This window comes from Leuresthes tenuis, unplaced genomic scaffold (assembly GCF_036924035.1).
Source record: "Leuresthes tenuis unplaced genomic scaffold, fLeuTen1.0.hap1 SCAF_6, whole genome shotgun sequence".
NCBI lineage: Eukaryota > Metazoa > Chordata > Actinopteri > Atheriniformes > Atherinopsidae > Leuresthes > Leuresthes tenuis.
Window position 1 is genome coordinate 12,025,543 of NW_027325360.1, and position 115,978 is coordinate 12,141,520.

At 39.3% G+C, this 115,978-nt stretch overlaps 5 protein-coding genes across 11 annotated transcripts in view; 3 read left to right on the plus strand and 2 right to left on the minus strand.

Moving 5' to 3' along the window:
* dusp2 (dual specificity phosphatase 2) overlaps positions 1–1,960 on the minus strand; it is a 3,100-nt gene extending 1,140 nt beyond the window's left edge. The window contains exons 1-3 of the mRNA XM_072387619.1: positions 990–1,960; positions 616–737; positions 272–491 (exon numbers count right to left, since the gene is read on the minus strand). Of these exons, the coding sequence (XP_072243720.1) occupies positions 272–491; positions 616–737; positions 990–1,377 (730 nt within the window). The 5' untranslated portion in view covers positions 1,378–1,960. The remainder of the gene's footprint in view (positions 1–271; positions 492–615; positions 738–989) is intronic.
* A 4,607-nt stretch (positions 1,961–6,567) lies between these two features.
* Positions 6,568–11,155, minus strand: LOC140309118 (izumo sperm-egg fusion protein 1). Its single transcript, XM_072386947.1, has 9 exons — positions 10,918–11,155; positions 10,754–10,828; positions 10,492–10,575; positions 10,364–10,384; positions 10,161–10,250; positions 8,483–8,610; positions 8,103–8,253; positions 7,338–7,506; positions 6,568–6,974 (listed from the first exon to the last, which is right to left on the minus strand). Exons 1-9 carry the CDS (start codon positions 11,117–11,119, stop codon positions 6,890–6,892), a joined length of 1,005 nt encoding a protein of 334 aa, XP_072243048.1. The 5' UTR covers positions 11,120–11,155; the 3' UTR covers positions 6,568–6,889.
* Positions 11,156–12,565: 1,410 nt separating this feature from the next.
* Positions 12,566–20,480, plus strand: LOC140309672 (myogenesis-regulating glycosidase-like). Its single transcript, XM_072387620.1, has 6 exons — positions 12,566–12,650; positions 14,094–14,566; positions 15,607–16,138; positions 16,938–17,742; positions 17,876–17,994; positions 18,554–20,480. Exons 2-6 carry the CDS (start codon positions 14,289–14,291, stop codon positions 18,899–18,901), a joined length of 2,082 nt encoding a protein of 693 aa, XP_072243721.1. The 5' UTR covers positions 12,566–12,650; positions 14,094–14,288; the 3' UTR covers positions 18,902–20,480.
* A 4,678-nt stretch (positions 20,481–25,158) lies between these two features.
* msh3 (mutS homolog 3 (E. coli)) lies at positions 25,159–67,381 on the plus strand. 4 transcript variants are annotated; one of them, XM_072387621.1, is made up of 24 exons: positions 25,159–25,447; positions 25,527–25,641; positions 25,768–26,060; positions 26,538–26,744; positions 27,072–27,188; positions 27,286–27,403; positions 27,488–27,627; positions 29,852–30,018; positions 34,528–34,637; positions 34,834–34,948; positions 35,728–35,812; positions 36,463–36,572; positions 39,619–39,751; positions 41,171–41,358; positions 42,284–42,452; positions 42,668–42,732; positions 44,550–44,699; positions 44,925–45,032; positions 46,232–46,346; positions 46,656–46,813; positions 56,883–57,069; positions 64,215–64,347; positions 64,508–64,676; positions 66,898–67,381. In XM_072387621.1, exons 1-24 carry the CDS (start codon positions 25,310–25,312, stop codon positions 66,977–66,979), a joined length of 3,372 nt encoding a protein of 1,123 aa, XP_072243722.1. In that variant the 5' UTR covers positions 25,159–25,309; the 3' UTR covers positions 66,980–67,381. The 4 variants fall into 4 exon arrangements, with proteins under 4 accessions (XP_072243722.1, XP_072243723.1, XP_072243724.1 ...); XM_072387622.1 differs by having other exon boundaries at positions 25,530–25,641; XM_072387623.1 differs by having other exon boundaries at positions 44,583–44,699; positions 66,898–67,380.
* A 2,496-nt stretch (positions 67,382–69,877) lies between these two features.
* rasgrf2b (Ras protein-specific guanine nucleotide-releasing factor 2b) lies at positions 69,878–115,108 on the plus strand. 4 transcript variants are annotated; one of them, XM_072387628.1, is made up of 29 exons: positions 69,878–70,562; positions 88,206–88,312; positions 89,011–89,158; positions 92,482–92,571; positions 92,692–92,828; positions 94,914–95,030; positions 95,200–95,279; positions 96,096–96,289; positions 96,408–96,517; positions 96,600–96,718; positions 98,246–98,406; positions 98,505–98,571; positions 99,046–99,182; positions 99,652–99,734; positions 100,763–101,011; positions 103,548–103,640; positions 105,109–105,599; positions 108,218–108,343; positions 108,607–108,696; positions 109,292–109,398; positions 110,644–110,756; positions 110,945–111,005; positions 111,495–111,598; positions 112,568–112,652; positions 112,749–112,946; positions 113,371–113,450; positions 113,534–113,651; positions 113,742–113,810; positions 113,966–115,108. In XM_072387628.1, the coding sequence occupies exons 1-29, from the start codon at positions 70,287–70,289 to the stop codon at positions 114,056–114,058; spliced, it is 3,903 nt and encodes a 1,300-aa protein (XP_072243729.1). In that variant the 5' UTR covers positions 69,878–70,286; the 3' UTR covers positions 114,059–115,108. The 4 variants fall into 4 exon arrangements, with proteins under 4 accessions (XP_072243729.1, XP_072243726.1, XP_072243727.1 ...); XM_072387625.1 differs by lacking the exon at positions 103,548–103,640; XM_072387626.1 differs by lacking the exon at positions 103,548–103,640 and having other exon boundaries at positions 100,808–101,011.
* The last annotated feature ends 870 nt before the right edge of the window (positions 115,109–115,978 follow it).

The window sequence follows — 115,978 nt, forward strand, 5'->3', positions numbered from 1 at the left end:
TAAGGCAAATGGGCCAAAACAAGTAAAACAAAACATTAGCTGTTAATAATCGTCTTTAGTTGTTTCGTAACCAGATTATTACACGGTTTGCTCATGAATCTAAGATGAAAAATGGATTATGGTGCATAAGCTGCTTAAGAATGTTTTGAGGCATTTCATTTTCAATGAGGCTAATAAGCTCTGAGTTTCTTGGGTTCATTAGCTTTGTTGGACTTTGGACTGACATTTCAGTAAGGAAGCAGTGCACTGTGCACAAAGTCAAGAGGCTCACCAATGAAAGCAATGGCTGTGTGAAAGCAGGCTCTGATATCTGCAGCCAGCGTATCCTCCACAGTGAGTCGCAGGTACTGGAACTCCCCCTCGTAGAAGTTAGGACAGGTGGAGGACACATTGAGCACAGCTGTGATGCCTGCTGCTGCCAGCATCTCTCTGCGGGAGGAGTGGAGGGAACTGCCCAAAAACAGGAAGGGCAGCAGCTCTACTGGACCACCCTACAGTTGAAAAAAGGAAAAGTTAGGAATCATCACTAAGCAGATTTGTCTTGGTTGATGGTCAGTAGTCACAAAAGCTTTGGGATGCACCGTTTGTTGTTTGCAAAAATCACATTCATCTTACCTGATCATATGCAGGGGTCCTCCGGCCTGTCACTGTTGGTTCTGGTTCCACCGAAGAGAAGAGTTTACTGGCAGAACTGTAGCAAAGCTCTGGGAAGGACTCTGAAAATCCCTCAAATCCACCTAAATGAAAGTTACAGTGTATTAGCTCAAAAGCAACATTTTCCATAATTCACCTCAAACAAAATGTGTGAAAAAAATGTAAACATTAGAGAACTTGCATACATTACAACTTAGTTTATTCAAATAGAGAAATAATAGATAATGGCATTAATAGTTCAGTCAGCGTTTCATCAGACGCTTCAAAAACATTTTAGGAGTAGCCTTTAAATAATTTTGTTGGCTAATAATGAAAAGAATTTAAGGTGTTTTTACCTTGCAGAAAGCAGACCTGCGCCTGGACTTCGTTCTGCAAGGCGGTGAGCAGCATGTGGGCCACACTCTCCGACTTCAGATCGGCCAACGAGCGGCTTCTCTCTTCCACCACCACCACCGGGGAGAGCTCCCCGCACCGCAGCCGGCCCAGGAGCGTCTTGTCTGGGATGAGCCACTCCAGGGCCACCACTGAACTCTTGGATCTACGACGCAGCATTGAGTTCCAGTTGACGTTTCGGGACACGCAGATGTGCGTCATGGAGAAATCGAGAAAAGGTCTGCAGTCCAGCACCACGCACCCGTCGGAGGTGTACTGGTCCCGAGGGGTCCTGAGTATGTGGACCAGCTCGTTGCCAGTGATTTCCAGTGTCTCACTGCTTGAAGTCATGTCTTAAAAGTGGTTAAACGATTATTTCAAAGTAAAAATTATATATACGAAAAAATAAAAACTTAAAAAAGTTCTGTGTTTGTCCTTAACAATCACTAACACACTATAATTTTAAAAAAGTATTTGTGTCAGACACTACGATCGACAAAGTGTTTTTTTTAAATTGAAAAGGAAATAAAAATGTAATTGTAAATGAATCCGGAGAGTGCAGGTACTCTCCGTTAGGTCGGTTAAAATCCGCTTTAGTTTCAGAGTTTCACTTGTTCATTGATAACAGCTGTGAGCTGGGCGGGGCCGCCACGGCCCCTCCTTGTTTTCCATAGAAGGATAAACGTCAGAAGCGGAACGACCAAATATGGTTGGCCCGACACTCCTCATATGGACACTGACGTCAAACCTGACTTTCCTACTGCGCACGTGGTTTTCTGGGGTTATCCTGTGTTTTTATGTTGAATGACGTTATGCTGCAAGTTGAAAGCCATCTCTCCCACTGAAATAACTGCTGCCTTCAGAGGAAACGTTGAGGGCTGAGTTCAGTTTAATTTTGCACTGCCTATAGCTGCTGCAGAACTGCCTCTGTTTTCTTTCCCCACTTAGATTACAGAAGCTGCCTAACATTTTCCCCAAGTGCTCTCCCTTAACTTAAGGCTATTCAGCTTTGGGGAAAAAATAGTGTGAATAGAGTGAATTGAGTCTGAACTATCTCATTGGCATAGTATCAAAAGTATCAAAAAGAAAAGAATATATAAAAAAAAATCTATTCAAAACATCATAGACTGGTGATATTCATATTTACAAAACTTATCACAGAGACCGTCTTCCAAAATACATAAAACCATGGGTCACTGCAAGAATGCCTGTGAGCCAATATATTCTTTTAGACCTCTGAGGGCAAATGTTTCTAATGTGGCCTCCTGTCTCCTGCCAAGAAAGCTTAACCAGTTTAATACCCCGTTATTGAAGAGAGGAAACAACACCTGGTTTGTTGTAAAATGCTTTTTAAGTGTTGGATCAGATTGCGCAGTATGCCCGTTTCTTTTCAGTGACCTCCCATAAGGTGAGTACAATGTAACACAATTAATTGTAGATTCTGATTTTTCTTTAAGCCTTAGATAGATTTTCAAAGTGTCTATGTGTCTGTGGGCTATTTGGACACATGTTGCAGAGTAGTTGAAAGCGAAAAAGAGAATATAATGTGTTTAATAACTTAGTAAAGTAGAGAGAAGGGAATGTAATTTGGACTTGTATTTCTTGGTGTGTCTCGAGGTGTTTTGTTTGCATCATATGTTTTGTCTCTCCATTAGAATAGTATTCCAATATCTAAAATAAACATGTTACATGGTGCATTGCAAACCAAATGCAAATAAACCAGTTGCTTTAGCTCATTTTACGTTGAGGCCAGTTCTGAATGAGCCTACGTTTGTTCTGCACAGACGCAGTTTTATTTTGAACAGAGAGATAAAAAAAGCAACCTAATGAAAATAGTCCCACAACTGAAACACGATTATCCGATCTTGAGTGCTTTTTAGTCTTTTCAGAATGAAAGTCAACGCAGGCAGGCGATAAACATTTTCGTTACTGTCAGCAAATGTGCCCACTGAGGTGTATATCCATAGGAGGGAGACACAGGAGCCAAGTTAAAAGCTACTCAGTGGGAGGCCATGGGAGGAGGATGTTCTTTTCTCTAAAAACTAGTCTGATAACTATTCAAACCACAAAAAAAAACATTGCGGTTTATCAGAGAACTAGACTATAGTCAGGATTTGTCATTTCACCACATTTTCCCAACCATAGACGTAGTCCACAGTCCATTGCGACACGGTCCGTGTTGCAGCTACATGAACTGCGTTATGCTGCCCAAGTCTGTGCAAAAAAACATGCTGTTTGCTCAAACTGCTTTTCTGGGCCTGAGTTGTTGTAGATTAGGAACATTTCTCTTCTAATGGCCTCCTTCTGAGTAGCTTGGCTTTCCCATCAGAAAACTTTCTGATTCTCCAAACTGAGAGCTCTCTGTCCGCTGTCTACTGCATGTCACACAGTCACACAGTGACCACTGATAAGAACTTTGCTCAACCCCATTTAAAAGAAAGGGAATATCTCCTTCGATCATTTCCTCAAATCACACAGATGTGGGAAAATGGGATTCAGTTGTGACTCAAAACAAAACAGGACTTTATCCATCAATCATTACAGCTCAGCGATGTTTTTTAATCGTGACTGGATGTCATGAAACATAGGAGGATATGTCAAATTTAAGATATGTACACTTCACACGTTAAGGTCGTGGGATCAGTGTGATGTCACAACAGATGTGGTGATTGTGTCATTTTCCCACAAAGTGATGTCCATGCATTTTGTGGAGTTTTAACACAAAAGTGGAAAACTATGAGATCATTAAAACTACTGTTGTGGTCTTTTTCAGAGATTCTTCGTCATAAGATTTAAAACAAGAAAATATGGGACGTTGTGCCTGTAAAGTGCAGAAAGAGCCACAGGTTACTGGAATGTCTTGGGCCTTTAGAACAATTTGATAGAAATCTTTTCTCGTGAATGGAAACATTTCCCATTACCAAAGAGACATATAACGAAGATCGGAGAATAAAAAGCGCCATGAATTCCTGTTGATTTCTGTAGAAATCCTATATGAACTTCAGACTTTCTTTTGACGTTACTACAGCTTTTTTTCCTTTACTTCAGTGATTTTGTTTTTTTTAAATTAATTTGATTTTAGAATCAACGGTTTAGATCATTTAACTGACTTGAACATCTTTAAGTGAAAGTATTTAATTGAACAGGAATAATTAAGATTTTGAAACCAAATTTGGGGGCTTCAGGCACATTTCATAAGTACCGGTAGTCTTTTTGGTGCTTTCACTTGAGGACTTTTCGGTACAACTTGTTTCAGTTCTACATGAGTGGTAAGGAAGTCAAACACCAGTGATACTATTCTGGTTGAGGAGTCAGTGTAGATGTCTTTCCACTCCAAAGAACACGCAATATTTATGTTTAGTGTGGGGTAATTTATATCATAGGTTGTAATCTGACGCCTCAGTCCTCATTTCCTCATTGCCCACATTCAAATCAGTCTGTCTTCCCACAAATGTCTCCCACTCAAACCTCTAACTCTTACTGTTTTCATCCCCATTCTTCCTTTACCTCACCGCTGCCTGCCACTCCCACTCCCACTCCCACAGCAGCTTTGTCATTCCCTCTCCCTGCTGAGACTGCAGTTTAAATCCACAGCAGTATACACATACCGTGCTGCACAGTTTCATCGTGGCTGTCAGTTCAGTCGCTGAGCATGCATTTACTTTAGCCTCAACCCTCAATTTAGGTTTAAACACTCTCGTGTGAACCCACAGTGAAGTGTTGAGGTCTGTTCAGTTGGAGGATTATGACGTGAGTGTCTCTTGAAGAGTGTTTTTTTTTTATATGTCAGCAAGCCCCACAGGAAGAACATACATCCTGTCAACATCCATGCAGAGCTAAACCCCCACACATACCCACTCACACAATGTGTCATTACAGCTTTTGTTACAACTGTTGTAGCTAATAACCCAACTACCTACCCTGACTCAAGGCTTTGTCAGAAATTTCCCGAGAAAACCTGAACCGTGATTTATGATTTCATAGGTAATTTCCTGGTTATGGTGACTCATACAATATTATTATAGGAGTTTCATTTTCAGTTTATTGAAATATCTAAATGTCATGAATATTTTTCCCATGACATAATGCTGACAGATAAGTTTGAATTTGTTACCGTCACTAAAGATGATTTTCTTCAACTGTCATGTTGGAGGAAAATGACATCAGAAAGCACATGAAATGAAGGAAGCAGCTATGTAACGGACACCAAACTGACAAGCAGGTAGCGAGGACCATCACAGTGCTTGTGTATGTAGAGGATTGTTTTTTAAAAAAATCATAAGCAGCTGATGCTCAAACTGTGACTTCAGAGTCACAGGAACATCACTAATGTAGCAAGAAACTTGCTCTATTTCTCTCTGAATGAATATATGTGTAACTAAACATCAATAGAAGCTCAGATGAAAACATCTGCTGCTTGGTTTTGGCTCCACCCTCCCAACAGGGGGATTATCCAGGACTAAGCAGATGGCTGGGGCAATCAATCTCTAAAAACCCAGTAATCCGGGAGATTTACCTCATCGCTGATTCCTCTCTTAAAGGGGACATATTATGTATGAAATGCAAAATAAAAAATTTTCTGTGCACGAGACCTTATATTTGGGTGCCAGGAGTCCGTTACAAACTGAAAAACTCAGAAAACCCACAATCCTGGGTCCCAAATATCAATAAATATGTCATTCAGTTTCGGGGATATATACATCACTCTATAAGGTCATCCAGCCTCATCCCGCTTTCATCTGTGCCTAATGTCAACACATGATGTTTCATTCGCTGTACCCTTGAAGTTGGGAGTTGAAACTCTTTTGTTTTCCAAATAATATTAAATCTCACCATTAGTTATATAGTTCACCTAATTTAAGCCAATAATGCTCAACCTGTATTGCGTTTACTTTAAATGTCCTCACAAGAAAATCTAATTTCTAATTGGTTATAGCTAATCGTTTACCAGTCAGAAGTTGCACCCCTTTGGCAGTGAATGCAGCATTGGTACGGCACTGATAACAGGCATCACAAAACCAAACATGGGTATAAGATAAGCAGCAGTTCTTAATGTTAATTACGAAGTGAGTTGTATCAGTGATGTTATTAACTGGCCTGCGGCTGTTATATTTTGCGGTCCAAGCTCTAACAACTCGGACCAGTTCAACAAGAATCTTAATGAGATTGTTTCTAAAAGAGGGATCAGTAGTCCACCAGCTGGTTTAATTGTTGATGACCGAAATGTAAGTATTTGAAATTAAATTGTTAGTAAAGTATTTTCTTCTCAGTTTCAGACTATTTCCTGTACTCTCTCAAACCATAGTAATGTGCTCCAAGGAGGCAGACTCTAAGGTTCAGGATAAACCCTAAAATTATCCATGTAAACAGAGGCGTAAATTGGAAGAAAAAGGAGGTGCCATGCTGTCTGTCTGCACTACTTTGACCTAAACACGTCACAGATATTTCAATAAGACATTACAAGGAAAAAAGAAAAGCATTATATGTCTCCTTCAAACACCTGCGTGACAACAGCATCACTTTATTTAGCTTTTTTTAATTTAGTCTCTGCTGGGGTCAAAACACTGACTTATCCTGGCAAGTACGCAGAGTTGAGGGATTTCTGGGGGACTTTTAGCGTAGCTGTTCATTTTTGTTCAGTGACACCACAAACTTTCGGTTTTACAAGTTGTCAGTAGTTCATTGACATTAAAGAGTAAACCCCTCTTACTTATTACACTGACAAAAATAAACATCAATAAGCCCTCAGAGTTTTGTTTTGCCTCATGAAGTCTAGAAAATTTATATAACCATGGAGCAAAATGTACAAGCTGAAGTGAGAAAACATTTGCTGTCATCAAAGAGTGTAATTACTGTATATTTATCATGCAGTTCCTTCTGTACTTTTTTCCTCCCTCCTCTTCCTCCTCCTCACCTCCCTTGCAGCTCTCTGCCGATTCATCATCATTCTGTGAAAAAGATCACACGCGAATAAATCTTTATTTAAAAAAATCTTTAAAAAAGCTGTTTATTGCCATTTCCTTTGAGTGTGTTGAAATCTAGCACCTCCTGGTTATTTTTAATGCTACAAACTGAAATCACTGAGATGTCTCCAGAGAAAGCCTGACATGGCGTGCTCATTTCAGCCATATTCAATAAGCCCCGTCAATCATGATTCAGTTATCAAATTACAAGAAAGCGTAGCTTCCTCCTTTGTCTTACGTCACATAGTCACGCTCTCTGAATGCTCCATATCACCACATTTACCTCCACCCTTCCTGCAAACCTCTCGTGCTGTATTTTCCTCCCTTCGCCCACATGCTGTCTCTCACCCCAGGACAACTGTGAGGCCTACACTCGCTGTCAGACTCAGAGCAGTAACTATGGCGATGACTGGCACCAACAGGTCCTCTGTAGGTTGAGAAGGTGAGTAGCTGTCTCCATGAGGCAGCAAGGGCAGAGTGACGAAGGATCTGTGAGTCTGGCGTGGCAAAGGGGTGACTGAGAAGAAGGAGGAGAAAAGAACCGAGAGATGATTTAATATTTGTGTAAAGAGCCATATAAAGGCAGAGGAGTTGTAAATTCAATGTGTCATTGTTAAAACTGCAGGCGTCATACTTTACAGCGACAGTGTTTATGCATCCACTGGAGAGGATATTACATTAGAAGGAATAGCAAATGTCAGTAAAATTAAACCCAATGTCTATTAATCAAATAAGAAACAGCAAAAATGTAGGATAAAACAAAGCCATCACAGAAACGATCCATCCCACCTATGCATCATTCACCGGCTTATTAAAAGTCATACATAACTGAGATGTTTTCAGTTTATTTTCTTAGGTGCGTCATTTTTTTAAAATCAACTTCTTCACTTCTCTTTTTGATGTTCTTCAAAATTCCGTGTTTGCAATAATCTCTACTTTATCAGCCCTCACACTGAAATACAGAAATCTGGGACATGTGTTCGAATTTGGAGGCAACAGCTAACAGTGAAATGTTACATTATGAGCTCAGTAATGGGCGCTGACAAATGTGCGTTGAACCGTGGCAACTGCGCAAATGTATTCATGACGACGTGTCTGAAAGCTTGACTCTACCCGTAAGTAGAAAAGTGACTCGAGAGAAGACGGTTCCGTTTCGGTCTTTCAGAGAGCAGCGATAAGTTCCTTGTTCATCCACATGTAGCTGATTCAAGACCACAGATGAGTCATGTGTCACCACCAAGGCCCTGAAGTCACTTTCATCTACCTGTTTGTACAAATTTGGAAGTGATAAATGTCAGAGTAATGAGTGGGTCCAAATATGGCAGTGAAATAAGCCGTTTTGCAACCATTTCAAAGCTAAGTATGGGCTGACATGTATCATATGGGAGGTGCGGTGATGCAGACAGACTGAAAGTGTTCTATTTCTACTAAAGCAGAATTAAATTTGGTCTTCACGTTTCTACTTGTGTTGCCATGTGCTGGCTGTGAGAGACCTTTTTGGTTCCTGGTGCTCCCGGGGCCCAGGAGTAGTAGTACTCTGGTCTCCCTGACAGAAGACGATGCCATGGAAGAAAACAGCTCAACACCGCCTGGCCTTCCTCCTCAGCCTGCACTGGGTACTCTAGAGAAAAGTGGTGAAAGGAGGTAGAACAAGATATCCTCCTTTTTTTTTTTTTTTTACATCCGGATTACTTCAATAATCTATTTCATTAGCCTAGCACGTGGACACGCAGCAGCACCTCGCTTAAGAACACATTTCTACACTCGTGACAACATGTAGCTGTGTGCGCTAAAGAATAATTCACCCCTGCCACATATAGTTTGAAACAGTGGTGCGCTGTGTTTTGATTCTAAGGTTTTACGTAACAGGACATATAAAAAAACCCCATCTGGTCTTCACCAGATGATCAACAGTACAAACAAACAATGGTATTATCTATTCAATAAAAGTCAAACAGTGTATGAAAATAAGGATTGTTGCTGTTTCCACGGAATTAAGAGGGAAAGTCGCAGCCAGGTGGTGCTAATCAAATGTAGGCCTATTTTATCAAATGATCATTGAAACTGGTGACTACTTTAAAAGCATGCCCATTAATCTGAGATAGGTTAGAGGAATATTTCCATAGAATTTGGAGTCCATTATTCTAAAGTCAGCGTGGTTACATGCACGGTCAAGTTGAGCTACGAGTACAGCTCAACTGGGCCAGTTAACTATACCACTGATGCAGGTAAATACAGCATACTATAGCAGAATCATCGTAAATGTAAGTAAAGTGTTAAATGTTACAGTTTATGACAGTAAAATTATAAAAAGACTCAACAAGAATGGTTCATTTGGATTGGTTGCAGGAGAAAGCCCCTTCGCTAAAAAAACAAACATGGCAGCAAAGCTTAAGTTTGCAAAGTTGCAGTTGAACAAACCACAAGACTTCTGGTACAATGTGCTTTGAATGAATGAGACCAGAGTGAAGATGTTTGGATATAATGCTCAGCACCATATTAAGCGAGAGCCAAACAGCATATCAGCACAAATATCTCATACCAGCTATGAGGATGGTGGTCATGGGGTGATGAGCCACAGGAACTGGACACCTTGAGGTTACTGAGACAACCATGAACTCCTCTGTTTACCAAAGTATTCACGAGTCAAACGTGAGGTCATCTGTCTGACAGCTAATGACTGGTCAAAACCGGATCACATCAAAGGAAAGTTACCACAGGCACAGCAGCTAATCTACAACAGAATGCCAAAAAGCACAAGAGTCAACGTTTTGCAATGGTTCAGTCAAAGTCCAGACCTTAACTCCATTGAGATACTACTGAATACATGCAGAAAGTGCTTACTACAAGTTAGTGCTGCTTAAGGTGGTCCCACAAGCTATTGAATCATAGGGTGTACTTAGTTTTTCCAAACAAAGTTTATTCAATTTTGGCTTGTATTTTTTGTTGGATAAATGTCAACACATGTAAAAGGCCATGTGCTGTTCATCTGAGGTTGCATGAACTAATTCTAAGACCAGATAAAGACAGGATTCTTTTCTCATGGCATGTCATAAAACCTTAGAACCAAAAGAGGGTGAACTTTATTTGGACTGTGGGTGTAACTCTCATTGATCCACTCATATTCTCACTCAATAGCAACATGAACAAACACAAAAAATGTAAGTATACCACCACAGTCCAGCTGGCCTGACGGAGAGGGACAGATGTACATTTTGTACTGGCAAGAAAAGCAATCCATTACTCTTCTTTTTAGAAGCCCTAAAACCACACAAATGCAAGAGCACATAAATGCATATGCTGAATTGCAACATTTATTCAACGTGTTTTGCACAAAGCGATACGGAAAGAGGGATCAGAGAGAACAAACTTACCACACTTGTTGGGGCACAGTCCTGGGGGAGGACAGATAAATAACCTGAAACGTATGCACAGCACTGACAAACACAAAGTGCCCAGCCTCATACTGAGCAGTACACGTACTGTTATTCATGCTGATTACCATCACGGATGAAAGTGTCCAAATGTTTCTCTAAAATCTTCCTGCCTTTCTCCAAGATCTGAATGGTTTCAAATTTCACCGAGCCTTTAGAGGAAGAGCACGATTTGTTATAGAATTCGAGTTTTTTGTGATTTAAACGCTAGGTCAAGTTATGATATAAATAGACAATTAAAATGATCTTATTGTTTTACGACTGCCCCGGTCCCAAAGTTTCCAGTCATGTCTCTATCCCTTTGGAAGAAATCGCATGTATTTTTCTCACCAGTGATTTCCATTTTCAAGAAGCGGTCAAATTCACTCTGGTACTCGGTTCTGACTCTGTACAGAGTAGTGGGATCTAAGCAGTGACAGAAGAGACGATAATTAGAAAAAGACCTTGATGGCAATATTTCAGAACAATGAAATGAAAACAAGACTCAGGCCCACCAATGACCCCCTTTCGCTCTTGGCTGGTCTCTCTGTAGGTCACATAGGCATGGTCACAAATAATTTTCAGGTCAATTTGATCAATCACAGTGGGGGCAGCCAATATGAAGTCCTCATGCAGGAGCCTGACGGTGCGGTCACACTGCAGGCAGGCCCTTGCTGCTGAGACACAGCAGAACAGGGACACCAGGATCAGCTGCATCTCCCCTCTGGTCTCTGAACCTTCTGCAACGGGATGAGTCACCTTTGCTCCTGTAATGTTTCACTTGGTGCACCTCCTGAAACAGAGTTGCTAAATAGTAGTACTGCTGCGCCATCATTATGATCACTGCATGAGTCTTTTGCAACTATTACAGGCACTTTTATTGTTACTTTTATGCGATATCACGAGTATAGTGTTGCTGTTTCTACTTCTACCCCTCAGCCAAATGTAACGTGTCCAACCTTGGTGACGAAAATACATTAAGTATAACACTGTTATGCTATGCACTAGTGTAGTCATAATATACTATATTACATATAGGTAAAGACATTGAGTTATTATCAATTAAATCTAATAAAAGACTTTCATGAAGACAGAAAAACAGAATAGAATTGAATTAGCGGCTTTTGGAGGTCAGAGACAGCTGCTTCTGTAACTTATGCTGCTGGTACACGTTTATTTGTAGTTTTCTCTGATTTAACTCCAGTTAACACTACAGTCTTTTTGCTGTATATCCATTCTGTGTCTTCATAGTCAATTGCTTATCACCTCTTGATTGTGTTCTATTTAGCTTTGAGTTTTTCTTAAAAGATAATTTCGCTTCTCTATTGCCACTCTGTCTTTTTAAGTTTTTTTTTAATCATATCGTCGTTTTGTGTCTCTTTTTTGGGAAAGATGGTGGGACCTTCTAACCGACTGATTAACCGTCTAATATTGCTAATGATTAAAAAGACGGAATAATAAAACAGCTGTTATTCAACTCCTAATAAATATAGCAACAGCACATGTATGATATCTACCTCCTTCAAGGCCAAACAACATGGGGATAATAGAAAAACCCAAACAACGTCTCTATTTGTTGTTCACTGCTGGCACCCAGTGGTTGAATATGTAAAATCACAACAGTACTATCAGTTCTTTATAACATTACCTCCGTTAATCCAGGACAATTACGCAGCTAAAGTCCGCACAAAGTCCACTCGAAAATAGTTTGGTCATAGCACTGTTCTCTCTATCTCTTTTTTTTTTTAAAAAAGTCGTCAATAAATAGATATATAAAAGTAAAATAGGGTATTACTGAAATGCAGCTAAGCACGTCGTTGTTTTAGATGAATTGAACAGGAAATGTTTTTTGTTATTTTTTAAAAATTATTATTATTATTTTTAGAAATGTGATGTTTGAATTGTTTCCAGTGGCAACAGTTTCTCTAAAGAAACAAAGATAGACACGTGTAACGTGTGATGTAATGTTACTGATAGTTTATTCATCTTAGCCTCAGCACTGTGGATTCGACTGTTATTTGTTGACAGAAAAGAAAAAAAAGGTCTTGTACGTTTAATTTTGGAAACACGTTATTACACTACATTTCCCAGAAGCCCACAATGTGCCATAATTTGTGATTGACAAGTTCACGGGCCAATCCGCTTTCACTATGGTCCCACAAACCTTTTGGCGGCTGCGCAGTACAGTATCGCTCTCACATCTCTAGTGTACGCATACTGACCTCAGCGACTCAGACGCAGAGAGAAGGTAATTCTATTTTCTTGGGTATATTATTAAGAAGAGTTGGACTGTATTATAAGCAACTTATAACTGTGTCATTAACATTACTAACACGTCCTTTAAATGTGAACTTGGCTGTCCTAATAGGCATTACAGGGTTGGAAGGTGCATGCTGAAACCAAACCAAGTGGTAGAGCCAGTTAGTTAAGAGTCACGATAGTGTCCCGACCGACACAGCGTCTACATCAATCGACAGCTGTTGACCATGATTGGAAATGTTTGATTAGTTACATGTCACCTTGGCTCTGTTGTGGAGACTCGCAAACATGCATGTAGGGGGAAACTGAACTTGCCTATCAACAAAGCAGGATGTCAGTGTTTTCAAGCTGTCTTTTTATGTAGGTGATTAAAAAACAAAAGACACAACTTATGGAGTATCTATTCAGGAAATATGCACGCATAACATGCCTACTACATGAAACGACCAGTGCGTTTGTTGTTAAAACATTAAGCAACCTGCATAGAACTGATTTAATGTACGGTTTAACAGAGTTGAATATAGTTTGGAGGCTAAATGGATGTAATATGATGTACTTAGCTACCCTGAGAATTTCATACAGCGATGATTTATGCATGATGAAACCGTATGCACTGTAGTAATTGTTAGAATAATTTAATTAAGACCTATGGTATGAGTGCTGTCATAAACTAATGCAAACAAGGGTGTGAGGGGAAGCAGAGTGAAACATACACAATTTGTAACCACTAAAAGTTGTGGTTCCGGTGCACTTTTGCCTGTAATGCTATGTGCAAACAGAAAATGATTTAAACCAGCTGTATTTCTCAGGGAGTCTGATGTAAGTACATAAGGCCATTTTTTTGCAGGTTCTGCAATGTTCCCTTAAAATCCATCAGAATACTTTAAAAATGTTGAGCAGGAACAAAAGGATTCCTGTGGTGGGTAAAGAGGGGTTCTGCTGTGGATGACAGCAGTTTACAGAAAACTGCAGGCTCTTTGCAGCAACTGCTATTTGACGGCTGAGCCTCTTAAATATTATTTACTCATGTCTAAGGTGCTTTTACCCAAGAGATAAATGCAAGTGTATCATGCTGACTTGGTGTCTGCACTTTGTGCTCTCTCTGGTTCTGTTGCCAATGGTGCTTGTGTGGCCATGTAGCCTGGCTAAACGCTATTTATCGGATTAAAGCACCTGGGCGCTCTAACTACCAGACCTTGCTTATCTATGTTGTATGACACAGTTGATAAGAAACGTTCACCCAGTACTGTCGTTCACTATTGTAGTAGATATTCACAGGCACAGAATGGCTCTCAGAAACTACACGGGTGAATCTGATTGAATCTGCTTAGAATCTGCTGTAACTTATTCTTTTTCTGGACACTCTTTGACTGGTGGTTTTTGCATCCTGAAGCAAAGCTCAGCTCATTGTTGGTATCTGTCTCTCTCACAGCTTTGGACATATCAGCCCTTGTTCAAACATGGAGACATTACTAAAGATATGCAGGTAGACGTCCTTTTTCTTCACCTCTACTGCTGCCGGTGTACAGATCAACCGCCTTTTCACCAGCAGTGACAGCAAGGAGACACCAGCTGCAACTCCTCCTCCAAACCTGCTTGTCCTCGCACCTGACTGCAAGACTTCAGTATGTATCAGATTGTCCCGGCAGCTCCTGGAGAGCAGCAGATGGGAGACGGAGCTCGTGGCTCCCCGCTTAAGAAGAAATTGTCTCACGAGGGCCGGCCACTGGTGATGGCGGGCATGCTAGGCTGTGTGTTGGTCCTCGCTGCTGTGGTCGCCTGGTGCTACTATTCAGTGTCTCTCCGTAAGGCTCAGCTGCTGAAGACTGAGTTACTCGATCTGAATAAGGATGGTTTTATCATTCGTAACCAGGGGGGGGCTGTCATCTTCACCATGACCTTCAGGTGGGTTTGCCATGGGGAATGTTGTCAGTAATTTTTATTTAATGCTAATTTTTGTCTATGAGGACAAAAAGAGATAACTTAAAGCCCAAAATCGGGGTGTAAAATAATTGCATCTAAGAAGCTGATGAAGAGAATCTTCACTGTCACTGAAATTATTTTTGTCTCAGACTTGATCAAAAGCCGCAAGAAAGAGTGAGAAGTCGGAAGAAGCCCAAAAAGGGACAAATGTAATGGAACACTTGAAAATAACACAATAAAATATAACATGGGATGTGGCAGTCAGTGTAATCAGCATTTGTGGTGTGTGTGGGCATGAATGAGAAATATAGTGTTGGATAAGATGTATGGAAGAGGAAACAATTCTGCACAGCAAGCAAGAAAGGCTTCACTCTGGGTGAGGAAAGCCAGAGATTAATAGTGGAGGTAATGTGATTTATCTTAATGCCCTGCTCCTGTCACCCACTTCTGCTCAGAAACAGGAAACGTATACAGGATTGACAGGCCATCATCATTTCCTGAATAGCTGCAGACACGTTTTTTCTCAATTTGGAGTTAACTGAGAAATTAACATTAGAACACGTGATCTTCTATAAATTCAAAGTTGTTCCTGAAGTAAATACCACCAATATGAAACAAGTCTTGGATTTCAGTGCCGTTTGTGGTATAAATAACTTTATTGGCCCCAGCACAGTTGTTCCTCTTTGTGTGCTGACCCATGCTGAGAGCCTGCCTGTCTGCAATTTATGGATAGATAATAAAAAAACCATTCGAGGCATACTAGTGATTACACCCTGGGGGAAGACTGATTTAGTCATGTCCATTATCAGCAGAGCTCACATTGACAGAAATAGCCTTAGTTAAGTCCCAGCACTTGCAGTGAAATTGAATGGAGCATCTGAAATGTTCTAACATATGATTGCATCACAATTAAACAAGCTTGTTATGTTTTTAGCTGAACAGAAAGTATTGTATATTGTATACCAGCATTGTATGTTATGTGCTTAACTGGCACCTTTGTGTTTTCTGTTCCCCTGTCCTAGGTCTGGTACTTTGGATCTGGACTCCTGTTCAAAGGAGGGAGATCTTCTGAGCTGTACACAGTCATATTCTGGCAAGCTCAACTTCTTTATACAGACAGTTCGTCCAAAAGACACTGTAATGTGCTACAGAGTTCGCTGGGAGGAGCTGGAAGAGAAGCACTCAGTAGAACATGCCATGGCCTATAATGGCTCTCATTGGTATGGAGGAGCAGAGGTAGCTGTGCAATACTGGCCCATCAGGATCCAAGGAGAAGCGGAACCACGGCCTTTCATCACTAGTGACGTCTACTCTAATCGAAATGATTTTGGGGGAATTCTTGAGCGGTACTGGCTGTCATCGAACGCAACCGCAATCAAGATTAATGACTCCGTGCCGTTTCATTTGGGTTGGTCAGAGAAGAACAAGACGCTGAGGTTTCAGGCCCGGTACCAACACTCTCCCTTCAGACCCGCAGCAGGACAGCAGGCCTTCCCCGAACTCAGCTATAGAGTCTGTGTGGGGTCGGATGTGACCTCAATTCACAAATACATGGTGAGTGTGGACATAGAGATTACACAAAAGCATTTCCTTTGAATTCTACAGCATTTCATCACAACAGCACAACATTCAGGCTTCACTTAGACAAACTGTTATGCAGACATGCGAGACTGCATCTTAAACCAGCATCAGTGTTAGCTACATTAGCCTCTACCATTATAACGATACACATAGAGGGATTTCGCTTTCATCATGACATGCTGTCAGAACTAAGACTAAAAGTACTTAACTAGGTTTTCAGGTCACTTCAGACTATTCCTATGTCTGCTCTTGCAGCATACAACAGAAAATTTGGCAACCGTTGCCACAGCCTTAGAAATTTTCTAGTTAAAGATAGCAATAGTAGTACAACCACTGATAAAACAGTTTGTAATGGAGTCAAAAAAATGTAACTGCTGCTCACTTTCAGAGAAGATGGGTATTATTCATAATTCAGGATGTAGAGTCCTTGACTGACCAGGGAATCCAGCCCTGCTGCTGATCGACTGCTTCTATGTGATAAAATCCAGCTACATCTAAGTGATTAGCATGCTGTGTATCGTTTGTGTTATTTCTACATAGAGATGATGTGTAAAAACTTGGGTTGGGTTGTGGTTTTCATGACAGAGAAAGGCGATATTCCTAAGAGATGCACTTCGTCCTCCTGCTCATAGTCATCATGCCAACTAATGACTAATTTGTGACTAATTTGTACAATGTTAGACTTCTCGTGCAGATTTTAATTCAACAAACAAAAACCACCTGTTAGTCCACTTTACGGTAATTCTGTTCTGTGAATATCTGTTTTACTCAGGTGCGTCGATATTTCCCAAAGCCCGTCAAAGTCCCGTCTACTGAGTTGTTCAAACAGCCAGTTTGGTCCACATGGGCTCTCCACAAGACTTCTGTTACCCAGGAGAAGCTGCTGCGCTTTGCCTCTAACATCATCGAGCATGGTTTCACATGCTCCCACCTGGAGCTGGACGACCGCTACACTACTGACTATGGAGAGTTTGACTTTGACCCGCAGAAGTTCCCCAATGCCAGCGGCATGTTTGAGAAACTCCGAGAGGACGGCTTTCAAGTGACGCTGTGGACACATCCTTTCATCAACTATGACTCCATTAATTTCGGTGTCGCTGTGGAGAAAGGGCTGTTTGTTCGGGAGCCGAGTGGTGAGCTGCCTGCTCTGGTTCGATGGTGGAACGGCATTGGAGGCATCTTGGACTTCACCAACCCAGAAGCTCGTGAATGGTATTCCTCTCAGTTGAACATGCTTAAAACACGCTATGACATTAGCTCCTTCAAGTTTGATGCGGGCGAAACGAGCTACCTGCCGCGTCAGTTTAGCACTCTGGTCCCACTTTCTGACCCCTCCACCTTTACACGGCGCTACACGGAGATGGCCATACCATTCAGTGAGCGTGCTGAGCTGCGGGTGGGTTACCAGAGTCAGAACATCTCTTGCTTCTACAGGATCATTGACAGAGACTCAGTGTGGGGTTACGAGCTCGGCCTGAAGTCTATCATCCCCACTGTTCTGACTGTTGGCATTCTGGGCTACCAGTTTGTCTTGCCTGATATGATAGGAGGGAATGCATACCCGAACCACACTGTAGGTAAGGGAATGCATAACATGCAGTTATTGTTACCTACAGAAAGCTTTAGAGTTAAAAGCTGCCATTATTGAAGGCATATATTGGTCTTTGATGTAGTTTCAACCTACAGTCATACATCTTTGTCGTCTTTTAGGTGGGATAAATGGAACAAATGGCCTGCCAGACAGAGAGCTGTACATCCGGTGGCTGGAGCTGTCTGCTTTTATGCCTGCCATGCAGTTCTCTATACCGCCGTGGGCTTATGACAATGAGGTGAGCCAAGTGAAAATGACTGGCTGTGTCTCACAGCAGGAAAATGAATTGATATGCTAATGAAAGTATTAAATAAATAGATACATAAATGAATAAAACATTTTACTGGATATTGTGGTTGTGTTAATACCTAATGAGTAAGTTCTGTATGTGGAGAAACCAATTTTGGTGTGATGATTAAGGGCATCTTCTTGAATACTCCGCATAACATCTCTTCTGCTCGGAAGAAGTCTCCATTAGCAAAGATAATTAAAAAAAGCACTGAATCTCAATGTAGGATGGAAAAATGAATGTGAAGTTTAACTGACTCCTCAAGTAATTCTGCAAGGGTCAAGTTTTGCTGGTAGAAATGTTGTCCTTTAAAAAGAAAGCCTTTTTTATTACCACTAGAGAGTGCCAAAGTGAAACATTTCTTCACGGAGTGGTTGTTGGTGTAGTTTATACAAGAAGTTTTTCACTTGTTTTTGTTGTTGTTGTTTCAGAATCTTGTTTGTGGAGTGCTTTGTGCCATGTACTCCACCTTGATACTAACACGGGGCTCTTGTATATTCATATCCAGGTGGTTCAGATTGCGCAGAAGTTCACAGAGCTCCATGAAACTCTCGTGGCCCCAAGGGTCCTTGAACTGGCAGGAGAAGTTCTCGATACAGGAGACCCCATTGTGAGGCCCCTGTGGTGGATTGCCATTGACGACGAGGCAGCACATAAGATTGACTCCCAGTTTCTGATTGGGGACGACCTGATGGTTGCTCCGGTTCTGGAATCAGGAAAACAAGAGAGGGACATCTACTTGCCTGCAGGACGATGGAAGAGTTACAAAGGGGAGCATTTTGATAAATGCCCCATGTACCTCACAGACTACCCCGTGGACCTGGATGAAATAGCTTACTTTACATGGGTTCACTGAAGACATCATGCTGTACGCACATTTATATTGTTTTGAGCAAATATGCCAAGATATAGTAGAGAAAGTTTGCCTTCCAAAGGGGAAAGAGTGATTGTAATGAATATTGATGTGCTCTTTGTTTAGCATCTGCCCACAGAATTAGAGTTCACTTCTTATTCTCTTTGCATCTTTAAGCTGATCCTCTTCCTCATGTGCCTTCCACAGCCAAATGTAAAACTGATCCCAGATGGTACCGTCACCTCAGTCTTTCTAGAGGCCATTTACCATCTGTTCCCCATACTTGTGTGAGCGGTAATGGTTTTTGCGTTATATTTAACATCACTTTTTTTTCAATCTGAATTTTAATGAAGGGAAGATTAGATAACTGTGCCATAAGAAAACTGATCTGTGTATTTGTTGTTGACTTACACAGTTGGGCAATATATATGAACTGGCAATATACATGTTCTCTGACTTGGACAGATGCACCTCTGCTCAGAAGGTTTGCCTAAGCTTCTCATCTTCTAAAAACTACCTAAGATAACAAGCATCGACATTGCACTGACAGCTACATGTAACTTATTTGAGAGTCAACTGTACTTTGTATTTCTTAACTTTGTCATCTGAGAATAGTGAATGATGTGTGTGTACACACACACACACACACACACACACTGTGTACTTTAACCACCAACAAACAATTGTCAACAATTCACCTGTGGTGCCATTCTGTCATTTCAGTGCCAAAATATACAGCTTTATGCATTGTTTCATGCGCACAAGCTAAATTCACTGCTCAGGGTACATTTTAAAGGGAACCCTAATGTCAGAAATTCAGTCAGTTTTGATGGACAGTAAGAGATTTAATATACTACTGCTACAGGTTTACCTTGAGAAACCATTCTCAAAGATGCCATATTTTTGTGTGCCGTCCTCATCTGCCTTGTGACTTTCATTGCCTTATTAACTCAACTGATGCGTCCTGACTGTAGCACAGAGAACAAGTAGAGACTGGAGATACGCCGTTCTGCACACACTACAATGCATTTGATGGATCGTAGCTTTGTTTTTGCACTGATTTGCAAAGTGCATGAATTTCTGCTTCTAATGATTTATTTCTAGCATGAGCGTAAAGCACAAACCTGTTTAAAGTATCTCAATGGCTAGCTTGAAAGTAATCCTAATACAGCACAGTTGCCATGTATTGATCTAAGATGAGATTCGGGAATTTATTTATTTGACTCTGTTGGTGTTTTGTTAGATTGATGTAACTCTTTTGCTGTAAAAAGTCTTTGTTTTGCTTACTTGCTGTGTTGAGTCTAACCCCAGCTGACCCCAGATGTTAGACAGAGTGTCTTTTACCGATAAGATGCACTAATGATTCTAAAAATGTTTTTATCTGACAGCATTGCTTATATCTGTGGTATAAGGGTAGAGGGAGTAAATAAACTACTCTTTGGAAATTATTTAGCAGACCCAGTTCCAAAGGCTTTGATTGCAGAATGTAAAATGTTTGATATGCAGATATTTGCATGTTTAGCAGGGATTTGAAAAGGTAAATTTGTCATTACACTGAATAAATGAAGTGACCAATGCTGAAGGTTTCTGGTGTAATCCACCCAGTATTTCCATTGTTACACAACAAAGTATGAAATGCTGAATGGGGAGTTTTCCTTTTGTTGTTTAGAAAATGAACATTTTAAACTGCTGTGAATGAATGCGTGCTCATAAAGTTTGACAGCCAAAGGGTGCAAGAGATGTAACAGCTGCCTTTTATTTTATGCACAGAGCACGTTTGTTTTGCATGATAAGTCAGAGTTAAAGAACTGTTTATTCCTCACAATGATTTTATTTAAATTACTCCCTGACCGTGTTTAGGAGTGAACAAAATGTCTTCAGTGGGCCATCTGAGCTGTGAATGTCACAGGTTACAGGTAAGGAGCCTCCTGATGCAACAGTGGTTTTCTTTTAAAGGTTAAATGCATGCAGAAATAAATATTTTGGCTGGCTTCATCTTTAATCAAGAGCCTAAGTCTTTTGTTTCAGAAGTGGTTAGTTGTGAAGTGTGCTGAGGACCGGTGAACTTGTCATAACAACTGTGCAAAAATGTTTCTGAGGAGCAAAGGTAGACAGTATTATTTGCTCATGAATGCATTTGTCCTGGTTTTGTCACATTTTTTCTTTAGGGCTCATATTGGTTGTTGTTGTAATTAATGCAGAGAAAAAGATAACAATTGATCGGTTGTTAGATTATAGTGGCTTTATTTGAAAGATATCAACATGTATTCATTGACATTTTTTTCTTGTTGAACAATGATTTATTATTCCTGAATTCAGCAAACTGAGTATAAACTTCATAGTAGTGATCCCATAGCCTCAGAGAAAGAGTGTGAGGATGGCTGAGAGCCCCAGCAGCAGGATGACACTGGGAGCAGTTGGTAAGGCACTGTTGCACAGATTCCCTTTACAACAATTGATGCCACCTCCACATGCTATGCTGTTTTGACAGCCCTTTGTAACCACATCCAACCCTGCAAACCAATAAATGAGAACCATCAGAGACAAGAACAATACTGTAGCGTAGTAGATCCTGATATGAGAGAACAACTCACCTTCCAGTTTGAGAGAGAAACAGCGGTCAAAAATGACGGCGCAGGATTTGGTGTCGGTGCAGGACTTAGCTTCAGTGGCTGTGCATGTGTAGCATCTCAATGCACAAGCTACACAAAAACACAGAGCAGAGCAGTTTAACATGAGCCACAAGCAGACTCCGACTTTTCATTTCAGCAAAGCTGATATGTTGGATGTTTGTAAAGCAACATTTATCAGCAGGCAGGTTGTATTACTGTGCTTGGAAAAACTTTCCATTATAGAATATTAAAACAAAACAAAAATCTTTTAAATGAATTACAAACTCGTGTTAAATAGCTAATAGCTTGATAAGATATATACTTACAATTTTACTTATTGCAGCCTGTAAATGTGAAATTACATTAGTTAAGAGTTCTTCCCAAGTCTCAGAGCTCTGCTGCTGACTTCTTTTTGAGGTCAAACAAGAAAGATCTGATAAACCCCCTCAAAATAACTGCAAACATCCTTGCTTTTACATTTTTTGTATTCACAAAAGTAATCTCACAATCGTTGATTAGTGTTTTTAAACCAGCTATGGTGCAGGATAAAACCGATAGCCTGCAGAGGAAGTACTGTCCAACACAGTCTCTCTAACACCCTTCCTCTCTAATCTTAATATCACTAATATCACTATCAACATCAGCTTGTTACTTTATTTCATGTCCTGACGCTCTTACCTGCAGACAGAGTCACAAACAGGATCAGGACTCCGTAGGGCTGCATCATGAGCTTGAATTGTTAATCAGCCTTACAAGAATGAAAGCTTGTGCAAAGCCTTTCTATTTCAGCTTCCGTCTTGCTTTAAGTACTAAAGCATTTGCATATTTGTGACAAAGCCTCCTCCCATGTGACCTCACTGAAAGCGGACCTTAACGAACTTAATTGTTCCTGAGACACTTGGACAAGAAAGAAAAATGTCAGACTGCAGGTATAATTTAGTATTTGTCTAATGATACAGTTATCAAAAGGAGACTTTTAGAAGAACTGATTGGGAATCATTGTGAGTCCTATGGTTGGTGCTGATGGAGAGGATCCAAATGCAGAACAGAAACATCAAGACAGATGCAGACTTGACCACAAGCTTTATTTAAAGTCAGGAACTGAAAATGCAGCAGAGCTGCAAAAAACAACCCAAAGTTGAAACAATCAAACAGACTTTCAAGAATTCCAAGAGGGTTGCAACAGCAAGAATCTGCTAAGGAGTGAGTTTAACCAAGGGAAATATATATGGAGGAGTACAAATGAGCAAGTGATTGCAGCTGTGGCTGATTAGGTGGAGACAGGTGTTCAGTGGAACTAAGGACTAAAACAGGGGAACTGAAGATAACTGGCAACAATCAGAACAAAACTCTGAAAAACAATATAAAGCAGAAGCTCAGACAAAATATCAACTAAGAGGAACAGAGAGCAACCGATAAACCATTGAAATCTACATGACAGGGATAATTGAAAACACAGAGGTCAAAGAAAATACCAACAAGAACCCACAAAAGAGTAAAGCAAAGAGCTAAGTTAAAACATAAAAAGGACCAGAAATGCAAAATCCCAAAAAATGCAGAGTAACTACAAACAAAAAAGACAAATACAAACAGAGTCAATCCTAATTTAAACCAATGACTAAATAACATAAACGAGAAAACAAAACAGAAACACAACAGAAAAAAACAAAGGCACGAAAAAACAAGTCCAAACTAAGAAAATCCACAAACCTTAACAGCAGGTACGTGCTTATGTCAATGGAACTGACGAATCATAGGTAACTGTACTTTCAGATGAGGGCAAGCCACCTTAACGAGAAACTCTAAATAAGCAGAAGCATATTGAATCTATTTGTCCACCTACTGGAGACTCCACCTCCACCATGGAGAAGTGTCCATGAGATTTGAAAGAGAAGAAAACTGTGCAGAAAAGTCCTGTTGCTGCTGCAAATATACAAAAATCCAAGCATCATTAGAATATTCTTTAATCTCTTGCCTTAACAAAGACATTTATGCTGCCTTCCACATGTTTTACAGACGCTTCAGACGATGAGCTGCTCCAAGCCTTGTCTATACATCTTATTCCCTTCATTCTGATGAAGTTGATAAAATATCTTATACATTTATTTTCATTTCTTTTTACACAAATACGATCTGGCCTTTGAGGCTTGAATAGGATTGTGACTTGTCCGGGTCACTTCACCAACCCAGGACTGGTCTTTCCTTTTGGCTGAATGCTGTGAAGGGTTTTTATGCATGGAAAATGTCCTGCTACTTTCTACCAACACTTTACATGGATGCTAAGCTTTTTTTTTTTTATTTTGCCAAGCTGACCAGAATATATTGCCTTTTCTCAGAATTTTCCACACGCTTGAGCAGGTCACTCCTTTGTTGTGGCTATCTCTTTAATGGATCAGTTTGGTATTTGCAGCCTAAATATATTGAGAACCCCATTGACTGCATGTTGTTGGTTTACAACAACAGCTTCCAAATGTAAATTCTACTCTAGAAATTAACTTTGGACCTTTTAACTACTTAACTGGTGAATAAATGCTGAAGACTTATTCCAAACCTGTCCATTGAACAGCTTTCGAGTCATATGTCTTACTGGCCCCTACTTATTCAAGACGTGAGATTCCAAAACCCTTCCATAAGTTTATACGCGAAAAGTCTCAAATTAAAGCTTAGAGTGTGCAGGGCAAAACAATATTCATTATGTAACATTTCCTTGTTGAGGTCAGGAGTTAAAATCAAGCCGGAGTACCCGCAGAGAACCCATGCATACACGGGGAGAACATGCAAACTCCCCAACCTGGAACCCTCTTGCTGTGAGGCAATGGTGCTAACCACCACACCACTGTGCAGCCCCTAAATGTACATGTCTGGGGAATTTTATAGGACTTAACATGTCCGCAGCAATGAGTACAGTTTGTCATACCATTGGTTTATTCTTTTAGTTAGTTGATATAATCTTTAAACAACGTTTTTTAATTGTATTTCATTTTGAACACTTGGAGCTTCCACAGACTATATAAGACATAAACCAATTGATGACTAGAATAATTAAAAAGACTGGGGCGGTGTGGTGGTGTGCTATTAGCGCTGTCACCTCACAGCAAGAAAGCTTCCTGGCTCGAATCCCAGGTGGGTCCTTTCTGAGTGGAGTTTCTATGTTGTCCACGTGGGTTCTCTCTGTGTACTCTGGCTTTCTCCCACCATCCAAAAAAAGAGGTTAGTTGGTGATTCTGAACTGGCCTTTGGAGTGAGTGTGCATGGTTTTTTGTCTCTGTGCGGCCCTGTGATGCCCTGTGATGCCCATGCAGGGTGCACCCTGCCCCTCGCTCAGAAGCATCTCAGATAGGCTCCAGCCACCTGAATTGGATTCGGTGGGTATAGAAAATGGATGGGTGAAACTGCCAGAAATTTGCATTATGTTACAACTTGAACTGAAAACTTGTTTACTTTATTTATTTATATTTTCAATTTCAATCTATTTCATACTTCAAATATATATTTAAAAAAACATCTTTATATGTCTATGGCCACACCGCTGTCCACTTGGTGGCGGTAATGCGCCTTCAAGTTGATTTGCCAATCGCCGGTGAATCTAAAAGAAGAAGAAGAAGCGGAAGACGAAGAAGAAGGTGTATTATTGGCTCATTGGCTCCCCTGCGTTATTTACGTTCCTCGTGACGTCATCATACGCGCCACTATGTTTTGAAACGCCGGGCAGCTTCGGCCAAAGCCTTGTATTGCATTGGCTGCATACGCGCAGGTTTTAAAGTTTTAAGGATGTATTCAGTGTAAGCACAGATTAAACATGCCAAAGTCTGTGAAAAAGTCCGGCACCACGCAGACCTCCATTAGCAGGTACTTCGGAGGACTGAGCGGCAGCGGCAGCAGTACTCGGTATGGGATAAACCAAAATCCCGCTGAGCACCAGCTTTCAAGCGGCAAGGTGAGGTGTGCTTCACTAAATAAATCCCACATGTCAGATTTGCATTACTCGCTGAACCTGAACGGCATTTGTGCTGCAGCAGAGACTTTCCGCTGGTGATGATGTTGGGTTGCCATCAAAGCGAGCTAAGCTTTCTCTAACAGACCAGCCGCTGGAAGGTCTGAGTGACCCTGCAGCCTGTCAGAGTGTTAAAGGTCAGTGTGTAGGTCTAAAAGCAAGAAAATCCTCCAAACCCTCATGCTACTCTCCACACAGATTTGTGGTATTCCTCATGAAAAAACAACAACTTAACAGCTGGTATTTTTATCTCCTCTCCTCAGAGTCAGAGCTCACCTCAAGCAGAGGAGGAGGAAGCCTCTGCTCCTCCACTTTGGAAAGGTTGAAAGGCTTCACCTGTGTGGCTGAGCGTAGCGTCAAGCAGAGTGATGCCCAGGAAGAAACAAAGAAAGGTGGTGCGAGCAGTAAAGACCAGAGAAGCAGGGCAATACCTGCTTGTGGAGTTCCAGACCAACACACCTCTACATACAAAATGCAACAGGAAGAGGAGGAGTGTGAGGATGAAGAGGGGGATATCAAAGAGACTGAAGATTTAGGACTGGCTGCTAAGAAACGGGTAAATACAAATAAAAAATAGTGAAATTCTGGTATGGTATCACCCCAACTGTTTTTAGTGTCCATTTAAGAGGTGAACTCTACTTGTCCACAGTGTACTACCAGGCTGACATTTCTTTTATGGGAATCTTTCATCCTTTACTTGGCAAAGTCTGTAACAGAGATGACCTTTGGTTTACTGTCTTTCACTAAACAAAGTTTGATGTGTTTGTCTGCTGTCACTTATGTTCTGTATGATTTAGTTTCGGCAAAGCGGTTTAAAGCGTCATACTCTGTCCCCTCTGTGACCTTAACTGTAGCCATCATTTGACACTGAGAAAGCCTTCCTGTGCTCTGACTCAGTGGTGACGCCATGTCCCCAGCGTTTACACTGTAAGAGCCTCTAAACAACAGCCGAGAGTTGACTTCCTGAAACACACAACTGATGTGTGTCTGTTTGTAAATGTTTTTTTTTTTTTTAATTTTCTTTATCTCGCAGGCTCTCTGCTTGTCCCAGTTTGCCAAGTCAGGAGGAAGGGCGGCAGAGCTGATTCCCCCATCAGACTCCAGCGCTGCCTCCAGACGCTCAAAGTGCATGTACACTCCGCTGGAGCAGCAGGTCATCCAGCTCAAACAGCAGCATAAGGATGCCTTGTTGGCTGTTGAGTGTGGTTACAAGTACAGGTTCTTTGGAGGGGATGCGGAGGTGAGAAACGAAAAGTGTCTCTCTATATTGCACGAGGAAATTGTTTTAATTCAAACTATTCTTAGTGTTTGTTTGTTTTTTTTAACTGAAATTTTACGATCCAACTTTGATTAATTTACGGTTAAAATACCTTTCCAGACATTGTAAACTGGTTGATTTGACAATTCTCTTTAAGTCTCTTTGGTTTTTGTTAGGTTTTGATTGTTGGAGCAAAGAAAATATTCAAACCGAAATCTGTACTTCAAACACCTTGCTTTTTGAGAAAGAGAGCCCATTGGGGGAAAGAAAAGAGCTGTGGACTTTTATGCCATCTTTGTGTTTGAACAGATTGCTGCAAAGGAGCTCAATATCATCTGTCATCTGGATCACAACTTCATGACGTGCAGCATCCCCGCACACCGCCTGTTTGTTCATGTCAGGCGTTTGGTTTCTCATGGACACAAGGTATTACATACATCTTTTATGTTGCTACTGTTCACCTTGTAAAGTTGTTAAGATGCTCCAGCTGTTTCTTTGCCCACATTTTGTCTTTCATTTTTAGGTCGGTGTGGTTAAGCAGACAGAGACATCTGCGATTAAGGCTTCAGGGGCCAATAGAAACGCTCTGTTCGCTCGTCAGCTAAGTGCTCTGTACACCAAGTCCACTCTGGTGGGGGAGGGTATCCTTACTTAGAGTGAATGTGTCCTTAAAACAGATTTTCTATCTATATGTGTCTGACGTGGTTTCCTTGACAGTTTTTCAGATGTAAACCCCGTCTGCAGACTTGCGGCTGTGGGGGAGGAGGGGGGCGGTGACGTAGTGTCTGACCCTCCTGACAGCTTCCTGCTGTGCATCAGTGAGAACTGGGACAAGCTGAGGAAGCAGCTCACTGTGGGGCTCGTGGTGAGTCTGACTGCATAGCAAGTTGCCTGATTCCTGCATTCATTTTGAAGGAAATTATTATTTTTTTTTAAAGTTATTTAGACTTTCGACTAAGAGGAAATTGTTTCGTACCAGCTACTCTGTATCTGAAAGTTGTACCTGAAAATAAGAATAAGAAAAACAAACAGAAGAAGTCTGTAGTAGGGTCTGTGATGTTCCAGCCGGTGATGGCAGAACAACAGCCAACACGGTAGTGGTAATGCATGGTAATGCATCATCGATGTTAATCAAAGCTGCAAAAGGATCAGCCTCTTTTTAAGATAAACTGTGTTTGTCACACATAGAACGACTTTTTATTGTATTTTTGTATATATTTTAAAAACATGTCCTGTGGATCACTAGTTTGCTTGAATCTCCTCTCATGTTGAGCCATAATGCTGTTCGTGAAGATGAATTAGGCAAACGTGTCAGTGGGCATCTAAAAAATGCACCAAAAGCTTAAATCTATAATTTGTTGATTTGTTCGAACCTTTGTTTGTAATTAGAAGATTTATCAGAGACATGTGAGGGTGTCAAGGTTGTGTAATGGGATTATTGTGTTAGACTGCAAAGAACTTTGGTCTTTCAGCATCTAGAGAGCTGAATATTGTGAAAAGATTCAGGAAAACTGGGGAGGAATCTCGGACGGCACCGCCGGGCAGCACGGGGTCGGGAGTACCTTGGAAAACCATTTTCACTCAACAGCCTACTGCTGCATCCACTTCAGTTACCTGGAATTATATCATGCAAGGAGGAAGTCATTCATCCACTCCATATATCAATGGATTTTTCTGGACAGAAGCTCATCTCAGATTGACAGAAAGACAGAGGACGCATGTTCTGGGCTGAGATGAGTCTACGTTTTAAGTGCATTTGGAGAAAAATGATTATTTCAGCAGGATAATGCCTGTGTGTGTGTGAGACTGACTGACTGGCTTGGCTGCTGTTCAGATATGTCAAACATTGGAAAATGAGCAGAGCTTTATGAAGAGAAGAATCTTGCAGCAACAACGATGGTCGGCTGAGCAACCAAAAATTCAGCAGGAACAGACACCGATTCCTCTGCGAAACAAATAACTTATTTCGGTGCCTAAATAAAAAGAGTAATTTAAAGAAAAGAGTGGTTTAACACAACGGTAAACATCCCTCTCTTTTCTAACTTTTTTTTTTTTTGGAAGATTTGAATTTTGTTTACAGACAAATTGAAGTTGTGAAAAGACAAAAAAATGCATCCCTTTGTTCTCGTGTCCTCAATCAATAAATGATAGAATTATGTTTTTGTTGCATTTTCGCAAACTTCTAGAAATAGGTTTCATACATGTGCAATCTTTGGAAATGTGAGACATTTAATCACTTCAGTGAGGCATAATTAACTCTCCTTTTGACATTTGCTGTCATTTAGATCAATTTGATTAAGTCCTCTATTTGGTCGTTTTTAACCTGCTACATTAGTAAAAAAAAGATGAACCCATTGCTTTTTATTTATTTTTTAGTCCATTAAAAAGTCTCAGTTGAAACGTTGTTTATTTGAAATGTATTTATCATAGGCTTCTAAATACCATACTATAAAGTTGTATTGAGGTCACTGAGCCCTGACGAGGAGAACAAAGGGATTCTTTAGCAATAAATACAAATGAATGTTGGTCCCAATAGTGTTGGAAAGGTTAATCTCCTAATGATGAATAATTAGCAACTAATTGCTAACCATTGAGCTGAAGCTTTACAGGTTAGAAGGAAAGCGTCTCACATTAAACGTAGGAAAAAACCTTTAAAGCGTTTGTTATGGGAAAGGATTATTTTGTTGGAGGGTAACATTAAGCTTCAGACCAAGGGATCCCTCTGGCCATCAGGCTGTACAACAGCTCGCAGTGATGGTACTTCTGCTACGGTCACTTTAAATTTTCAAATAGTTTATAGTTGTACAAAACATTTATAGCTGTACAAAATATTTACATTTATAGATCTACAAACCATTTTATTTCTACAGTTACTTCTTAGTTCTTTAATAGTTTTTGTATAGACCCTAATGTATGTTGATTGTATGTTATGTCACTTTTTTGCTACTGGATGCTCGAATTTCCTTCTGGATCAATAAAGTATCTATTGATCTATTAATCTATCTATCGATCGATTGATCAATCGCCACTGCAAACAAAAATATTCACTGTTTAAAATCACTTCTCATGCATGTGTTTCTCAAATGCAGGCAGTTCAGCCCAGCACCGGAGACATGCTTCTGGACTGTTTCCCCGACGGTCCGTCTCGCTCTGAGTTGGAGAGCCGCATCCTAAAGATCAACCCTGTGGAGATTTTGGTGGCCTCGGACCTTTCAGAACAAACTCGGAGACTCCTGCTCAGTATCAGTAATGCCAGGTAATCTGCCGCCGGGGCACCAGGGGGCAATATCTGTCTATTTATGGCACAGTGTATGTGTTATTATTTTTCTCATCGTTTTTATTGGAAGAGCTTATGTTTGCGTTTACAAAACTGTTTGCGTTTGAGAGTTTAATTTGAGGTCTCAGTCAGTTGTTGTGTCTGGAGCTCTCTGGGCTCAGACTGGATGAGGAAATCAATGCGTGTTCACTGAGTGGTTATGAAATACTTATCCTCAGCACTCAGGGTTAAAACCGCAGGCCTCAGCAGGTCGGACCTATTTCAGTAGTTCCTTAAGCTGATGAATTGTAGTTATTTATTTATTTATTTATTTACAAAGGAAAATTTTAGACGATTTATCATTTATTTCATGTGTCAAATATTAGACATTAGGTTTAAATCTATGATAATTGACATAATGATGTTTAAAAATGAGATTACATGTGCCAGTAAAAGGATTTCTTAGTTAGAAAAAGATAAATCCTGACTGGTGTTTACAGAAAATATGCTCACATTGTCTTTACCAGGACAAAGAGACATTCTGAGCGATGAAATTGGCCACAAAATGGAAAATGATATACAAGTAGAGGTGAAACATTGAAAGAGTTTCTTTGAATGAAGTAACCGTTGTTAGGTTTAAAGGGATGCTCCCATACCTTTTCTATTCTAAACATTTAAACGGGTTTTGTTTGCTGCAGACGTTGAAAAGATTGAATTTTAATGTGTTTTAATGTGTTTTTTTAAATTTTATTTAAGTGAAATAGCTGCAGCCTTGTTTGCCCTTTAGTATTGAGGTCTCTCATGCGCACCAGCAACTAGTTGCTCTTTTTGTCCACTTGTTGGTTGCGCCTCAGTACAAAAATACATTCCGATGTAAAACACAGAGGTAATTCTGTCCTTAAATGGCTGTGACTTGTGAAGTTTCAGTATTTTGTTTGTTTAACTCAAGCTGCTTTAGGCCCATGTTGGCTTCAGATAATCTTTGGAATCTACTTTATTGTTTTCTGCAGAACAAGACTGAATTTTTTGCCCCATTTTTTTTACATTGAAAGGGCATCTGATCTGTTAATAGCCAGTATGAAAAGAAGGAAATTATGTCAGCTTACGCTCTCTTTTGCAAAATTGGACTTCCATTGAACATGCTCGGGCTGTGTGAACTGCGAGATCAAGAAGAGTGGGTGGAGAAAAAGTGCCCTTTGCTCATTAGCCAACTGACAACACAGACAGCGACAGTGACTTTGACCTGATATATATTCCACAAACCTGTTGCCTTGTGCCACGCTGCCTTTCAGTCTTGAGCTGCCTGTTCACACCAGCAGGAACGGCGTCCTCTGGGGGCTGCGCGTGATTGCATTATGCTGTGAAAATGAAATGAGAGAGTGCGAGGGAGTGGATTTGATTAGAAGGCAGTGGTTGGATAAATGGAAAAATGTCTGCCACTTCCTACCTCTTTTGTCTTTGACTCCTTGACGGCGCACATTTCTCATCACCGTTTTCTCTAATTCCGGCGGCTTTTTTCATTAGAGCATCGGTTTCAATTTCAGTTCTGAAAATTTGACTCATTTCTATTCATTCCTCTCCTTTCAGCTTTGTCTCAGACATTTTAAAGCTGTTTCACATTCAAAGTACAGTAAGCCTTCAAATCTGTTTTTGTTTTAAATAGAAAAATGCTCTGTTGTACTGCAGCTGAACTGAAGGGATGATACCTGGATGCATAACTGAGTCTGAAATAGAACTGTTGATGTATAACAACATTGACTGTTGTTAGAATTAAAGTAATTTGACTCCCAATTGTTTAAAGAACATTAAAGCAAGACCCACCCAGGAGAGCTTTTAAAACTGGGGATTTTTGTGGCTGCTTTACGTCAGCGTGTCGGTGTCTCTGTCTCTGGGGTGGGCTGACGAGACAAGACCCCTGGCAACGGTTTTTTGTGTCCATGGAGCAGCGGGTAATGAGTCCCCATGAGATTGGTTGTAGCTAGGTGCTGTATTAGTGGCTTCACACATCCAGAGCTCAGAGGCAGGAGTCAGGATCAGAGGTTGAGAAGCTCACTGGTTGCTGCTGTTGCTGATGTTCATGTTTTCCCCAGATTTAGATTTGGTTACCAAAATGTTTAAGAATTTGTCAGAATTCAAAGTAAACACAAGAAACGAAGAAACCTACTCGTGTTTTAAAAGTTTGTGTGGCTTAATTTTCACCCTGAAGCAGTAGGTGCTAATTTAGGACCTTAAGCTGTCCTGCAGATTACCCTCTGATCTCTGGGTAGCAACGTGTCATGTTTAACCTTTAGCATTTCTGCTTTTGATTAATTTGGTCCCCATCACACCGCTCCCAGCATTTACAACATGTGACATATTTTCCTGGTTGCTCATAATAGTTCCTGTCTGGGGGAATAGTTTTCATTACACTTAATGAGATTGATGCACACGCTCTTCTGAAAACAGATCATATGTTTGCTCATAAAAGGTGCTTGAACAAGATATAGCCATGCTAGTGGCTATATGGATGACATTGTAGATCAGTTCAGCACTTATGTATGGAGTTTAGAATCTGTGGAAGACATAAATGCAGTGACCATGACGTCACCTGTTAGTCTGTGGACTGCAGTTTGGAAGCTTTCAGTTTGTCTTTGTCGTCTTCATGTGTAGGGGTCTTCATGAAGTCTAAGTTCTGATTAAAAATGACAGTAGCTTCACACATGGACGTGCACAAAAAGACTTTTAATGCTTGCTTTTTCCTGTCAGGACTCACTAACATGGGGTCATAAGACAGATATGCACTCTGCCATATTGGGTTGCTCCAGACAAAAGTTTCCGAACATGGATGATCGGTGGCTATATATTCGTCCTGAAATGTTGTGCTTCAAAAATAGTGGACAGAAACAAAACAACATGTTTTACATTTCGAACATCTTACATTACATTTCAAACTCTTGCAAAGATGTTTACCCAAGTTTATTAGGTCCATGTCATACAGTTATGCAATAAACTAATAAGTCCTCACATTTAGCTTGGTTACATGCACAGTTGAGTGGAGCTGCAGTCAGAGCTTGATTTAGCCGGTTTACTGGATCACTTTGTCCTTGTCCCAGAATCCACGCATGGGAAGAGAATGGACCCAACAGTGCTGTGGACTGTATTAAAAAAAAACCGAACTTTTAAGACGAGCTGCTGCGTCTAGATTTTCCTGTGGGAGATCGTTATGCATCTGTACATACGATTGTCTTCAGGTGACCTGAATGGTGATTTTGTCACATGACACAGCAGGTATAAAATCCAGATTTTATTAGAGCAGATTGACAGTTTGGAAACACCGGAGGGAACTGAAAGTTGACATTGTAGTCTTAATGTGCTTATTGTCGGTCACACAGTATGCATTTATACTTTACTGTTTTTACAATAAAATGTGAAAAGATTTGGCGCTTTGGAGCATGTGAGGAGCATCTCGGCCCATTTGAGTCCAGTTAAGTGTATACATGCCTCTTGTGTAACTTGTTCCAAAACTACAGATGAATACCAAACGCTTTGATGATCTCTTCACTTTTCATCTGATTTGAGTAGGAATTTAATTATGAATGAAAGGTTTTAAGAACTGTTGGTTGGATTTCTGTGACATTTATGGTTCAGAGAGGATACAGCCTTTGATCTCATGATGTTTCCTCTTATGCAACCATCACACCAAAGATTTGAATTGTCCAGTTCTTGGGTTTATGGCCTGATTTTGGCCTTAATTGTGCTTCCTGCTGACCGTAATTATTTACATAAATTTCTCCCAGCATCCACCTTTGTAGTTTCCTGTGAATATCAAAATGGGCCTGGGTGTTGCAGAACTGCAACACTGCAGCGCTGTCCCTGGATCAATAAGTGCAATTGTAGCTGTTCTTATAAACCCCTTAATATGGTTGAATTGACCGGTTAAATGATTAATGGTCCCAGTTTCATTTCTAGCAAAATATGCCATCTATTGATCACTTTTATGGGCTCTTTGCTCCTGGTCTGAGGCTGAAGTGAAATATGATGATTATTCCATGTGTTTGTGTGTGTGTGTGTATAGGCATTAAGAAACAGAAGAAAGAAAATGCTCAAACATTGCGTCCAGATCCACGTGTTTGCCTTGGTTGCCCTGGCAACAACAGAGCAGATGAAGCAACAGAGTCCTTGAGAGCAGCATTGCCGAGAGAGTGGATATGGCAATAGAGAGATGCGATGGTGCACCAGGGAAATGCAGGGGAAATGTGTTTTTTTTTTTTTTTTTTTATGTGTGTGACTGAGGCTTGTGTGTGTGTCTGAAGGGTCTACTTTAACAAAGGCATCGCTGGAGCGTGCAGTGTGGCTTTGTCTGCTTCTTTTTTTTATTACTGTGGAGAAGATGAACAGGCATAATATGTATTTTCTCTATTTGTGGTTTCAGTAGAGTCACAAGCATCACCGAGTTCTTGGATCAATCCCATCATCTGGTGTTGATGATGAGTAAAGTTTGTTGTGGTTGTTTATGTTGTTGCACTCCAGCGCTCAGGCCGACGACCGAGTGAGAGTCGAGCAGAGGGACAGCGCTCAGTTTGAGTTTGCCTCTGCAATGAACACGGTCACCGAATTCTACTGCCACTCTCAGGAGAAAGGTGTGCTTGTTGTTTTTTCCCGTGCATGCCTCTTTTCATTTTGGGCTTTTTACCCCACATTCACCTCAGTTACACACATCCTGTTATTGAATCTATGACAGCTATTCAGCTGGATGAGTCTGAGGCGTGGGCCCATGACTCATGGCTGTGTTTTCATTTGAAACCTCTAATACGATTATGTGTCTGTGTTCTCCAGACTCGCGCTCTCTGTCGAGCGTCGCATCCTTTGAGAGCCCCGTGATCTGCTGCCTTGGGCCGCTCATCCAGTACCTCCAAGATTTTAACTTGGAACGAGTTCTAAGAAGTGAAAGGTACATGAGAAGAAATGTCACAAGTAACAAGTGTAATCATCCGGTGTTCTTAACGGCTGTTATAACACCCTGTTGAGACAAAGTGGGATTCAGCAGTGCTGCTGGAGTGAGTGTGGAGAACTGAAGGTTGATTATGCTCATGCTTTTTAGGTTTACTCTTGGGCTTGGAAAGACGTAGTAGGGCATTACAAAATACTGGCTTCAGAAAAAGCACTATTAATGGTGTCTTTGTTGATACCAAGAAGCATCTTTACCTGCTGGCACACCTAATGACCTAATCTGTAAGGTTAGAAAAGAAATTGGGTGAAAAGCGATCGGGGAAAGAATGGTGTCAGTATTCACCGTCTACAAAATTTTACCTTGACTTTTAAACTTTTCAACCCAAGACCTCCACGGTCTGGATATTTCTAAATGTTTATCTTTGTGTTCCCATGCAGTGTAGAAAAGTAAAAGCAATTTAAAAAAAAACCCCAAAAAACTGCCTTTTACGCTTTTCACAAATAAATAATTGATCTAAAAGGTTTTTCAACGTTTTGAGTTGAACTCTATTTCTGGAAGCTCATAAGGCAGTGCACTGCACTTCTGGAACAAACAACTTGTTTCCCCACAGGACACAGGTAATCTTGTAGTAGAATGAGAGAGTTTGGGATTGTGCACCTGAGCCACAGATGACTTTTTGTTCGAAAGAACTGCTTTAACCTGAGTTGCATTAAAAAAAAAACAACAAAAAAACCAACATTCACATTGATAGTTTTATTATTATTTTCTTCTTCATGCAGCTCATTCCGGCGCCTGTCTTGTGAGTCAGAGGGTATGACCCTCAGTGCCTCTACTCTCAGGAACCTGGAAATACTCAAGAATCAGGTGAATTCACATCTCAACCAGCAGTCTCAGGCATTGATTCGGTACAACAATGGGTGACCTCTGTTGGAAAGATAAATCCTTAACGCCATGCTGAATAATTCTTTAGTGTCACCCTGTCTTTGGATTTGGCCTTTCCTAGAGAGACTTAATCATTAAAAGCTGTCTAACTATGTCTGATCTACATGCTGCATTCTCATTTGCTTTTTATTTCTCCTGGTCAGATTCTGAAACCTGAATATTTTAGCTTTCACTCGGTTAAATTGAGTCTCAAGCTTTAGTTTTTTCACTTAACTAACCTGTGTTTAAGTTTCAAGTCTATAGCTCTGATACGCTGGTGATTATTTATCTAATTCACCTCAGAATGAAAACACCTTGAGTTGACTGACTCGTTTGCTTTATTGTTTATTGTCCAGGTAGAAATGTCATGCAGCTAACCAGGTAGATGAACACCTTCCAGTTTCAATAAAATACCATCTTTCACCATCTTTTCTCTGATCAAAACAAATGTTTAATTACTTTAAGCTTAGTTCAAGCATCCTCATTTGACAGCTTGGACTGCATCATCGGTTCACCACTTCAATGAATTTGCCTCACAATGATGTAGACGTCAACGTGTTTTGTTTCTGTTGTGTGTGCCTGCTCCATTACAGACAGACGGACACGTGAAGGGAAGTCTGTTGTGGGTGCTGGACCACACTCGCACTGCGTTTGGAAGGAGGCTGATGAGGAAGTGGGTGAGCCAGCCCCTCACAGACCTGCTGTGAGTTTTAGGATACTTCTGACTGTCACCACTGAATCAGCTTCATTCTCACTTACCATCTTTATGTTTCTCAGTGGCACAGTGTGAATGTGAATACTGGTTTGTCTACTTTGCGAGTCTCTCTGGGCCACAGGACCAGAGTGAGGGCATTTCCTTGCCCTGAAGCAGGCAGCACTTATGCTGCTTTCACACCATATGGGATGACTGGTTGAGATGGGAAAGATTCACATTTTTATAATAACTGCAAGTGTCCACGTCATTAAATGCTTGTGGGAGTGTAGAGTAATAATGATATCCATTAACTTCGGGTTTAATTACTTGGAACAGCACCCACAGGCAGATGTAAGGTTCCCACCACATTATATTTAAGCTCTGATACAGTATATTTGTATGAAGTAACTCCACAGAATTAAACCTATTTGTTGGTTTTGGTGCGATTCTAGATAGAAGGGATGAAAGTGAAGGCCATTTGTTTTTGCTTTTTACATTATTGCATTCGGTCAGATCTTACTTGAGCTCACCAAACACTTGAACTCACCTTTGTTATTCAAAGCAGGGGTTACAGGAGACACAGCTCAGCCTCTGTGGCTTAGCTTTGGGCACACTTGATGTCCAAAACCTGTTGCGACTGCAATCTTATTGTTTGATATGAATCCATAACGTAAATGTCAGTACTGTAAACAATGAAAACAAATATCAGGCGCAGTATTTGGTTGATATGATTGTAATTTAGTGGTGTATAATCATTTTAGTCACGGCAGATGTGAAGAACAACATCTGTCTCTGCTTGGCGACCTTCGTGAATGAGCTTTAGGTGCGACTGTTATTAAAAGATACGTTTGCTTCCAATTTTCTTTCCCCCCCCCCCCCCCCCCCCCTTTTTTTGTTTGCCGATATTATTCAATATCACATAGAAATAATAAAAATCTCTTTGAGAAGATGAAGTTCAGAACGCTCACTCATTCCTGCACTCAGCAGCCTGGCTGTGAAAATACCAAAGCTGTTGTATTACATTACCGTTCCACTGCTTTGCAGTTTAATTTTATCATTCATATTATACTTCTGTGTGTGCGCCCTCCTTTTCCCGCAGAGGGATTACAGCCGTGGACTCGGCGCTGCTTTTCAGATTATACAGATAGTTCTTCTGCGAAACTGGAGTAAAATCCAGATTACACTCAGACAGATGAATTCTTTTACACACACGGCTCTCAGACAGAAGCGCACACTGACAATACACGTACATTCTTCAGTGACTGTATTTGTGGTTGTAAACTTTCCTCAGACATCTCTATCGCTCGGTTTAGGGCTGAAAGTGAGCACATGTTATGCTATTACTTTTTACCATGAAGTGATATCTCAACCAAATTTTAAAAAGCATTGACTCTTCTCATTCTTTTCCAAAGGAAATTTAAAAGATGCAAAGAAACAAATATCCATTGCTCTTGTTTTGCACAGTGAGGGCATTAAGGGGCAAATTTTCCCCCCTGGATGTTTCTGATCAGAGTTTGTTTGTAATTCTTCGTCTCTTTAGTTGGAGCCTGTAATTGGAAGTTATCTGCAATACAGGAATCAGGTTAGCTTTGTGTGGCATTTTAACCTCTTTTCAAATAGTTTTTTTTAATCATTGTTGTGAACTCACATCTTCAATCTTTCACCTGGAATGAGAAGGAGTACAGAGCCACAGATTATTTGAAGTAGGAAAAGGAACAGGAAAATTCTGAAAAGTCACTTTAAGAGGCTAAAACCTGGGCTAATCCATAATTCTTCCATGCTTGTCACTGCGGCTGCTACAACCACTTCCTGTCACTAGCAGTGTTACCACTACTTTTACATACAGCAACTGCTGATACTACTGATATTACCATGTATCATTCCTGGCCCAGATGTTTCTGCGACAGCTGCTACCACAACTGAAACTGTACCTGAGGAGTCTAATAATATTGTGGATATTTCAGGTACTACAGAATGTATTTGAACACAACCACTGGTTTGATCATAATTGCTCTCAATATGATAAAACTGCCCGAATTAGGTGGGATAGAACATAGATGATAGACAGAGGCAGAGGAACAGTGGGTTGCAGAAACTTCATGCAGCTTAAAGGCAGATTTGGGGTTTAATGACTTGCACGCACAGCTTATAGTAAAGCACACTGAGGGAAAGCATCATATCTCTTTAAAAGCTTCATTTTTTTTTTTTTATCTCATTTTGTGGCTACTCACATTGCCTGTGTTTTGTGTCAAATTTTTTTTGAAGATCTGACATAATTTAATGTAAGTTTTTTCTTTTTTTGCAATGCACTGCAGGGTGAAGGTTTCACCAGCAAGATGTGTAAAAAAAACAAAGCAAAACCAAACAAAAGCCTCTAATCCCATGTGTGAACAGTGCAGTGAATTCTCAGGAGAATTCGCTGTGAGCGAGTGTGCATGAAGACGTTCGCTTTCAACAAGTCAGGGACTCTTCTCTGTCTACTTGTATGCTGTTTTCTACTTGTTTGTCAATATTACAGAGATATAGACATGGAGTATACAATTGGGGTCACTACAGAAATACTCATGATTATGAGTAACTTGGAATCTCTTCAGCCATACATGAGGGTCTTGAGATAAATAAATAAAAACACACTGCAATTTCTGCAGTGTATGTTTTAGATCATGTCTTTTCACCTGGTCTGCTTTGCCCTGCTGCCACATCAGAGTTTTTCCAGTTGTGTGAATGGAAAACAACAGGTTTGACTTTTTAAGGTGTCCGTGAGGGGGAAAAATGGTTATACTCACGAAAATCAGGAATGTTCAGTAGTTTTTCCACTTTAACCGCAGTCACCTCTTTCAAAGATGCTCCCTGAATTCATGAAAAAGCTAATCGGTGACAATTTTCCAAAAGAATTTCAAATCAAAACTGATTCTGCTTTCCAAAATGACACATTTCTTTTGCTCTTGATGGGAACTAAACATCGTGATTACTTTGTCTCTCTGCCTTCCATCCTGTTTTTGTCTTTTATGTACCTCCTTCTGCCTTTCCGCCTTTTTCTTCCACTTAAACGCAGGTCTATCTCTGAGAGGCAGGATGCTGTGCAGGAAATCATGAACTCGGGCTCCCTCACTTTAAACTCCATCAGATCTCTGCTGTCACACCTGCCAGACCTGGAGAGAGGCATCTGCAGCATATACCACAGAAAGGTGATGGAACACAAATGTACACATCTCATATCCTTAGAATGACATTTATTCAGATATTTTTTCACAAGGTCATATTTTTTTGTGGATTTCTAATAACTCATGTCAAATATTATCAGGCTTGTCTTGCTATCGTAGCTCTGTGGCATGGTGACGGTTGAAAATCGCTGGACAAATCTGACACAGGAGGTGAAAAGCCTCAGTCCTTTTTCCTCAGTTTGCTTAAAATGAAAGAAAGTGTTCTTCCTCACTTCGATTGCTCTGTCTTTTTTATGGCGCTCCTCTTGATTAACACCAGACAGCAGTTGTCTCTGTGGCACTTACCTGATTGTCTGACAGTCTCATTTCCCCATCAGAACATCTAAGAAATGTCACAGGGCTTCATCCTGTGTGTTCATATGAGCTTGGTAACCTTGTCTGTGCTCAAATTTCTGACTCCTTCATTTATTGTTAAAAGAAAATGATCAAATGTCACTGAACACAGACAGATACCAGACAGACGGAGGGGCCTTAATTGCCATTTTACCCATCTGTAGATAAATGTGCCTGTGTGTAATGGCCTGTGTCTCAATGGGTTCATTGACATAATGGGAGGGAGGGCATGCTTATGGTTTCCAGTTGCTGTTTGTTTGCTTTCATAAAAGAGCAACACAGGGTCTGCAGACATGGGGGAGCATTAAAACTGCAGCATGCGATTAATACCAAAACTCCTGACGGTGTGACCCTCATTAACCTGACTGGCAACCATACAGTAAGATCACTAGCTATATTCTCTTCTGAGACATTCCCATGCGGGGCATTGATTAATGATCAATTTGAAATGATTGCAGATTTAATTTTGAATTTGATCTTAAGAGAAAGAAAACAGTTGCTGTGGCTCTTTTAGATTATTGACAGCTATGTATTTATTTATTTATCAATACTGGAGATTAGCAGTTGCTAAAATAGTTGAAAATTACACACATTATTATACAATAATGGCAGCTTTTGCAATTATCTTAGTCAGTGTTTTTCTATTCAACGGTGCATAAACTTTAAACTTTGCCTCTTTGTTCATTTTGCACCAATTAAGAGGGGAAATAAGGGGTAATATGTTCTGAATAAGTCCTCTGTGTAATTACATTCAAGGCCATATTCCATATATTCCTTGAGGCCATATTGTGAAGACTCTGTGGCTACTAATGAGGGGAGTTTGGCTGTCATAGCTCTTTAAACCTGGCTGTCATGTTCAGTGCAGATGAGAATAGTGATGCAATGTCACGGTCGACATAGACATAGGTGTTGGAGAATAAACAGTGTTTGCATGATCTTTCATCACTTTCCACAGAGATGCGCGATGTCAGAACCACCAGTTACTCAGTTACATGCGCTTCAATGAATATCATGCGTATCTCTACGTGCCTTTGTGTGCATGTGTTGCAGTCCTCCACGCAGGAGTTTTACCTCATTAGTAGCAGTCTGTCTCGCTTGGGGCTGGAACTGCAGACTCTGCTCCCAGCTATCCAGTCACAGATGAGCTCGGCGCTGCTCCGAAGTCTCCTCATGGACACTCCTGACCTGCTGGCTCCGGCCCACAGCTTCCTCAAAGTGCTCAACGAGAAGGCAGCCAAGTGAGTGTTCATCAGAACAAAAAAGAGGTGTTGGGAGTTAAATGTGGAAGAACTGAGTGTTTTAACAAGTGGTGGTTACATAAAAGTAACCGTTCCAGCACTGTGGTTAACACAGAGTTAAGCAGAAACTGTACCGCAGTGAATTACTTATAGAAATGTTTTGTGACTACTTTGTGCTCATTATTGTTCACCGTAGAAAATGATCATTTGGATATGATAGACAGCATAGAAGAATTACTTTAAACTTGGGTTCATTTATTGATTTATTTATTTTTTATTAAATTATTTATTTTTTACTTTTAACTGCTAATTTGTGAGAAGTCCTAAAATGGAGATAAACTAGAAGTCATCTTTGGAAGAGCTGAACTTGCAGCAGCATTTGTCAAGAAGTGCATTTGGCATGTTTATATATTACATAAATCAAAATGAGTTATCAGCAGCCACTTTTAATAATCATATGGGATTGCTCAGGTTTATTGAATAGATTTCATATTTGAAATGTTAATATAACTGTAATTAGTTTGATGATTTGTTGGTGAAATAAAGAGAATGATAAGTGCTGAAATAAATGTTCTCTCAAGCCCTTATGTTCATAAATGAATACTTAAATGATTTGGTCAGGGCACAAGTGAAATGCATCACAGTACAACAAACCTGGGCTGAGAAATGCAAGTTGTGGCACAGTGGGTGATGCCTGCTGTCGTTCCACACATTGCACTGTGTGATCAACAGTTGGCACAGAGTAGCAGAGTGAAAGACGTCCAAGTGACACATGAGTTTTTCTTTTCCCTCACCACTTTTCAGTACCGAAGGGTCAGACTGACCAGCAGGCTCTTTTTTTTTCTGAAAATGTCAAGAGGATGCATGGATTTGTTGTGTGAAATGCAACCAGCACCTGTCACATTGAAAGTGTGTATTCCTGCAGGTTGGGGAATAAGACGGAGCTATTTTCCGATCTGTCTGGCTTTCCGGTGCTGCAGGAAAGAACAAAGCAGATCCAGACTGTCCTTGGTGAGATTCAAGAGCACCGCAAAGACATCCGACTGATGCTGAAGGCCCCTGCGCTCGACTACACAACCGTCTCTGGGCAAGAGGTACCAGCTCTGTTTGTGTGTGTGTGTGTGTGGGGAAAAGATGAAAGAAAGGGGGGATCATTTTGATGGGCAATCGGGCGGCAGACTCAGCAGCAGTGATGAGCTGATGTGTTTGTGTGTGTTTGTTTCAGTTTTAATCAAGAATGACACATTGTTTTTTCTACCTGCTGTGATTTATCAAAGACCTTCTCCAACTCTTCCTCTTCTGCCCTCAGTTTCTGATTGAGGTGAAGAACTCATTGTCATCCATTGTTCCACCTGACTGGGTGAAAATCAGCAGGTCAGCAATTGTTGCATGACACAAACACACAATCACAGACAGTTATTAGTTTTATTAGCTTTTTTTTTTAAAAAAAAAAGATCTTTCAATCGTTATCTATGAGGTTTTATTTGCTCAAAAGGAGATTAATGGAAAATTAAGTTAGTGATGGAAATGGTTTGTATTTGTTTATAATTTATCAATGTATGGTCGGAAATTAAATCTTTTCAACTGGTTGGTATTTTAAATTGGCATTAAATGAAATTTCTGAGAAAGGGATGTGGTTTTCTTATCAACTTATTTATATATATATATATGTTTGTGTAGTAATATCAGCAAATTCCAAACTGCAGCCAGGTGAAGCGAAAGGGTGAAATAAGGTTGGTTGCTTAAAAAAGGTAATTTAACTCCACATGTAGTCTCACTGACTCTCTGTAGAGTGTTTAGAATCTTTCAACACTGTCCTTTGGTTTTCATATTTTGGGCTTTCAGTGACTTTTAGGCTGTAAAGTGGTCGGGAAAGAGTGAGGTTACAAGAAGGTGTTACATGCTGTAAATAACCGCAGGTCATAACTTAAAACAGTTGAAACACCTTAACTTATCTTAAAAACTTAACTTAAAACACTCGCCAGGCTCCAGGCTACTGTATGTGTTTGTCACTGAGGCACACTTGTTTTGGATCAATAAACATCTTACACTGGCATAATCTTGACATCAGTCAACGATGTCAGAGTTTAGATTAGATGCGTACCGTATCAGTTTCAGTATATTTGAGCTGTACAGTATTTATTCATTGGAAACGGAGCAGAGAGCCACTGAAAGTTTTCCTCGACTGAAAAGATTTTTTCGCTCGTTTGAATTATACGGTTTCATTTTTACCAAGTGGTTCCTCTCAGCTATTCCAATCACCACCGTGAGGAATTTTTGTAAGTGTCTTCCCTTTTCCGAACCGTTTCCAACAACCATCTCCAAGATTCTTCTGTGCAGTAAACCAACAGACACATCAGCGTAACACTTAGAGGACACCCCTGCATTGTTTTGCCGGGCGTTGCCACCTATGCTTTGGTGTTTGTGTACAATTGTCATTTAGCAGAAGAAATGCCTCTTCACAACTGAAAATGGTTCTGTCACCTATGTGCATGCCGTGTTCTCATTTCAAGACACTCTATCGTGAATTATGGTTTATGGTTTAAACAGTTGTGGTGAAGAGATTTCCACAACAAGGGTTTGCAAGACAAGTCAAAGAGTTAAAAGAGAGGACTGGAAAGGTTTCTATATTCGTGTTGTCAAATGGCACAAGTTGTCAAAATTAAGCCCCAGGCCTGCACGGGTTTCCAAAAGTTGTTGTTAATTTAGAAAAAGCGCCACAAAAGTGTGGGTACCTGTCTATAATGTGCATATGTGTGTATAGGTGTGTGTCCACGGTGAGAGGAAAGCAACACACGGGTCAGCTGAAAGAAGAATGACAACTTTTATACACACATACACACACACACACACTGGATGGAAAGCAACATGTCCAAAGTGAATGATTGACGCACAATAGCAGGAAGAGGTCATTGTTTTTTTTTTAATTGACAATTTTAAAAAGATACAGGAAAAAACTAAAAAGTAATTTAGATTTAAATCCTTAATCTGGTCATAATCATTCTTAATTACCCTAATGATTGATCATGGGACACAAGTTAACATTGGTTTGGTAAAGGTGGAACAAAACAAAATGTTAGGTGTCTTGCACCCACTCGCACTTGTCAAACCTTGAAGTGGTGTCCTTTTTTTTTTTTACATTATGTCTGCTTCCACTTGTTATTCTGTTTTACACCTAGCAATTGTCTTAGTTTAATCCAACCTGTGTCACCTGTCCTCTGCAGTACAAAGGCCGTCAGCAGGTATCACTCTCCTTTCCTGGTGGACCGCTACAAGAAGCTGCAGCAGCTCCGTGAGCAGCTGCTGCTCGACTGCCAGAGGGAGTGGACCAATTTTCTGGAGTATGACAGACAGCTGTGCACGCACACACACCTGATCATGGATTCAGATAAAAGACTGTTAAAAACACGTCAGTCTGAGGTTTAGGAGTTTGCCTCCACAGCTCTCAGGCTGACAGAATTAGTCTGTTTTTTTGTCAAGTACCCCGTCAGTGCTGTCTACTCAGAACGCTGTATGCACTTGCCTTAATTTACACTTCAAAATCTCTTTGCTCTTTTCCTCTGTAGTCAGTTTGGGGAGCATTACCACACCATGAAAAGGGCTATTAGTCACCTAGCAACCATGGACTGTCTCTTTTCATTGGCCGAGGTGGCTAAACAGGGGGACTATTGCAGGTGATGTCTTCTCATGATGACATAAATATTGATGCATGTGCCTGAGTATGTATTATGTGTGTGGGATTGTGTGTGTGTGTGTGTGAGTGTGTGTGTGTGGGGTGGGTTGTCCTATGTCATGTCCTATAGTCTCAGACAGGCTGTGTGTGGGTGTATGCACCGTGCTCTGTAGTGTGCTCTGCCAGAACACCAACATCTCTCCCACTCACTCACACACACTCATCTTTGTAATGTCTATTTCTGCCATACACATTTCGTTTCAGCTTTTCTTCTGTCTGCATGGTTTTACTATAGGTGTCTTCTTTTTAACTTCAGCCGTCTTTAATTTTCTTACTTTCATTCTTTTGATATTTTTTTTCTAAGTAGGAAAGCCTGTATCTTAACATGTTTATATACAGACATATATATATATGTGTGTGTGTGTGTGTGTTAGGTATATTCCAATAGAAAGGGACCAATGCAGGCCTCTTTGTTTGTGGCCAATATTGGGTTAAAACAGATACAGCTATGTATGTCCCATGGAAGAAGAAGAACACTTAATCCTCCTCGAATCAGTGCCTATTGAAAGAGGGGATTCTCAAACAAATGACACAAAAAAAAAGACGTTTTGTTGTAATATTAACTGATTAGATAAATGGGAAACTGCGAGTGCGACGTGGAAACTTTTAATTCTAATTTAATAACCTCTTTAAAAATCTCATAACATTGCTGTCCTGCATTATATGCCGTGACTGTGACAAGGACTTCAGAAAGACCTCCCCATTATTTAAAATTCAGTCAAATTAATCCCCTTTATCCAAGTGTTTTCTGTTCTTATTTGTGCTTCCAATCATCCATATGCTGCTTTTGAAATACAAAAAGTAAAAAAAAGGAAAGAATATTTCAAATTGTTCAGTTTCAAGGCACCTGCTATCAGTCCCTAATATTATGCTTTATTATTATTATTATTATTATTGCTTATTATCTTTTCTCATCCAGCCTTAGTATGTGCCTGTGTTTGTTTGTGCATGTTCACTATTAATGTAACTTTTTATGTGACCACTTGCTGGCCCTTTTTTTATGTATAAACATAGATGTGGGGTAGTAAAGAGGTTAATTGAAGTGAAAGAGAAGTCTTAATAAGTGAAGCTGTGAAACCATGAGTGTTTCTGAATGTTTTTATTCCGTGTTTACTTAACTGATTGTGTTTCTGTGTTCAGACCAGAAGTGTGTGAAAATCAGCACCAGATAATGATCAGGGATGGCAGACATCCAGCGATAGATTTGCTGATGGGAGAACAGAACCAGTATGTGCCCAACCACACTGAACTACAGGTATATATACACACACACACACACACACTCATTGTGGGAGCTTTGAAACAAAGAGGACCCAGAACACACAGACATTTGCCTGCTCAGAGACATGCACGACACACACACTCACTTCCTTGCTAGGTTGGAGTGGGTGTAGGTTAATCTTGCAACAGAAGCACAAGCCAGTAGGAAGAGAAGCCAAGCTTTCAGTCCACCCACCTCTTCAGCTGTGCAGGACAACATGCAAATATCGTATTCTGTCTCTCCTCGTTTGCCTTCAGTCTATGTCACAGTTGGAGTCCTCTCCTCTTCTCTCCTGTCCTTTAGGGCGATGGCAGGAGAACTATGATAATCACTGGTCCTAATATGGGGGGCAAGAGCTCCTACATCCGCCAGGTTGCTCTTATCTGTATAATGGCTCAGATGGGCTCCTATGTTCCAGCCTCTGAGGCCTGTCTGGGTGTACTAGATGGCATTTACACCAGGTATGGCAACAGACTCACAAATAAAAACAAACTGCATACAATGACTTGTGGGAAATTTGCAGTCATTCTATGCTTTTTGGAAGTGACTTATTAAACTGTCTTTTAACATAAATCTTTATTTATTTTGAATTGTTTACTGTGCAAAATAATATATATTAAAACTAATTATTTTGTTAAAGGTGCTTTTTCAGTTTTTGTTATCTCGTATTGGTCCCCCTTGTGGCACTAAACCAGCTCGGATTAATTGGGCCCAGAACACAGGACTTCTGCCATTGTTCTGTGTTGTCTGGCCCCAGTACATTGGTAGTGGATCGTTGGGTTCCTTTTGATTGTGTCTTGGACTGTTGGAGCTTCAGCTTTGTTCCAGTGTGACACCCAATAAGAGAGAGATCTGGGAAAATTTGACTCTTTGGCCCCATCCTTATTCCTTTCTTGGCCTTACCGCTTAGCTCTATCCCTCCATTTTGCAGAGCTGCCCTTTTTCTTTTAGAGATCAAGTCCTAATTGTCATCTAGCAGTTTGACTGGGGTCCATATAGATTGTAAGATTACCACTACTCCTTGATTCCTAAAAGAAAAGATGAACCTTTTTAAGGCAAAATGGAGTGGTAAGGCCAAAGGAGAGGAATTTGTCTTGGGCTTTTGAAGTTCTTTGAGGCACTCCTGAGCAGTTTCTGCTGAGTGGAATGAAACATTATTGGGATGGGAGAGGCCGCTGTTGCCATAGAGAGCTTTTGCCATGGGGGGGAGGGTGCTTGATTTACAACAATGTTTAGGTGGGTAAGTACATGTGAAATATAATATTTCTAGTCTTTCTTTCTTTATTTAGGACTATGATTGGCCCTTTTTTGTACCGTTTCAAATGTGCAAAGAAATTATTTTTGGAAGAAGTAGATAAAGGGAAGTTGCGGGAAGTTTGTCAAACAGTCACACAAACCCTCACATTCAGACAAGCTCTAAATTAACCAAGATGCAAAGATCTACGAGCTGCTTAAAGGTGTCCAAGTTTGCCTTCAGTTTTGAGTTTGGGACTAAAATTCTGTAGGTTTAATGTCACACTCAGTGGTTCTCTGAGTTTGTATAGTGTAAAAGAGAAAAATAATACTAATTCCTGTTCATAATGTTTTTGGTGAGATAATTCACGAAGCACAACACGTAATTTTTCATTCAGACTGGTTTCTTCTGTCTATGTACTATAGTATGAACAATATTTGTCAGGGTGAATTAAACCTAAATCTAAGAATTTGTCCTTATTAAGCATCATATATTATTATAGGACATTAATAAAGTGAACAAAACTTGGAAAATGTACATGTATATATATATATATATATATATATTGACAGACACACGTTTACATACTGTCAAAAATTGATACCAAGTTACTTTTTCTGTCTATGTTGACAAGAATGGTCACCATGACAACAGTGACTGCGCATATTTTCACCTTTGAACGCTCTTTAATAGTGTAATTAAACATAAGGACACCAGAGAATTACTGAGACATCGAGGAGGTCTTGCTCCCCACAAAGCCCATCATTTACCCCGTGTAACTTTCACAGTCTGTGACACCATCAGGTTTATTTTTAGGCCTGACACTCAGTCTAATCCCTTTTAATCCATTTTGTTGCTCACCACACAGGAAGGGGAAGTTTGTAAGGGTGGGACACAAGACACGAACGAGAGAAAAGGCTGACTCTATTGTTCATGGTTTGATATGGAACAACACTCTGTGTTGTAGAAGGCCTCAGACAATAAGGCTTTGTTGGAGAAGATCTTTTTTCCCGATGATTATTCTTATTATGATGAGAGTGGCAGTAAGCCCTGCATGTAGTTTCCACTACATATTAATGTGGAACACAGGCCAATATATGGTCTCTTTTATTTTCCCTCTGCTGCACTATGTGATTAGCCCTAATGGTTTGCAGATGTGTGTAATTGTCTTTTTTTTGTGGGTTTAAGCTTGTTCTCATATATTAACCCAGTGGGAGCCAAAGACTTGTCAGCACGTCAAAAGCATTTATGTGTGTGTGTGCGCGTTCTTACCTCTAGTTTTCAGAGAAATATTCAGGGTTTTTAGGCTTCATGTTTGAAGTCATTTTGGCTCGTTCTCATGTCCAAGCATTCAGTTTAGGGTTCGATTTCAGACTCCGGATAAGATTGAGGGGGGTTTTAAAAACACATCTAAAGGCAAAAACAAAACAAAACAAAAGCAATGATTATTAGTTGGTTAGATAATTGACTCTAGCCTGGGCTGATAGAGAGTAATATGATATGATAATAAAAAAAAACATTTGAAATGATGTTTACTTTTAATTCTTCTGCAGTCCCTTACAAAAATAATTGATTATTTGACCATTCATACCTTAATTCTGAAATTCCTTTTTTTTTTCTTTCATGACGCAGTTTATTACATAAGAGTGTGACACTATGATGACAGTTTGTAGATGACAAGTATTGTGCAGCTCTAGTAGAAATGATAGGAATGAGGGAGATAAAGTTATTAAGTAACATGCGACACCAATCCTCCACTGGATTATAATGAAAACCTCAAAGTGGAAACTACAAAACCTTTTAAGTACTCTTTAGTCTGTGCTTTGAAAAAAAGATTTAGCTCTATCCAGAAAAAAATATTCCATTCTATAAACTATTGAAGAGAATAAATGAACAAAAAAGGCTTAAGTTTTGGTTACAGGTGATTCTTGTTTATCGATAAGTAATGCAGTTATGCAGTAATTAGTGTTAGGTTTGGGTTGTATTTTGCTATGTTGTAATGTAACAGGTGCCTGCTTTTGTTTAATTTGGCGTTGGCTCACACATGGTGGTCAGTATGATGCTCCTCTCAGAAACGGTACAACTTGGTGCTGAATATTATTCACAGCAAAAGTTTTTCTGTGTCATTCCTAAGTCATACAAGCCATGGTAATCCAAAGCAGAGGAAAAGAAGAACAGGCATAAAAATACAGCCTTTCCCTTTGTGGGCAACAAGAAACTTTGAAAGATTTTCTGCAAACACAACATCCTGGTGCACTCAAACTCAACAGCACCGTCGCACAGAAACTGATTCAAAACCTTAAAACATAAACTGTATGGCTTTGCGTTTGCTGTGCAGCGAAGCAGTGCCCTGACCTTTTGTATGGGTGAAACTAAACAAGCATGGCACAACACAGGAGTGCCAGCTCCTCAAATAAGTCCCAGTGATCCTTTTACATCTCAAAGAGAAGGGACACTCTTTGAGGAGAGTAATGTCTACATCTTGGACAGGGAAGAGACACACGGTTTGAAAAAGTAGTGAAGGAAGCCATTTATTGTTAAACAAAAGAGGTGACTTTAGGTTGCACCTACCGAACACTTACAATGCAGCTTTGACTCTCCTTTCCAGGCAGTTTCGCAGCCATTCACATCTTGAATGTTTGACGGAAACATGCTGGTTAGGCAGTCAAACAACTCAATGGTGAGAATGATCTGAAAGCCACACGGACTGGGGCAAATGGGTCGGTGACATGAGTGATCTCGACAACTGTTAAAGTTTGAATGTTCCAGCTTTAGCTTACCAGCGTAAAACTGCCCACCAGCCAGTCTTTTGGATGAGAGATGGAATGTCTTCAAGAACTAGAAAAAAAAGTCCAATTGCATTTATTCAAGCATTTAGTATCCACTGGGAAAGCACACCACCACTGTATCAGCTTCTATTAACTCCATCTGTTACCTTTGTGATAGAGAGCAAGCATTTTAATTAGAAACGAGGATGACAGAGTGTAAGATTGTAAGATCTTGAGGAGAATCTGTCTTGAGAATAAACGCTCAATCAATTCTTACTGCTGTGTCAAGCATGACAGACGCAGCAGTGGGAATTGCCTTGTCTCAAGTGAGACAGATGTGAGTGTGTGAGATTTATTTGAGTGAAATAAGCAGACTTTTTGTATTGGTGGGGTAATGAGATGGAGCATCGTTATCTAATGGGTTGTGCTATCTAAAATGATCCAGATTATTAATTATGATGAGGACAAAGAGAATAACCTGGATTAAATGTGTGTTCAACCTAACAGAATCTTGGTTTTATTTTTTCTGCCCACACAGAAATATGCTTCCGCTGTCATGCAGTTGTTTGAGCCTAATTCTGCATATTTTTGTCCTTATACAGGTTATAAAAGAGTACAGCAGCAGCCTGAAGTGTGTGTGTGCGTGTGTATAGTAGCTGACGGATGCATATCTGTATGTGCATGCATGCAGCTGCTGTGCTTTCTTGTTGGTATTGAGTCCTGAAGGTTATAGAGCACATTCTTCCATGCCTTCATGGTTGTTATGGAAACAGCAAGAGGAAGCAGAATGTAAAACTGTGTTTTTAAAGGACATTTAATCGACCATGGACTCCATGCAGTGATTATACCACCTTTTATGAGAGTCTCTTACAAGCTCTTCTCCCATCAGAAGAATGTAGCAGTTTTGGATCTGTTTTTGTTTTTTCAGTCCAGAAACATGGCTGATTTCCAGGAATGTCAAAGGAACTCGCAAACAGTGGCGAGTGTTTTGTTGCCAACAGGTCTCTGGGTAACAGCAACACCTACTGCAAGTGGGTGTTGTACACATGTTGAGCATGTGAGAAAATGCTGTGTTCTACACCGACTCATTTGTTCCTGATTTTTATTTTTTTTTGTTTTATTTATTCATTTTTTCATAGAGCTCTCGTATCAGAGCGGCTGTGCCATCTTGTAGGCGGTATGCAGAGATGGTTAGGCCTTTACCACTCTATAGGACATGGAGGTTTATATCAGACTGTCATAAGCTGTGCAGAAATACATGATTCAAAATGTTAAGCAAAATCAGGGAAGAGCACAAAATAACTGATGATAAGACCATGTGTTGATGGGCTTTCTGTACATTAATCTTGTGTATTTTCTGAAAGATTTTCAGCTTAACTTTATTCTTTGTTTTTATGTCTTTACAAGGCTGCCCGTTTGATTACACAAAGTGGCTGCTAGTGTTTTGATGTCCATTTAAAGGTATCATACCTACGGTGTTGCTTGAAGGTTTGTGAATAGTCTGGGGGTCTCTCTTCTTCTGCGTTAAGAAGACCTACAGCATCCTCAGATTTTCTCACAAGTCTGAAAAATAGACTTAATGGACCAACTAAAACAAATGAGGCAATTTATAATTGGTCATTTATTTATTGAGTAAAACGAGCTTGTATTACATAACTGTGACTGGCAAAGTATGTGAACCTGTGCTTCCAGTATCTGGTGGCACATCTGTCGTGCAACAACTGCAACTGCAATGTTTCCACTAACTGCTGATCAGTTTTGTGACATTTACATGTAAAATTCAACCCCTTCTGCCCCAGATGCCGTAAAACAGACCCAGTCCATGACACTACCACAGCCATGTTTTACAGAAGGGATGAGGTTTTTTCTTCTTCACAGAATTGGGGTCTTTTCCTTTTGATAGCATGACAGAAGTGTATTTAGTAAAGTTTTTTGAGAGCAGTGGCTTTCTATTTACAGGCCTGTCATGCTGTCCAGTGATGTTTTGATAGTGAATTCCTGAACCTGAACAATATGAGAGAGACCTTTAGCTGATCAGAAGTTCTCCTGGGATCCTTTATGGCTGTCACGCACCCTGCTCTAGAAGGGATCTTTGTTGATCTATCCCTGTGAGGTCAGGTGTATATGAATGGTCTTGAATTCTCTCCATTTGAACACAATAAGTCTGTCTATGGATTAGTGGAGTGCAAACTCTTAAGTTTTGTAACCTTTTTCAGGACAATGAGCATCAACAGCTCTAACTCTGAGGTCCTCAGACATCTCCTGTGAATCTTCCTATAAGTTCTCATACTTTTTTCACAGAAATATGTAATATTGGATGATTTAAAAGTATTAATTTTCTCAATTTAGTTATCTACTTGTAGAAGTTCCGTGAATAATATATATGTATATATACATCTATATACACCATCCATACTGTGTGTACATGCTTTTGTATTTTTTTTTAGTGGTGTATATATGGCATAATCAAAGTCTGATTGATTACATTAACAGAAATCAACATTTTATGTAGCACATATAGCAATGCAACAGGGTGAGGTTGAGAGAGTTGCTTATGTTGGTGAAAAGTAGATTGGTGCCATGCAGCATGTAAGCAACATGATGTAATGTTACAGGACCTAACATACTAACAAAAGTATCTTTTCTGATTCATCTCACCTTGTATTATAACAGGGCTATGTGTTACAATATAGCAGAGAACGTTTTGAAGGGCTGCAAGCTTCCAAATGAAATTTGCAATATCTGACCAAACTTCATCTGGGGTGGGGACGATGGTGATTATAAGTTCCATTCCAATCACTAAAAACGTGACGGGGATAAACATGCTGCTGTTGTAGTGCTGCGTATTTCCTATTAGTCATGATGCAGAGCACCAAAGCAAATGCCTGGAGTATATAAACACGTTTCATTGGTTTTATGATGGAAATCAACCGCAGCTTCAATCTGTTCTGATTTACAGCCTACAGTGAGCAGAGGGAGAAATGATTGTGATCATATTCTTGTCATTAATTTAAATCTGCACATCGGTAATCTCACCGACAAAACTAAGCAAAGCAAATGCGATAGAACAAGAGAGCTAATTAATTATTACTTATCAATAGCAACAATGAAGCTAATATCTGTCATCCCGGGCCTTGCTCGTACACTGTATCAGTGTGTCTTGTTTTTCTTTTTTAAACTTTTTTTAATGATGCAGAAGAGTGCTGTTATCTAGTTGTATGTTTCTGTGTGATGTGGTACTCTAAGGCAAAATCATGTGGTGCATGGCTGGAGCCTCCAAAACGACTTGGAGGCTCTTAGTTTTAAGGTTCCCTAACCTCTTTAGTGTTGCTTTAAGACCTCAGCTGGTACAAAACTTAAATCACCAAATGTCTCCTCGGAATGAGTTTGTCCCTTTCATTTTGGAGCTGTAATATGTGTGCAAACTGTTTGGCTTTAGAGTTTTCTCCTCTCAAAATCTGATGTGACTAGGAGTCTTTTCATCAATTAAACCAAAGTCAATATAATGACACAGTGACGAGATAAAACCATAGTTCTCTGAAAGGGATAAAAGACTTGCTAGTGCCAGATAAACACCGGAAATGTACCTATCTGTGTTTTTGGAAAAACAAATTGAATCTATTTTCAGGATCAGTGTGTCTTTGTTGGAAGGAGGGACTCATTGAAACCAGCAGGGCGCCCACCTGCTGGAGTGTTGCTGTGTTTCTGCTGAGCATCCTCTCATCTGCGGACAGGCACCATGATCTGATTCTGTCCATCCTTTCTGCCTTCCAGTGTAGATCTGTCATAATTTCCCTCGAGTTCCTGGCACGCATGCAGACGCGCGCCGTACATTGGCGAATTAGATGCAGCAGCATGTCTGCCACGCCTCTTTCCTGTATGGCATGTGTGGTGTAACCATGGTAACCCCTTTTTGTGGTTCATTCATAGGTGCGGAATATCAGGCAGGGCATGAAAAAGACAGATTTAGAGGTGAGAACCACTGACTGGCAGAGAGATGTGGCATCTGTGATTCATCTGGCAAAAATTCTTCATCAGATGAATCGGCTCGCTGTCTGTCAGTCTGTCTCAATACGTCAGAGGAGCCCTCAAAAATGGTGTGGAGGCATTCAAAGAATTCAGCATATTGGTGTGTTGGTAATCAGTAAACATCTGTTCACATGCACACAAGGCAGTCTAATTCCACTTTTTGATTTTCTGTCCCTGGCCTTGAATTTCTACAAAAATCATTAAATGTAATTTCACATGAAATTTATTTGTCGATACTTTGATTCCTTTAAGTCTTTAAGACTGTCTCGTAAATTAATTTAATGTTTGGCAGTTTAAGTAAGAATGTTTTTTCTCTTACTTTAACACATGAATGTTTTCCCCCCTCTTAATTGGTCATATTTGTGTTAATCTTGTTTCAGTTTGAAGAATACCAACTCGTCGCACATCCCTGAGATCATTTTAACACCTTTATAACTGTCCATCGTTTTTCTTTCTTCATTCTGAGTAGCAGTCATGGGTCAGGTTGCAGAGTGTGGTGATCCTTAATTCCAGTGACAATGTTTGATGGCTTCAAAGGGAAATAAAGGCTTTATATCTGTAATGTTTGAGATGGCTTACAGAAACACGAAGAACAACTAAAACAATATGAAATATCAACTATTATTATGAATGTCTCCAATATAGTATCCTGAGTTGTTTTGAACTTGTGTTTTCCAGCCAGATGACCAAACTGAGCATCTGATAGTTCAACATGAATTTGGCTTCTACATGAACAGTCTTGGCCTCAGTTATACCCAATTGGCATAACGGCTAATGGGAAATTAGGGCAGCAATAACATAAGAAAACTTTCCAAATAACACCAATCTTTTCAAATCACTTCTTCAAACCTCATTAGAATAAATCTTTCCTGATGCCCATCTATTTTGTATGTGCTTAGTCCGGACAACAATATGTTGACACCCACGCTCCTTTCTGAGGTTGTTTTATATTGTTTGTCTTGGCCGTTAGGAGATGGAACGTCTTTTAGACAGCGATGCACTTTTTTGGTTGGGGAAAGATACACAGAGCTTTGAGCTCAAGCCCGATCAACGCCTTTGGAACGTGCATAAGTTAGTCAGACCATACTGCACGGCATTATAGGCAGACACCACTAGCGTTGTTGCTTCTTACGGGAGAAATTAGCTGCTTTCAGGTTTCACCACTCTGAGGAAGGCCTGCCCAGAAGAGTTTAGCAAAAATCCTGAGTTAAAATAGTTAAAGAATAAAGGAAAATGTTAACTTAGTTAACCTGAACCAGCCATGAAAGGATGGTACTGATGAGGTACAGTTTCTTTCTTTTGTTTTTGTTTAACTTAGAAAAGTGAACTTCCGGCTGTTGCTCTCTCATGGTCTTCACACCCATCTTTTTTTTTTTTCTCTTTTTTAAAATTTTTTTATTTTTTGGTGCAAAGGTGGTTTTACCACTGAAGAACTCTTTGTAGCAGCAGCTTCATTTTTAGACAAAGGGCAGATTCTTTGGTGAACAATTCAACGTTTTTATGGACCGTTTCAGTTACTTCCTTTTTTTTCTCCCTCTTTCTTGCTTTTCCCTTCTCAAAAAATCTTAAAGAAATATTTTTCCATCAAATTTTTTAATTATTATTTTTTTTTAATCATTTCTAGAATTGCACTGTGGATATTCTCAGTTCCTGGAACATATAGGCTGAGTTGATGGTAGAAATTCAGTAAAACTCTCATCATCGTGTTTTCATTTTTCATTTAAGCAGTTTCAGATGGCCACTGTAGTTTTTCCTGCACATGTGGGAATGTAGGTTGAGGTTGGGGTTTGAATGTGTGATTTATAGCGCTACATGGTCACTACATCCGACACACTGGACGCTTAATGTTGATTGATCTATGAACGCATGAGTTGATTTAGCTTACCTGAAAAAGACCCGTTTTTGACTTTTCATTTGATCTAAAAGCAGTCTCACATGTTGCTTTCAGATGTTGATAATCTGCAGTGCTTTAAAGGATTAGTGTACATGCGACTCAATGCTGGAGACCTGTAAAACAAAACCAAAAAGACCCGCCAAACTTTCTCATGTCATTGTTGATGGCGTCATCTGTGACTGACTGCAGATCACACAATATAAACCAGATTGTGGTCTAACACAGCAGACCTTTAGGCGTGTGAAGGAACAGTGAGTGCCACAGTTGTCCGTTTAATCGTTTTTATTGTGTCTTGGTGGAAGTTCTCAATCCTGGCATTTATGATTGTTTTCCAGCTGGATTTGGCAACTCTTGCAATTCTGTGATCTTTATATGACAAACAGTGTTTTATTCAATCTAATTTAATTTCAGAGAATAATGATATTAATAACTTTAAAGTTGTAAAGTTTCTTTACAGTATGTGTAAACATTTTGCTGTTATTTGGATGTGTGAAAGTGATCTCAAAGTCAGAAATGCTCAGTAGTCTGATCTGTTTAGCACCTTACGTCACTGTGTAACTTTTGCTCTTTGACCCCTCTTTTCTGTTTGTCTGTTTGCTTATTAGAATGGGGGCTTCAGACAACATCTACAAAGGGCGCAGCACATTCATGGAAGAGCTGACAGAGGCCTCCGACATCATTTCCAGAGCAACAGAGCGCTCACTGGTCATCCTTGATGAATTGGGACGGGGTACAAGCACTCATGATGGGATTGCAATTGCCTTTGCCACCCTGGAGTACTTCATCAGAGACGTAAGTTTTTGTTGTGTGATGTGAAGAAAAACACTTCTGTCGAAGGTAACTGCATGGATGTTAACAATCCCAAATCAATTTATCTTGTTTACAAATCCATGAGCACTGTGGGATCTTGACACTGGCCCGCATAATCATCAGAGTAATAGCTTTTGTTGAGGAGGTGTGTGTATATATCAGTTTATGTGTATTCTTATGTTGCTGTTGCTGTTTTGCTGTGAAACCAGCTACCAGTGGGGCTTCAGAAGAGCAGCTCACTAAGCAGAGGTACAGAGAAGCAGGATCTATAATGTCAATATCAAGTGAGAGAGCAGGACATCGTAGAAAAGCGGGGAATAAAGAACAGTGACCCCAGATACCCAAGTGTTTAAGGGACAAGCAGTTTTACAGCAGTATACTTTATCCTAAGCATACTTGAGGCTGATGACCAGGTGTCCAAGATTCAATTTATTCATCATTACACATGATTTATCTAATTACAAATCATAGACCCCCTGCCACAAAGAATGCATCACAGCAGAAAAATGTGTTTTGATAGACTGAAAATGAGCCAAAAACTTGGCTGACATCATTACATACACATTAGCAATCCCGAGCATCAGTGACATAAATGATGACCTCGTTCTGGCTTATAGTGACACGTTTTCTGCTCCCTCTTGTCCAAGCTTATGACAGAAGAGTCAGAAAGTCCGAAAATCAGCTGAAATCAAGCTCAAACCGAAATATTAACTAAAGAGTGCAATGAGAGAAACCCTGTTTGAGTTCTTGTTTGTCCATCATTTGTGATGTCCAAAATAGCTGTGATGGTTAGGTTTGCGAGTTTATCTCATTAATCTCCCCCGACACTCGATAGCTTCCCCAGAGTTTCAAACACCTAACTCTAACCTCGAGGGTGAAGGAAGGGCTGGGTAATGCTTTATGTCAACAGTGAATCAGCTCAAAGATATATAAAATGTGTGTGTTGGTGGCTGTTATACTTATTGGGGTTCACATATATTTACATGGTCACACTGAGGATTTAACTTTAGGGAAAAGAAAGAGCATCCCCCATAATGTCTATCAATCCATTTTAAGTTAAAGACATGTTTAAAAGTTTAGGATAGAGTTTGATCTATGCAAGCACTGGTTGCAGTTGTGTAAGTATTCAGAAACTGAATTTAGAGTCAGTGCAGTGTTCTCTAAGTCATGGAAACATGACTGTATGTGTTCTGCTGGGAGAACTGCCACAGTCAAGAGCCCTTGGGGTATTGCGCAATGTTGCATATCTACATTTTAGCAGAACAGATGAGTGCAACACTGAGAGATTGAGAGTAAGGAGTTTGTATTTTTAATGCCAACGCTGGCAAGTCAGGCATTGCATACATGCAGAGAATTTACATTAAATGTGTTTACCATTTTATGCAGAATAAATAAAACACAACTCACAAATGCTGTTTGACATGGGTTATGTACTTCAGGCTGTCCCCATCTTAAATGCTGTTGAGATTCTGCCTCTCTGTAGTCTTTTTATACTTAACCGTATTACTGACCTGGCTCAGCCTTTTAGAAAATGTTGTTTTGAAGTGTTGTTATATCTTTACCAGTTGGTAGGTGTGCGTCTAGTGTTAGTGCCTCCCGTGCTGCAGCTCATCTGGGGAGAGAGGATTTGTCAAATCAGATGATCTACGCTGACCTCAGTGAGCATGTATTAATCTCTCATTTGAAGCACTTTGGGTTTTTTTTTTTTTGTGTGAGCTATTGTGTTTGTCTGCTGTTTTCGCTGACAATCAGGGGACTACATAATCTGCTTGCTCTGAACATGGGTCTTTTTTTTTTATCAGAACAGAGTGCAGAACCATTTCTGCTTGAATATTTTAAAAAACATCCCGCATTTCGACAGATTAGAGAACTGAACATTACATCATCATTTTTTAATGGTGTTTTTTTTCAACAGGCCCTTTGGGGAATTACTGCCTCCTACTGGACCGCTCTTATTTGAGCTAAACAGTGGAGCATTTGTTGCGTTGGCTTCTCTACTCCCATAGTCAATAATGCCCGTTGCAACCAGCAGTTTTGTGGTGCCAGCTTTTCAGAGTCAGCGTCCATCTTTTTGAGGTGAAAATGCATGAAACTGGCTCCAGAAAGCCTCTATTTCCACATCGGTGAGAAAAAGGCCTTTGACTCCCACGGCACAGCCCCCACTGAAGGCCACAGTCAATATTCATGGTTTCTGAAGTTTACCTCTAGTGTTGCCCTGTGTGTAACCAAAGCTGAGGAGTTGGATCCAATATATGAGTGCTTGTATTTAGGTTAATTTTCTGTTTTCTAAGATCTTAGTCCAAAGCACCAAATTGCCTAGAGTTAATTATGATCAAATACAGGTGAATAAACATTTACCTTTGAAAAACTCTTTCCAGTTTTTATGTTTTGCCAGTTCTACATTAATCTTTGGGCTGGATGTTGTAGTTATGTAATCCTGCTGGAAAACATAGAACGAAAATGTGGAAGTAGCATTTAATGCAGCAGGGAGCTGAGGAGGAAGCTTTCTACCTATTGTATAACAGCATTGATTTGTTAGTGAAGCCTTGCTATTAAAGGAAAGCCAAACAAAAGGGCACAAAAGAAGTTTTGCTTTACAGAAAGAAGCCTGCGCAGTCCAGGCAGACTTGCAGTCTTTTATGCTGAATCCTCTACTTCCGCCTCCTTCAACTCTGCAACATCCTCCTCAGCAGACCACTCACGTCAAAAGTCAGACTATCTCTCCTTTGACTCGGTTGTTATAGAAACACACCTTTCCATGTCCCCGACACTCACCTGACAAGTAGTTACAAATGTAGATGGGTTTCATAACAGCACTCAATAATAGAGACAGCCTTGAGACCGAAACAGAGAAATAAGATGGGAAGCAGAGATTAGAGGTTCTCTGAAACTAGAAAGTTGTGTCTGTTAGAATATGCCTGGCTTTACTGTGAAATAATGACTGGTATAAAGTTCAGCTCATGACCATCTGATTTAATTTCCTTTAACCTGCGACATTTGAAATGCCTCACATTATCCCTTTCTTACTTATTCATGCCAACAGCAGCTACTGCCAGTGTCTTCACACTAAGCGTTGCAGGACACATCCCTCACCGTTGCTATCATGACTCAGACTTGAATGTGACCTTACTAACATCGTAAAGAGGAAAACATGTCCAGCTGGACAGCTGGACTCAAAGGGGATCAATGCCTCACTAAAACTAGCTTTTTGCTGTACACTACTCTGTGCCTGCATTGTTCTCATGCACATGGATACAATGTTGTTGTTTTTTTGGCTCTTTGTGATTACACTGCTTCCTGAAAGTATACGGTTGTTGCAAGGTTGGTTGAAAAAAAATTTGTTTGGACTTATTGGGTTCAGAGCAAAGCTTCCCCCCTGAAGTTGATTTCAGAGTGAAAATCAGAAGAAAGTAAAGTATAACCTTAAAAAGACAGAACAAGGGTTGCCAAGAGAAAGAGAACATGGTGGCACAGCTTAGGTTTGCAGAGTTGCGTTTGAACAAACCACAAACCTTTTTTGGGCTTTTTTTGCAGCCACAGGACCTGGACATCTTCTAGTAATTAAGGTGACTATGAACTCACTGTTTACCCAAGTGTTGTTGAGACAAATGTGAGGCCATTTGTCTGACAGCTTAAGTCTTGGTCAACAGAACAATGACTCTAAACACAGCAGCAAATCTACAACTAAAATAACTAAAAAGAAACAAAAAAAAAAACCAAGATGTTGGACTGACCCTTAGGCGTCAACCTGATTGAAATGCTGTGGTGTTACCTTAATGCGAACCTCAATGAACTGAAGCAGTGTTGTAAAGAGTGGGCGGAAACCAACCATAATCCCTTAAAAAATGAATAGTTCAAGTTTTTGCTGGTTAAGTTGGTTCTACAATTTTCATACACTGTTTCTGCATTTTGGCTTAGTTTTTGTTTGCCAGTACATAATGAAAAGGTGTGATAAATCATATGTTGTTGTTCATCTGAGGCAGCAATTATCTGATTATCCGACCATGTTTTTTTTATGTCCTGATACGTAAAAGGAAGCCGTAGTTGCTTTGATGCATTACTGTATGCACTCCAGATCTTTGCTTTTCTCACGCACGGCACCTCAGCAGGCGCCATGTTGGTAGTGAGGTGAAAACACAGGAGGGATGTTGAGTTAGAATTGGATTTGCATTTAATTGGACAGGGGAGAGTAACAAGACAAAGAGACACTATTAGTGGTGTTGACACCTCCAGCCCTCCCCTCAGGATCAGATTCCCGACCAGAGGTACAATTGTGAGTGCGCAAATGCTTTTGACAACATATTATTTTAAAGCAGGGAGGAGTGGTGAGACTCTAATGATGTGCAGAAAAAAATACACCAATTTCAAAACCAGAAACATAATACATTACAGTCTGTCAGATTTGCAGGGCCTTGACCTTCTTGTTTGACCTTTCCAAGCATTCCTCTGACTGTTTACAAACATAGAGAAGATATGAGTTTACAATAATTATATATATATATCTATATATATTTATATATATAGTTTTTTTTGCTTTCTGAGAAAACCTTCTCATATTTATGGGATCCTAAACCTTCCTTGTATCGCTTGTTATACGTTTTGGGCTTTATTATAGCCTTACTATGCAATTACATTACCTGTTTGCCAGGGCATACACCTGGAACCAGGTAACTTTTACACACATTTAACTTAATGATATCTAATACAACTGTTTGATCCCTGAAATAACCAATTAATTAAAATTGTAATCTTTGTCTAACCGATTAATTGTTTGAACACTAAGGTCATCAGATTGTTGCTCTGCAGAGCAAAGCTCTCAGTGCACCCTGGGGTGGTCCGGTAATGAGCTGCCATTACCACCTAATCAGATCATTATCCAGACTGCAGCCTCCCTCTGCTGCACTTGCTTTGTTTGTACCTTTCAGTGCAGTTGGAGACAGTTGTTCGTCAATGTGGGCTTGTGGGTTATTGATGAGTTGTACATGCATCTCAGCAGGTTCACATCTTTTTGTCTTTGCTTGAAGCATGTGGGAGAGAAACCGCACCATCCCCTTCATGTAGAAGTATTACTTGTGACATGTGACCTTTCTTGCACACTGTGGTTTATGGACCCATGCTGGAGCTAGCCTGGAGTCCTGAAGCTCCCAAACAGCTGCGACGCCTTGAGATTCAGGCCGGCTTCGCAGTGAGGGCTGATGCTTGATTTCTTATCATTATCACCATTATTGAACATAATGATGATTAATACCAGCACATTCTGAATTTTCGTTCCAGCGGTAATTGGGTTCCAACAGTTTTTTCACATTCTCAAGACTGATTTATAACATATGAGAGAGGATATTTGTCACGGGATCTTTGCGCTTCCCTCTCCATTTACAAAATAGACTTGTTAAAGTAAGCAGGAGGAAATGCATTTGTTGTTAGTGAAGAAGGAGGAGTTGTTTTCAGAGAGCAGCACTTCGCGGCTAAATGTAAAATGTGTGTGCAAAGGCTGAGTGAGAGTGTGTATGCGCCTCTCTCTTTGTGATTTTCATGTCTTCCCATTAATGCCTGAATTCAATCATGTAGTCTTTGGGTGACTTCAGGACTGCCAGAGATTAAAGAATGGCAGGGTGAGGTGAAGAGCCTTCTCTTTGCTTAATCTCTCTCTAGAGCCCGAAGAGCTGAGTGTAGTGTTCACAGTGAGAGCCAGAGAAATGGGCAGGATTAAATGTAGCAATCCTGCAGACAGAGGAACAAAACAAAAGAAGTGAATTGACTGGTCAGGGGAAAATATGTAATGTATCAAAGCACAGCTGATGCTCTGTTCTTTAACAGCTACCAATTTAGCATTGTTGTTACCCAAACTGCTTTTCATTATGCACATTTGTTATGATCTAATTCATCTTTTGTTTTCCTGTTTATTTTTTTTTGTTTGTCCTACTTTCCCTTTCATTAGGAATGAGAAATGGTAAGGAAATCACCAAAAGAATATTCATTTAGGTCACAGCCATTTTATGGAATCGCTAAAAAAAACCCAAAACATTGCTGTGTTTACCCAGCACATCATTCATATAGGTACTGTATGGGTAAAGATACAAGTCATGTTTAAGTCATTATGTATACATTGAATTGTTATATGTGGATAATGTCTTGTTGAAATGAGTTGTCGGCGGCGACAGACAATTCTGGGCCAATCTGGAAAAGAGCGGAAAAAGGCAGAAAGCGAGGGAAACAATGGAGGATAAATAATCATTGCAGTCTCCGGTTTCCCAGAGCTGTATGATACAAGCCTGTTTGTATACGGAGACAATAATAAAAAAAGATGCTTGGAGGAAGGTTGCAGTCCTTGTTGGAGTATCTGGTGAGTTGTAGGCTATGGCTACATGTAAATAAATGCAAACCATAGGCTAATCTACTATTTCAGCAATAGGTGACATGCTGTGTCTATATGCAGAGGGAGAGATAGTGATGTTGTGTATGCTGTTTACAGCTGATGATTGTAGGAAGAGTTTGAGGGACACACACAGGAGGGAGAGGAAAAAAAGAGAAGGAGAGGTGCAGGAGCGGGGCTGAGGTGTCCACCAACCGACCGTGGCGTCAAATATGCAGCTGCAACACAAAGAAGGCTGCCCAGAGTGCGATCCATGGTGAAAGAGGGAACTATTATTATATATGCCTGCTGTTTGAAAGATCCGCCCCTTCGGTCGCTCAAGTCCAGTTACTGTTATCTTTATACTCTTGTCAATCAAACATCATTTTCAAATGATTTGTATAGCAATGCAAAGCTAGTGGATACGTGGAGAGGTGGCAGCTCTACCGTTAGTAGAACCAAACATGACAGGCATAGGGTCAATATCAACTTAGTTTGTACTTAATTTTCTCCTTTTACCTACCAAAGGGACATCTTCCACGGCCCTCAACCAGACCAACACAAGTTACAGTGCAAATGCAGTGATGACTGTTCTTCCTGAAGATGTGCTGTTTTCTACTCAGTGTAAACACAATGAACAGATTGCATTTACGACTGGATGACTCATTTTTGCTGCTTTCCCGATCTTTGATGTTTTTAAACGAAGTTTGCAATGATAGACGGAGGAGTTTCTGGAGACTTCACTTTTACTCTCCCAATCCTTTTTTTTTTTTAGGTGAAAGCCCTTACCCTGTTTGTAACCCATTATCCTCCTCTATGTGAATTGGAGCGGCTGTATCCTGAAAATGTATCTAACTACCACATGGCGTTCTTACTCAACGAGCCTGACATCTGTACTGACACAGACGGTACGTTTTTATTTCTGTGTGAATAAAACAATGCCTTAAATGTTGTTTGTACGACACACGAGTGTCAGTGTTGCTTTGAACTCAAATTTGAAGCAATCTTAAATGGGTCATTTTGAAATCATAGTCACTTTGTTGTATATGTAATTGGAATTCCCGACAGATGGAGAGGTTCAGCCAGAGTTCATCACCTTCCTCTACCAGTTAACTGAAGGAGCTGCAGGGCGGAGCTACGGCCTTAATGTCGCCCGCCTGGCTGATATTCCAGACTCCATACTGCACACTGCTGCCCGCAAAGCCCGAGAGCTGGAGAGCATGGTCAATGCTAGGAGGTAGCACACTAATGAACTAATATTAACCCTGACCATTAGTTAAAAGGGAAACTCTTGTGTTACATTTCACAATCAGGAGCCTAACAGTCTGTGAATTTATTTGTATAATTTTTGCCATAAAGTCAAGAGATCCAGCCTTCTTTTGACTTATTTTGTTGCACGTGTGCCCTTCATCTTTGCAGAAGTGTGTTTTGTGTATAAATTACGATAATCTCACAGTTGTGTATTTAAAGAGTTTACTAAACGTTATGAAGCTCAAAGGAGCCTTGGAACTGAAAGCTATAAGTCAAACTGAGTCATGAAACAATAATCCTCAACAGTAAGTTTAGTGTTGGTGAAGCTCCTTTGAGTTAAGCTTTAAAACTCAACTTAACTTGATTTAATCCTTGGGCTAACACGTCTGAGACAGAAAATGTACCACTTTTCCTGGAAAGTCTGAGATTTAAATAGGTGGAAGATTTCTGGTTTGAGATTCCTTGAGTTCAAGACATAAAAAGTCAGAGTTCAGTTGACATCTTAAGGTGTTATGATGTCAGCTCTATTATAAATGCTTTTAAAACTTCTTATGACTCTTGAAACTGATACAGCCTTGGCTTAATCGATCAGTTACCACTAAATGGTTTAGAAGGCTCTGAAATGTAGCACTTTTTGCCAGTATCTACCTTTACCTAACCGTGTCCTGTATAAAAACAGTAGGTTACACTTAAAAATACAATTTAAGGAAATCAAAGCCATAAACTAAAAAAATCCAAACCAAACTAAGCTGATTTAATTTTGTTACGTTAAAGTCAAATCCTGTTTGACTTTGGACACATTTTTCGTGTTGGTATTGAACAAGCACTCTCTAATAAGGGAAATGAAGGAATGTCTGAGTATTTTTTTTTAAAACCTTTGTTGAGATTTGATCTGTTGTCATATCAGATTTTTAGTATTAGTTTCTTGTGAGCAAAAATGTTTGTGATAACGAAATGATCGCAGTATAGACAGCAGTATAAGTCTCCTTTTCTTTTGGCTAATTGAATTACACTAGAAATCGGATGTAAATACCTGTAAAAATTATTCAAAAACAAAAAATAATTTGCAACTGATGTTTTGATTTCATCAGCTGACATCAAATCGCAATATAATCATAAGTGTATTTTCATCAAGATATTGATATTTTGTTCTTTTAATTTCACTTTCATCATCATCGTCGTCATCAATACCGGTATAACCCAACACCCCTTGCTCAAACTGCTGTCAGGTTTGTATGAGCTTTTAATCCAAAGTGTTTTACGTACAATTAATGACTTTCCGGACACCCCGCTTGGAGAAGCAAACAGGAGTACTGTTACAGACCCTAAGCAATGATGTGCTGAGTATAAGGTCAGAAGCAAAAAATATTTTTACCTCCTAAAATGGTCAGCTTAAGGGTACTCTATATTTAGAATATTCTTCCTGCTTTGCTTTGGAGTGAGACTGCACAATGAAGCATCAGGGAAGCTGAATCAGTTATATCGCTTTCTTCAAAGCCACCAGACCCCACAGTAATTTTACCGGAGTGAATATGGGAGATGCTGATATAACAGCTTTAGCTTTCCATTAGAAAGGCCTGTCAGTGAACAAGGTAAAGCAGTTAAGATATTCTAAATAGCTTTAGATGCTGATCACTGAGTATGGGTAATTACCTCAAACATCCCACTTTTCATAAATCTGGACTAACTCAATGCTTTTCAGGAGGAAAGTTTTTCATTAGGATGCAACATACTCAGCTAGACACTCTTCTTACAATTGCGTCAGGAGATGGAATTTTGCCTTATTGTAAATGTTTTCTTGTTAAAACCTCAGTAGTTTCAGTTTTTCCAAATAAAGTCTTTTGTCTGTTTAAATTTCTCATCTCACTCTGAAACGGACAGCCTGCTAGGAGCTGAGTCCTGCTTAGCCTCTTCCAAAGTAATCCTCACCATATGAAATATCTGTCAGCACACACACAAACGCAAACAAAGTCATACCTTGCGATCAGTGTAATCCTCCTTTTATGAAATGTTTGTACTTCGTTGGAGCAAAGAGATGCAATGCACATCTATTATACACAGAGGACTTGAGGATGGAATTTATTGTTTTCTTCCCAGCCAAATATGAAGATACAATGTGATGGCTCAACGCTCATAGGACTATGTGAATACACACAATATTTCAAGCACAGTATTATGTTTCATTGTCTTTGTCTCTGTCTTTGTAGGAGGTATAAGAAACTTCTTTCAGATCTTTGGAGCATCTCAGACAAATCCTCCCTCATAGAGTGGCTGCAGTCAAGCTCTTGACATCACTACAACAGACACCATCGGAACACAACGGAAGCAGAAAATCTTGCTATCGACGAATGCACACGCTCATAGAAGAATCTACAAGCTCACAAACAAAGGTGGAAGTGCTTATGGAGAAAGTTGATCCTACACCCTTTGCTAATGTGTTGGTTTGCGGAAAGAATTTTAACCATCTCAGGTTCTGGCTATCCCCATCATGTGTACTGTAACCTCATGACAACGTCAATGAATACTAACTGATCAGGATTTACACATCACAGTGTGTGTGTGGCATCTGTGTTTAGACATTAAATAAAGAAAAATGTCTAACCTGTCACTCTTCTATCTATCTTCTTAACCTTTAAAGACTTTTTCATTCGCATAACATTGCAGTATTACAAGATTATCCTGCTTATTAAGGATAAAAACATTAAACTTATGGACATCATAGATGCATCAGGGTCAGAGTATTTTTTTTCCTTTTTTTTGTGTAATCTGGGTGGGATCTAGAATGGTTAACAATGTCTATCAACATCTAATTTGATTTAAAGAGCCTCATTACCTCAGGAAAAATATGTGAAACATAAAGAAAGTCCCATCCATCCATCCATTTTCTATACCCGCTTCATCCCATTTAGGGTCCCAGTCATCAGCGGGTGAGAGCCAGGGTACACCCGGGACAGGTCACCAGTCCATCACAGGGCCACTAAGAGACTGACCACACACTCCTTGGGGCAATTTAGAGACACCAATTAACCTCACATGCATGCTTTTGGACAGCAGGAGGAAGCCAGAATACCCAGAGAGAACCCACGCATACACAGGGAGAACATGCAAACTCGAACCTGGAATCGTCTTGCTGTGAGGCGAAGGTGCTAACCACCACACCACCAAACATTTTTTTTTTTTTATAAAAACAATATAGCAGTCTAGAAATGGTTAAGCTTCTGAGGTGTGTACTCAGAATAATCTGGTACAGTTCCCCCCAGCTTCAAAATCGCCTCCATCATTCCCATTTTCGAGAAGCCTGGTTTGGACCCTAATAATCTCAGCAACTAGAGTCTGATTCCAACCTCCTTTTTCTTCGCAAGATCCTGGAAAGAATAGAGGCCATTCAGCTCCATCGATATTTGTCCAGCAATGAGCTCTACGAACCCCTATAGTCCACCTACAGAGCAGACCACAGTACAAAGACCACCCTCATGAAGATCATCAACGATCTCCTTATGGTAATAATCACATCACCTTTTTTCACCTTAAAAATGTTTCACGGCTCCGCCCCTCACCCTCTAACTCTGTGGCAGAGACACTCATCCAAGCCTTCATGCAACCAGGTCCTGGCAGTACAACACCCTCCCCCCTTTATCCGCCTCCACTGGCTCCTGTTCAAGTTCTTCTTCTTCTCACCTTCAAATCCCTTTACGCCCGTGCCCCACTCCAGAACCTGGCTGATCTTCACACCTCATCCTAGACCAGGGATGTCCAAAGTCGGTCCTCGAGGGCCACTTTCCTCCAGGATTTAGATGTTTCCCTGCTTCAATGCACCTGATTCAGATCAATTCATCATTAGCAGGCTTGTGTAGAACTTAACAATAATTTCATTTGAATCAGGTGTGTTGAAGCAGGGAAACATCTAAAACCTGCAGGACAGCGGCTCTCGAGGACTGACTTTGAACATCCCTGTCCTAGACCCTGCGTTTCTGACACAGGTTTGCTCTCTATTCCCTGCACCAGACTGCACATGTTTGGGGACAAAGCCTTTAGTGTGGTGGACCCACCCTCTATAACTCTCTCCCACCATTTAGCCGTCACGCCCCTAGTCTCGACGCTTTTAAATCTGCCCTTAAAACTCATCTTTACACTGTGGCCTTTAAAAAATTAGCTGTTTAGCTGTTTATTCAACACTTGTAAAGAGATGTTGGGTTCCTTGAAAGGCGCTATATAAATTCAAGTTATTATTACAATTATTGTTATTATTATCAATCAAAAGTTCTGTTGCAAAATGTAGACAGGATCACAGAAAATTTGAGAAAAAAAATTCAACAGAAGCCACCAGGAACCCTTGTCATGTGCTGTTGCCATATTCCAGAAATGCAATTTTGGGAGACAAGAAGAACAAGATGACATGTTCGCAGACGTGGCCAAGTTATATGAGGCAGAAATACTAGCACCTCTGAATAAGATTCAACAGCTGAAGCATTAATAATGGGCCAAATCCATGCCTCAAGACACACTTTACAAAGGATGTGTGAACAGATTAAATAGTTACTCTTGATGGAGCAACTGCACTGCTCTGTGCCTGGGTGACTAGTGCACACAGGCCATCACCTTGAATCAGAAGCCATCAAGGTGGAGATATGGCCACGGGCTACTATCATTAAGAAGGAGCTATAGTTGGACCTTTTCTGTTTGAATATTGACTGAAAAAATAAACAGTTGATCTTTTAATTATAAAATTTCTTTAAATCCAAAAACTGAAAAGCTCCTGAATGGAGAGCTCATATAGCTAGCCTATTGAAAAGTTATCTTATAATAGTTGTGAACACCTCTATTCCCCTGAGCAAAGTTAATTCTTAAATATTCAAGTTTGTAATTCACTAATACATTAATTTACAGTCAAGTCAAGTAAAATCTATTTGTATAGCACATTTCATGTACAAAACTATTCAAAGTGCTTTACATACAGTCCAACATGTTTTGGGCTGACTGAAAACACTTAATTTCTTGATCCATGTTTGTATATTGTCATTTATGTAAGCTTAATGACACTGCTGAAACAAACCGCATTTGCCACTGAGACCGTTTCTGCCGTGGCTTCATCTCTGCATATCTCACTCTCCCTCTAAACCACAACCAACGCTCCGCCTATAATTCTGCCAACTCCAAGATCAGCGCACATCATGGGGAGGGAGAAAGATAGAGAGACCTAATAGGAGTGAGTGTTTGTTTGCCAGAGAGAGGGAGGAAGAGCTAACCGCTATCAAAGCCGATTACAGCGTATCGCATCTGTGATTCTCTCACTGTCTGTCCACTTGAGGGTCCTCCCCTCTGTGAACGACACTCCTAACGCGTTATCCCGCTTTTAAACTGCTTCTTTATAGAAAGGAGGAATGCGTTTATTCTAGAGCATGTGGGACTGGGCCATTGTTACAATGAGTTCCTCTGCAGAAGCGCTTCCGTCAACGGGGCAACTTTTCTGTGCGCCAACGCGCCACTGAGCCATTTCTCGGAGGGGAAAGTTTAGACTCAAACCCCAGCGAGCATGGGCTCGCGGTGAAAGCTCCGGCTATCGCACTTCTTTCTCTCTTCAAAGACGAGCGACAAAATGCAGAAGAGTGTCCGCTATAACGAAGGGCATGCGCTATTTCTTTCGGCTATTGCGCGTAAAGAGGGAACCAAGCGCGGCTACCTGAGCAAGAAGACGGCGGAGAACAGCCGATGGCACGAGAAGTTCTTCGCCCTCTACCAGAATATACTGTTCTACTCCGAGAACGAGCAGAGCGCGCGACCTGCTGGGATTTACCTGTTGGAAGGATGCACCTGCGAGCGCGCGCCGGCGCCCAAGATGTCCACGACTGGGAAGGAAGCGCTGGAGAAACAGGTGAGCAATTTCACGAGAGCAGGGTTGCCTGAAATCAACAGTCCCTCAAAAGTCAAATCTTTTCCACCGCAACTTTCAAAAGTCTGGTCATATCACACTGACTGTATTGCATAGCAAAGGATCTCTTAGGTCAGAATGTCCGAAATACGCTATGTGGCGTTTACAAGGCTATTTCTTTTTTTTTTTTGTTACTGGTCGCTAATTACACCTGTTATGTCACAGTAAAAGATTACAAGATCCGCTTGATTCCTCTACACAGCCCCCTCTGCTCTCCACAGTTTCAAAAAGCCCTGCGGTGTCAAGAGCTCCAAGTGCGTCCTCCCAGAGCAGCTGATCATCCCCCAAGGATGAGAGAATGGGAGCAGAAGCGTAGATCGGAAATTACTGTGGGGAAAGTAAATGATCAAAATAAAGCAAAAACATGCCATTCACCTGTCACATTTTCTCCTTCGTTCATCGTTTTGTGAAGTTTACTGGCTGCAGGCCCAGCAATACAAGCAACAGGTTAAGTTAACAGGTTTAAAAATACTATACAATTTTTCAAAAGATGCACATTCGATATTCATCCGCTCCTAAACCAGCTTCCTATCATGTTTCCGACTTACACAGAATTCTTCCCCATGATGCAGTTTTCATGGCTTTGATTACACAGTGATATTGAATGAAAATGGTCTATTCTGCATAGTCACTCATTTTTTAAACGTTTTAAACCGGCGTGGGTCAAAGTCACGGGATCACTCAAACCCCATTGATCCGAAGCTGCATCTGGTGGCTGCCAAGACCCGAAATCACCTGAACAGCTCTAGAGATTACTTTTTAGATTTGTAACTTAAACCAGCTGCACACGTGTTCTAAGTCAGCTTTGATAGTACTAAGTTTGATATAAGGAGATTTTTTCTGAAGCTCACGTACTCATTTGATTATTTTGATTTGAAATCTTTTGTGTTTCAGTTGAGGAGATATACTGTCTTAGTCACGTAGTTGTATAATTGTGCCTGCTAAAAGGACATGAGGTCAGTTTGGAAGAAAGTTAATGTTATCTTGTTACTGTACATTAGTAGGGTGAAGCTTAAAATAAAATTAAATAAATAAAATTAAAGTGTATTTGTACACATGTGGTGATGTAATCATAGAGTCATACAGAAATATGTGAACAACAGAGCACACATTGCATAACACAATGCAAATCACAATAACACTAGTTACAGTGAAACAATGTAGATAAGATTATAATTCCTTGACCCCAGTACATGCTTGTAAGCTATCTGGAATGCTGACTCTCAGTCTCCTCATCAGTTCCCAGTGTGCTACACAATGTTGAGGTTTGCTGACGGACCTGAGCTGACAGCTTAGACACTTTCATCAGCTGCAGTTTAAGTGCAGCTCATTGAATGTTGTCTCATTTAGATACAGTAACCAGATGTAATTCAGTTTACAAATTGAATTGTACTGTAGGCTTTTAAGAACGCTGTCATTAAACAATTGTTTGAAAAGCCTACTTTTGAACCCTACATTCTGGCATAACTACAGACCAACATCTACCCTCCTTTTATCTCTCACATTTTTGAAAAAGTTGTCTGAAATCAAGTAGTTTTTCATCTGAAGAACATTGCTTTATAGGGGCAATTTCATACTGGAATCTACCCTGAATACTGAAACTACACTAGTTAAAGTTACAAAGGACTTCCTTATTGCCTCCGACTGTGGTCTTGTGCCTGCACTGGTTCTGTTAAATCACCACATTTGACACCATCATCCACAACATGCTTTTACATATACTTGAACATATTATCAGAATAAAGGGCGCAGCCTTGGGCTGGTTTAAGTCATAGTTGTATTGTAGATTCCATTTTGCATATGTAAACAACGCATCCTCCACACTGGCCAGAGTCATTTATGGGATTCCACTGGGTTCTGCACTGGGACCTGTTGTGCTCTCTTTTAACGTGATTTCTCTGGGCAATGTCATCAAGAACTGTCATACTCCATGCTACTCATCACATGCTGATGACATCTATCTCTATTTCTATATTAAATCTCAAGAAACTAATCAAAGTATTGCAGTTACAAGCTTGTGTTGGAGATATAAAGATCTGGATGTCCTGTAATTTTCTACTTTTAAACTCAGCCAAAACCGAGGGAATTGTTTTTCCACCCCAAAAGAAAACCAGTAATAACCCTTCCCTCTAACCAGTAATATAGCTGATACAAAGATGCTGGATGGGATAACCTAGGTCTCCACCACTAATGTGAGGAAACTTTGAGTAATTTTTGACTAGGATTTTTCTTTGCATTCTGATATTAAACGGGTCTCTCGGGCAGTATTTCTATGTCTGCATAATATAACTAAAATCAGGAGTATCCTTTTCCCTAAAGTAACACAGAGAAATTGGTCAATGTGTGTATTAAATCAAGGCTGGACTACTGTAGTTCTATCTCAGATAGGTGACCAAACAACTCCCTTGAAATTCTGCAGTTGGTCCCAACTCCACAGCTAGAGTCCCAATGGGTACAGCTAAGTGAGCTCACTTTTGTCAAGTTTTAGTATCTCTACACTGGCTATAAAATTTAGAACTGAATTTCAAATGCTGCTTATTACTTACAGAGCTCCAAATGGATTTACACCGTCATATTTAAAATACACCAACACAAGAAGTCTTTTCTCTCAGAATGTATACTTGCTTACAGTTTCTAGAATTTCCAGGACAAGAGTAGGAGGCAGGGCATTTAGTTTTTGTGCTCCTTCCCTGTGGAAACAGCTACATGTGTGGGTGTCGAACATGGACACCCTCTCTTCTTTCAATACCAAGCCAAAAACTTTTTGAAAGAGCTTTTATTATATTCAGTTATTTTTTATTATCTGTTTTAATCTGGGAGTTGACTTTGTAAATTTTAACAATTGTTGCTCAATTTGTCTCTTTGCTTTTGATTGACATTTTATTGCTGTGTGCAAACTGTTTTTTTGTGACATTTTTAAATCCATATTGTTTTTATGACAATTTTGCTCTTTGGTTGGCATCTATGCTTGACAAGCTCTTTGTAAATAATGTTAATTTGAGTTGAGAGTACCCAGCTATAAGTTCTAGTTCAACTAGGCCCATTCTATAGCACAACTCAGTGATAGAGTAACAGCCACTTTGTGATCTGAATTGCAATTTGACATAAAGCTCTTTGGATTTAAATAATCTATGCTTATGCAACCTGGATTTGTAACAACAGACCCAGTGCTGAATCCCATTGGGTTAGTTCTTCGTGACTTATATGTCTAATGTGCGTGGAAATATTTTGGATAAAAATGTGACTGTGCTCCTAGAGTAGAGAGTCCCTCAACACTAGTAGGTAGATATTTTTAGCAAACCTAGCAAATGGTCATTTGCATGTGTATCTTATTGAGGTGAAAAGAAAGCAAACCTAGCAAGCTATGGTCATAAAATTTCAGGTTATCAAACAATCAGGTAATCACAGAGAAAACAGAAACATTTCTTTTTCAAATCCCAGATTTGAGCTGGTCTCAGAGACTGAGAATGTATCTTCATAAGCATCCCACCCATGAAAACGTAAGGGAGGAATACACTTGAGAGCATTGACTTTTTGCAGTTTGAGTCTGTATTAAGGAGACAGTGAGTGGATGAATAAGTAATCGTGTGAAGGTGAAGAGAGGTCAGAAATAGCAGTAACTTCACCGACTCCCACCAACTTCTAAAGTGAATGTCTTTCTCTTGAAATATACTGCTTGCATACAGATACTACATTTGAGATGCATGAAAACAGAAGCTTTGAGGTTGATAGGGGATGACAGAGGGTCGTCTCAAAGATTACATGAAGACAGGAGGATATGTCTTTTTGTCTGTAATGTAGCTACTACTGATGATGAAATGAACAAATGTCTTTGCTGTTACTGACATAGATGCAAGCATAAAACCTGCTTTCTCTGATTTTACAGAGCTTGGCAGTCATGTCTCATTGGATTGCTTTTTTATACTCATCCAACTGGCTGGCTCACTCTCTTATCCCTTCCCTCTCACCCTGACACTACAGCTGTGGTGTTTAATTAGCATTATTTTCAATCTGTCCTCAGGTGAAATCTTGAGAGCTTGTGTGTTACTGTTTAGGTATGTGGCCATGCACATAGGAGGAGCAAAGTAAATAAGAAAGACATTTATTTGGGCTCAAGGGGGTTTTATGTTTAAGAAGAGGAAGTCTCAGCCAAGGAGAACTTTAGTTTGGTCATCCTGGGTTTTATTCCTCACGCAAAGGTTTGGTGGGAGAAAGCGATAGAAGGCCTTCTATATTTCCATGAGCTGTTGTTTCTCTTCACTTTCGTCTGTGCGGTAGAGTGAGTCCACCAGCAACCTGCAGCATCACACCCCCACAGTGAGCCACACAGCTACTGCTTCCCTCTCTTTTTTTCTGTTGTACTCTCATATACATACAAACCCTTCAAATAATTTGGAGAGCAATCACACCAGTCTGAATGGTTTCCACAGCGACTGTGGCTATGCATAGCTGATGTGAACATGCATGTAAAGAGTTAGGAGATTTAGCATAGCTCAGTAGAGACCACAAACCAGAAACAAATCACCATTAAATGCAATTTAGTTTGTTTTCAGATTACCATCAAACTTCAATGCAATATCATTGAGTTGTACCAGAACCAATATCCACACAAATAACAGACATAAGAAATGGAAGGAATTAATGCAGCTACAAAATCAGAAAAGGTGGACTCAAAAGTCGTCTATTCACAGGTGCTCACCACAGCTTTAGGGACAAAGTTTTAATTCTTTTCTAAATCAGAAATGATCACCTTGTCCCTCTTAAAAAGAGGTGGATCCGATTTTTTTTAATCCCATGATTTCTTAGAACTAATCTTACATTCAATGATGAAATCTTTTCAATTGAAACAACTTCCACGGCAACAGTTAAAGTGTGAATAGACATAAGTGTTCATCCAGATGTCAAGGTAATGTACTGGTAATGAAACAAATGTTCCGTTTGAGGAGGACACTCCGTTCAGGAACAGTAACTGTTGTTGTACCGACAAGTTTTTCTTCAAGCATATTGACATAACTTTGAGTAAAGATTCCAAATCAAAAGAGAATTGAGTATCAAAAGCAGGATTTAGAAACATCAAGTGATGAAATGGCAGACTGCGACCAACTGAATACCACATACCTTAAACTCTTCTTCCAACCTTGTTAGACAAAACTGCGTTAGCCATGGTATTCACAACAAAATGAAAAAATTTCACTCTAAAAGTAGTGTTTGGTATGGGTTAATTTGGAAAATACATATTTATTCCAACCAGAGAGACGGAATCACATAAAATCTTTTGGATGGCTCTATTTCACTATTGCACATATTATCAATAGTTTAAATATACCTTGGTAGGAAGTTGATTCTTGCTGTGGCAGGCCAGATCAGTCTGCTCTGATTCAAGTGGACACATTTAGAAATATGTTTTGGCAGTTTTTACACACTCCTGCTGACAGAGAGACAAGCTATTTTCCTGTATTTAAATTGGAATTGGCTAATATGCCGTGTTCTTGCAGGCTTTAATATTTTCTTAAATACCATGACATTTTATGATGAGTTGCTTACTATAATATTACACTGAGAGCCCTATATACAGTATATTGATGCTTCAGCCTCTGATTAAATAAATTGTAATAAAGTTTTACAGATTTTTCTGGTCTTCCTCCCAGCTTTCAAGTTTTCAGTTCTGTTACCAAGGATGCTTTGAAAAGGATAGAGAAATTTGACTATCTGTTTGATCTTGCTGGGTTACTTTAGAATAAATGTTTGATGTGGATATAGACAACATGGTTTTATTTCCATAGATTTCTTTCATAAACTTGATGCAACAAAAGGTGGGGTAACACTTGAGACCCTCAGTTTTAACTTCCTGATACAAATGTGTGTGTTTGTAATGAGTTCTCATTAGAAAGCTGCTCTAGCTCTGCATGCCTCTCTCAGTGCTTTGCGTTTCCACTGTTATACACTAATTGGAGCTGATTTCCCCTGTATTCCCAGAGTCTGATCAGCTTTCCTCCGCAGGGCTGCTTTTAATTTTTTGCCAAGTGTTAGAACCATTATGGCCTTCATTAGTGTCAGAATAAAAAGATGAAATCATCTGTTTGAAATGCTGCAAAAGTATCAAAGTGCGTATGACAATGAGTTTTTTTTACTCTCAGTTAAACTCTCTGATACAACAAGAATCTTTGAGTGTCTACTTTTTAGTATGTTCTAGCTCTTATGAAAAATATTTTCTCCAGTTCGTCAGCTGTTCATAAACATGCCTCTCTTGAAGAGAGAAAACAGGATTTTCAGAAGTTTGCTTATGCATATTTTTGTCAGTCTGTCAAATGTGAAGATAATCGCTTTATGTAGCGTAAGGACTAGAAATGGGAAAGCCTGACTCTGTACGAAGCTTAAAATGAACTACTTTAACCTATTACTCCTCTATTCCACCTCACCATTCTATGTTAAACAAACATGCAAACATGGAAAGTATACCCTTCTGCCAACAATGCCAGCAAAGGAAAACCAAATTGAGGTGTGCATATAAATATAGTCCAGTCTCATCCAAAAGATGTAGTAGGTATATTTGTCCAAATATCAAATCATGGTAGTGTTACAATCCAGGGTTGTAAATTGTGAGATGGCAACATATAACTCGGCAGTTGTTTTCTGTTAAGCAGTATTCACATGACATGACTAGAACTGAAACTCAAGAATATGAAAATGTGTAAACCATAACCATTTAACTGTCTAATTTTGTCTTCATTTTGTAACATCTTGACTTAACCGAGTATTTGAACAATAACCACCAATAGGCAGCCTTGCACAGCGCCTTTCCTTTGAGTGATGTGAGATGGAGACCAACATGTCAACTGTTTTTTTCACTGCAAGTGTTACCCTCTGACAATAACTCAACCGCACTTTACAAAAACATTTTTGTCACCTTCTGGTTGCATTAACATTACTCTGGTAGAGTGAGAAAACAATCTTGGTTAGGGCTAAATACGTTCTTTTTACAATGAAACATTCACCTTTATGGTTGCTGTTTTACATGTCATCACAGTTGCATGTAGACACAACACACATGGACATATTCTGGGGAGGACAGTCTAAACCTGTTAGTTAGCAAACTGCCACATATTAGGCACAGATGTGATACTATATGCCAGTGGGATAAAGTTTGTATTTCTGAACCGATAATCCTCTGCTTTGCCTGCTCTTCAGCTGGTGCATCATGGTTTGAGGAGACCATGAAGCTCTTGGGGCTTGGAGCATGTGTACTTCTCAGTGTTTTTATCATCATTGCTGGAGCTGATCCCATCTATTATACATGCTTCTCCTGTCTCAGCAGGGACTGTCATAGAGTGGTGGCAAAGGGAAAAGGACACAGACACAGACACACACACACAGGAGGACTCAGTGTATGCCATAAATTAGCGTTTTTGTTGTTCTCTGTGTTTGTGAGGATTGGTTTTTATGTGATCAGCTTAGGCACACAGCAATTCTCAAGAATATAGTAAAACAGATTTATGGTGTTTAGACACCTCTGCTGTTGCACTATGGGAGTCGTAGAAGAGGCTTTTGTATTCAGTATCTTTGGCGTTAAGGCGGCACGATGTTTCCCTGCAATTACTTCTGGAGATAGAGTGAAAATCCAACAATAGAAATACAAATGATTATTCTAAATGTTCTACATTGGCTGAATATGTTTGAGTAAGCATGTCTAGGTGACACAAGAAAAATCTAATTATTGTTAGTCCGACCAAACCCAGATGTTTAAAATGCATGTAAATAATAATAATGATTAAATCGAGCCTGACAAATCAGGAATAACAACCAGATAATACAATTGGATCGAATTACTCTTATATGTATTTGCTCAACTCAAATGGGCCTTGGGGCTCCACACATGCTCCAGAATTCCATTCTTTCGTATCTGTTTGCTAAAACGGTGTATATTAATACACCTAATTAATAAACATGTTGTTATATATTGTATTTTAATATATCTTTCTTTCGTTAGATGCTTCTGGTGTCAGAAATTGTCACTGAAAATCAGCACATTAAGCCCTTGAGTCAACTTGCAGTTGCATAAAGCATGTCCAGACTGGCCCTCTGCTCGAACAAAATCGTGATTTTATGATCACAGTGTTATCCGACAAAATCATAATTGAAATAACTCAAAGATAGCATGTAAAAGTTATTTTCATGAGCTGTGAAAATAAACTGTGAAGGAGGGGAAAAATCACTTAAATCTCTATTAACAGACAGATGATTCCTGATTAGTGCTCTGAGACAGGCACATTAGTGTACTTATGTAAAACAGGTTGAGTTTGGGGCCAGAGTGATGGTCTCAGAGTGAAACTTTAAAATAATTTCTTTCAAGAAATGAGCAGTATGGAGAGATGGAGAGCAATAAAAAAAAAACAGTGGGATGCTGAATCAGGGAGTATGTTATTCTCAAAATGTGCTGATTTATACCCATGACTCTCTTACACAGCTGGTAATTACCAGACTTCTTATCATTTTCCCAAAACAACTTTGCACAGGTGGTAAACATCAGACACCACACCTCTTTTTTAAGTTTTGGTTTCACTATTATGTTTGCCTGTAATTCATTTTCAGGCAAAGCTAAGCTCATAAGGTGATGGATCCAAGTTTAGGTGAAACAGTGCCCCAAAAAAATTATGATTGTGTTAGTGAGACCAAAACTGGAATTTTAAAATACATCTAAATATGTTAGTATGCCCAAAATTGTACAAAAACGAGGATCTTAAAACCAAAACTAACAGACCCAGATGATACAGTTGGGGGTCAAATCGCTCTTGCATGTACGCATCCTCTAGCTGCTGTATCCTGATCTGGGCTGTGGGGGCTGGAGCTGCCACTATCACAGGGCTAACGCAGAGAGACTAACAACCAGACAACTTCATGCTCAAACCAGCAGTCAATTTTAAATCCCCAGTTAACCGAATCTGCCAACACTATTTCCGCAGTTCTCTACTTTCCACTCCTCTCAGGAGGTGCAACCGTTCAATAGAACAGAAATGCCTTGTAAGGTGTGGACGTTCAGTTTTAAACCCCTTGGCCTCCAAGCATGAGACTGTTGGTTCAATTTCTGACCTGCACAATTTTTTTTTTTTTTACTTTCACTGGACTTCTGCAATTAATTTATTTTCTACTTTGCTCTCACCCGTTCATGGCCACAGTTTGGAGCTAAAAGTACATAGTAAGGGTATTTATGTATGTCATGGTTAGATTTACGTATAAAAGAAATACATGGTTAGCATTACAAGATCATACATTGTGACATACTACATGGTTTAATCCTAATTGCTCATGGCTCTCGTTATGTGACATGACGCTATCCGGCACAAAACAATTGCCTACCGAAATGTTGTCATATCACCCTTTTAAAGCCAGGCTAAGGGAGAGCATGCAAACTCCGAATATCAAGGCCCCAAATTAATTTCAAACAAAGAACTTTCTTGCTGGTGAGGTGAGTGCTGCAGTACATTAATCACTATTCCACAGTAATGCCCTTGTAGTAAACAAACAACATATAATATTTCAATTTGTGTGCTTTAGGGGTGTCAGTAATGGCTGCACTCTTATATTTGACCAACAGCTATGTGTATCAGTTTACTCTAAGTTGGAATCGAATGAGATGTCTTTAATAGGACATTCTATTCCTTTAAGGCAGATGATAATTTTTTTCTCCTCTACATTATTTTTTGTGGCAAGTATGATTGATGATAGTGCTGTAAATAAGTTAAACTGTTTATTACAGTGTGCAAGTGCTTCGTGACAATAGCAGTTTGGTTTGTTTTGCCCTTGTCCTTGGAGCATTTTATGAGACTTCATTCAGCATATGATTTCCCCTGTAGGAGCGCAACAGGCGTTGAGCCATAAGAGGAATATGAGAAGGAGAGAGGCACATTGAGAGTCTAATTCAGATGATTAGTTGGTGTGACAGTGTATTCAAATCCCTCCATTCTACTAATCCCACACACATCTTCTCAGTCGTGGCTTTTATGGTTTTACCAACAGTCTGAACCTTTATCTAGAGGTTATCGTTGTTTTATTATGGGACATTGCAATCATAAATAGGTTATGTGCATGTTAGTCTAATTATCTAAAACACCTCATAATTTAATGGGAATATCTGAAATACCTCAAAGCATTACCACTGACAGTCTTTCAGTATTGTCATTGATGTTTTTGATGTTGATGTGTTTTTTATTTCAACACAACCCAGTGTCCTCTTTTCATTCACTCTCTCTGGTTTTATCAAACCTGAATAATTAATATTATTTTTGTGAATATCGAGCCAGCAGTTTCTCGCTATGTTTGAGGGGTTTTGTGTTCCGCTGAGAGATTGGCCAACAACAGGTGGTTTGAGATTATCTCTTGATAATCATTCACGATCACAGCACGAGCCTCTTTTGTCATTCATTATCTATTTTCTTCTGATCTAAAAAGGGAAGCACACATGGTGTACATACTCCCCCACTCGCCCACACACAGATACAGGAAATCCAGTTTATAGTTTCTTTCTATTTTCTGTGTCGTCTGCTTCTTTCTCTTTTGTGTTTCTTTCTAAAGACAATTATCACCCTGACTTTAGAGTTGTCCCTGCTTTACAGCAGGAGTGCAAAGGTGGGGGCACATCTTACAATTTATTGTACCATCCTGCTAATGATTTTGAGTCTCATCGTTTCAATCAACACAGATGGATCCATAGATGGAGACAAAAGCCTGAATTTGCTCTGAAACCTGGCAGATAGAAACTGAGATATATATGCTATTTTTTTCAGTTCACTTAAATTAAACTCAGTTTAATTCAATAATGCTTTATTTTGCAATATGAATTACTGTTAAATTGCACTGTTGTTATAGATAGATGTCAAGATGAAATAGAATAAGATCAGCTGAGAGTTGAAGTGTAGCAGACTGAGGTGTGGTAGACATCTTCAGAGATTGCATCAATGGGTTGGGGTGTTGTTTTTGTTGCATGGCAACAACTTACTCACTAAGAGTACATGTACAGCATTGATAGGTAATACAGGTGAACTGTATAGTAGACAACAAGGACACAGCCAGTAGGTCAACATCTGCAGTGCAGAGACGCTCCTTCTCAGCGACATGTCCAGGATTAAACTATCTGTTGTCAACAAGCACTGCAGTCCTTCTTTACCGTATAGTCTTTCATCTATACATAAAGTTTTGGAGCTGAGTGGAGAGGTCTTAGAGCTGTTCCTGCAGCCATGTATCGGTAAGATAAGTAGCAGTGCCTTTTTTTTCAGTGTCTTTTAAAAAAAAATCAAAGTCACTGATGGAGATTCACTGATTCACCTTCACAAACACTTGCCAACACAACTTACAGCTCTGCCGCATACTTGCTCTTTTCTAATATGCTAATATGCCTGCTTTCATGTAAGGTCAGATTAGACAAAGTTGAGTAGTAACCATAGTAGTTGTTGCTTTGATGTGCCTCTGAAACATGGAACCAAAACCGCAGTGTGTGTTGATTATTTTTGTGATCAGCATCGGTGTTGGTTGAGTTTGTAATTTAAAAAAAACAAAACAAAACGAGCTCTTCTATGTTCAGTTGATTGTGATAGAAACACAAACAGGTGTCACTTGCAATGTAGAGCACACTTACAAATATTTAGCTGTTTTTTTTACATTATTTTCCTGCCATTTCTGTTGCTGTGATATCCAGCCAAAATGTTTCCATTGACTGTTTGCTGAACATAAAACAATGTTTTAGACAGAGCACCAGAACAGCCTCAATGTTAAACTCAACGTCAAAATTATTCTGCCAAAACATAGTCCCTTATTTGATGTTTTGGTTATAAAGGAGGAGAACGTAGTCTTAAGTTATGTAGTATTAACTGTGTCGAAATCTGGTGCCTGCAAAGGCCATAGAATATATAATTCATATTGTTTCATACTAATCAAACAATTCAGAAGACATGTTTCAATGATGTTGGAAAAAAATCAAGATTTTCCTTTTATCCGACTTTTCGGATAGGCTACATGTAGACATTCAAGTCCAACTGAAATTGTTCCAAATGTTGGACTAACACTAATGCAGATGGGACTTAAAAGAAAACGAGGAAACTGTTCAACGTATGCAAAACATACGATTCACCACTCAACATGGCACCAAATTGCTAACAGCTAAATTGTTTGTCTCTTCTCTTGGTCTGTGATAGATCAACTAGAGCCAGCCCAATACTAACAATCTGAAAGGGTTATATTCACTACCTACAGTTTCATAGTTGGAGACACTTCAGTCAATCAACTGATTTTCCTCTCGTGCTTGTATACAAAGACAGTCATTAAATTAAATGGCCAGGTTGAGCTATAACAGTTGTTTTACTTGATGATGGAAACATATTAAAAGACCCCTTGTGCCCTATGGATGGGGGCATTGTCGTGCAGGATAGAAGTTTTTAAGTATAGGATAAAGGTGATCACTCAATGATTTTGAATTGATCTGCATTTAGTACTCCCAAACTGATAGCAAATGAGTCTAGGTTTCCCTCACCGAAAAGGTTTTTTTTTTCTTTAACTTATTACCTTTCTTCATGTTGTTAGTACTATTTGAAGAAGTTAGTACTATTTTTTTTAGAAAGATTATTTAGAAATATCAAGGTGAACTCATAGAGACTCATAGAGACTGTTCGAGATGTGAGTGATGGGCAAATAATGCTTATGTTGGTGAGTGATTGGTGACATTCTAAAAAATAAAAAGAACATTTGTAATTGACTTTGACAGAAGACTGGAGTCCCTGACTCTGTCCCTGATTATAACATTGAAAGTGTCACACCCCACCTCTGACCACTCACAAGCAAAATCAAAGCACACACCTACTGTGGAAAATTGCTAAACTAGCTAGAAGAAGTTGTTTTTGAGCAACCCTCAACTTTAACTACCACAGTAAATTTCATGCCTAATCCTGCTTTTTATAAATGATAAAGACTGACAAATATATACAACCCAAAAGCATACCTGAACATCTGATCCTCACTGTCATTTCTTCAAGCTTAGATGTATTGCATGCATTTTAAAGCTTGTCAACAAAATGTGCACATGTGCACGCACAATTTCTAACCCTCAAAGCCATTTACCACATGTTCTGTGCTGTGTGACAGTTTGTTTTTGTTATCGAAACAGCCTCTCAGTTATGTACAAACATTTAGCTCAAATGTGGATCATATCTTTTAACACACTCGTCATTCATGCCTCTTTCTACTGAAGTGAATCACAGCAAAGCGGTGAAATGCTGGTCGTTTTTAGAGGCTGAGAGTGAGAGTCAGTGAGCACAACAAGGCCCATCTGTGGCACTTGACAGTGCAGGTTGGTCTCTTGTCAGTGCAGATACCAAAGCAGACGGCAGTGTTGCATCATTAGTGGCTATTCTAGTTATTTAAATATTTATCACAGATAAATCTTTCTGGATCCCCCAGCCATCTTTTGCTCTGTGCATTTAGAGCCACTATGTCCAGTTTTATCTATGAGTCTCCAATTTGTAGTCAAGAGAAAAAAATATTTCAGCATATTTCTTCATGATGAACCTGAGGGTGTCTGTGCAGCAGGTTTTTTTTTTTTTTTTTATCCTCAGAGCTTCTCACCTTTTCTCTCACAACAAACAGGTTTACAATAACTAACAGAAAATTGTTTCTGAATTATAAAAATCTTCCTCGCTTGGTGATGGTACAACACTCTCCTTTAGGTCATTCTGTAACAGTCATGTCAGCTGTTTCTGTGGTAAAGAGAGAAAAACAGTTTTAAGTGAGCCTTGAGTTGGTTGTTTGCAACATGACGAGAACAAAATTGGAAAAGAGTCACTTTCTCCCTGTATCTTTTGCTTTTCTTCTCTGTCTTTGATTGTCTAAAGGAAATTTCTTGCAGGGCAAAGAAGGCCCTGAGGAATGAAGTGTTATTTGAGCCAATATTCAGGGAGAAGGAGTCGGTGGTTCTAAACATTACTGTAGAGTTGGGCAGTGGCAGGTTCACAACTTTAGGATGATCTGAGTAATCTGCGCTCTTACTGTGTTTACAGCCTCCACAGGAGCAACCAATCATCAAGCATAAATAAAATTTCCAGTTAAGCTAATGAGCTCACACTATAGTACTACAGTGCTGAATGTTTTGGGGGTCCAGTGTGATGCAGTATCTTCTGTCAGGGGTGCAGTAATATTAAACTTTAATTACTACCTGCGGGCAATTGGGTCACTGCTTCTGCGAAAGGGTTGGAAAGATGGTAAGATATAAATGTTAAAGTTGGAAGCAATGAAATACGTCAAAATGGTCGTTAATTATTCAAACATACGAGCTAATATCTTTTACACATGTTAAGCTGCAGGTATGTATGGGATTGCTTGTCCTCGTTTATATTGCTGTATGTAGCATATTTTTGTGAGAGAAAAAAGCTACTAATGAAATCCACATCATTGTACTGCATGCAGAATAAACATCTACAGAAAATACACAAGATTTGATTCAGCACTGATTGATAAATCGGTTTGATTTGATTTTGTTAATATTTCTTGCAAAGAAAGCTATGTTAAAATTTAGTATATCCGAACAAATCTTTGAATCCCTTTATTTTTTTCCATCCTTACATACACATTTTTTTAACGTGATACTTTTGACTTATTTACATTAAACAATGATAGGTGCATTGTGTCTAACTACAGTATATGTGCTTGCAGTCCTCATTAAAGTCCTGATGCTAGCCACAGTGAGGCTGTGCTCTTCTTTGCTCTGTCTCTTCCCTCACATTAACCGGTCGAGGCAGAAGGCTGCCCTTGCAGAGTCTGGTTCTGCCAGAGGTTTAAAGTTAAGAGTTTTTTCTGTCTTTTCTTCTTTTTTTTTTTTCCAACTGTCAGCGAGTACTTGCCTAAAGGAAATTCATTGGGTATATCTCTGTGTAAAGTGCTATGGGATGACCTTTTTTGTTACTTGGAACTATATGAATGAAAGTGAACTGAAATTAGTTGTTATGTTGACTGGCAGTTGGGTGGCTACTCTGTTATAACTGGTTATTATAAAGCTTCCCTTGGCAAAGCAAATCTGTTTGGCATAAAAGGTATTCAGATTACAATTCTGCTGCCATAATGCTGGACAGGACAAGGGGAAAAAAAAAAAAACAAAAAAAAAACTGGTTGTTACACATTTTAATATCTGAATAAACAGTCTCCAGACCATTCTGGAGCGGATGCAGATGGGGCAGAACTGTGAGGAGCCTTAAGATATAATCATTGCATGATAAGCACTAGTCCAAATCACTAAAGTTTTAATACATCATAGTTATACCCTTTCTTCTGAGGTAAATATTGAACTTTTTAATGAACTGCCAGAGTTAGTTACTTGTTACTTTTCAAATTATGATTCTGACATGCTGTATGAAACATTTTAAGACCTTGAAATATATTCAATTGTATATAGAAGTAGCTGAAATGCTTGCAAAAAAAAAGAAGAAGAAACAATTAACTGGTTTTAATCAACTGGACTAAAATGACAAGTGTTGTTCTGTTTACCAGTAAGCAGTGAAATATGAATCAAGCATTTAGCCATTTTACTATCAATCTGTTTAGCCACCAATTGATATTTGATACGCAATACTTTTATAAAGTGTTCAATGGTGGAAGCACCATTTACTTAGAAGTGTAGAGTCCTTCCAGCTGATTCAATGTAGCACCAACCCTTTATTCTTATCTTTGCAAGCACATTGCAGTGTCTCCTCCAATCATTGATCCAGACATTTTCTTGCATGTGCATCCATGTGAACATGAACAATACAAATAATATGGGCACTTAAGATAGAATAAATACATATTTCATGGCACTTTTTTGTGTACTGCTTGCATGGTGTGTACTTTTATTATTTAAGCACATTTTGCCCATGATATTTTGTGACACGGTGATTTTAATGTAAAGTGATGTAATGTAATGTGGCTTATTAGTGTTTAAACATTGAGACATCACCCTAAAACACTTCTTGTAATACAACTGAGTGTACAGAATGAAAATTGTTCACTTCTTTTTATACTATTATTCTACGGTATTTTTGTCTGATCAAAGGATAATTTCTTCCAACATAATTTACTTTGATAAGGCTTTAAAAGGGAGTCCAGTCTTCACCTAACACACATCTTGTCCATGGTCATAAAAGTAAACCTTTTGTCATCCATGTGCAGAAAGTGTAGGCTTAAGTATGCACTGAAATCTGCATTAGCAAATATTTTTGTGTTCGCTATTTAGGGGTCTTTTCTTCTCATGTTGAAAATTGCAGGATGGATCCATAAAAGCAATAAATGAAAAGAGGCAGCACCAAAAAGCAGAAAATTTAAGTGCAAAATGCAGCGGAGGCATTGCATGTTGTGTTGCCATGGAAATCTCTTGTTAGGTGGTGACACAATTTAGAAATATGTTCTCGGTTAAGAAATATTATATAACAGCTCTCTCTTCTCTATCTACTTCTCTCCATGTCAAAGACTGTTAGACCACAGATGATTAATTATGTAGTAAAATTCAGCAAGGGTGTAATGACAGATACATAAAAAGCAGGGATGGGAGGCTGGAGATGAAAGTGGAGGAGGGTCTTTGAGTGAGTGTGTGTTTTGATAATCTGTCCTCAGTCCTTAGCCCATCACCAATGCAGGGGGCTAAAGCCCAGCCATCCTCCTGCAGGGCAAATATCTCTCCTCTGGACTACATTTGGTTCACTGAATTCTCACTGAGCGAGATACAAAAAGATGAAAGTATGAAGTGATGTGGAGATGGTGGAGAAGGAGTGGGTTTCGACAACAAGAGAAGTGAGGATGCCAGTTGAGCAGGGCAGAGGAGGTGGAGTGGGATGGTACGTGAAGTGTAAAGAGAGAGGGAGGAGGAATTTGCTGGATGTATGAAGAGGAGAGAAGTGGAGGACAGAAAGTCCATGCAGAGTTCAGTCTTCTCTGTTTTCCTTCACTAAGAATAGCAGCTCTTCTGGTAACCCAGTGCTCCAGGACACGACCATTTGAATAGAAGCCTCGATCACTTCACATAATGCCTAGTGTGTGTGTGTGTGTGTGTGTGTGTGTGTGCACTACTGTGGATGTGCGTCTTTGTCCTTGCATGTGTCGGCATGTGTCTCTGTGTGGGAAAGTATTTTAAAGGCAGATTTGTATCAGGAAAGTCATCAGGATATTAGGAGAGACAGACATAAATGCAATAGAGGGGTAAGAGAGTAACAGAAAGCAAGCTAATTGATGGTGTAGATAATGGGCTGGTGGAGGATGGAGGCGCCGGCGAGTCATGATGTTTTATTTCAGTGAGCAAATGATTGTTTTGAGCTACCAACCCTCATTCATCTTGTCTTCCACTTGTCTTAACACTGTGCCTGCTTCATGTGTGTAGAACTTTATATGGAATGAATCTGGATGGAGAAAGAGCCTGAAAAGCACATTTCTGATGTGCCCATACCAAATCTGAGAATCTGAGGATAGTATTTCAAAGGATTAACCAAAACATCTCTTTCTCTAAAACTTGGCTATTTGCATATTAGTATTTGGTCTGAGGATCCCAGTTGTAAACAACCTTTCTTTCCTTTTCTGTCTCCTTAGCACTACTTCCTCATCGTGTTTGGTCATGATGGACAGAAACCCCTGGAGCTGCGAACAGAGGAGGAATATGAGTGCGACGAATGGGTGGAGGCAATTCAACAAGCAAGGTATTCTCAGTACAATGTATAAAGGTTATTTCCAACAGACATGAATGACACTTCCCTGTTCCTTTGCATGGGGAGGAAATACATGGTCACAACAAACTGCAGGATATTAGTTTAATTGAAGGTGACCGAACATGTTGTTGGCTGTTAATTATCAATCATGTTTAATGTACTGCAAAGCTGTTATTGTGAGTACTATGAGACAACCCTCTGGTTTGTGGACTACAATTGTGAAGCTCAGTGTTGGCTTTTAACATTTCAGATTTTCGGAGGCAGAAGTAACAGACAATGGATCTAATGAAGATATAACATAAATCCATTGGGTAGTGGCCATAAATCTTAACTAGTCTCATAGCGACTTAATACTCTCAATAATGTATAGCTTTAAAGTCCGTGTGAAGTCAAATTGTATGTTGAATTGTTTGTATGTGTTGTTACTTTTGATATCCATCACCTATACAGGAGTATCTTGCCAAACAAAGGCAAAAGTCACAGCATATTAAACTTTTTGGTAGGATCAAACTCCTTTTTATGTGACACACATAAATATTTTGCCATGGAAAGGAGTTGGCTTTTGCAGCAATTCTGCTATCAACAAAGACAATTTTAAACAGTGGATACAATAAAAGAATTCCTGTGAAAATATTTTGTTTGACATTCCAATCCAAGTTTTGTGCTCTTTGCATTTCTTCTCTTTTCAGCTATTCCGACATCATCATTGAACGAGAGGTGCTGATGCAGAAATACATCCATCTTGTACAAATTGTGGAGACAGAGAAGGTGGCTGCCAATCAGCTGCGCACCCAGCTGGAGGACCAGGACACGGAAATTGAGAGGCTCAAATCAGAGGTACATCATTTATGTCCATACCTATGCACGCCCACAAAATGCACAGGTGCCATACATCCATTTTCCATACCCGCTTCATCCAATTCAGGGTTGGGGTGGGGGGGCTGGAGCCTATCCCGGCTCCCTCTGGGCGAGAGGTGGGATACACCCTGGATAGGTCACACACTGATACCTTAAAAGTATATTCCTCAAGATTTTCTTCATATCACAGCCAATTTGGTTGATATTGTTTCATCAGTGTTCAACCATGTAATTAATTTTGTGTCTGTAATTCTCTTTCTCATACTGGATTCTAATTCCTTACCATTAAAAAATATTCAAAAATGGATGAATTCTGTTCAACAGATGATAGTTAGTTTTTCAAAATGCATAGGACAGCGGGCGTCATTTGACAATCAGATTTAGTGCTTTGTTTTAAAGGTGTTTGCTGGTCTGTGCTATCTAAGATACATCATAACCTCCTCTTATTGCACTTATATCCCTTCAGGCAGGTTTTCTGCTGTGAGAAGTTGATAGACAAATTAATTTGAATGGAATTCTGGGACCAATCTCATTAGAAATAGCTTGCCATTGCCGAAAGGAACCATACAGCACCCAACTCAAACTCAAACAAAAATCTTAGGGCATTTCATTTGGGCTCTTGGCTTCCTCCCGCACTTACCTGACCCCCAGTACAGACAGAAGATTGAGAAGAGAAAGATACTGTAACACATTACATAATGAGCACACAATTCAAATGTTAACTGGCATCTAATCAAACAGCTTATATAGCTAGACTAAATTTGCCACAAACTATATTTGATTGGATGAATATGATGAATCCTGAATATTGAAATCACATATTTCATGGACCTTTGGTTTCTTCTTCTTGAGATTATTTATTTTTTGTAACTTTCAGGCAGTCAGCTTCTATATTCAGCTACTCAACAACTTGCCCACACAGTTCTGCGATTACTCTCCTGCCATGAATCACAAGTAGGGTGATCCAAGAAGAAGCATATGTCTATACCTATACATACCCGCATGTATTGGTATGCATTGTGTGTGTGTTTTGTCATGGCTGTGTTTATGGCAGTGAAGAAGTGGGTGTTAACGGTGCTCAGTCACCTCAGCGTGTGGGAGGAGAAGCTCAGCGTTCAATAAAGACAGTCCATCAGCCTTCTCAGAAACAGCAATGCTTACTGAAAACAACACATTTCTGTCCATGGGCTCACATAAAACACTACAGGCCCAGACACATTGTTAACATTGTTAACCACAACTAATTTGTCTGTACTGTTTGACAAAACAGTACATTGTTATCAGTTTGCACCAATTGGATCAATAGCAGTTTTTTGCTGAGCAAACAGTAGGTGATTGTATAAGATTCTGGCTCTTGACATCACAGTCAAACTGCCGGAAAAATGCACGAATTAATCAACATTAAGGGTGAAATGCTGAAAAGTGTCTCAATAATGCTAATTAGAATTTAATTAAGATTTGATTGCTGTTATCATGAGTATCACTTCTGAAGTGATTAAAAAAACCAAACAAACAGATATCACTTTAAAAAAAAATGCAGTCAAAAAGTTGATAATACTCAATGGAGGATGGAGTTATTGCACTTGTTATGTAAGTAAAATGTCTTTATGAAGTAAAATGTCTTTATGAAGTAAAATGTCTTTATGAAGCACATCTAACAACATATATATATATATATATATATATATATATATGTATGTGTATATTCAAAACAGAAAGATCAAAAACATGAAACAACATAAAAACCTGTTAAAATAAGCACATTTCCTGCCAAGACAAAAGCCAATGAATAAAAATGTGTTTTGAGAGGCTATTTAACATTGTAGAAGTCCAGCTTATCATGCAGAGACAGCTCAATCAAAGGTTGTGGCTTCTATGATTCAGTCTCGCCCATGCTTTCACTTTGTTCTCACAACCAGAAGCAACAGGTCAGCAGACCTCAGCATCAATGACAAGACATGTGGCCATAAAGTTTTAGAAATATAGGCTAGAGCCTGCCTGTTAAATGCTTTATAGGGGAACAATAAAGTCTGACTAACAGAGCCAGTCAAGAGAGGCTCATAGGGGGGAAATGTGCTCCAACTCGTGTCTGTTGAGTTAAAAATATTGGATCATCAAACTTGAAAAGTGGTCATATAGATCCTCAAGCTAGTTGGGATAAGAAATTATTGAACAGAACTAAAAAGCTACATTTGATTGTATAGTTTATGTTTCTGTTTCAAATAGCTGTTTATTTTAAATCAAGGTTTTACATGTGGTTCCAGGTAACACTGGTTTTATGAAACACAACTTTTGTTGGTACATCTACGTATCCTCTACATACTCTGTATATAACAGGGTCATGGGTGTGGTTTCGTGCACAAAATATTCTATCATGAGAATTAAAATATCTTTAAGTTGACAGCTCATTTACATGTTAACACATGTAGGTGCTGTATAACATGTATTAGTCATTGGTAGAAGTGATAGTTTCATTAAGATTTCATTCTGTAACTTTGCAATTATTGATCAACTCGTCTGCACTTTAAAAATGTTTTAATACCTGACATCAGTTATTATCCTCTCCATAGAGCCTTCCAGAACATGGCAGTGTTATGCTGTTTGTGCCACATGATGCACATGAACGCCTTAATTTGCTTACAGTAAGCCAGGGAGCCATGAAGGCAACAGTTTAGCAATGAAAAGGAAGTCTGATTATTATCTGTTCAAAACACACCAACAATTCACTGAGCACACGCATGAATTCATATCACTAATTCAATTTTCAGCGAAATGACGAGAAGTAGGAATTTGCTGTCTTTGTTTGATTCAATAAATCTGACCTTTCCCAAACAAGTGTTCATTCAATAGAAGTATTCAGCGAATAAAGTTTTTTAAGATCTTCTTATTCGCTATATTTACAATAGTTTTTAACAGTCACAGTTATTTTTTCCTGTATTCTAATTCGGAGGATTTTTTTCAGATATCCAATTTTGAAAGGACATGCCAAACAGAACTGCTGTGACTGCAGGAAATGAAAGGATAAGCTGTTCTTTTTGTCAGTGTTGAATCTTGCCTCAGACATGCATTAGAGATATTGATTGTTTTAAAATGAATTTCTTTAGGTTTTAGTGGAGGAGGGAGGTCTGTGGTTCTTATTCTGGTGATGATATCATGAGGAAAATCTGAAATGAATGGTAAAGAGGACATTTTACACTTTAAGGCGCCCATTATATGACTAACGAAAATGGTTCGATTGGCATTTTTTGTTAGTAGGAATGACAAATTTTGTCCAAATTTGAACTTAAATTTCCTTTGTTTAGATTGTAGCTCTAAACAAAACCAAGGAGCGGATGCGGCCTTATCACGTCTATCATGAAAATGAAGACCCCGATATAAAAAAGATCAAAAAGGTAAACAAGTCATTTCTTTTTTCTTTTGCAAACATGTACATATATAGTATGTTCACTACGTGCATTCCCATCCAACCTTTTTTGTGTGCGTGCTGCTACTCCTAAACTTTGTATCCACAGGTGCAGAGTTTCATGCGGGGCTGGCTCTGTCGCAGGAAGTGGAAGATTATTGTTCAGGACTACATTTGCTCTCCTCACGCTGAGAGCATGAGGAAGAGGAACCAGATCGTCTTCAATATGGTTGAGGCAGAGACAGAGTATGTAAATACATATTGCCCAGAGCAACAGCACACACTGTAGCAAAGATGTCACTACAGCGTTGTTATCTCACTATGGAAATATCGTATCTAAATGATTTTTTAATCGTTTTGATAAAGTATCTTGATTTGGTCGCTCTGTACATGTAATTTAGTTTTAATTGAATTTAATTTGATTGATCTAAGTAAGTCAGTTTGGCAGGAGGACTTCCAAACATACTGTAATTGAGATTAACCAGCTCTCCTGCTAGTTTTCATCTGGAGTTAAGTTAAGCTGTGATGATTAACAATGAGCTGGAGCTGGAAAGGAATAATGCAGGATTATGCAGGGAGTATTGGAGAGTTGAGACCTGGGGTTCTTTTTATAAAAAGCAGTTTGTGGTGGTATATAGGCGTTGGCATGTCACAAATGATTGTTGTTGAAAACAATTGCAGCTAGATTTGTATCAGTGAAACAGAATTAAGATTCAGGATATTTTCAAAATATGTTTAAAACATCAGAGTACAGTATTTTCAAAATGTTGCATTTTCACAATGAATTCTACAAAACATTCTCCTTACACATTTCTCTAGAGAGGCACAGCTTAAGTCTTGATAAGTAATTGTGTTAACATTTAACATGTTAATATGTCTTGCTACACAATGTCGTTCCTAAACCATGTCTTGCTGCGTAAGTCATCACTTCTCTTTTCCACATCTCTCTACACATTCCACACTGTTGACTTTGCCACAATTGATTATTAAGAGGGAGGAGGGGATAGTGCAAAGCACTTATCAACAGACTTCAGAGCAAGAGTCCATCAGCTCAACACCTCTTTGTACAACCTTTCACACAGTCCTTTCACTTAGCCACAGTTAAGACACATCTGTATATTTAAAAAACCTGGTTTGTGTTAGAAAAATATGCATTGTTCCAGCTTGCACATTTTAGTATTCATAGGCCCCAGTCTCTTCATGTTGTATAGGCATTGCACAACAGAAAACAACAGCTTAGAGATACATTGCTGTCTCACTATGTACAACAATGGATTGTGATGCTACTATGTTTTGAACATATGGACAAATGCACTTACTAGATATTCTGTAGGGAGAACGTCCTCTTTCCCTAAACATGCCCATGTGGTGTTGATTTATTATAGGCAGATACGATCTATAACTATATTCAAAGAATATGCAATCTCTAATGGTTTTTGAATAACTGCAGGTAAACTACAGAAATGCCATTCATAAGGGTATCGGTCATGTGGTAAAAAGAATGTATTTCAGTCCCTGTTGTGATAATTTTGTAACTCTTAACCCAAGTAGTTAGAGCACTAACCAAGTGATGTTATTGGCTAAATCCAACCAGAAGGTGACAATGTCTTGTTGTAGTGTGCTCTGTTAGTGTGTAACTAAGGTAACCATCAAAATTATGTCCATGAAGGTGATACATGTACCTCCCATTCTTACTCTATCTGAGAGCTTTGCTGCTTCTTAAATGAGACATCTGATTGACTGCTTTGATGTGTAACTCTCATATGAGTCACATTTCCCTTCTGCTGCTTGTAGGGTCTGTACTTTACAGGACAACGTTTTGAGTTGTAATTAAAGGTATAAACACACTAACACTTTTTTTTAGGATTTTCAGGGTTTATTTGCACTTACATATATTGGTCAGTGGGTGGCAGTCTTTTTGGATCATTAATCAAAGAAATGTAAATGTGACCACTGTTCCTTTACCTTCCTAAGATGCTCAGCCATTTATGATAAAGTTTACAGTAAACTTCTGTAAATAATGAGTTTTTCTTTAAATGCTTTAACATGCTTTTCCACCAGAATTTGTTATGGGTTACAGTTTAGCTCTGTATAACAATGAAACAGCACAATCCTCTTCAGATCTTAATGCAATTTTACACCATAGGTTTACAGTGTACATAGAATAAGATGAAACCATTACTACTTTCAGCTATAACATAAGCAAAATCAAAATCTTCATGAAATTGTGTCGTCTAATTGAATTTGACAGCATTGAACATATTGCATTATTACAAAGATATATAACATTAACAGTGCATTGATGGGTCATATTTGCTCTTATGTGTTAAGGTATGTCCATCAGCTCTATATCCTGGTCAATTGTTTCCTTCGACCTCTGAGGATGGCTGCCAGCTCCAAGAAACCTCCCATCAGCCATGACGATGTGAGCAGCATCTTCCTAAACAGGTATGTGTGTAAATGTATTTGTGTTTTTATGAAAATATGGTCTTACTTTGCTTTTAAATAAATCTCTGAAATGTCAATTGTGCTGAAAGCAGACAAATTCTAATTGAAAAAGGAGAAAAAAATATTTATTTTCATTTCTATTTTCACGCTGTTTACAATGTGTCTTTAGCGAGACCATCATGTTCCTGCATGAGATTTTCCATCAAGGCTTGAAGGCGAGGATAGCCAACTGGCCAACTCTGGTACTGGGTAAGCTGTTACTTGACCTCACATAAGGCACTAACCGCACATGATGCACTGTGTTCACACTCCCAGAACCCCCTCAGTAACATTAGGGTTAGTTTTCTATGGTTTTCTGCATATAGATGATCTCATTCAGACGTCACTATTGATGTCATTCTGGCTTTTTCGTTTCCCTATCTCAGCCTGCAGCCAGCAGATTCTTTATCTTGACAGTCGGTGACCACCCAGACCAGAACACATCCCACTATTTACCTCACACATCCTAAAACAAATGCTCCTTCAACAGATATGGATGCCCAAGGTGTCACATTGCTAATATGTGGCGGTAAATTACTTGAGACTTGTTACTTTTGAATTTTGCTTATTTATTTATTAATCTATTCATTTCTTGATTTACTCCTTGAGCCATAAATACAGTTTCAGAATGTCTGACTTAATAAGAAATATGTGCTTTTAGTCCACTGAGGACTTGCACAAATACAAAGACTTAGTCAACATATTTTATTAAAGACTGTGGGATGCCGCAAGTCCCAGAACAAAGTAGGTTCTCCTGAATTTGTCGGAGTGTGAGCAACAAAACCTTGACCATATTTCCTTCCACAACCTCATATTTTGCAGTCTAATTAACCACTATGAAGCTGACCTAAATAACCAAACCAAAGCTCTATTATTGAAATGAAAAACAAGAAAGGGATGGTCAATTGTAAGAATATTTTTTGGAAAATTTCAACTAGCTGCTGTTGTCAGGATACTCAGGGATGGATGTCACCCTCAAATGACTTATATTCTGTTTATATGAATATTGTGTGTTGTTGTTTTCAGCTGACCTGTTTGACATCTTGCTGCCAATGTTAAACATCTACCAGGAGTTTGTGCGCAATCATCAGTACAGCCTGCAAGTTTTAGCCAACTGCAAGCAAAACAGAGACTTTGACAAGCTGCTGAAACAGTATGAGGCTAACGCTGCCTGTGAGGGAAGAATGCTCGAGACCTTCCTCACATACCCCATGTTCCAGGTAGATTATGAGCACCACTCCATTTTAGTATTCACAAACGTATAATAACCCAACTGCCATCTCTATGTAAATTTTTCCTAATAGTTTTTTTTTTCACAACGCTCTTTTTTCCAACAAGATTCCTCGCTATATCATCACCCTGCATGAATTACTGGCACACACACCTCATGAGCACGTGGAGCGTAAAAGTCTAGAATTTGCAAAGTCCAAATTAGAGGAACTGTCCAGGTAATTGTCCAAATTACCATCTTTTCCAATACATCTTGGTAGTTAATATTGAAATAACCTGTGTGTTTGTGTGTGCATCCAGAGTAATGCATGACGAGGTGAGCGACACAGAAAACATACGGAAGAATCTGGCCATAGAGAGGATGATAGTTGAGGGCTGTGATATCCTGCTGGACACCAGCCAGACCTTCGTCAGGCAAGGTGAGTCTTCATCGGTGCACAGCACAATGCAAGAAGATGCTCAGCTGTGAGACACTTTCACCCTTCAGCTTGGGATATGTGGGCAATGCCTTTGTGGAGCTCAGTCACTGAAGCCAGACATGTGATACTGGGATACTTAGTACAAGAGGAAGTTTTGTGTTGTAATGTGGTTGTGGTACTTAGGGATTTTTTTTACCTCTTATACTGTAGAATCAGCCTATATATAAAAAAGAGACAAAACTGATCTATTACCAATGAAACTATTCTATTTAGGAATAAATTTTCATACCTATTCTTTTTAATCCCAACAAGTTGCACTTTTCTACATAAAGCTTTCAGATAGACTTCCACCGCAACATGTACTCATTTTTTGATAGTGTCCATAAATGAATGGCCCGGGATCAAAACTTTAATCTCAAGTCTATTGCATAAACTGTGTTTCATATTAGAATTGCAGACCTCGGGTGATAATTAGCATTTACATTAAAACTGAAATATTACAAAATCTTAATTGTATTAATTTGTTCTTGAGAAAAAACTCAATCACAATCTGCACCAGTGATTGCTCAGGGGTATTTTGCTTTTCCGCTGTTTCATGCTGTGATTTATTAAATTATTAAGAAGAATTACATTAGTTCCAATTATCCACTTAACATGTACAGTTATCAGGCACAACATTAATTCTATCTTCTTGATAATATCTAGGCCTCCCTTATGATGCCAAAAAACAGTTCTGATAAGTCGGACATTCATACAGAAATTTTGTGGATGTCCTGTGTTGTCCGGCACCTAGATGTTAGCAGCAGAGCTTCTGGGTTGATGGGTTTTCCTTCTGAGGAACAGGCTCATTCCAGCACATCCTACAGATCAGAATGTTAGGAGTTTAGAGGTGCATTCCTTGAGTTTTCTGTTGTGTTCCATGAGCTGTGCTTGTGCAGTGTTTGCTGTATGGTGTGTCACATTGTCTGTGGGATGGAAGGGGGATACCTACAAGGAATACCATTACGATGAACACGTGTGCTTGGTCTGCAACAATGTCAAGTGGGTGTTATGTGACAAAGTAACACCCATGTAAATGCCAGTACCCAATGTTTCCCAGCTAAACACTACAAGATAATCAATGTTCTACACTTGTCCACAATTTTATTGTTGTGGCTGTTGGCTAAGTGATACCTGCTTGTAAGTTAACCACATAGTAAGTTGCCTTACCTTAAGTGCAGGCTGGGATTTTCCTGCTGTAGTTGAGTCATATGTCAGAGAAAAAATCCTGGCATTAGTTGTGACAGTGCATGACTTCTACTTATCCACGTTTTCTCAGAATTTTTTTATATGTAAAAAGTGACAAAATTATATTTTTGTGATAATCTCCCCCTTTTTTTTAATCTCATAGCTCAGCAGGATTCATGCAATAAGTTTGCATCCAGGAATGTTCATTTCTACACACGTTTGTGCCACTACAAACGCTCGTTAAACACAGCCGTAGCTTACTGTCAGCTTAATAAAATGTAATGTAATCCTGCTCAACAGGCTCTCTAATCCAGCTGCCATCAGTGGAACGAGGGAAACTAAGCAAGGTCCGTCTGGGGTCTCTGTCACTGAAGAAAGAAGGGGAAAGACAGTGCTTTCTCTTTACCAAACACTTCCTCGTCTGCACTCGCAGCTCTGGGGGCAAACTACACCTTCTTAAGGTGACAACTTTCTTACCTGTGTAGTATATGTAAACCTCAGAAAGGAACTGTTACTATTATGTAATTTTTTCTGCATATATGTTCTTAAACTCTTCCAGCAAGGTGGAGTGTTGTCCCTTATTGACTGCACACTTATAGAGGAACCAGATGCCAACGACGAGGAGTGTAAGTTTATTACATCTATGAAATTGAGTGTATAGCTTGTTGACACATGACCAGCTCAGACTAGGTTATTTAGGCCCCTCACCACTTAACAAGATTTATTGAAGGCAAACAATGATTGTTCAGAAATTACTTACCCTTAAATATCAGAACATAGCTCAACCCTGTCAATGTCTGGCTATGGATCTTTTAATATTACAGAACCGGTATTTATTTTTTCCTAAGTATTCATTTTGCAGATAGGGAGACTGTTCACAACACACATATATATACAGGCAGTAAAGCATGCATGTGGATCCTTACATTCACTTTCATATGTAAGTCTCTGGGGTGTACAGTAAAGATTGCAGGTCTGCTTAATGAACCCTCTCTGTGTGGATGTGTGCTTGTGTAAGAGCACAATCAAGTCATTTTTTTATATAATCATCATTAAGTGGTCCGTTTTATTAAAGACATTCTTTTTCTTTTGTAATGTAGCTAAATCTAGTGGTCAGGTGTTTGGTCAACTTGACTTTAAGCTGGTAGTGGAGCCTTCAGATTCATCTTCATTTACTGTGGTGCTGCTGGCACCGTCACGGCAGGAGAAGGCCGCATGGACCAGTGATATTAGTCAGGTAATACACAAATCACACCAACACACACCCAGATAAACACAGAATAACAAGAAACTCCAAATAGCAGGAGGATGTCTCCACTGGGCATTGAGAAGGCTTGGTAATAAGTAAACACAGACTGTGATGCAGTCCCCCAGGGCTGAGTTCTGCTCACTGCCTCGGTACCTCACATGCATAGTAACGTCATACAAGCATGTCACACTGGATTAATTCTTGTCAGTCAGTAAAGAAATAGATGGCACAGATGGCAATAAATGGCTGGTTTTTCATGTCAGTTTCTTATCAGCCATACTTTTTAAAACTCTTTCAAAGCAAACATTTAAAACATTGCCTGATTAAATACAAATAATTTCTACATTGATGTGTCGCCTTAGTTTAAACACACATACACAAATATCATCTTTTTCACTGCTCATGTTCTCATTCTTCCACTTCTTTCGTTCACTGTCATTCACCTCTGTCTCTATAGTGCATAGATAATATCCGTTGTAACGGCTTGATGACCAGTGTATTTGAGGAAAACTCCAAAGTCACCGTGCCTCACATGATCAAGTAAGTATTTTTGTGCTCGTGAAGAAGACCACCCATCTCTTCATGCTACGCACCTGCTGCAAAATACGTGTGACTACCATACTTGTATGGAGAGACAATAGTTTCAACATTTAATGTGTTCAGCCCAGTCTCACAAGAAAATGTGTAATATATACACCTGTCCAACTTACCAAAACAAAGTAAGGGAAATGGAAAGCTCTAAACTGAGAAAATAGATTGTATGCCCTTTAATGTAGACTATAAAGTAACATACAAATTCATAAATATGCACAGACAAGAGAATTCCACGACTTCCACGATCTGTATTCTCTGTCTGCTCTATGCGCCTCCTTTAATTATCCCCCGGGGATAAATACATTTTTTTGGATTTGAATTGGAATTTGAATTCATCCTCTGACAGTAAACTAAACATAGCATTACTAGCATTACCCACTTTGTAGTGTGCTATATATATAGGATAAATGGTGCTTACAACTGAATCTGTTTTGTAAGATACCTCTTAGTAATACAAAAGAATGTCACAATTATTTTGAGACATTTTTGTGCTCACAAGGCTTTTTGATTGGGAAAAATAAACTCATCTGCAACATTTAACATCTAGATTTACAATATTAATTTTTACTTTGACTGTGAGATGTATTGTTGTGTATTCAACTTATTTTATATACTTCTGTTGATTGGAGCATCTATTACCGAGAAGACAAAATTATGCACACAATATTTCATACAGAAACCATGTGAGACATATTTTGAACTATTTACAGTACTATATTTTGAGACTACTTCCTCTCCATATTCTTGCATAAAAAAGTCTAGTTGTATTAATTAGATGAAGTGTTATGTATGATGCTTTTTTTCTTTTAAATCATGCATTTAGTTTGAATTATGCAGGTTTTGTATTAATTTCTCTCTTAATTGGCTTGACTTTTTTTTTTAAGCTACATTCGTAACCTTTTTCTTGCTTAGCAGCCCAGCAGTCACCCACGCGTGGTTATGTGTGTGTATGTCTGTACGTGTTTATCCATCAGATCCGATGTGCGCCTCCATAAAGATGATATTGACATTTGCTTCAGCAAGACGCTCAACTCCTGCAAGGTCCCCCAGATCCGTTATGCCAGCGTGGAGCGGCTGCTGGAGAGGCTGACTGACCTGCGCTTCCTCTCCATAGACTTCCTCAACACCTTCCTGCACACATACAGGATCTTCACCACTGCGACAGTGGTCATGGACAAACTGGCAGACATCTACAAGAAGCCATTCTCCTCAATACCTATCAGGTCTTAATAATATTACATGCAAAAATGCATTTGCAAACAGAGAAAAGGACAGAGATACAGATACAGTTCATGTCAGTTTCGTATTTGAACTCATGCTACGTACAAACAAAAAAGTGTTTTATTGATTTTTAAACATCTATGAATAAGGGAGTTGGATATTAGTGAGTGTTTTGGATTTGGCAGGCAGCTTCTATGTCTGTCCACAAGGTTAAACATACACTGGTTGAAACACACACAGCCTGTGTTTGAGGGGCCATCAGGACAGATGCTTCAACAAAGTTGCTGTGTTTCAGATGAGGCTCCTTTATCTCTCTGATTAGGTCTTTGGCAGCATCAGAATGGCGCATTTGTATTCCTTACACAGTCACTTAACTCATTTTTTGCAGTTCAGCTTTGTTCAGGTCCTCAGTGCAAGGGCAAAGTTTAAAAAGGTAATACTGTGCTAGAATGGTGTCTTTATTATTATTTTTTTTTTCAGTTAATTACACAGCTTTACAGAAGGTCAGACCAGACTGAAACATCTCAAAAACTATAGGCTGTGATGCAAAACCCCAAATGATTAACTTGCTTGACATGCAGTGGGTAAAAAAGTCTCTTAAGGTCTGCTAGATAACAGGATTATACTCTAAAAGCATACAGATGATCCCACTTCCCTCTTTCTGGGCAAAAAAGAACCAAACTCGCTACTGATTTCTGTGTAGGAGCAGTGGAAAAAACACTGCATGAATCAACAATAACCTCTTCATTCCCAATAAAGCTGACTATTAGAAATTGGACTGACAAAATCTAGTGTTGTTGCTGCAATTTTTGTAAATTAACAAAAACGCAAACTTTTTTTTCTGAAAAGCTCAGGTTGCTCTAAATAGTTGGCTTGACAGGACTGAGCAGGAAACATAGCATTCACCAGCAGCACTGCTGCTGTTTTAGTTTGAATTTATTGTCAGGGAGGAAGAATTTTTAATTTTAAGAAAGTGTAAAGACAGATACGCTATATAGCATAGGACAGGGATAGCCAACTCTGGTCTTCGAGGGCCGCTGTCCTGCAGGTTTTAGATGTTTTCCACATCTGATTCAAATCAATGTATCATTAGCAGGCTCTTGTAGAACTGAACAATCAGATGTGTTGAAGCAGGGAAGCATCTAAGATGGCCATTCCTGCCATAGAAGATACAGATAATGTAACAACCTAGTCTCATGAACTAGGTTTCTCAAATAAAAATTTTAAGAAATTAAAATCCATATCTAGCTGTGTAGTTGGACATGAATTGGATATTTTTTTGCGTGACAATCAGTATATCTTTTTAAACAATGTAGTGTAGATGCTTCACCATGTTTATGACTCTTCTAGACAGGACAGAACTTGCCACTTGGTAAGCTAGAAAAAAAAATTTAAACATTCTAAAACTGCGAGGGTCCATTTTATGGCAATCCACAGTGATCTTCTAACCCTGACCATGTGCTGTTTAATTCCTTAATCCAACCAGATGGTTAAGATGCCTAAACCTAACTAAACAGACAGTAAAATCAGAAAATTATAAGTAAAAAAAAGTGTAAAAAGCATTGAAAAATTAGTAGCATTTCATTACTTCAGCTGTAGTTTTTCTGCAGCGCTACAATGACTGACTAATATTTGCTGTATACTGTATCTGCAGCTTTCAAAGGAATCAAAGTGAATCAAAATATCTCCCAAGGTCCTCTTTGGTGCAAATGCTTCTTGCTTTTTCAATTTTACGAGTCTGAAGAGGCGCCCCTACAATTATTTTGACTTCTCCCTGAAAACAACTCTGCACAATGTTACAGACACATTACAGGCTGTATAAAGCAGATGGAAGTTGACACTGTGACATCACCGACTATTTTGTCAATGTTTTTGTCAACCTAAAGTTCAGCATTTTGGACATCCCTATTTTCGTCTTTTGAAATCACAAGTTGTGAGGACATGATGGATCTTATTGTGAACATCAGAAACTATTTAGACCTATTGGGGTAACGGTTTTTCACAGTGCCACACAATCAGAATACATAAACTAAAATGGTACTCAATCTATTTAGAATCGGATGAGAAATTAGTGATAAAAGCTGTAAATCTATCAGGGAAACTGAGTGCTTTTTGCACCCACAGGGTTGAGTTCTTCCACACTGGCTTCATGTTGGAAATGACAGGCTAAATCTATTGTGTTTCTACATACTATGGGTGTAAAACATGCTTAAACAGAGGTAGACAGACAGAATTTAGCTCTCTGTGCCTCTTGCAGTATATTTTCTCCCATATCGCCATGCATCGTCATGAGAGACTGAACATACATTATGCTGCTGCTCTCTCACTCACACATTGTCTCCCCCTTCCTCAGGCACCCTTTTCCACCAAAAGGTTCATTAACCTCTCTTCCACTATCTCCCCCTCTAACCATCTTCCGTCTTTGTCACATTTCTGACTTGCATTTTCATGTCTAAATCCAACCATCACATCCATCCATTTAGTCATTTTTTTGTGTCATCCATCTCTCTTGTCTCTTTATGTTCCTCCCAACTCCAGGGCGCAGTACCACTCATTTGACCGTCTGTCTATCTCATCCATTTGTCCTGACTACAGTCTGAAGATCAAGAAGATAGCCATGGATCAGTCCAAGTAACTGAGTCGTCTCTGTCTGCCCTACTTCTTGCCGTTTCTGTTGCACTTCTCCTGCCTGTTCCTCCTCTTATCTGGTCATGGTCTGATACCGAACTGATGCATGACCCTCCCCTTTACTTAGCCTGTCTAGCTCTCTATATGAAATAGTCACATGGATTTCAATTCATCCAGTCTGAAACCTTTTAGATTAATGATATGAAAATCTGCAGTGGATCTGTAGCATGTTTTGTCACTGTAGTATCCCTTCTTTGATGCTTATTTTTGCTCTCTGTTAATATATTGATCTCTTTTTGTCATTCCTCTTCAGTCAGTTTGCATCCAGCTGCTTACCTCTAAATTTGTCAGTATACCATGTTTTTCATGGATCTTCCCTTCCCTGGTCTTTCATTTCCTCTCCTCATTTTTTATGGGATGCAATTTGCTCCTCTATTTACTGTTGAATACGAGACTTGTGTTTTTCTACGCATGATTACTTCTCCATTAATATAGCTCTTGACACGTGGCTCCCTAAGCTTTCATTACCTAGGAAATAAGGCATTTAAATGTTGCTAAATGTGATCTCAAAGATTTTTTTTTGATGATTAAGATTTCTGTTTTTAAGCATAAAACCAGCTACAAAACAAAACTTTTAGATTAACTCTATGTATAGTGGGTGTTTGTCAAGCCAAACCATGATCTGTTTCCTACCCTAACCAAGCTAACCCCTTTTTTATTGTCTAAACAAGTGATTTTGTTTGTTGTATTTAACCAGTGTTGCCCATGCCAAACTTGTTTTGGTAGCTAAATCGAAGCTAAAAGTAAGTAATACTGAAACAGAAAAAGATAGTGGTGGCATGAGGAACTCACACATGTTGCCAACTGATTTCTAAGGCAAAACCAAGCCATAAAACCAAAGTTGAACCCAGGTTTTCACTTAGTCCTTCTACTTGCAAATATAGACTTTGTCACCTTTAAAAAAAAAAAGTGGTCTCTAATAGTGGTACGATGAGAGTATCATGACACCAACGACAGGGGACACCTCATTTGTATCTCGGAGATGCCACCAGCTATGAAAAAGAGGCAGCATTTGATGCAATGAGAATGAGAACAGACTGACTAATGAGGACTGCCAGCCTTCAACAGCAATGACTGGTGGACGCAGGGAGACATTAACAGTCATTATGAGGGTGTTAAAACTAAACCTAGCCATAAAACCAAACAGTTATCTGACAGATAAAGAGCCAAAGTGAACTACAGGATCTGATGAGGATTCTCTGTGCCTGCAGCATGATTAGAGCTGCACTAGATTCGTGTTCATTTGTCCAACTTTACTGAAGTTTAGTCAAACTGGGGAATATACAAATATACAACATTCTTGCATGGTTGAACTGATATGGATGTAAGCATCCGGGAAATAAAGCTCTTTCTTTATTGCTTTTTTAATATCCTATTACTTTGCTAACATATTGCTGTGCTTCCTCTTCAGGTCGTTGGAGCTGTTTTTTGCCACCAATCAAAATAACAGAGGTGGTGAGCACGTAAATGACAGGTCTCCTCGTCTCTGCCGCAAGTTCTCCTCTCCCCCTCCACTGTCTATCCCATCCCGAACCTCTTCTCCCGTACGAACTCGTAAGCTTTCCCTCCACTCCCCCATCACTGCAAGGGTCGGAGGCCTCGACCTGACCAGTCCTCTGTCCAACTCCATCGTTAATCACAACACTTCCCAATCTGCTACCAGTAGCCCCACATCTGCCCACACCCCTCAAATTCCAACACCTCAGACCCCAACCCCAACTACTACCTCTCCTCCACCTCCCTCTTCCACCTCTCCCCCACCCAACAACTCCAAGCCAACACAAGAGCAAGCTTCTCCCACTCCCTCCTCACCCGACCAGAGTCCTTGTCCAACTTCAGAAGGGGAGGAAGTGCCCAGGATTGACCCTTTCTGTGGGAAACTGCGACGGAGCATTCGAAGAAGTATGTTATAAATTCAGGAGCAAAAAAGAAAATATTTAAACATTAGAGCTCAGTTCAGCTTAGGTTTTTTTTATACATCTATGATTCCTACTGCAATAACAGAACTCCAGTAACATGCTTTTGTAAGTTGCTCTAAATATCCAAAGTTGTCAGATTGAAAATGTCTAAACACCAGGAGCCGTATGAAGATTTTAAATAGAAATGAATCATTGTCAGCCTTTAATACATTTCTGTGGTCGATAGATTCTCTCTGATGAACACTGATAATAGATATCTTCCTCTGAAAAATAAAGCAAAAGCATGATCATGAAATTAGATTTTTTAAGTGTTTTTGCTCTCCCTGTATGACACTTATAACCTGTGGTGAGATATTGATTAGAAAAACACAAAAACAGGGTCTTCATGTTATGCTGCGGCGTCATATTTAATTTGTTTTGGTGACACTGGCACACTATTGTGACATCCTGTGTCACACATCACAGCTTTATATATTCATCAGGTTGCAACAGACATATGGAGAATTGTGAAGGGATCTATGTTAAATCCTTCCCTGCTTCTGTACTACTCTTCCATATGTCTTGCCATGTGCTTTTGTAAATTGTGCAGTTATTTTTTGGGCTAATATAGTCTCATATATACGCTCTTTTACTCAACGTCTGCAGTAGATTTTGACTTTTGTTGGTGAAATTGAATTCTTATGATGAGCTGGAGATCACTCATTGGTGCAAAAAGCTCCCTATAAGAGCAGTGAGGGCATCTGATGGGTTCCTTTGTGTGCTTGAATCTGCTAAGCTGACTTCTCACACCACATGCTCTTCTAATGGCAGTTTTCTAATGACAGACCGCTCAGACCAGAGGAGGATAGCGTTGGGGCATCTGAGCCAACACAGCAATGACAAGCTGCAGTTAGACTGTCATTAGCAAGTGCAAACTCATACAGAATGTGTGTGAGTGACAGCAACTCACAAGAAGACCCATTAACACTTGCACTATCAGGCCAACCTCACCTCTTCTAGACAGTCAGCTCATGTAGCTTTCACATACTTACAGGTATATTTAATCGACATATATCTATTGATGTTGCACAAGTGTGTGTACATGCTGACAAATAACCAATGCAAAATTATGAGCATATATCATCAGGTAAAACCTCTTAAAGTTTGAGATACACTGTCTCTCAGTTTCAAACTAAATGCCCAATCAAATTTGTTTGCATGAAACAATGTATTAATCTTACTTATTCAAAATATTTTTACTTATCTTGTGACATAAGTTATAATAATAATAATAATAATAATAATATATAAAAAATGTTGTTACCTTATGTGCCCATTGTACTTAGCATTGAATTGAAAAAATATATATATCTTGACACATGAAAGTAAAATCATTAAACATAATTAAAGAAGCTTTGTGCTTGCATGTGTAGTCAGTAGCTGGGTGTCCGTTGCCATGATTCACATTTAGAAGATACGACCACTAAGGAGCAAAAATGTTTATATGCTCACTTGACGGGGTTTTACCTGTTTCAAATGAGAGGTGCATTTGATCTGTGATAGTGTGCATAGAAACTACTTTAGAAATAATCACTGACCTGAATCACCATATGTTTCCAGTCTGGGTTAGCAAAGAATAAATTCATGTGACTCCAGGACATAATATCTAAGATACTCTCTGAGGTGAAATTTATTCCTGAAGAAGAATGCTTTTCCATTTTCCTCTTGTGGATGTCCATCACAGTTGTTCTTATTTCTTTCCTCCTTGAGGTTTGTATCCAGTTAGGACGACTTCTTTTTCTAAATTACAGCTCCTAGTGACTATACAGCCTAATTTATTCCCTTCAAACAATTATCTGAAAAAGCTTCTAATGTGCACTTCTTTTCTGTGGCTTTACAAAAGATGAAAGGTGGATGGAAACCAGAATGGAATGAAATAATCCATATGCTGTGGCCTTCATTGTTAACAGATCATAACATATTTCTACACTGCCACATGTGGAGCTTTGCCGTTCAATGACCAAAAATACAAACTGAAGAAATATATATGAAATACATGATATAAATCTCTCCAGTAATGTTTCATACATTTGGAGCGTCAGTTACAAAGAGAACTGAAGATGTCTTGGGTTTATAATGGCCTATCACCTTATCACATTTTTTTCTGTGTACTGTTTGACAATAATTGTAAAGACATATCCAGGTTCAGCTGCCAGTGTCCTGAAATGTACTTGAAATATTGGTCCTTTCCTGTTTAATCTGTTTATGTGTTGGAACACACGTCCACAAGTTAAAGGCAGTGTTTTTATTCAAAGAAATCTAATACATTTGGAGCATGTGATTGTTGAGTGAGTGAAATATCAAATACATGCAAAGCATGCATGATTGCCGACATAAATGCAGGTGCATGCAGCACATGTAAATGACCACTGACCTAAAAACCTACCAGCGTTTGTGTAGAACTAACCCGGGAACATAGCATGCATGGCTGAAATAGAAGTTTTGATGTTATCCGCAGGTCATACTCTGTATTGATAATGGAGTTCTATTGATGGTTACCACGATAGCTAACAGACACAATTGTTATTGCTTATGTTATTCTTTTCCTCTCTTCACACCTAGCTGTTCTGGAATCAGTGTCACTGGAGAAAATCATACCTGAGTCCCCGCAGAGCAGTGAAGCAGGAGACATGTCACCTTGTCGCTCTCCGTCCACACCTCGACACCTCCGCTACAGACAGCCTGGAGGTAAAAACCTTGCGTTTGTCTGCTGTATTACTCATGATTACACCACAGTTCCTGGGGCCTTTGTGGTGTTCATGTTTAGGTGAATTAAAGACTCACAGTGCCAAGTGATTTATTGTATTTGAGGCCACTGAAATCACGTTTTCATATGTTAGAATAGAAGTTCATTTTGATTCCCTTGTGCTCCGTCTCCCGGATGCTAACAACAGAATAAAAATATAACAGCATTGTTGCCATTGATGATGATAATATGTGTGCATCTGCAGTCCAGTCTGGGGAGAATTCACGCTGCTCAGTCTCTCCTGCCTCAGCTTTTGCTATTGCAACTGCAGCAGCAGGACATGGTACCACACCAGGTACACACACACACATATACATGAAGTGATTAAACCTACTGTAGAACTTTATTTAAAGAACATATAAGTTGTTTTTTTTCTAAATACATGGTGGAAATGAAAATAAAACAGAATCTTATGATTGCAAATCATTTAAACTCTACTCTTTCAGGTTTGCACAAAGACAACATGTTTTTAGAAATATATACAACTCATTCCAAAATTGCGTTTGCAATAACTTAATAATGGGTAAAACCTGAATATAGTGTTCAGCATTAATTTCACAGCTGTGCAAGTTCCCCATGCCATGTGCACTAATGCACCTTCATACCATCACAGATGCTTGCTTTTGAATACTGATAACGAGCCAGATGGTGCCTCTCCTCTTTAACCCTGAGGATACAGAGTTCATAGTTTCTCAAAAGAAATTTGTAGTTTTGATTTGTCTGACCATAGAGCAGTTTCCTCTCCATTTAAGTCCCTCTTCTATGAACTCGGTCTTGTTTCTGTGGATGACTCGTGTGTCATTTGCTAATGACCCTTTTAAACACTGCCTACAATCCTAATACATTAGAAGCTTGAAAGGAACCATTTTCTCTCTTTAATTTCCCTGCAGTGTTCACTAACTCTGAGAGAACCTGTGATAAAGAGTTCATCATTCGCAGAGCTGCAACTAACAGAGTACTCAATGTGCTGCGCCACTGGGTCTCCAAACACTCTCAGGTCCGTCTCTGCCCACCACTGTGTGTATGTGTTTGTGTGTTTTCTTAGTTGCATGTTTTTTTGCTCGGGTTATAAAGTTTGTGGTCTCATTAAAGTGGGTGACTGATGCTTTCTCTCTCTGCTCCACTGCTCTCACTTGAAAGTGTAAACAGCCACATGCACTCAAACACACATGGATTATTTGCCATTTTAGCTGGACAAACAGCATGACCTGCCTACTTCTGCTTAACAGGCAGCGTCTAATGAACTGAACATCAAGGTAATTGCCTGACTCCCCGCATAGAGGTCTGGCCAGTTTAGCTGCATCGATCTGTTTTATATATTTTTCTTCAATAATACAAAATGCTATGATGACATGCCAGCTTTGGTCAGCCTATTAGCACACAGGCAAACACAAACACACAGATATATGTGCACCCCACCCAGGCACATTTGCCTTTTTGAGGCTAAAGAACAGAAAGAGCTTGTCAAATTTGACCTTTGAACAAGGGTTTAATTGTGGTTGGACTTCAATGGGAAGCAGCAGAAAGGAAAGCATAAAGACTGTAAGCAACAAGGGGGCTCAGGACAAAGAATACACGGTTGGCGGAAGTATCATACATTAGTGTCTGATGATTGGCCATTTGGGGAGTGTACTGTGTAGAGAAAATGGAAAATGTTTGGTTTTGTTTTGTGTTGCTAACTGCTGCATTACAGCTCCATACATGATGTGAGTAAATATTGATATGTTGCAATGTGGCCTCATGCCATGATCAACTTGGGAGCTGATCAACAGAAGTCAATAGATATAACACAAGATAAAATATTGAAATTGATATATCAGTTTGCTAATCTCAGCAAATACTAAAACCATTATGCTATTCCTAAGTCACTTGTAAAAACTTTAGGCTATAAAACGTGTGTCATTGCAATGAAAATATCAGTAAGATTAATGAGGTTATTCAGTCTTGTACTTATTGTACTTAGATAAAGGTAATATGTATTCACTAATAACTCTTGTCTTTTAGTTTTAGATTTTGAAAAAGTAAAATGAACTTGTTTCTGTTAGTTATCATTTATTCTTTTAAAACTTAAAATTTTGGTCTTGATTTGACCTTGTGATTATATTAAAATTGGGTTTATATCCATGTCAGATTACTAATTTACTAATTTAATTACTAACGTAAAAGTGGGTGCTGGAGAACCTGATGCACATGTGACAGTGCTCTCAAATGTTGAAGTTTTTTTGTCTTTCTCTCTCTTTAGGACTTTGAGATGAACGGGGAGCTGAAGATGTCTGTGATCTATCTCCTGGAGGAGGTGCTTAGAGATCCAGACCTTTTGCCTCAGGAGAGAAAAGCTACTGCCAACATTTTAAGGTAGAGCACACACACACACACACACACACACGCACACAGAAATACTCAGCATGTGCACAGAGCAACCTTAACTCAAGTGATTCATGTTTCCTCCATAAAATCATGTCAGAATAAAACTCAACATTAAATCAACATAAAAGCTCCCCATTTTCTGCTCTTTTTACTTACTTTTTTATTCTGTCTCCAAGTGCCCTTTCTCAGGACGAACAGGAAGATGCCCAATTGAGGATAGAAGACATCTTACAGATGGTGAGATTTTAGTTTTAAACATGCAATGATTTACTTTTTGAAATGGAAAGTTCTACCTTTTACTGCATAATTTAAAACTCCTGAGCTGCAAATGTTCCAATGTAGCAATTCCCTTGATTTGAACATCTTCTGGTTTCCTGAAGCCTCCCTGATATATACCTCCAGATACTTTTCTGCTCACCTCCTTTACAATGCACCTGAGGTAAAATCAATAAGGGGTAACCCCTCGATGTTGTTATCTTGTCTTAATGGTAACTGGGCTTCACAAACAAACATATATTGCTTTTGTAAGATGTGAAAAACTTCAGTCAGTACACACAGAATGCACCATCTCCAAGCTGTTGCTCTCCAGGGGACAGTTAGCTGTCATCAGCTATATTCATCATAGACAGGCTCTTTATTAGATATTTATATCTAATTGTTATTTGTGCTTGTGTTATTGGGTGTGCCTTTGTTTGTTTATGTGTGTTCCTGCATGTGTGTGTTTAGGCGGACTGTCCGAAGGCAGAGTATTTTGAGTCTCTCTCTGCGATGGAGCTGGCTGAGCAGATTACTCTGCTGGATCACATCGTCTTCAGGAGCATTCCTTATGAGTCAGTCCTCCCCTAACACTTTCTCTCACTATGATGTCCATCAAGCCAAACAAAATCCCCCTCAAGAACAACAGAGAAAACAAATTACAACAACATCAACAAAAAAATTTAGTTTTTTATTTTAAATCTACATTTTTAAAGAGTTTTGCAGAAATACATTGATATTGCTGTGTGGTAACCTGCTGATGTAATTGTGATAATTATTGTTAGATTCTGTTAGTGTGACCATTGAACATTAATTTAGATCAATTTACTGTGTATGACATTTTCTTCCATTATGTCACGTCATGCAGACACCCACATCTTTTCAAATCTTTATAAGGTACAATACAGTTGCATAACTTTATTGTTATGAAAATCCCTTTGCATCCATAGACCAGCTATGTCCAAGAGGTAAAAGAGCACACTGATATAAATACACATATCTCAATCAAATCTTTATCCCAGTCAGCATTCCCATCATCACATTCTCATACTCACCCACAAACAACCCATAAATGACATGAAAAAAACTGACTACACACTGATGTTGATTAAGCAGCAAAACAACTGACTTATAAAATAGTTAATTCAGCCTAATAAGCTTATATTGAGGAATTGTCTGATTTGTGTATATATTCCTCTGTGCATTTTATTATTATATAAAATATTTATTTTATTTTTATTTGTATTTTCTCAAATCTTCATATTTGGCCTCATTATACAAGATGAAATAATACAATAATAACACAATATTTTAATCTGACAGATCCAAATAGTTCAGTTGATTTCCCAGCAGCCTTTGCAGGACACCACTTTCTTTTCTCATGGTTCTTAATTAGTTAAGGAGAGCCTCATCAATAGTTACTACAGGCATGATCCTCATATGACAGGGTTTTAGCTTATGTAACGTACATCTTTGCAACTACTGTGCTATACTTGAGTGATCTCTTTTTGATGTATCACATGCTTCTGTCTTCCCTCTCCAAGAGAGTTCCTGGGCCAGGGATGGATGAAGGTTGATAAGACTGAAAGGACTCCCTACATCATGAAAACAAGTCAACACTTCAATGATGTAACTTCTTTAAATAAATATGTTTTTTTCTGATCCTTCAGTAAAGATCCATTAGCATACATATCTTTCTACATTTTCTTTTAATGGCTTTTGAAGATGAGTAACCTGGTGGCATCCCAGATAATGAGTCACACTGATGTGGGCTCGAGAGCCAGCTCCATTGAAAAGTGGGTTGCTGTGGCAGACATCTGTCGCTGTCTGAACAACTACAATGGGGTGCTGGAGATCACATCTGCACTCAATCGCAGCGCCATCTACCGTTTGAAGAAGACTTGGGCCAAAATCAGCAAACAGGTGGAACATTAACCATAATTAAATATCCATAAATTCTTGCTGCATATCAAATCACGATGTAAATAGCATAATAACTTGTCATTATGTGTACACTACAATTACCTTAGAAAAACAAAAAATCATTGGTTTTGGACACGTGAAATATAAATCCCTCTGGAAGATTTCATGCCATGGGAGAAAAGACAATCAAAGCATTTCACCTTGATGTTTAGGATTTGCCATAATCATCCTGTCACCAGACAGTCTGCTTATCAAACATGCCAGTTTATCAAAGGCCAAAGTAAATTAGCCTTTTTTCATTTTGTTATCATCATACAATAAGAGCAAGTGAGTCAAAATGTAATATTACTTGCTTGTTTGTCTTGTGTTCTTTATGGTAACCTTTACAAATGAATATAAATGTGTGTTTTTTGGTTTTGGCCAGACAAAAGCTCTGATGGACAAACTGCAGAAGACCGTGTCCTCTGAGGGCAGATTTAAAAATTTGAGGGAGACGTTGAAAAAGTGAGACTTTGCTCTTGTTTTCTTATAGCAAGCACTCTGAAACAGATTAATATATATATTGATCCCTGACACTGCTCCTCCAGTTGCAACCCTCCATGTGTGCCATACCTGGGAATGTATCTAACAGACTTGGCCTTCATTGAGGAAGGAACTCCAAATTTTACTGAGGAGGGTCTTGTTAACTTCTCCAAAATGAGAATGGTAAGTATAGAAAAATTTAGAAATGGGAAGAAAATCATCCATACATTAGCAATGTACTTTATTTACCAATCAGTTTTACTATATTTTTAGATATCCCACATCATCAGAGAGATTCGACAGTTTCAGCAAACACCTTACAGAATAGAGCATCAAGCCAAGGTACTTTTTTTCCCAACAGCAATCTCCATTTTTTTCTCAAGAGCATCACAAAAGCATAGCTGAATATTACTGGAATTACAGCACATTAGAAACAAAACAAAACAACAACTTTATTTTCTATGTAGCACTGTTTTGTACCTTATGTTTTGGTCCAGGTGACTCAGTATCTTCTGGATAAGACGCTGACCATGGACGAGGACACACTCTACGATCTCTCGTTGAAGATCGAGCCCAGGCTGCCTGCTTGAGTTACAACTGTTTGTGGCCAATGGGAGCCTGCCAAACCTTTATCCTCCCCCAAGGGTGACACACCCCTGTGATCTCATCAATTAGGAAGAAATTGAGAGAAAGGTTTTGAGAACGAGAAGGAAAGAATTGTTGACAGAGATATCTCCAAGAACAAGAGAAATTTGCAAGAGACTTGGGTAGCATAAGAAGACAAGTATTTGTAAGGTGTTGCTTTGATTGGTTGCATTGCATGAAGGTTTTGAGGAAATTACACGTTGCTGTTTGTGCTCATCATGCCTCAGCTCAGAGTGTGATTCACATGACATCACACTTCCTCAGATAGCCTGAGAATGCAGGAATGGGAGAGCATGGAGTGAGTGGATGAAATTCAGTGGATGTGACAGCGATGTAGCATATACAGGTAGTATGGGAGAGAGTTGTCTGAGCTTGTGTCTCTGTATCGTTGTCTGTGTTCTGTAGCCTGTGCAATTCTGTGCCATGTCCTGGAGCAAGATCCCCAAAATGCTCTCTGTAATGACAGTCACTGTTTAAAACTTGCATGATTTCAGCTTGAGATGTAACCTGTGTGACCGGCTTTCAACCTGACCCCTAAGCTATGGCTTAGCATGCTTCATTCTAACCAGTGTGACTCTAAGTCACTAAAAATTCTCAGTGGACTGGGAATGGCAAAATACCTAAAAGCTTTCAAATATGATGCAGAAAGACTTAAAATTAAAATCAAAATTTGATATTTATTGATGGAGATGTTTCCCTGATGAAACAACGCATTCTATGTTTGTTTTGAGGCAATATTTAGCTAAAGAGTCCTCATACAATCAGAAAGCTGTATTTTTTATTAAAAACGTCCAGATGAATGATTTACCAGTGCCTTCTCATAGTGTAAGTCAAATTCTCCAAAACTGACAATTTTCCAGCATAGAGCTTAATTTAACTTAATGTATAGATTCCCACCAACATTTTTTCAGAATGGACTTTAATTTTACCTAATATGAACTGAATGATAGAGCAGTATGTAATTGTAAACAAATAAAGTAAAAAATGAAAGAAAGTATCTGCAGCATTGGATCATAAGCAAGTATCTCCCTCTACTGTTTAAACATAGTTATAACCATTGCAAACCCGAAGCTTCTGCAGCATTTGTGTACAGTTTGGTTATTTAGGCTTTTGCAAATTGGCAGCTGTACTAATGTGCTTTGTCAAGGTCTGTGTGCAACTGAAACCTGACTACAATTTAGACTGGGACAGATTTTGCACTCTTTGAGATGTAGCTTTGCTTGACTGACAGTATGATCGTTGTTTACCACTATTTATTTATCACATCAGACTGTATTTATTTTTGTATATAGAGATTCCACTCATAAATGATTGATGAAGAAATTGTTATGCTGTGAAAATCAAGTTTATTCTTTTTTCTTTGTCTCTTTGACATTCATGTTATACAGATCTAGCCACTTAGAATTTCCTCTTAAGTCAAAGACTAGCCAGTTTCCAGATATTTTCAGCCATAGAACTTACAGAGAATGAGTTGGGGTGTGAATGACTCATGTACGAAGCAGCTGACATTCTAAGTGGATGTATCTGTGGTTTTGCATCCCAAGTTCTTGTACAGGAAAAAAAGAAAGACTCTGTTTAATTTTATTGCTTTTTTTTTTTTTAAAGATGCCTTCTGAAGGCTAAAAAAATGTAGCATTTGATTGATCAGACTTCGTTTTCCATATTGATGAAATATTGTAGTTGCATGCACACAACAGCTGCATGCTGTGCATGTCTGACTGGATGCTCCCTTTACCTTCTTCCTCTGCTTCTCTAAATTGATATTGTCTCTGTAGCTGTTAAAATGGTGTAAAAACAATATTTTGTCCATTAAATCTGGCACGTTCGTCTTTTAGTGTACCTCACATGTCAAGTATAACCTCAAG

Excerpts from the sequence above, each read along its gene's own strand:
- LOC140309118 (XM_072386947.1), bottom strand. The coding sequence starts at position 11,119 with ATGCAGCTGATCCTGGTGTCCCTGTTCTGCTGTGTCTCAGCAGCAAGG. Across the intron at positions 10,829-10,917 it reads AGAGCGAAAGGGGGTCATTG|ATCCCACTACTCTGTACAGA; the intron begins GTGGGCCTGAGT and ends GTCACTGCTTAG. Across the intron at positions 10,385-10,491 it reads GGACACTTTCATCCGTGATG|GACTGTGCCCCAACAAGTGT; the intron begins GTAATCAGCATG and ends GTCCTCCCCCAG.
- LOC140309672 (XM_072387620.1), top strand. The coding sequence starts at position 14,289 with ATGTATCAGATTGTCCCGGCAGCTCCTGGAGAGCAGCAGATGGGAGAC. Across the intron at positions 14,567-15,606 it reads ATCTTCACCATGACCTTCAG|GTCTGGTACTTTGGATCTGG; the intron begins GTGGGTTTGCCA and ends CCCCTGTCCTAG. Across the intron at positions 17,743-17,875 it reads ATACCCGAACCACACTGTAG|GTGGGATAAATGGAACAAAT; the intron begins GTAAGGGAATGC and ends GTCGTCTTTTAG.
- msh3 (XM_072387621.1), top strand. The coding sequence starts at position 25,310 with ATGCCAAAGTCTGTGAAAAAGTCCGGCACCACGCAGACCTCCATTAGC. Across the intron at positions 26,745-27,071 it reads TCTTTGGAGGGGATGCGGAG|ATTGCTGCAAAGGAGCTCAA; the intron begins GTGAGAAACGAA and ends GTGTTTGAACAG. Across the intron at positions 42,453-42,667 it reads CAACCGTCTCTGGGCAAGAG|TTTCTGATTGAGGTGAAGAA; the intron begins GTACCAGCTCTG and ends TTCTGCCCTCAG.
- rasgrf2b (XM_072387628.1), top strand. The coding sequence starts at position 70,287 with ATGCAGAAGAGTGTCCGCTATAACGAAGGGCATGCGCTATTTCTTTCG. Across the intron at positions 89,159-92,481 it reads TTGAGAGGCTCAAATCAGAG|ATTGTAGCTCTAAACAAAAC; the intron begins GTACATCATTTA and ends TCCTTTGTTTAG. Across the intron at positions 98,572-99,045 it reads AGATGCCAACGACGAGGAGT|CTAAATCTAGTGGTCAGGTG; the intron begins GTAAGTTTATTA and ends TTTGTAATGTAG.